The 144179-nt window shown below is 37.6% G+C and overlaps 13 protein-coding genes and 1 non-coding gene across 15 annotated transcripts in view; 8 read left to right on the top strand and 6 right to left on the bottom strand.

The window, feature by feature from the left end:
- The first annotated feature begins 24522 nt into the window (after positions 1-24522).
- Positions 24523-26109, top strand: LOC137744248 (protein NODULATION SIGNALING PATHWAY 2-like). Its single transcript, XM_068484110.1, has one exon. The coding sequence runs from the start codon at positions 24523-24525 to the stop codon at positions 26107-26109; it is 1587 nt and encodes a 528-aa protein (XP_068340211.1).
- Positions 26110-34567: 8458 nt separating this feature from the next.
- On the top strand, positions 34568-36154 carry LOC137744247 (protein NODULATION SIGNALING PATHWAY 2-like). Its single transcript, XM_068484109.1, has one exon. It carries the CDS (start codon positions 34568-34570, stop codon positions 36152-36154), a length of 1587 nt encoding a protein of 528 aa, XP_068340210.1.
- A 662-nt stretch (positions 36155-36816) lies between these two features.
- Positions 36817-42707, bottom strand: LOC137744121 (ubiquitin-activating enzyme E1 1-like). Its single transcript, XM_068483985.1, has 7 exons — positions 42531-42707; positions 41813-42153; positions 41279-41496; positions 39826-40620; positions 38817-39685; positions 38294-38726; positions 36817-37676 (listed from the first exon to the last, which is right to left on the bottom strand). Exons 2-7 carry the CDS (start codon positions 42138-42140, stop codon positions 37080-37082), a joined length of 3240 nt encoding a protein of 1079 aa, XP_068340086.1. The 5' UTR covers positions 42141-42153; positions 42531-42707; the 3' UTR covers positions 36817-37079.
- A 9915-nt stretch (positions 42708-52622) lies between these two features.
- Positions 52623-52704, bottom strand: TRNAS-CGA (transfer RNA serine (anticodon CGA)). Its single transcript has one exon. It is a non-coding gene; the product is annotated as a tRNA-Ser (tRNA).
- A 102-nt stretch (positions 52705-52806) lies between these two features.
- LOC137746061 (kinetochore protein SPC24 homolog) lies at positions 52807-54582 on the top strand. The gene is made up of 6 exons (XM_068486117.1): positions 52807-52861; positions 52949-53129; positions 53569-53711; positions 53804-53904; positions 54096-54169; positions 54310-54582. Exons 2-6 carry the CDS (start codon positions 52961-52963, stop codon positions 54414-54416), a joined length of 594 nt encoding a protein of 197 aa, XP_068342218.1. The 5' UTR covers positions 52807-52861; positions 52949-52960; the 3' UTR covers positions 54417-54582.
- Positions 54583-55580: 998 nt separating this feature from the next.
- On the bottom strand, positions 55581-57157 carry LOC137746007 (gamma-interferon-responsive lysosomal thiol protein-like). The gene is made up of 5 exons (XM_068486049.1): positions 56826-57157; positions 56425-56490; positions 56153-56293; positions 55959-56051; positions 55581-55885 (listed from the first exon to the last, which is right to left on the bottom strand). Exons 1-5 carry the CDS (start codon positions 57081-57083, stop codon positions 55787-55789), a joined length of 657 nt encoding a protein of 218 aa, XP_068342150.1. The 5' UTR covers positions 57084-57157; the 3' UTR covers positions 55581-55786.
- A 3782-nt stretch (positions 57158-60939) lies between these two features.
- On the bottom strand, positions 60940-63659 carry LOC137745590 (APO protein 4, mitochondrial-like). Of its 2 annotated transcripts, none has more exons than XM_068485565.1 (3): positions 63526-63659; positions 62424-62682; positions 60940-62081 (listed from the first exon to the last, which is right to left on the bottom strand). In XM_068485565.1, the coding sequence occupies exons 2-3, from the start codon at positions 62675-62677 to the stop codon at positions 61334-61336; spliced, it is 1002 nt and encodes a 333-aa protein (XP_068341666.1). In that variant the 5' UTR covers positions 62678-62682; positions 63526-63659; the 3' UTR covers positions 60940-61333. The 2 variants fall into 2 exon arrangements, with proteins under 2 accessions (XP_068341666.1, XP_068341665.1); XM_068485564.1 differs by having other exon boundaries at positions 62424-62721; positions 63526-63648.
- A 7848-nt stretch (positions 63660-71507) lies between these two features.
- Positions 71508-74661, top strand: LOC137745019 (protein TIC 56, chloroplastic). The gene is made up of 6 exons (XM_068484869.1): positions 71508-72314; positions 72670-72867; positions 73179-73461; positions 73539-73701; positions 74101-74328; positions 74420-74661. Exons 1-5 carry the CDS (start codon positions 71594-71596, stop codon positions 74293-74295), a joined length of 1560 nt encoding a protein of 519 aa, XP_068340970.1. The 5' UTR covers positions 71508-71593; the 3' UTR covers positions 74296-74328; positions 74420-74661.
- A 1178-nt stretch (positions 74662-75839) lies between these two features.
- Positions 75840-76886, top strand: LOC137746236 (uncharacterized). The gene is made up of 2 exons (XM_068486311.1): positions 75840-76569; positions 76721-76886. The coding sequence occupies exons 1-2, from the start codon at positions 75981-75983 to the stop codon at positions 76780-76782; spliced, it is 651 nt and encodes a 216-aa protein (XP_068342412.1). The 5' UTR covers positions 75840-75980; the 3' UTR covers positions 76783-76886.
- A 4483-nt stretch (positions 76887-81369) lies between these two features.
- On the bottom strand, positions 81370-83574 carry LOC137744878 (ferritin-4, chloroplastic-like). The gene is made up of 8 exons (XM_068484687.1): positions 83156-83574; positions 82943-83026; positions 82761-82821; positions 82581-82668; positions 82380-82441; positions 82197-82262; positions 81836-81899; positions 81370-81725 (listed from the first exon to the last, which is right to left on the bottom strand). Exons 1-8 carry the CDS (start codon positions 83473-83475, stop codon positions 81673-81675), a joined length of 798 nt encoding a protein of 265 aa, XP_068340788.1. The 5' UTR covers positions 83476-83574; the 3' UTR covers positions 81370-81672.
- A 4415-nt stretch (positions 83575-87989) lies between these two features.
- Positions 87990-89849, top strand: LOC137745776 (uncharacterized). The gene is made up of 2 exons (XM_068485787.1): positions 87990-89066; positions 89481-89849. The coding sequence occupies exons 1-2, from the start codon at positions 88296-88298 to the stop codon at positions 89688-89690; spliced, it is 981 nt and encodes a 326-aa protein (XP_068341888.1). The 5' UTR covers positions 87990-88295; the 3' UTR covers positions 89691-89849.
- Positions 89850-89978: 129 nt separating this feature from the next.
- On the bottom strand, positions 89979-91916 carry LOC137745777 (uncharacterized protein At5g01610-like). Its single transcript, XM_068485788.1, has 3 exons — positions 91668-91916; positions 91232-91286; positions 89979-90553 (listed from the first exon to the last, which is right to left on the bottom strand). Exons 1-3 carry the CDS (start codon positions 91752-91754, stop codon positions 90183-90185), a joined length of 513 nt encoding a protein of 170 aa, XP_068341889.1. The 5' UTR covers positions 91755-91916; the 3' UTR covers positions 89979-90182.
- A 31824-nt stretch (positions 91917-123740) lies between these two features.
- On the top strand, positions 123741-125367 carry LOC137745949 (abscisic acid receptor PYL4-like). Its single transcript, XM_068485980.1, has 2 exons — positions 123741-124541; positions 125128-125367. The coding sequence occupies exons 1-2, from the start codon at positions 123867-123869 to the stop codon at positions 125134-125136; spliced, it is 684 nt and encodes a 227-aa protein (XP_068342081.1). The 5' UTR covers positions 123741-123866; the 3' UTR covers positions 125137-125367.
- A 15956-nt stretch (positions 125368-141323) lies between these two features.
- The window catches only part of LOC137746299 (protein trichome birefringence-like 34), a 3401-nt gene continuing 545 nt past the window's right edge, over positions 141324-144179 (top strand). Inside the window, exons 1-4 of the mRNA XM_068486376.1 lie at positions 141324-141736; positions 142074-142251; positions 143035-143231; positions 143512-143670. Coding sequence (XP_068342477.1) covers positions 141327-141736; positions 142074-142251; positions 143035-143231; positions 143512-143670 — 944 coding nt within the window. The 5' untranslated portion in view covers positions 141324-141326. The remainder of the gene's footprint in view (positions 141737-142073; positions 142252-143034; positions 143232-143511; positions 143671-144179) is intronic.

The following is a 144179-nucleotide window of genomic DNA, read 5'->3' as shown; positions in this document are numbered from 1 at the left end:
CACCAAGAGACCGAGCCGGCGGAAAAGGCCCATCGCCCTTCTAAACGCGTCAAGAAATTGGCGAAGAAGGGCGACCGGGAAATTCATGTCGTCCCCAGTGACACTATTGGGACGCCTGCTCCTGCCGGCTCTCCAACTGTGCCGGCTACCCCGGCATCTCCAACCCCGAATCCTCCAGCCGTTTCCCCGGCCGATCCAATCGTCGCACCCGCTCCAGCTTCGGAGCCGGTTGTGGTACCTGAAGTGGGGAAGTCGGCTGCGCCTGCCGAAGCACCCTTGTCTCCAACGGTCGTTTTGGAGGTATAATTCTGCTTCCACTTGCTTCTTTAGGTTTCTGGTCGTAATGCTAACTGTTTTCTCTTTTTGTTCAGGATGTCGAGAGCGAGAGTGACGAAGTCCCGCTGCAACGTCGCCGTCGACCAGTCAACTCTCCTCCCGTCCATCCTCCTCCTGTAGTCGAGGTGACCGCTCGACCACGTCCTACTGCGGCGGATCGTGGTAAGAGACCCATGGTCGATCCTGAGGCCACGGCCGAGTCACCGATCCACCCGCAGGACGAAGACCCTCCCATTCCTCCACAGGAAGTTTCTTCGGCCTTTGTAAGTCTCGCTTTTTGTTGTGTTGATTTTTTTGTTACATGTTTTTCTTAAAAACTATTAAATGTCAGGTGCCCGAACATTCATTTCACCGGCAGTTTTATGCGCCGAGGGGCGTTGTCTATATTTCCTGGCCGCCGTCGTGGCCATCAAATGTAGATAACCTCCATCAGCCGCGTGAATTGCGTAGCGGTCTAAGGCACTGGGCTCGGCCATTAAGCTCCCTGGGTTCGAGCAATGACCCAGAGGGCATGGCCGAAGTCTCTTCTCAGCAGGTCTAAAACAATCCCCTTTTTCTTTATGCACTATATCACGTCTTACTTTCCCTCACAGTATTCCTTTTATGTGCACAGCCATCGTGGGAAGTGGAGCTCGACGCTCTTCTTCAGAGCACGACCGGTGAGGTCGGCTCCTCTGCAGCTCCGGCCGAATCGGCGGGAGCCACGCCCGCCGAAGTCTTCGTGAAGCTGCACGAAGTCCTGTCTCTGACTGCTTCCCAAGTTCTCCGGTGCAAGGGCCTTGACTCTGTTGGAGAGTGTCTCAATGACCTCGCCAGCGGTGGTCACCTGAGCCCGGAGGGCATCTCTTTCCTAACCGACCTCCTAGAGCGGACTCGGCAACACTTTCTTATCTTTGAGCGTGCCCTACAGGCCGAGGACGATTTGAAGGTGGCCAAGGTTGCGCATGAGGCTGGCCGAGTAGAGATGGAGGCTTTCAAGGCAAAGAAAGCAAAGCTGACCGAGTTTGATCTCCAGATCTCTGACCTCCAGCGTCAGATTTCTGACCTTCAACGTCAAAGGTCGGCTGCTGCTTCCGAGCTTGAGAAGGATTTTGAGGCTAACAAGGCTCGGCTGACGGCCTTCGCTGCCGGCGCACGGCGTATCCAGCAACTACAGTGCAACAAGAAGACACGGCAGGCTGAGATAATTTTGAGCGAGGCGAAGTGGCTGGAGCTGAAAGCTGCCCTTGAGACTTACCTCCCCTCGACCCCTTAGGAGTTCACCATTGTATTTGTACTTCTTGTAATGATTTTTTGTTATCAATACAATGGTCGTTTTGCTATACAATGGTTGTCTTGCTCTCAATACAATGGTCTTACTCTTGCATTTCCCATGTAATTGGATAGTACTTCTTTAAAAACTTTCCATTAATCGGCAATTTGTGAACTGAACCCGTCCGATCTCTTAGATGATATGCCCCCTTGCCGAGGACTTTGTGAACGATGAATGACCCTTCCCAATTTGGCGACCACTTGCCAAATCTGGGGTCTTTAATTCCAACAGGCAACACAGTTTGCCAAACCAGTTCTCCCTCGCCGAACGTTTTTTGTCTTACACGCTGATTATATGCTCGCTCGGCAATTTTCTTTTGTGCTATCAACAAGTTACCCGCGTCGATTCGACTTTCTTCTAAGTCTTCTAACTCTTGTCGCATCGCTTGACTATATTCAATACTGCACAAATCATTCTGCTCAATTACTCGCAACGAGCTTATACTCAATTCGACTGGTAACATAGCGTCGTGTCCATAAGTCAACGCGTAGGGAGTGGTTCCCAGTGGCCGACCGGGGTGAAGTTCGGTATGCCCATAATGCTTCATTTAACTTCAAATGCCACAACCCCGGTTTCTCTTTTACCATTTTTTCAAGGATGCCGATCAACACTTTATTGCTTGCCTCGGCCTGCCCGTTTGCCTGTGGGTAATACGGCGTAGATTGCTCCAGTCGGATATTCAAACTTGCCGCGTATTCCCTAAACCTATCGGCCGTAAATATAGTACCATTATCAGTTATGATCGTTTCTGGCACGCCGAATCTGGTCACAATATTCTCCTCTACGAAGTTGCATACCTCTTTAGCAGTTAATTCGGCGTATGACCTTGCCTCGACCCACTTAGTCAAATAGTCAGTTGCTACCATTATCCACGCGTGTTTCGCTGCCCCTGATGATGACGTGATTTTGCCAATTATGTCCATTGCCCAACCCCTGAACGGCCAAGGTTTAGTGACCGAGTGTAGTAATTCGGCCGGGGCTCTCTGTACAGGTCCATGAATTTGGCATGGTACGCACCTCCGTGCATATTCGATGCAATCTTTTAATATATTGGGCCAAAAATAACCGTGTCGTCGGAGCAACCAACGCATCTTTCGTCCGGACTGATGTGCCCCACAAATTCCTTCATGTACCTCGGCCATTACTTGGGTGGCCTCTTGTGGGCCGAGGCACAATAGTAGTAACCCATCCTCGCCCTTGCGGTATAACTCATTTTGGTACGACACGTAATTCGTGGCGTGGACCTTCGTTCTTCGGTCATGTTTCCCATTGGGGTTATCGAGGTATCGTAACATCGTCCTTCTCCAATCATCTAGTTCTACTTCGACGGCACATATTTCCACGGGATCTCCTCGTTCTAGTAGGGATGGGAGAGACATTACCCTTGTGCGTATTACGTGTGCGCGCTGGAGAGTTTGCCGATTGATCAAGGCTGGGTACGAGCGCAGACTTGTGACTGCAATTCGGCCTAGCTTGCCCCCCATGAGTTGTGCTCCGGAGGCGATCTGGGCGAGTTCGTCGGCGTCTGTGTTGTGGATGCGTGAAATGTGTTCAAATGTGATCCGTTCGAACGACTCGGCCAGGTAGGTGGCGACCATGTGATAGGGCGCTAAAGTACAACTCATGCAACGAAACAGGCCGTTTATCTGGTTAATCACAAGTTCGGAATCACCGAGGACGAGAACGCGGGAGGCCCGTAGATCGTGTAAAACGTGGAGGCCGATAATGAGGGCTTCATATTCGGCCTGATTATTGGTGCAGCTGAAATCTAACTTGAGAGAAAAATACCATCGGCAGTGGTCAGGCGATTGAATTGCAATGCCCACACCCGCCGAGGTCGAAGTGCTGGAACCATCAAAATGCATAGTCCAATGACTATCGCGCGTGGTGATTAAACCGATATCGACGTTGTCTCCCTCAGAACCATAAGGGGAAGGGTGTTGGGCCAAGAAATCGGCGAGAACTTGCCCCTTGACGGCTTTTTGGGGTACATACTGAAGGCTGAACTCGGATAACGCGAGCGTCCATTTCCCGATTCGGCCTTTGACAATAGGCCGAGTGAGCATGTATCGAATTACGTCTGTTTGGGCAATGACCTGCGTTACTGATGGGAGCATGTAATGCCGAAGCTTGGATGCAGCAAAAAACAAAGCTAAGCACAGTTTTTCGACAGGGGAGTAATTGAGCTCTGGTGCATTCAGATTTCGGCTAAGATAAAAGATCGCTTGTTCACGCCCTCCATTGTTGTCTTGAGCGAGGAGACAACCAATGGATTCAGTAGCTGCCGAAATGTATAATTTAAGGGGTTTGTTGCGACATGGTGGAACGAGCACGGGTGGGGTTGAAAGGGCCACCTTGATTTGCGTAAATGCCATTTGATGCTCTTCGCGCCATTCAAATTTGTCGGTATCCTTAAGTTTTAAGAGCGTAGAGAATGCCTTCATCTTACCCGCCGAATTGGCGATGAAGCGACGGAGGAAATTTATCTGCCCGAGTAACGATTGGAGCTGCTTCTTTGTCGTCGGTGGTGGGGCGCTAATGATGGCACGAGCTTTATTTTCGTCGACTTCGATACCGCGGTGGTGCACTAAAAATCCTAGGAAATTACCGGCCGAAACACCGAAAGCACACTTGGCCGGGTTCATCTTGAGGTTGTTCTTGCGCATGCGAAGGAACGCTTGCCTCAGGTCGTCCAGATGTGTTTGACGACGTTTGGATTTTACGACCACATCATCGATATAAACTTCGACGATTGTACCGATTAAGTCGTGGAAGATCATATTCATGGCTCGTTGGTATGTGGCGCCGGCATTCTTGAGGCCGAACGGCATGACGACCCATTCATAAGTACCAAGTGCCCCCGGGCAACGGAAAGCCGTCTTGTGGACGTCAGCTTCGGCGATGAAAATCTGGTTGTAACCTGCATGACCGTCCATAAACGATAGCAGTTCATGATTAGCTACGACATCAATTAATAAATCTGAGATCGGCATTGTATATTCGTCCTTGGGAGTAGCCAGATTTAGATTACGGAAATCGATGCAAATGCGAAGGGCACCGTTTTTCTTTAACACGGGGACGATATTGGCCAACCATTCGACATACCGAGCGGTCCTAATAAATCCAGCTTTTAGAAGCCGAACTAATTCTTCCTTAATGCCGAGCTGTACTTCGTTCGAAAATCGGCGAGGAGGCTGTCGAAAAGGTTTACACCCCTCCTTGATGCGTAGCTCATGCTCTACAAGGTTTCGGTCGAGGCCTGGCATTTCATGATAGCTCCACGCGAAGCAATCTTTAAATTCGTGGAGTAACTTCCGTAGTTCGACCTTCATGGACGGTGGGAGTAACGCGCTAATAAACAATGTTCGAGGATCCTCGGCCGTGCCTACGTTAACTTCCTCTAACGGGTCCTTGACTTGAGGTCGATGGTCTTCGAGTTCGGCCGGCGCAGCCTGAACTTTATCGAAAGATAGAACGGGGCCGTTATCTGCTTCGGCCAGAAATTCGATTAAATTGACGCCAGTGTGGTTGCTTGGTAATGGCGTACCAATGGGCCAGCAGACGTTCCATTGTAGATGAAACCGCGGCCTGACGCCTTTCTTGCGTGGTGTGCTCAATCATCGGCATTGGTGACTAGATCTGCCAAACCAAGTCTCGCCGAATCCTGTTGGACAGTCTCGGCGCCGACCTCAATTACTTTCTGTACCGAAATTCTCGTCGGCCGCCCATCCTCGTTAAGGCCTTGGAGGGTGATGTAGCCGACGTGATCATCGTAATAGCGAGCTTGAATCATGTTGGTTTCAAATGGCTGGTTATCGGCTGGGTGGACCACGACCGATTTGCCATCCCAAAAGATGAGGACTTGGTAGAGTGATGACGGAATGCAACTGGTTTGGTGGATCCAGTCGCGACCAAGTAATGCGTTATAATCGATCTTGGAATCAATGACAAAGAAAGCCGTCATGTGTTGACGACCGGCAATGCTGACTTCCAACGGGAGTACTCCTTTGGTCTGTGACTTATCACCTACGAAGCTGCTCATAGTGATCCCTGACGGAATGAGTTCACTATCAGAACGGCGTAAAGCCTTCATGACGGAGATCCGCATAATGTTGATTGTGGCACCACAGTCGACGAACACCTTAGAAATGGGAAATCCTTCGATGTGAGCCGTGACATACAACGGCTTCAGGTGTTGGAGATTAACCGAGGGGGAGCGGGGAAATAGCTCGGCCAAAGCTGCCGTAAGGTTGTCCCCGCTTCGGTTTTCTCTATCGTCGTCGTTTGCGACGAAGTCTACTTGCGTTGCTTCCTCGGTAACTACGTCCCCGTCCAAAAAATTCGACTGGTGGGTACCTGGCTGGAATTCGGCTGGTAGGACGTGGACCATACTGATATCCATATGTTCGAGGACCGAGGGACCCATTGGATCGTGGTCGTCGTCGTCTGCAGAACTAACCTCAGTAGTAGTCGTCGGAAAATCCTCGATCAAACTTTTGAGTTCCTCGGTAAGAGCCGGTATCCGAGACGTGGGAACTAAATCGAGTGCGGGTGAACCATTTCCTTCGACGATGTGGATTGCCGAAGATTTACGTTGGTCCTTTGTTACACGGGCTCGTTCTTCATATGCAATACGGGCGTTCCTCGTGTCTAGATAGGTATCCAATCGTGCTCTCCGTTTTTCCTCGTCGGCCGTGAGGCCGAAGAGCGATACAACCGAGAAGACTTCGAAATGATAGCGTAAATGCTGAAGGTCTTCGTGCGAAAAGGGTAATTCGGCGGCGTCAATATCTGTATAAGGATCAACCTCAAAACCAAGGACCCGAGCCTCCCGCATATGTTGAAACCTAGCTTTAATGGCTGGATCCGAAGTTTTCTGGATAATTTGCTCGGCATCAGGACAAGTTAGCGCTAAGTCGAGGGCTTCCTGACATGCCTTGGGGAGTCCGTACAAGTCATTTGCGGAGTATTTCTTATGAAATTCTCACATGTATTCCATGGATGTACCGAGGAATGGAGGGTGTAAGTTGCGCCGTATTTTGATAAACGGCTCGCGCGGTGGTAACGGAGAAAGTTTCCTTTCGGCCTCTTGTGTAAAGTACTCTAGACGAGCTCTCGTTTCCCCAGGCCGGAGAAGGATCTTAATACGTTTCTCAGCCTCCTCAATGGTGGTTTCGAAATCAGCATCCGCTACTTTCTTCCCTTCGGCTAACGCGGTCATGATAGTCGGGGTTGGCCGTTCGCTAATATCTTCCACGGCCTTTTTTGGTTGCCATTGGTTGGCCGGGCTAGCCTGCGCTTCTCGTCGCCGAGCCATGCAATCTATCCATTGGCGGCGACGTTTTTGAGATTTAGATAGCGCCGTATACAAGCCAGTTGGAGAGTTGTAACTGTACCAGCGTTGATCCGATGTCCTGGGTGGCTTGAAAGTTTTGCGATCACCTGGCGAGCCCGAACTGTGGGTATTGCGCGAATAATAATCCTTATTATAGAATGGTGCGTCGAAGTCAAGACGCCGCCTGACCGAGGTCTGTTCTTTCGGCTTTACTTGTGGGCCGAGTCGGTCGAACACTTGACGTCGTGGATCCAATCCCTTTGACGACGCCGTAAGGGCCGTTGGTGGTGAAGATTTCTTCCCAGGTTCAACTGGTGTTTTACAATGGTCACATAAAACCTTCGATCCACAAGTTTCGTCGGAATTTGACCTCGTCACCGGCTCATCGGCGGGTCGCACCGATTGTTCCGTTGGTGGTGCATTTGAAAATATATCAAGCTTTAGTCTTGTTTGATCATTCCGTTTACGGATATGCTGCACCGGGACATACTCGGCCTTCCCTTTGTTTCTGGGAAGGTGAGCATCCACCATACCAATTGTTGTTGAAGGGAAAGGATTAACATCGACCGCCATCTTTTCCGGAAATTTCAACTTTCCTTTTTCGATCCAACTTTGAATTGTGTCCCGGAACACAACACAATTATTGGTTGCATGCTTATTAGAATTATGATACTTGCAGTATATCTTTCCTTTTAATTCATCGGCCTTGGGGATAGTATGTCCCGGCCGAAGCTTGATGATTTTTGCTGCCAATAATTGATCGAAAATTGCATTAGCTTTGGTGATATCAAAAGTGTATACTTTTGATGACTTACTCGTTTCTTCGGCGGCCAAACGGGTTTTGGCGTCTTTGGTATTTACTTGCGCCAAAGCCTTGCAAACATAGGGTTTGTCTATTATTATCTCGGCCGCATCCACACTAGCATACTGAGGTTCCTCACTTTCGGCCGATGCATAGCTAACAGTGGGGTTCTTATACAAAGTCCCTCGGGATGATAACTTTGATATCTTTTCTTCTCGGAGTAGATAATCATATTGTTCGACATGTTGAGCAAGTTCGTACATATCTCGAATATTTGCCCCCAGGAACTTCTTTTTGTACTCCACGTCTAATCCGTTGAGGGCGATCCTGACGAATTCCACTTCGGGGAGTGGCACTCGGCACCAATTCCTGGCCGATTTAAACCTTGTTAGGTATTCCATTGGAGATTCGTCAGATGCTTGAGCCATCCTGGCCAACGATGATACGGACATCTCCATCCCTGGCCGATAGAATTGTTCATGGAACTTTTCGACCAACTCTTCCCAACTCTGCACGGAGTTGGGTGGAAGATTAATGTACCAGGCGAAAGCTGAGCCTGTCAGTGAAAAGTTAAACAGCCGTAGTTTGTAGAAATCGCTATTGACGTCCCCACACTGCGCTGTGAACCGGGCCACATGTTCTAGTGAGGATAAAGATGATTCCCCGGCGAAGAGGCTGAAATCGGGGATCTTAAATCCTCGTGGGTATTCAAACCTTTCCACATAGGGCGGGTATGGGTGAATGAATTTTGGAAACTTCGGCCCTTTTTTTAGGGCCGAATCTATCATTCTCTGGACTTCGGTCACGTTTATGGAAGCGACTTCTTCTCCCTGGCTTGGTCCCTCGGCTCTATTTCCTGGTCCTCTCCTTTCCAAGGGGGCTGGTTGCGGCCGAGCGGACCCTCTCTCGGCTGGTATAGGCATATTCGTCGGGAGCTGCCGAGGCTGGCCGACCTGGCCATCTTCGAAGGCTTTACTAACCAGTAGTTCAAGCATTCTGGTCTGTGTATCGCTGTTATTGCGTATTGCGTCTAGCAAATCATTCATCTTCTGACCAATCGACTGCTCGACCTGACGATATTGTTCATCCAGTCGTCTCCGAAGGAATGTCCTAGTTGGTGGATCGGAACCTTCCCCACCATCGTCATCACAATCTTCTACAATCCCTTCCATGAACATTCCAGCTGTTTGATTCGGGACTGCGGGGTTGTAAGGTTGCCCGCCGAGACAGACTTCATTCTCTCGGCGCGTTACACTTGTGGCCTCGGGCGGCGCAATTATGATTGGATTTTTTGTAGAGTGCAAATCCTGCCCAAGGCCTTGCACTGGCAAGTCAGTCGTTGACTTTCCCACGGTTGTTTTCTGCTTCGTAGACCGTGTCTCAATGGTCATGAACTCCGAAGGTTTAGCACAAATGGTCCCACTGGGCGTGCCAAAATGTTGACCCTAAAAATTACAAAACCTACATGGCGCGCAGGCCGAGTAACTAGTAAGCTAACTACGTCCTTCGGTTGAATGCGGGGCGTGCCAACTCGTCGGCCGAGCTCGGCCGAGGAGTAAAATTTGTTGATGTCGCTTTGAGCGCGTCGTTGACTTCTTTATCTTGCGATTGCGACCGAGGAAGGAACACTCTCGGTCTCTGAGTTCTACAGCCTGAAGACAAGGCTGCTAATTCTGCGGAGTTCAATAATCGTCGGAGCCCGATTCGGTCACCGTGATTATATTCGTGAGAGTATAAGCACGTTGAATCGAGACCAAGGTGTATGGGCACAGGTACTCGAACGTGATGTATGTCTTGATGGTAAACGTAGTTCGGCCGTCGGAATGCCGAACCCTGAAACCTACTTGCGAGTATCCAATCATAAAACCACTCGGCGTCCTGTACGCCGAGCAATGCGATTCGTAACACCTAACTATGCCGAGAAAGCTTAGCAAGGTGACCTCTGCCAACAAAGGTTCGAAAACCTTTCTCGACCGAGACTTGGATAGATAATCGGTCGACCTCGACGCAGTGCTGTTTATCCAAACTGAAGGTGCTTCTCGGTCGGCTGATTCTGCGGCAGCAGTGCTGTTTATCCAAACTAAAGGTGCTCGCCGGGCGCTTCCACAGTGTTGTTTATCCAAACTGAAGGTGTGTCGGCAGGAAAAGAAAAGGAAAAATCTCAAGGTGTTTGAGAGGTTTTGCGCAGGGCAATTGTATGCTGATTGTGAAGGTCCTTTCTGTTTGCATGATTTCTTGTATTTATAGTGCCCTATTCCTTGAAACCGACTCCGATTTGGATTGGGAGTCCTTGTCCCATTTTGCTTCTTCCTCGAACAAACCTCCTCCTACTGGGATTCTGAATTTTCCTTCTTTTCGGGACTTCGTTCCTTGCTGGTCGAGAATCCTAGTTGCACCAGGACTTCCTCGACCTTTCTATTTATCTGGACTACTTATGATAGGATTTGGCCGACCCTGTTAGCTGGCCCGGGCCCTATTATTCGGCCCATAGCATTTATCATCTCCTTGGGCCGAGCACATCCTGCTGCTCGGCCCAGCAATAATATTTTGGGCCCAAACAGTAATGTACTAAAATATTAATACGTACCAAAACTAAGATTATATCTTGTACCAATTATGTACCAAGTTATTGGTGTGTTATGTTTAAGACATATGTGCATTCATATATCATGTCCATAATTGGTACATTATGTTTAATAGGATATTAGTTGTATTTTTAGACTTTTAATGATATTTTTTGAAATTTTGATTGAGTCATTATCCCAATAATTAATTGTTAAGAATTTGATATAATTAATTTTCATAACAAAGTTTTAATATGAAAAATTGTCTCTTTGTTCAGCGTCATAACGTACCACTAGATTGTACATACCAAAGTTAAGTTAACACATTGTACCAATACCATGGTACATACTAAAACAGGAAAAACATAACGTACCAAAATTAGTAGTATGTAATGTACCAAAATATTAATAAGGACCAAAACTTAGATTATATAATGGACCAATTATGTACCAAGTTATTGGTATGTTATGTTTAATACATATGTGCATTCATATATCATGTCCATAATTGGTACGTTATGTTTGTTAGTTGTATTTTTAGACTTTTAATGATATTTTTTGAAAATTTTGATTGAATCATTATCCCAATAATTAATTGTTAATGTGACATCCCACATCGCTCAGGGGAGTGATCCTTAAATGTATATTCCCATCCCTACCTAGCACGAGGCCTTTTGGGAGCTCACTGGCTTCGGGTTCCGGAGGAACTCCGAAGTTAAGCGAGAAGGGGGCTAGAGCAATCCCATGATGGGTGACCCACTGGGAAGTTGCTCGTGAGTTCCCAAAAACAAAACCGTGAGGGAATGGTAAGCCCAAAGCTGACAATATCGTGCTACGGTGGGAAGTGATCCGCCCCAGGCCGGGATGTGACACTTAAGAAGTTGATCTAATTAATTTTCAGTACAAAGTTTTAATATGAAAATTTCTCTCTTTGTTAAGGATCATAACGTACCGCTAGATTGTACGTACTAAAGTTAAGTTAACACATTGTACCAATACCATGGTACATACTAAAACAAGAAAAACATAACGTACCAAAATTAGTAGTATGTAATGTACCAAAATATTAATAAGGACCAAAACTAAGATTATATAATGTACCAATTATGTATCAAGTTATTGGTATGTTATGTTTAATACATATGTGCATTCATATATCATGTCCATAATTGGTACGTTATGTTTAATAGGATGTTAGTTGTATTTTTAGACTTTTAATGATGTTTTTTGAAAATTTTGGTTGAGTCATTATCCCAATAATTAATTGTTAAGAATTTGATATAATTAATTTTCAGTACAAAGTTTTAATATGAAAAATTCTCTCTTTATTAAGGATCATAACGTACCGCTAGATTGTACGTACTAAAGTTAAGTTAACACATTGTACCAATACCATGGTACATACTTAAACAAGAAAAACATAACGTACCAAAATTAGTAATATGTAATGTACCAAAATATTAATATGTACCAAAACTAAGATTATATAATGTACCAATTATGTACCAAGTTATTGGTACGTTATGTTTAATACATATGTGCATTCATATATCATGTCCATAATTGGTACGTTATGTTTGTTAGTTGTATTTTTAGACTTTTGATGATATTTTTTGAAAATTTTGATTGAGTCATTATCCCAATAATTAATTGTTAAGAATTTGATATAATTAATTTTCAGTACAAAGTTTTAATATGAAAAATTCTCTCTTTGTTGAGGATCATAACGTACGGCTAGATTGTACGTACTAAAGTTAAGTTAACACATTGTACCAATACCATGGTACTTACTAAAACAAGAAAAACATAACGTACCAAAATTAGTAATATGTAATGTACTAAAATATTAATACGTATCAAAACTAAGATTATATCATGTACCAATTATGTACCAAGTTATTGGTTTGTTATGTTTAAGACATAAGTGCATTCATATATCATGTCCATAATTGGTACATTATGTTTAATAGGATATTAGTTGTATTTTTAGACTTTTAATGATATTTTTTGAAATTTTGATTGAGTCATTATCCCAATAATTAATTGTTAAGAATTTGATATAATTAATTTTCATAACAAAGTTTTAATATGAAAAATTCTCTCTTTGTTAAGCGTCAGAACGTACCACTAGATTGTACATACCAAAGTTAAGTTAACACATTGTACCAATACCATGGTACATACTAAAACAAGAAAAATGTCACATCCCGGCCCGGGGGGGACCACTTCCCGGGCCCGCTCCACCACCGTAGCACGATATTGTCCGCTTTGGGGTTACCATTCCCTCACGGTTTTGTTTTCGGGAACTCACGAGCAACTTCCCAGTGGGTCACCCATCATGGGATTGCTCTAGCCCCCTTCTCGCTTAACTTCGGAGTTCCTACGGAACCCGAAGCCAGTGAGCTCCCAAAATGCCTCGTGCTAGGTAGGGATGAGAATATACATATAAGGATCACTCCCCTGGGCGATGTGGGATGTCACAATCCACCCCCCTTAGGGGCCCGACGTCCTCGTCGGCACACACGCGACCAGGGTTTGGCTCTGATACCAAATTGTCACATCCCGGCCCGGGGGGGGACCACTTCCCGGGCCCGCTCCACCACCGTAGCACGATATTGTCCGCTTTGGGCTTACCATTCCCTCACGGTTTTGTTTTCAGGAACTCATGAGCAACTTCCCAGTGGGTCACCCATCATGGGATTGTTCTAGCCCCCTTCTCGCTTAACTTCGGAGTTCCTACGGAACCCGAAACCAGTGAGCTCCCAAAAGGCCTCGTGCTAGGTAGGGATAGGAATATACATATAAGGATCACTCCCTTGGGCGATGTGGGATGTCACAAAAAACATAACGTACCAAAATTAGTAGTATGTAATGTACCAAAATATTAATAAGGACCAAAACTAAGATTATATAATGTACCGATTATGTACCAAGTTATTGGTATGTTATGTTTGTTAGTTGTATTTTTAGACTTTTAATGATATTTTTTGAAAATTTTGATTGAATCATTATCCCAATAATTAATTGTTAAGAATTTGATATAATTAATTTTCAGTACAAAGTTTTAATATGAAAATTTCTCTCTTTGTTAAGGATCATAACGTACCGCTAGATTGTACGTACTAAAGTTAAGTGAACACATTGTACCAATACCATGGTACATACTAAAACAAGAAAAACATAACGTACCAAAATTAGTAGTATGTAATGTACCAAAATATTAATAAGGACCAAAACTAAGATTATATAATGTACCAATTATGTACCAAGTTATTGGTATGTGATGTTTAATACATATGTGCATTCATATATTATGTCCATAATTGGTACGTTATGTTTAATAGGATGTTAGTTGTATTTTTAGACTTTTAATGATGTTTTTTGAAAATTTTGATTGAGTCATTATCCCAATAATTAATTGTTAAGAATTTGATATAATTAATTTTCAGTACAAAGTTTTAATATGAAAAATTCTCTCTTTGTTAAGGATCATAAAGTACCGCTAGATTGTACGTACTAAAGTTAAGTTAACACATTGTACCAATACCATGGTACATACTAAAACAAGAAAAACATAACGTACCAAAATTAGTAATATGTAATGTACCAAAATATTAATATGTACCAAAACTAAGATTATATAATGTACCAATTATGTACCAAGTTATTGGTACGTTATGTTTAATACATATGTGCATTCATATATCATGTCCATAATTGGTACGTTATGTTTGTTAGTTGTATTTTTGGACTTTTAATGATATTTTTTGAAAATTTTGATTGAGTCATTATCCCAATAATTAATTGTTAAGAATTTGATATAATTAATTTTCAGTACAAAGTTTTAATATGAAAAATTCTCTCTTTGTTGAGGATCATAACGTACGGCTAGATTGTACGTACTAAAGTTAAGTTAACACATTGTACCAATACCATGGTACTTACTAAAACAAGAAAAACATAACGTACCAAAATTAGTAATATGTAATGTACTAAAATATTAATACGTATCAAAACTAAGATTATATCATGTACCAATTATGTACCAAGTTATTGGTTTGTTATGTTTAAGACATAAGTGCATTCATATATCATGTCCATAATTGGTGCATTATGTTTAATAGGATATTAGTTGTATTTTTAGACTTTTAATGATATTTTTTGAAATTTTGATTGAGTCATTATCCTAATAATTAATTGTTAAGAATTTGATATAATTAATTTTCATAACAAAGTTTTAATATGAAAAATTCTCTCTTTGTTAAGCGTCAGAACGTACCACTAGATTGTACATACCAAAGTTAAGTTAACACATTGTACCAATACCATGGTACATACTAAAACAAGAAAAATGTCACATCCCGGCCCGGGGGGGGACCACATCCCGGGCCCGCTCCACCACCGTAGCACGATATTGTCCGCTTTGGGCTTACCATTCCCTCACGGTTTTGTTTTCGGGAACTCACGAGCAACTTCCCAGTGGGTCACCCATCATGGGATTGCTCTAGCCCCCTTCTCGCTTAACTTCGGAGTTCCTACGGAACCCGAAGCCAGTGAGCTCCCAAAATGCCTCGTGTTAGGTAGGGATGGGAATATACATACAAGGATCACTCCCCTGGGCGATGTGGGATGTCACAATCCACCCCCCTTAGGGGCCCGACGTCCTCGTCGGTACACACGCGACCAGGGTTAGGCTCTGATACCAAATTGTTACATCCCGGCTCGGGGGGGACCACTTCCCGGGCCCGCTCCACCACCGTAGCACGATATTGTCCGCTTTGGGCTTACCATTCCCTCACGGTTTTGTTTTCGGGAACTCATGAGCAACTTCCCAGTGGGTCACCCATCATGGGATTGTTCTAGCCCCCTTCTCGCTTAACTTCAGAGTTCCTACGGAACCCGAAGCCAGTGAGCTCCCAAAAGGCCTCGTGCTAGGTAGGGATGAGAATATACATATAAGGATCACTCCCTTGGGCGATGTGGGATGTCACAAAAAACATAACGTACCAAAATTAGTAGTATGTAATGTACCAAAATATTAATAAGGACCAAAACTAAGATTATATAATGTACCGATTATGTACCAAGTTATTGGTATGTTATGTTTGTTAGTTGTATTTTTAGACTTTTAATGATATTTTTTGAAAATTTTGATTGAATCATTATCCCAATAATTAATTGTTAAGAATTTGATATAATTAATTTTCAGTACATAGTTTTAATATGAAAATTTCTCTCTTTGTTAAGGATCATAACGTACCGCTAGATTGTACGTACTAAAGTTAAGTTAACACATTGTACCAATACCATGGTACATACTAAAACAAGAAAAACATAACGTACCAAAATTAGTAGTATGTAATGTACCAAAATATTAATAAGGACCAAAACTAAGATTATATAATGGAACAATTATGTACCAAGTTATTGGTATGTTATGTTTAATACATATGTGCATTCATATATTATGTCCATAATTGGTACGTTATGTTTAATAGGATGTTAGTTGTATTTTTAGACTTTTAATGATGTTTTTTGAAAATTTTGATTGAGTCATTATCCCAATAATTAATTGTTAAGAATTGGATATAATTAATTTTCAGTACAAAGTTTTAATATGAAAAATTCTCTCTTTGTTAAGGATCATAAAGTACCGCTAGATTGTACGTACTAAAGTTAAGTTAACACATTGTACCAATACCATGGTACATACTAAAACAAGAAAAACATAACGTACCAAAATTAGTAATATGTAATGTACGAAAATATTAATACGTACCAAAACTAAGATTATATAATGTACCAATTATGTACCAAGTTATTGGTACGTTATGTTTAATACATATGTGCATTCATATATCATGTCCATAATTGGTGCGTTATGTTTGTTAGTTGTATTTTTAGACTTTTAATGATATTTTTTGAAAATTTTGATTGAGTCATTATCCCAATAATTAATTGTTAAGAATTTGATAAATTAATTTTCAGTACAAAGTTTTATTATGAAAAATTCTCTCTTTGTTAAGAGTCATAACGTACCACTAAATTGTACGTACCAAAGTTAAGTTAACACATTGTACCAATACCATGGTGCATACTAAAACAAGAAAAGCATAACGTACCAAAATTAGTTATATGTAATGTACCAAAATATTAATACGTACCAAAACTAAGATTATATAAGGAGAAATTAGATTATCATCCTTCATTTTACTAGTTCTTTTATTAAAATCCTATTCCTTTTCAATTTTTGATCAAGGTCCTTGAGTATTAATAGCATAATTAATTATTTTAATAATAAAATATTTTTTATTTCTAAATATATTCATTTAATGTTAAAAATGTTACAATTAGTATATTTATAAGGAATTGTTATTAGCACTCCAAAAATCTCATTTGGCACTCCAAACTTTCTATAATTAGAAGAAAAAAATACACTTGTGAGGAGTGTAGAATGAGATTTTTGGAGTGGTAATAACAGTTCCCTATTTATATTTATGGCTAAATTTTTTATCATATATTTTTAGTTTTAGTTTTTAATTTGTAATTCTTTTTTAATTTGTACCAATTTTCTTTTCAGTTTTAATTTGTACCCATGTATTAATTTCTTTTTGTGCCCATATTTTTTAAAGTTTATTTGTATTTGTACCCATATATTTTTTTATTTGTACTTTTTATTTTGTTAAATGTACCCATGCTAATTATATGTACCCATTCATGTAAAACTTTTTAATGTTAAAATGTACTCATTCTTAAATATACCAATTTGTTATATGTAAAATGTTGTGACAGCCCGTCCCGGACTTTTCGTACCGTAGGGGTGAAATGACGGTTTTGCCCCTAGTATTTTTGTTTCGTTGTGTGGTCGTTTTTGGAAGTTGGTTGGATGTTTTTGGACCACACACACACACCCACACTCATTCCTCTGCTTTCCCTGTCCCGTATCTATCTCTCTTTTTCCCTTCTTCTCCATATGTACGGACAAGTACTCAATCACTCAAAAACTTGGTAGATCGAGGAAACAAACTACATAGTTATGCTCGTGAGGTTCTTAGGAGTTCAACCATACCCATTTCAGGTAAGGGAACCCTTGTTTTCACGTCGAACCCGAGAGGTGTAAATCGGGGTACTGTTCATGCACACGCTAATTCTTGTGTTTTTGGGAATTTCAAGTTTGTAGGAAGCTTGGTGAGGTCCTTAGGAGGTTCGGGGTGGTTCGTTTGAAGGTTTTGGACGTCGGGATCGTGAGTTTCACGTTTGGCCGGAGTTGGTGGTGTTTTCCCGGTGAGATTCCGTTGGTTTTAGTGCTTGAAAGTGGTAAGGATTTGTTCCCCTGGTTGTAAGCTTCATTTTGGTACCAATTTTGTGAAATTTGGATGAAAAACGAGTGAGATACGAAGTTTGGAAATTTTCCCAGTTTTTCAGCGACGGCGATGGCGCCGGAGTTTGGCCGGAGAAGATGACGGAATATTCCGTCAGTTTGGACGGAATATTCCTAATGGCGTTAACGGAATCTGTTAGACTTAACGGAATATTCCTGACGGCGTTAACTGACGCTGTCGGTGTGCCAAGCACATGCCTGCGCGTGGGCGGCGCGTGTGGCTGTGCCTTAGCCGGCGCGTGCGGCGTCGGAAAATTATTTTAAAAATATGGGGATGTTCGTGAGGTTGAGTAGATCACGTTGGTGTATTCATACACCCAATTTGAGCATTGTATGAGAAGTTATTTCGTAATGTTGGTTATGTGCTTTAAAATTAACGTTTTTATAGTTGTTTCGCATATAGGTGAGACCTATCTCGAGAACGAGCGCAGTCACTCGAGGCAAGGGGGTTACGACCCTTCTACATACCAGTGAGTGGGCTTTTGGTTTTCCGTATATACCTATATACTTATGATTTTCCCAGAAAATGAAATGAAATGCTTATATGTTTTAAATGCCATGAATTACAATTGCATATTTAGTTATGCATTAGTAGTTGTATATATATATGTGTTTGGTGCTACGGACGCACATGTAAGTGCCAGGTAAGTTATGGTTCATGTTTGTGTCTAGTAGTGATATAAGATGTATAGAGAGCACATAATCTGCACCCCCGGTGTTAATGCTCCCGCCCAGAGTAGGGCACAGTCCTTCACGTGATGTTCACCTCCCGCACCACACGCTCATCTTGGATCCAAGTTAGGTGCACAGTTTTGTCATACATATCACTTTAGGTGGTTCCGACTCGTAGGTGACCCGCAATTATTCACCCAGTCTTCACATGATCGTAGCACTTGAGCATATCTATTTGCACCCAGTCCTATCGTACAAACCACTTTAGGTGGTTCCGACTCGTGTGCAGGTGTAGTTAGTAAGTTGGAGATTTGAGCTCTAGATTCAACCGTACAGATCACGTTAGGTGACTCTGGCTGACATATTATATGGCATTGTTTTAACATTACCTGAGTACTTGCATTCTATTTAGAGGCATACGACATGGCATATTTTTCTGAGCATGTTTTCTATATTATGTGTATAGTCTATTTTTCTGGGAAGTATACAGGTTTTACGGCGAAGAGTTAGAACTTTGTTATTGAAATGATTTTGAAAAGCTTTGTTTTTGCCCACTCACACTTTTTGTTTTGCACCCCTCCAGGTTCTAGTTTGGATAGCGGCTTTGGTGGCTCCCCATAGGATTTCTCGGCATATCTAACAGATTATCACCAGTGTAGGACCACCTTTAGGTGTGTTTATTTAGTGTTGTTTCTCCCGGACTGCACTAGCTCTTCTGTGCTCTGAACATTGTTTTTCACACTTACGTTTGCACATGTTTGTTATTTACTTTGTGTATAGCTAGGTTTGTATTTCTTTGTACTTTTATTATTATTTCTTAGCTTCCGCACTGTGCACATGGTTATATCACTTCCAGGTGACGGGCAGCATGCCCTGATCTCAGTCGGGGTGTGTCAAATGTACCCTTTTTTTTTATATAAAATTTATTCAATTTTTTTCTAATCCATTTTTAAACTTATATGGGTACATTCTCTTTTTATTTATTTATTTATTTATTTTTAATTTAAAATGTATCCGTATCAAGTTTAATCAAAGAAATTTACTAATATTATTAAGCCTAATATCTTTCTTTTTTTTTTTTTTTTTTTTTTGTGATTTTGAAGAATGTACCCATGTTTTGATTAAGTTTTTTGTTAATTTTGATGAATGTACCCATGTTTATACACACACACACACAATAGTATATTTATATTTTAATATTTTTAATCCTACAAATTATGATTTTTTATTTAAAATCTCATTTATATAAAAAAACTAAAATTTCTAATTTTTAATTTAAAAAATATAGTAACGTACATAAAAATAAATTATCACATTAATTTCAGGGACCTCGATCAAAAATTAAAAATCAACAAGGTTTCAATCAAAGAATATTCATAGCTAAGGACCGCATCCAAAGTCTCCCATTATATAATGTACGAATTATGTACCAAGTTATTGGTACGTTATGTTTAATACATATGTGCATTCATATATCATGTCCATAATTGGTACGTTATGTTTAATGGGATGTTAGTTGTATTTTTAGACTTTTAATGATATTTTTTATTTGAGTAATGGAAAGTGTCTTTTGAAATGAATTATGGGATAATATATCTCCTAAATTTTAGGATTTAGGTGATATTAATTTGTCATTTGATTGGTAAACCAAATATATGTAATTTTTGTTATTAAAAAATAGATAAGAATGTTTGATCAAAACTCTAAAAGATATGGATGTTAAATCTAAGAATTTCAAAACTGAGGCGCCTATAACAAAATACCCCATTAAATTAATAAGGCTCTTTTAAAGGGTGAAAGTAGGGTGGGTTCAAAAAACTAAAAACCGAAAAAAATCGAAAACCGCATCGAACTGAAAAAAACCGAACCAAAACTGCCAAAACCAAACCAAACTGAATCTTGCCAGTTCGGTTTCAATTTTTAAGGTCCGGAAACCGAATCCAAAAAAAATCATATATAAATAATCAAAAACATGTTGGCGTCAGGGTTTAAACCCCTAACCTCCAGGTTGGGTAGTTGCTTCAAGCCAACTTGACCATAAGGTTTCTAATATTTAACACTTTATAAAATTTCTTAAGTTACAAACCCTAGCCGTCACTCACACTCCCATTTCAGCTTTTCACCTTTTCTCAAACTCCCTCTCTTCCCTCTGCTGCTTCCTCCCTGAGTCTCTGCCTTTGCTTCCTCAATCTGTGAAATCTTGTTCCCGGATTTCACTGTTATAATCTACGCATTGTTGTTATTAAAATTTTATGTTATTTTCAGGAATTTATATTAATTTATTTGAATTTAGATTTTAATTAAACCAATTGCGAAGTTTGAAGTTTGGAAATTAATTATTTAAAATCCGTAGATCTTTCGAGGTCACAATTTATATTTCTGAATAGAGCTCGATCCCACGAACGCATAGGCGAAAACCGTTTGCGAGTCCGGATTAGAACGGTATAGTTACAGACGTCTGAAGTTGTGATACTATAGATTTTAGGAATTAATTATCTCCCAGATCGATATGGGGTTAAGGGGACCATCAGAATTGCAAAAAAAAAAAAAAAAAAAAAGAGAGAGGGGGAAGCAACCAATGAGGAGGAAGAGAAAAAGAAAGGGAAAAGATAAAAAAAAAAAACAAAAAAACAAAAAAAAAGGAAGAAGAGACCTCCCCTCTCGTCAGTACACCCGCGCCCCTACCTGAGCAAATTTCGGTGATTTTCGCCATATTTTCGGTCGAACCACCACCATATAACACCTGAAACTTCTTCTACAACATTCCTTCTACCATTTTCACCCAAGATTGTGGGTTTTTAGGTCAAAAATTGTGAAGAACAGTGCGAGGAACCCGAAGGTGTTCGATAGCGATTCAGTCGTTCTGGCGAGTTTCACCACCCATCACCACCCTCAATCAACTCCCCTTAGACCCAGGAACAAGATCTAACCAGTGGTAGGGGCGTTGGAACACCTAGGAAAGAGAATCGAATAACACTCACCTTAAGGTTTTTGGCGGGTTCGAGCTAAATTAGTGCTTTTCCCGGCCAAATTGGGCTTGGCCACATGTATAAAGTTTGCTCTACTCACTGAGATCTACCTGCCTGTAAAATTTAGTAATTTTTAAAAATAGTTGAATGTTCCGGTAAGTCGAGGTGGCCGATCAACACCTGCAGCGGCGCGTGGCCAGTGGGTTGTCGATGCTATTTTACGCTAAATTGATATCTTGATCTCGGATTTGATATCCATATGATGTGTTTTGATTATTGTGAACCTAGTTTGATTAAGGTACATTACTTGATTATTATATGAATCGATGCTCCAACCGATGGATCGCGATGAGAATTTAGTATGTGGTTCTAATAACATAATGTGGACTTTGGGGAGTTATGGATCAGAAATTCGATGTACGGATCTTCCGGATTGAATTACGTAGGGTTGTGAACCCTACCATTGACCGAGAGTTGACTTTTGGTTAACATGTCTCGACATGTTTAAATACTAAATCTAGTATCACGGGATACTAGGTGAAGTCTAGTGGGGCCACATTGGTTAGAGAGTGATTAGAATATATGTGATATAATTATTACCTTAATTTCTTATATTGATATTATTTGTGAATATGATTTGGGTTATAAATGAAATTTATATTGAAATGTGAATTATGCGTATATATATATGCCACATACCTATGTTTATTAAATGTGAATTCTATTAAAGTGTTATTTTTATTTCTGACAATTTATCTATTTTCATTAAGTATGATTTGACTTATGCATTGGAAATATGGTTTATATTGTATGATTGGATTGATGTGATGAAATGTGAGGGTTAGTAATGGACCGTTAACCCATTGTCATGGGGTTTGTTGCTTCGAAACATGTGTCACCCTTCGTGTCATTCTTTCATTCTCGTTTAGTTGAGTCTTTGTAACTTGAGTAACTTGATCCATGTCATGTTTCACTTATTGGTGTTATGCATTCTATTCTGCGATTCTGTTGAGTAATGGTCCGTAATCCCTTCTAATCTGCGATTCCGTTGAGTGATGGTCCAAAATCCCTTCTACTCTGCGATTCCATTGAGTGATGGTCTGGAATCGTATCCTGGTTTGGATTCTGTTGAGTGATGGTCCGGAATCCCCTTTGTTGTCTTGGCTCCATTGAGTAGTTCGAAATCCCATTCTTCCGAGATATAGGCTTTGGCCAAATTGTGTCACTCTAGCCCTGCATTCGATGAATGGTATGTGTTATTGATGATGTGATGCTTGGCATTATTGTTTGATGTGATTATGGAAGGATGTGGGTTATGGTTATTGTAATTATGATTAGACTTGTTGACCATTGTGACTAGTGAATATGATTATGCTCCGTCGTTTGTTCTTTGTAATATTGTATGATATGCATTGTGATATATTGTTGAGGTATAGTGATTTATGTGATGAATGTTCGAGTATAGTGAATTGGTGAACTACGAAGGGCTTGATCCCTGTTGAGGGTACGTAGGCAGTCTAACGAGGAGGTTAGATGCAGTCATAAAATATTCAGAAATTACTACGCAGTTTAGACCTTGAGTGGTGCTTTATTCATATCCCGGAGGCAGGGTATGTTAGATATACGAGTATTTGGTGATGTCACATGTTGATCCTGGACATATGTCGAGATCGGGGCGTGACACAATCTCTCTCTCTCTCCCTCTCTCTCCCCTTCCTCTCTTCCTCCAAATCACTCTCTCCAGTCTTCTCCTGTCCTCCTCGCGGATTCCTTCTTCCAAACCATGATTTTCCCTCCCCCCCCTTTGGAATCAGAACCCCTCCGAATTGGGAGATTCTAATCCGGGTTTTCCAATCTCTCACAGGTAATTTTCGAATCAAAACGAATATGATTTATATTGTGATTTTCTGTATTAAAATGGGTTTCTCTTTTAATTATTTTGTTGGGGTTTTGCATATTATAATCTTCCAATTTGGCAGCAAATGCATAAGTGTTGCCATTGCTGACAAGAGGTTTGGGACTAAAAATAAACCACCAAGGTAAAAATCTCTCTTGGCTGCTATTTAGTTATATTGGGTTTACTTTCATGGAAAAATCAAAGATTTAACACATGCATGCGTTTTCTCTACGAGAGCTCTCAGATCTGCAACAAGAAAGACGCACCGACACCTAATAATGTCAGATCCATGGCTAATCGTCCCAATTCGTATTCATTTGATGCAGAAGTTTCTGCATCTTCACTGCTCAATAGTTGCAGATTTCTTCCAGATTAAAAAAAAAATTCATGGAAAAAACTGAAAAATAAATCGAAACAGAACCGAAAAAAAATTGAACCAAACCAAACTAAACCAAAATTTCTATTCGGTTTCAATTTTGGCAAAAAATGTAACCGTTTCAAACCGAACCCAGCCCTAGGTGAAAGAGCTAGCTAGGTGTCATTGTATGGAAGGATGACCAGGACTGTGTAACCAAGTTGGACTTATACCCTTGGTCACATTGAGGGATTTTAGAGTGCATTTTTGCTCACCACCATTTAGTGTGGTGTATGTTCACCATCTTATTTATCACCGTTAGATGAATTTGAATTTTGAGATTTGTACCTATTTACTACACGAATCTCGAAATTCAAATTCATCTAACGATGATAAATAGGATGGTGAACATAAGAGCAAAAATGCTCCCGGGATTTTAAATACACAATGAGTCATTAAATAGTTAATTAATTAAGGTTATATTTCTTATGATGAAAGGTAATTACGTTGATAAGACAGGAATCATTATCTATCTAATTTTCTTGATTAAAATACAAAGGATACGTGTGACGTATAAGTCACCACCTCAAGAAGCAGCCAAAACAGCAAAGAGAATTGAGTTGGGAACTATTTGTTGAATTACGTGTACAGTGTGTAGAAAGTTGGTGAAAGCACTTGGCTTTTGTTTATGAAGATAACATTGTGATTAATAATTCTCCATTTCAATAATCATCTGTTTTTTGTTAACTATTTTATGCTTAATTAATTTGTCATTACGTTGTCACCAACCGATATATAATGATGGATTAAAATTCATCAGCAAATCAAACCCAAAGAGAAAAAGTCTTCAAACCCTCTAAAAATATTCACCAATAAAGAAAAAGATGATGCAATCAGAGATGAAGTTTCAGACCTTCTGGCCATGCCTGAATGAAACAAATTCAACTTTGGATACAAATGAATACACTGAGCAGATGGGGAGCTCTGAATTTTCTTCGATTTTCATGCCATCGGACGAATTTTCAGAAACTACTAGTTCTTTTCCATTTTCAACCATGTTTTCTGGTGAATTTGAACAACTTGCAGATTGTGATCATCTCCTGCAAGCCACATGGATGGCGGAAGAGGAATTTCCCATGGAGTTGGGAGGATTCGAGACGAATTATTTGATGGGTGAGATAGAAAATATGTATACCTCAGATTGTGATCAGCTTCCTTCACCGCAATTTTTTGTTGAAGGAAATGGTGTCTGGAGTCCAAACTCTTTTGTGACATCTGAGGCATCCTCCATGGATGTGACATCCGTCCAACAATCAATAACCCTGCCGAGAGACGAGATGGAAATCAACAACGAAGTGAGAATTCGCCATATGCTCAAGGCGTTCGGCGAGGCCATGGAGATGGGGCAGAGGAAGCTGGAGGAGGTAATCATGAGATGCCTTTTGGAGAAAGTAAACCCACTTGGTCAACCTCTTGAACCTCTTGAGCGCCTTGCCTTCAACTTATGTCAAGGAGTTGTTGATAATCAGCAGGGAGACTATTTGAAACAAGAATCTTGCAAGAATTACGAGGCTGCATTCAACTTGTTCTACCAAATCTTCCCTTTTGGGAGATTTGCTCACTACGCAGCAAACACCGCGATCCTCGAGGCTGTCCCAGAGGATGTAGAGACTGTTCATGTAGTGGAATTTGATATCGGTGAAGGGGTTCAACTGTCCCAGATGATTGAGGCTGTGGCAAGGAGAAACAAGACACTTAAAGTGACAGCAATTAAATGGGATGTGGAAGAGAGTGATGAGGTTGCTCCTCCACATTGGAGATTTGAGGAGACGAAAAGGCAACTCCAGCATCACGCGAGGTCTTTCGGGGTAAACTTGAAGGTGGAAGAGATCGCGATCGAGGATTTGGTGAGTCTAATCAAGAAGGCCAACAAGAGAGATGGAAGGAGAGAATTTCTAGCCTTCAACTCTATGGTAGGGCTTCCTCACATGAGGAGGAAAAGAAGCAGAGGACTTCTCATGGAATTCCTAAGGTTAGCTAAGGATTTGTTAGCCAATTCGGCAAGAGGTATCATAACCTTTGGTGACGGAGATGCTTGCGCGAAAAGGGAAAATGACTCGGGTTTCAGCTCCTTCTTTGACGCGAATGTTGTGCACTACGAAGCCTTGTTAGGGTCTTTGGAATCGAGCTTCCCAAGCCATCTAGGAGAGGCAAGGATGGTGATGGAATTGATGTTTGTGGCGCCGTATGTGTCTTCTCAGGCTTGGTTCGAGAAGTGGAACGAAGCAAGAGGTGGAAATCTTCATCCCTGGTTCGGGCTGGAGGGTAGGAGAGTGAGCAGGAAAATGTTAATGGAGGCCAAAGAAATTGTGGGAGCAGATAGCTTGTTTGGAGTGAGAGTTGGAGGAGAGAATGGGAATGAGATGACTTTGGAATGGAATTCAATTCCTTTGATCAGAGTTGAAACCTGGACAAACCGAAGCTAGCTAGAAATGGATTTTTTTTTTTTATATTTTTTTTACTCTCTTTTCAAATTATTGCAGCAAATGTGTAGACTGCTGGAGATTTACCATAAGAAGTTTTTTGTACAGATTCTTTAAATTTCATGTTGTAAAAAGAAGATCAACTAAGTTGGTGGATTATTAGGTATATAAATTTCACTCTATGACCCTGGCAAAGCTCACTTTATGAACAAAGTATCAATTATTATAAAATACAACTAATGAAAATAGTTTGAAAATTTTGAGTCTTAACAATAAGGACAAAATAAAGAGTAAAATGAATAGTACTAGGATTGACTTTTTAGTGTAAAAATGTGGTTTTTCATTAAAGTGAACAGTACCGAGAGCTTTTCGTTAAAGTTCCCTTATTATAAAGTAAATTACATTTTATAATCTCAACTTTGAGTTAAATAACAAATTCATATCTCATTTTTGAACATTGTAATGTCATACATTAATTTACGAATTCGCTGCAATGTTAGACCTCCATTAATAACTCATCAAATTAGTTGTTAAATGATGATGTGACAAATACAGGTTTATATTTTGCTGATATGGAAGTCAATTGTACTATGTTGATTACAAAATAGCTTTTATATTTTAAAATTAAAAAAAACAATTAAGCCAATATATTAAATAAAAAGAGTGGGCCTCCAGTCAATTCACTAATCCACCGTCTACATTACTCACAGACGGCAATCTCGTTGTCACTCTCTTCTCTGGAACAGGAACCAGAAATTTTTATTTATTTTATTTTTGTGTTTCAAACGGTTACCCGATGAAATTTTCATCGAGTCCAGTTTGTAATAGTATTTAATTTGGTGTGGGGCAACGAAACAATATCATTGCACAAGATATTTTCGTTGGGTCAAGGTGGGAAGCGCACCTTTTACCAAACATTTTTTTTCGTCGGCCAAACTCAATTTTGTTGACAAATGACTTTTTTTCATTGGATAAGACTTCGAGTGACGACTTTTGCGCGACCACTTTTTTATACGAATGTACGTCGCCTAAAGTTTCAGACGACAAAACCCCATTTGACCCCACAGAAAAATTTTCATCTATCAATTTTTTATTTTTATTTTTAGTGATGAGGCAATAAGAAAATAAGATCAAATAATACCGACAAGCGCATAATTTATGAGACAAAAACTTGTTCTAAACCTAATATTTTACTAAGCATCAGTTTTGTCCTTCTGCATTTTATTATTCAAATTAACATACTTGAAGATAATTGAAGCCTTTTGGATAGGGAAGAAGAGCTGGACCAAGAACATGTACTCTAAACTTGTTTTATCTGTTGACTGATTATATGGCTCGTTCTTTGATTGAATGCCAGAGATTAGTATCTTCTGATCAGCAAACATTATTTCCCGGCATCATGATTTATTTCTATCTAGCTACTTGAGGACAAGTGTGAAGATGAATATAATAATCTAGCTTCTATTCCCATATACAAGATAATTACAATAACTAACATGTCAATTTGATGCTTAATTATTTGGCATATATACACTTTTGTTTCGGCGGCCAACTAATAGCTAGGATTATCGAGGTCGGATTTAAACCACTTGTCTTAATTAGGTCATGAACCATGAACATGCTTCATGCACTGCTTTGGACTGCTAGACTTAATGCACAGTTAGGACTGTATTGCAGCATCATAATCTTCTTAAAATCCATGAGGGATTTTTGGAGATATTTAATATTAAAAAATGACTATGTTGTTACCAAAAAATATATCTGTAATTTTCAAATATGACTATGTTGTTACCAAAATCCATTAGAACATTTTTCTTAATATCCACAGAAATATTAAAAAATAAGCTTTCAGAAATAATGTAAGCAAACACTCATTGTTTTTAATTGGTTTTTTGAATTTCTACAAAAACAATAACTTATTTTGCGTCATTTTTGTTGAACCGTAAGATTTGTAAAATTTATGTAGGACATTTTAGAGATGTTGGGCCAACAAAATGACGGGCAGTACAAATTCTTTTTACTAATTTTTTTGTTTTTGTTTTTGTGCTTAAATATTCAATAAAAATGTACTTATAAGCAGTTTAAAATGCGAAAGAAAAAGAAATTAATAAATCTGAGTTGTTAAAATTTGGCCTTGATCTAAGGTTTTGTGAGAATAAATATATAATATGATCAATAAGGTTTCTTATCCTATTATGGACCTACTTAACAAGTATAGATGCATGGCCTTATGATGCATATCTATGTCATTATGGTTCTGTACTCTATATAAATTAAGGGTTTCTATTTCTGTTATATATGCACATTACACTTATATAATACTCTTTATTAGGCATTATAACTAATAGAAAAGCTCTTACGGTGCGAGATGGTACTGGCAGCTTCCTTTGCTGCAACTTTTGGGTATCTGTGCCAAGTATCATCGATCTCGTCTTCATGCTGAGTTGAATGCGGCTAGAAGAGCTGTGGACTTTTTCCTTGAACATCTAAATTTTACCTCAACCGTGGTATTGGAAGGGGACTCGAGTGTGGCCATTGCAGCTGTGAGTCGGTAAGAGGAAGATAATTCACTATTGGGATCCATAATCAATGACATCACAGGAGCTTTACATGGTATCAATGGTATTATGCTGCAGTTTGTGCATCGGGAAGCAAACAACGTTGCCCATAGATTGGCTCGTATGGGACTGGGTGCTTCCGTCGAAGTACCCTGGGAAGGAGACCATCCAGATTTGATTTTAGAGGCTTTATTAGAAGATAATCAATTGTAATGTTTCCCTTACATTTCGTTGAGGATAGTTCCTTGTGTGGGACAATCTTTTTTTCTTCGAACGAGTTGAAATCCCAGACAAGTTTTTTATTAAGGCCCATCTATGTACCCTATCATCAACTTGTACGTTTTATTTGTCTTAATGAATCGTACCTTCTTAAAAAGAAACTAGAAAAGCTCTTATGGGTGGTTGTAGAGAGATTCAAGTAAGAAGATGTCCTTCGACTTTGTAATCCAGATTAATATCTTAACGTTTCTTAATTATATAAACACCTTTAGAATCAACATATACCTTGATAGAAAATAAAATTAAAAAATCACAAAAGATAGCATGTTGCTATGATTTTGCTCAATTATATATCTATATAACTAGAAAGCTAGGTTAAGGAAGGCTTGTAGACTTTGAGCTATGGTGTGAGAAAGCTCTGCGTATTTACATACAAAATGGGTGAGCTATGATGTCAAGACCAACAGTACTATGGTATAAAAATGACCAAAATTCCTATATCTCACAAATAAAAGCAAGCCCATGCTAGCTTATTTTGCCCATTTGGGTTTTCACCATCAAGTCTGCGTAATTAATTCCGAGCTTGTTAATTCATTATGTATAACATATAAAAGGCACGCTCTAAAGTCTCATAAAAATCAGTATGGCAAAGTTCAAAACTTCTAATACACTGTTCAGCATATTTGACCTGTTGAACCATGTGTCGTTGCTTCTGGTATATTATTAAGATTTAGTTTAAAATATCAATCAAGGAATACAATACAAACATCAAGACAAAGACTTCCCATCACTTTGATGAAGACCATCACGTTTACTTTCGATCATGCATGCATTCTAAACTTCGATATTAAAATCTGGTCCGACACAGTTGTTATGGACAGCATTCAGAGACTTGATCAGACACAAGGCAATAAGAAAATAAGATCAAATAAAACGACAAGAGCAGAATTTGTTAGTTGAAAACTTGACCCAACTTAATAAAAACCTAATATTTTACTATCAGTTTTGTCTTCTGCATTTGTTCCTTCAAATCAATACTTGAGGATAACTTGAAGCTTTTGGATAGGGAAGGCATTGACCAAGAACATGTACTCTAAAGTTGTTTTTACTTGTTGACTGATTAGACTGCCCGTTTCTTTGATTGGATACCAGATATTAGTTTCTTTTGAGCAAACATTATTTCAGGGCATCAAGAAGCATTTTTTTATCAACTTGAGGACAAGTATGCAGATGTATATTACTGTTCCCCCCAATATTGCCACAATTATCCAATTTGCAGCATGTGGGAATGCGTGTATTGCATATGTGACAAGATACTTAATTATATTAACTAACGTTTGAATTAGGAGATAGATTAACAATCTGCATGGATATAGATGTGCTTCTAAAATTCGATTTGATATATATTTTTTATTCGGTTAATAGATAGGATTGTGAAAGTCAGCTCTAACTTAATTAGGTCACGATAATTAACCATGATGAACATATAATTTCGCAATTACATTGCAATGCTTCATGCGTTGCTGTGTTGATACGTAATTATTAATATACGTCTACATCATGGTGAATTTTCTTAATCTTAATTAGTCCACGAAGAAGATAACGAGAAGGGTTACCAAGACTAATGAACGGTATATCACGTTATTGAGAGATTAATTCATATAATAATGATCTGAATATGAAGATCCCTTTTTTTGTGGCCTCCAAAGCAGGAAAAATCCATGACAATCATCAAGAATTATACGTAATACGTAGATCAATGACAAGTCAAAGAAAGAAGAGTATGCTTTACGTGTTCGAATACGGCCAGAGTTATGTTGGTAGAGAGCCTAGAGACCTTCATGCTTCGACATCTTCCATGTAGAGAGCCTAAGAAATATGAAGATCTCTAAAGATATGCTCTTATAAAATATTCAATCAATATTTCTAATGCATGCTACGTATGGAAATAATTTCAGCATATACATATTTTATCTTCCTGTATATTGTTGTTTATTTCTGTCTTTCTTGATTTTTCTTTAGTTTATTCAATCCAAATGTCGTAAATAAACACAAGTGTACGCACTAAGAAAATGATTTGCAGAAATCACCTCCCCAGCTATATTATCTGATATATAATCTCATCAAGTGGAGCCTAAGAATTTGGTTAATCCAAATCTACAGTTTCCGCATCAATTGAACTTGTACTATGTTCAATAATAGTTTATAACTCCAACGTTTTGGGCAGATTACAAAATGAATGTAATCCCAGGATCGTTCAAGGTGAAAGATAAGAATCTGGGAAGTTGGAGGAGATTCTAATTAAGACTGCAAACAACATAATAATACACGCAATCTGATTACATGATCACATTTAACTAATAATTAATCAATTAATTGAGCATATTACCCTCTCAGCAGAATGTAGATGGTCTGAATTAGTTTAAACAAATGGATTCAAGTTTTTTTCTGCAGAATAGCATTATGCAGAAACGGGGGGTCATCCTTATCCTAATTATGAAGATTATAGTATTGCAATTTGAATTGATTGCTGTTAACATAAGACAGCATTTGGTAATTGTAAATTTGCACGAGGTTGCGTCCAAAGTCTTTCTTTAATTAAACAAACATTATCTAGCAAATTATGATTAACTATGACCTCCTCCAAATACTTAGGAGATGCATATGTAGCTATAGCTACCATTTTAATTTCCTCACCTTTTTCTAATGAATAGCTAATTGTGTGTCGACGTTATCTCCTTAACATAATATGAAGACAACTAATGGCATGAGTCTACGTGGAAATATCGAGTCCTAATCATCAAGCACCTCTCTCTTAATAAGAAGAAATTTTTCAGTGTACCAGGAACATAGTTCAGTACATCAAATGTCATAATACAATTATTTGGAAATTTATAAATAAATAAAAAAATCATCAATTGTATTATGATAATGTGTATTGGACCGTATTTCTGGCGCACTGAAAAATCTCTTTTTAAAAAGCTTGTAGTTCATTTCATTTTTAGAGCATTCTTCCTTGCACCCTAAGTTCCCAATCTCAAATCGTTTTCACCAATATGCTTATATAAAATCAAGCATTCCTCCCTTATTGTTTTACAAGAGACAGAGACTTTTTCCGGGTCACATTCAACGGATTACGAATATTGCAGGCCTTAAGATTGACACATCATAATATGATGTATAATTTAATATCAAACATAATATAATATGGACCCTAAGCTATCCAAAATAACCACCTGAACCAATCGGACCTAGAATTTGTTATAATATTATAGGATGTTTAATCATGAAGATTACCTGCAAGTTGATTGATTGTACGTGCTTGTTTTTTCTATTGGGGAATATATGGCGACCGCCAGTTCCTTCTATGACGTAACCAAATACGTAATTTTCTTTATACTTAATCAATCCATATAATTTTCTTGACGAGTGTTAATATAGTTAATTTACGATATCTTTTGTAATGTAGTTACATTTATGCACAACATCTTACCTTCTTAATGAATACAACGTTTATAACGAAAACTTACCTTGTTACAGTAACTACAATATCATCATATGTTATTACACTACCATTATTATGTAACGTTGCACAATAACCTTTAAGGGTTCTCATTTAATTTTGTTAAAACAAAGGGTAAAAATGCCCGTGTGTTAAGAAGTATTGTAAATTTCATCTGTCAATATTAATGAAAAAAATACTCAAACAATCAACCTATAGATAAAAATTAATTAATTAAAACAGTACTTAGCAACAATGGGTCTTTTTTTTATTTTTTTATTTTTTTAAGATGATGAACTGTCAGCTTCGTTATGATAGTCCGCATTTTCAGAACTAGAAAGACTCACAAAGAACAATTGTTAAAGTTAATAGTCAAGTTCAATACTAAGGTTAGGATCAAGAGGTATTCTTTTTCTTCAAAACACTATTTAAGTGTTCTATTTTCATTCTTCTTTTTTTATAGCTATGAAAGTGAGTTTTGATGGAAACCATTTGGGAATTCAATTAATATAGCTCGTTAAGGGTAGAAGAACTACCTAGGTGTCACAGTATGGAAGGATAATCAGACTCTGTGTCACCAAATTGGAATCATACCCTTGTTCACGTTGAGGGCTTTTAATGTCAATACACAATTAAGTCATTAAAAAATTTATTAATTAAGGTTATATTTCTTTTCTTATGATGAGGGTAATTACGTTGAAAAGACAGGAATCATTATCTATCTAATTTTCTTGATTAAAATGCAAAGGTACGTGCAGCACATAAGTCACCCCCTCAGAGCAAGCCCAGCGTTGGGTTTGGCTCGGGGAACAGGCTTGAAAACAAGGGCCCGAGGGCCGGTGGGAGGGCTCCAGCGTGGGCTAGCCCGACCGAAGGTGGAGGCCCGAGCTTCGGGCCCGTGGGGGATTGCCAGCCCGAGAGCCCGAGGGGGGAGTGACGTCATACTGACGTCAGCCTGGCGTCAGCGCAATATTTAATTTTTTTTGTGTCAAGCGCGTGCACCCCACTCGCGCGTGGGGGCGCATCGCCGACACAAAAATCAGAAGAAAAAAAAAGGTTTGTCAGTTACCGTTGGGAAGCCACGTGGCTTCTCACGGTCTGTTAGATCTCAACGATTACTTAATGTGGACCGTTCGATCTCAACGGTCAAAAAAAAAAAAAAGTCAGATTTAATATCCACCGTTCGATCTGAGATCAACGGTGGATATTAATATTCTTTATAAATAAATAAAAAATGAAAAAATAGTTTTAAAATTTAGAAAAGTTACCATTGTGACACGTGGCACAATCTGGAGTGTTGGAATTCAAATTTTTTTATATCCAACGGTAGAGATTAATTAATTGAATAAAAATTTTAAAAAAATTGTAAAAAATTCAAAAAAAAAATCTGAAAAATCTGAAAAAAATTGTAAAAAAAATTGTTTTTACTTTTCTATAAATACCTTCTCATTATCATCTACCTTACACAACAATTTCATATTTTCTCAACTACTTTCCATCACTAATAATTGTATTTTCAGATAATGACACGTGGCGTAACGACAACGATTAAAAATCTTATCCGAAATTACAAATAAAATTATTTTGTATTATTTAATAATACTTCGGATAATGACATGTGGCGCAACGAGAACGATTAAAAATCTTATCCGATATTACAATTAAAATTATTTTGTATTATTTTATAAATAAAAAAAATACTAATATTTTATTGCCTATTGCCAGGGCTATTGAAGTGTAACGGTGGAGATGCAAATTCTATTGCCAGGGCTATTTACTGTTCATTAAGGGCAGTTACTGTTCATTAGGTGGATTGAATAGTGCATTGCCGGGGAGAGGGCTCCAACGCTGGAGTTGCTCTCAAGAAGCAACCAGGAGGGCAAAGAGAATTGACCGGGGAACCTTCTGTGAAAGTTTGTGTGCCTTGTGCAGAAAGTTGGTGAGAACGATTAGTAATTGTTTATGAAGATAAAATAGTGATTAATAACTCTTAATTAATAATTTTACATTATAATAATCATCTGTTTTTTCTACTATTTTATGCGTAATTTGTCATTACATTATCACCCACCAATATATAATGATGGATTAGGACTTCATTAGCAAATCAAACCCATAGAGAAAAGTGTTCAAACCCTCTTAAAATTATTCATCAGAAAAGAAAAGGATGATGCAATCTGAGATGAACTTTCAGACCTTGTGGCCATACCTGAATGTACCAAATTCAGCTTTGGATACAAATGAATACACTGAGCAGATGGGGAGCTCTGAATTTTCTTCGATTTTCATGGCATCGGACGAATTTTCAGAAACTTCTTCTTTTCCATTTTCAACCATGTTTTCTGGTGAATTTGAACAGCTTGCAGATTGTGATAATCTCCTGCAAGTCACATCGATGGCGGTAGAGGAATTTCCGATGGAGTTGGGAGGATTCGAGACAAATTATTTGATCGGTGAGATTGAAAATATGTATGCCTCACGTTTGGAAGGCAGTGAGGGAAGCAATACGCTTCCTTCACAGCAATTTTCTGGTGAAGGAAATGATGTGTGGAGTCCAAACTCTTTTGCGATATCCGAGGCATCCTCCATGGATGTGACATCCGTCCAACAATCAATAACCCTGCCCAGAGACGAGATGGAAATCGACAACAAAGTGAGTATTCGCCATCTGCTCAAGGCATTCGGCGAGGCCATGGAGATGGGGCAGAGGGAGCTGGAGGAGGTGATCATGAGATGCCTTGTGGAGAAAGTAAACCCACTTGGTCATTCTCTTGAGCGCCTTGCATTCTACTTATGTCAAGGAGTTGTTGATAATCAGCAGGGAGACTATTTGAAACAAGAATCCTGCAAGAATTTTGAGGCCGCTTTCAACTTGTTCTACCAAATCTTCCCTTTTGGGAGATTTGCTCACTACGCAGCAAACACCGCGATCCTCGAGGCTGTCCCGGAGGATGTAGAAACGGTTCATGTAGTGGAATTTGATATCGGTGAAGGGGTTCAATTGTCTCAGCTGATTGAGGCTGTGGCAAAGAGAAACAAAACACTTGAAGTGACAGCAATTAAATGGGATGTGGAAGAGAGTGATGAGGTTGCTCCTCCACAGTGGAGATTCGAGGAGACAAAAAGGCAACTCCAACATCATGCAAGGTCTTTCGGGGTAAACTTGAAGGTGGAAGAGATCGAGATCGAGGATTTGGTGAGTGAAATCAAGAAGGTGAACAAGAGAGGTGGGAGGAGAGAATTTCTAGCCTTCAATTCTATGGTAGGGCTTCCTCATATGAGGAGGAGAAGAAGCAGAGGACTTCTCATGGAATTCTTAAGGCTAGCTAAGGATTTGTTAGCCAATTCAGCAAGAGGTATCATAACTTTCGGTGACGGAGATGCTTGTGTGAAAAGGGGAAATGACTCGACTTTCAACTCCTCCTTTGACGCTAATGTTGTGCACTACAAAGCCTTGTTAGAGTCTATTGAATCGAGCTTCCCGATCCATCTTGGAGAGGCCAGGATTGTGATGGAGTTGATGTTTGTTGCACCGTATGTGTCTTCTCACGCATGGTTCGAGAAATGGAACGAAGCAAGAGAAGGCGGAAATCTTCAGCCCTGGTTTGGGCTGGAGGGTAGGAGAGTGAGCAGGGAAATGTTAATGGAGGCGAAAGAAATTGTGGGAGCCGATAGCTCGTATGGAGTGAGAGGAGGAGAGAATGGGAATGACATGACTTTGGAATGGAATTCAACTCCTTTGGTTAGAGTTGAAACCTGGACAAACTGAAGCTAGCTAGAAATGGACTTTTTTTTTTTTTTTTTTTCTCTCTTTCTTCAAATTTTAGTACAGCAAATGTTTAGACTACTGGAGGTTAACATAAGACGTTTTTGAACAGATTCATTACTTTTGATGTTATAAAAAAAAGATCAACTAAGTTGGTGGATTATTTGGTATATAAATTTCACTCTACAACCCTCGCAAAACTTACTACCATAGAAGATTTTTATCGAGATCTACCAAGTTCCAACACCTAGGATGTCACTGTGACGGTACCTGAATCAATAACTCACTTCTATTTGCTCAACTTTTTCACATGACCTTGCGTTGTCGGCTTCGGCCCCACCACAGTTGCTCTCCAAGTGCGCGCACGGTGAACTTGCCAAGTTTGCCAGTAATACTTAAACCTATGACATGTCTGTATTTTTGGTTGAAAATTGATGGTGCTTGAACTCCCAAAAGGGTGTCTTACACAGCGAGCCCTCCCCTTCACGACTGCAACTGCCCTCTCCTACCGGCAGGTCCCACCCGGGAGGGGTCAATTTCCTCCAAAGTCAGGCATGCCAAGTTAATAACTTGAAGCTTTCAAAAGCGATGACATAACCAAAATTTTACCACTAGTGTCTTGTAACGGTACAGAGAAAGCGAATCGAAAAAATTCAACTGGAAACGAAGGAAAAAGGACATAAAATTGACTGATTGGCAAAATAAACAACCAACATTAGAAAGTATAACCAGATGGACCTGGACCTGAAATCGGCAGGAACATAACGAAGTTCGGACAATCGGTGCTACTCTAAAGTCTAGACATATAATTGAGTACATATAAAACTCCGTTTGCTGCTTGTATTAAACTTAAAAGTCAAATGCAAAAGGGTTTGCATCCTAAAGATTGCATTCCAGTTTTGATTGATAAGCTCATCAACCGAAATGCCTACTTGAAGTAAATGGAGATTTGCGGGATATCAATGTCGTTCTCTTCTTCATCTTCGCAAGCCACCACCACATCAAAGTGCTTCCTATTTGGAGGCAGTTCTGCCTTCGCAATACTCGTAGCCAAGTCCACCATGGTCCTGTCCATGCGCTCCTTGTGCTTCGGGAACATGCTGTTAAAGAGCAGGCAACTTCCATAGGAGATGCTGTACGCGCTTAGGCCCTGGTCTTCGAGCCACTTGAGGAGCTGCTTTAAAGTTGGGTTGTCTCTTATAATCCACCTATCCCATACTGTCCACTTCATATCTTGGTGCTTGATGACTTTAGGAGGAACTGGTTCAGCCATGGAGTACAGAGGAAGGGAGAGATTGGCAAAGGTGTTTCGGTAGTCCTCAACCGGGTGCCCTCCATCCAGAACCTTGTACAGCTCCAAGCAGACAAGGCCAGTTGCCAGAGCAGTAGCTGTTGCAATCGCAGGAATGATTCTTCCTGCAATGAATTTGGCTTTCAGCTTGTCAACTTCACCAATGCCATAGTTCCTTGCCCTCATGTTTGCAAATCCAGCTATCAGGTCCATATGATAGTTTGTGTCATCATCCTGCATCAAAACATATGAAAAGCGCCATATCAGTTGCAGGATTCTGAGGGAAAATGAGAAAGGAAAAAGAAAGTCGCCTCCTGTAAACTTTGAACTTTCACATACTTTTGGCTCTACGACACCATCATACAACAAGCATTTATCTTATGATATAGCACTCAGCAACAAATCCCTCCCCAATATCAATAACAATGCTTATAAATACGCTAAACGCACACCTAACGAGTAACGATCTAACAATGTCAAATTGTAACAGTTGTGTAGCTCATTGCTTATAAATATTTAAGTTGATTTCCTTATTAGGGTGGGCTATAATTAGTTCTGCAAGATTTAACCGTCATGTACTTCAGTACTTCCTACAGAACATGCAGAAGACCTAACAAGTTTGGGAGATGCTAACACCCTAATTCGAAATTTCTTATACATTGCTTATTATCTGCATGTTTCAAAAAAGAACTTTATTCTTGCACATGTACCATGGTTGCCCTCAAAGGTAGCTCCAACATTTTACCATACATGGAAGTCACTCTATCTCAGAAGCCGCAAGCCTGAGATGAACAAATAAATACGATGTCTAGAGATAATTTCTACATAATGAGAAAAGGCTTTCAACAAACCTTCTCAAACTGAATCGGGTTCATCTTGAAGCCTGGTGGCAGCCGCCCCTTGCATTTTTCTAACTTCACAACCAACTCATTGATAACCGCAGCATCATCAATCGATGCTGGTAAGACGCTTGTAGATTTTTCGTCAGTCTCAATCTTCACATCTTTCTTAGGCTGAAAATCTGGTACCATCACTTTGTTAACAGCATCAGCAAACTTTGTACGAGACTTTACCCAATCAGGAATTGGGATGTTGAATGTCTCTGCTCGTAGTATAGATGCTGCCATTAAAAACTGAAGGTGGCTGAGATCATCAACGGAGAACTGCAGCGGGCGAGGAAAACGCTTGGGGGCAGACCAAAATGGTGTCCCACTACTGGTTGTAGCATCCTCAGGAAAAGTATATGTTAACTGCTTCACACGGTTGACAAAGTAGTCCTCGAATCTGTTTCCATTAAGAACAATTGATTAGATACAGGAAAGAATATTATGATTAAATGAAAACTAAAAGAATATTGATAAACAAGAACTGTACTTTAGACGGGCCCAGTTTATGCAATCTTGAAACGTCTCACATCTCTCCTTGTCAAGACATTCAATGACACTTTCCAAGTTGTTCCTGGCCTGAGCATCACCAGCATTCTTCATTGCAGCAGTGTATTCATGAGGATTGGTCAGGTAGGCATTTACTTCAGCTGGCACCTTCTCAAGTAGACCCTCAAACTCAGATCGGGCCCATGTCAAGCAGTGGTCAATGTTGTGAGGGAATGAATGGACAGTACACATGGGTGCTTGCTTTTCAGGTGGGTCCCGCGATGCTCCATAATTTTCAGTCAGGTGAGGAATGACCATCTGCGTGTTGCACTTGGCACCTAGTGTTCCTGATTCCAAAAGGGGCTTCTGGAAATACAAGCATCTCTGATCAATGTAAAGCCTTGCATTCACATTGTCCAGAGCATTGATAACAACATCCAAATTCTCCCAGAAAGTATCATCAAACACATTTTCAGTATCCGGGCTAGCGCGATTCTGCAGTGCTTCAACGTTCAGACTACCATTTATCAACGTAGCAGCAGAGGCAGCTACTGTTGATTTAGCCTGCCCAATGTTCCAATCTCGGAAGAGAAATTGCCTGCTAAGGTTACTCTTCTCAATAACATCATCATCTGTAATTGTTAACTTCCCTTCTTTACCACAAGACACACCCATCAATGCTAAATTCTTCAAAAACTCACATCCTAGTGCACCAGATCCGACAGTGAACACTTTTGCATCCTCCAGCTTTTTCTGGAGCTTGGCTCCGAATACTGAAATTTGTGCATCATATCGGCTGTTCAAAGGCTTCAAATCATTAGGATCCAAGGTCCCTGACGGAAGGGATTCAACTGAATCAAAGTAGAAAAACTGTCCACAAGGCAAGGAAAAACAAGTCTTAAATTATAATGATACAAACACAAACCTAGCGGACCAGGTAAAGATTCAAAACCAAAAAGCAGTGTCGATCATTCTTGCAAAAAAATTTCAAGTTTGGTTTGAGTAATTACCTGGAAAAGAGGATGGAACTTAGCAGAACAGGCCTTCACAACTTCTTGTCCAACAATACCACCAAACATAGCAGCCATGGGATTTAGCACAGCTCTAGCACCAAATGCAAAATGACGAAGAATCTTGTGGTCAATCTCCTCAAGCTTCCCATCTGCTGAGCTATCATTGATGTTAGTTACCAAAGATATGAATTTTGTAGCATCATCCTCAGATCCAGCAACAGGGAAACGCCCCAACTCTGAGATGAACTTATCTAGTGCCTGAAATGCCAAGTGTAGGAGAGGTGGGCGATCAAACTTGGAGAAGTCAATCAGAAGGAAGTCGCCATGATCCTTAAGTGCTTCTCGCAAAGGCTTAAAGTTCAACACCTTGGGTTGCTTCACCTGTGTCACTATACCCCCTTTCTCATACGCAGCATAATTGGTAGTGTCCTCCTCGATTGTGAATGAGTAGGGTCTTGCATTCTTAACCTTCCTCGGCTTTCCATCATTCAACTCAGTCATTCCATGTACTTCGGTGAACACAACTAAATCCCCATCCTGGAACTCAAGCCTCTCATCATCAACACATGCTACGAGAGCAGGGTTGTCGTTACTAATCGATGCAATTATGCCTGTATGTGGATCCTCACCATCAACGTCAAGAACAGTGAACTCAGGGCCAAAGTCACAAAACACACTGCCAAAAAGGCCTCGTACTTCGGATTTTATAAAAGATATGGGAGGCTTATGATTATGGCAGTAGTCATCGAATTCAATTGCTTTCTCCAGGCTAATATCAGTGAAAACTACAGCCTGCAGAAATTGAAATACAAAGCTAAACACAGTTGCCTACTGAATAATTAAAGCATATAAAACATAACTATACAGAGAAATATAAACACAGCTCCAAAACTTGACAGGAAAATTCACTCGGAATCCAGCTTAATAACAATATCAGTACTTGTTTATCCAAATGCACCTCTTCCCAAAAGTACAAGAAAGTCCGTCTACTACTGTTTGTTAGTAGATAAACACAACTATACAGGAACAAAACCATTCAAACTATACATTGTTAAAAACGAGCAAATAGTCTAAGATACACCTTGTGTTATTAGGCAAGGAGAATATATGATTTCAAGAACATTGATTCACTTGATTTCACCACAATCCTCTAAAATAAAAGTTGGCAAAAAAACTGCTGTAATACAGGAAAACAGAAACACCATTCTGGCTCCAATAATTGGAAAGGCTTTGAACTTCTAAAGAAACATCGACAGAAAGAGAGAGAATACTCAAACATATTCCTCATGTTCATAGGCAAGCAAAACAAATATGATAATCAAGAACACTGATTTCCCTCGATTATAAAAATGTAAATACGAAACTGGATTTAACCACAGACCTGTAAATTAAAAGTTAGCAATATCAAGCCATCGTGCAACAAAAGAAGTAACAAAGAAACGAGGGTCACCTGGAAATCAGAGAGTTTCTCTTTTGTCAATTCAGTTGTTATGGTCGAAATGAGAACAGCGTTGTTTAGTTCTTGTAATTTTTGGACACAGGCAAGGGCCCGATTCTTTCCAACATCATCCTCAGAAAAGAAGAAGTTGCTTGACAAGTCCCACAACTCAACAACTCCATCATCATGTAAGGTCACAGACTTGACACCGGCAAGAACAAGGTTTTTTGCTGCAACAAATATAAATCTCATTACATAAACCACAGAAATACCAATTATTTGTACCACCATAATTTCTATGACAAACGAACTAGGAAGTGATTAGCAAAGTGCTCTCTTCGAGCTCCTTATTATAGGATACAAAACAGTGAATCATTTCACAGTTTTCTCATGCATGATCGGGTTATGCATGTCTAACCTAAAAATGGAAAACACAATTCCATAAATAAAGAAATGACATTTATATCTTTCTCTTTATTATTCTCAGTTATTATAAGAACAATTAAATTCCCAATATCATCCAAAAGAACGACGTTTTTCACATACCAATCTCAGCGCCGAGGCCCTGCATTCCAGAGACGAGAATGTTGGAGGCAAAGAGCCGGCGCATGGTCTCCCTGCCATACACCGCCAGCTGCCGGCTGTGCAGATCTTCATCGATATCGTTTGAGCTCCCGTTGCCCAATGCCATGATCGGCAATTCGTCGACGCTGCTACTGTTGATGTTGTTGTTGTTAAAAGTGGTGGTGTTATTGTTTTCGTTGCTCTTAGAACCGTCCGTAGCCGCAGCTCCGCGAAGCTTCTTGATCGGAGATTCCGTGGCTTCGTTTACTACAACCTCTCCGCCCACTGCTTCTCTCTTTCTAGGAAGCATATAGTGCGATGAACTGCCGAAACACCAAAATCTCATTTTTATCAGTAATCAGTCTCAAATTCCACACTCTAAAACCAAACCCTAACACAATCTCCGATTAATTGCACTATAAATATTATTATATCATTTTAAACTAAAATTAAACCCTAAAATCACAAGATCGATTCAAACGCCTCCGGATTTCAGCTGATTGAATTTATTTCACCGAACAAAAAAAAGGCACCAGAAAACAATATCAAAATTTTCCTTCGTATACTTTTCTCAAGAAACAAACAGAAAGTAAACAGCTAAAAAGTGATCTACAATCAATCGATTCGAAAACTGAACACATAGATCGATTCGATGCGATAAAGCGAAAAGAAAAGCATGCGGGTGAAGCAAAGAATATACCGAGACGAACTGTGGCGAAGAAGCGACGGGGAGAATTTTTGGAGAGAGAAAAGGAGAGGAGAGAGAGAGAGGAAGCGTCGATTGCAGGTTTTCGTTAGGGTTTCTTGTTTCAGCTGCAGAGAGATGCGATGGTCCTGAGGTCGCGGTTCATCTCCCTTTGTAGAGAGACAGAGAGAGAGAGAGTGAAACAGGTGGGCCGTGAAAGGTGAACTTGGATTGGGGTAAAGGGGAATGATGTCCTTCGGGGTCTGTTTGGGTGCGGGGTTTAGTGTAATCTCATCAGGGATAGTGCTGGGATAATGTCGTACTGTCGTTTTTTCCCTTGTTAACAAACAGATGAATGTAATTGAAATTGCCGGTGTTGGAATTCAATTGAACCGACTGAATGGATTTTGCGTTTACCAATTTGTTTTTGCTTTGTCATTGTTTCTAGGTAATCACGGATAAATATTTTTGTTAAATACTTGACGATATATTGTTGAATTCAATAACTTGGTGTCGGAATTAAGCAAGTCTGATTTTATATTTAACGACAAATCAAACTTATTTCGATGCTTTTGAGGTTTTCGAATTAAAAAATTTAGAGTATTACGAAGTAACTTAAATCTTGACTAGTTAAAAAGATTTTGTGATATTGATATTACACGATATGACATTACACGTTAACTTAATAAGAAACTAACGATAAGCTTCGGTTTTTTGAGATGCTAACGGCCATTGCGCAACTTCGCTAAGTCTACTCGAATTATGCAACACTTAATGATATGGCCCACCTCTGGATGCTTATAAATAATATTCATAGTAATTGCGTACTTTAATTTTCAACTTGTACCAGAACAATAATTCGGGATTTAATCAGTGTATGTTCGGTGTCATTCGTCTATCTGCATTGTTCGTTTTGTACATTTTTAAATGGAGTCGCACTGAAGTAGTCGCGCCGACGACTGTTTGGAAACATACTTAACCCGCACCACTATCTGCTTGAACCCGCATCACGTCACCACCTCAATCCGCAGCCACACCTGGATCCATCTCCGCAGCACCGCACTTGACTACTGCAACCATTGAACCACCATCCGCTGCTGCACACCCCGCCTGTAATTCCTTCTGCACCAGAGACGAGATCCATCGAACCCACCACACCGCATCACACTTGTCTTGTCCTTTGTGATCTGACTTGATGAATCACCACGACCTGTTTGAAACCACACCCGCACCCAATCTGCATCACACCTGCACCCTCTTATCTGACTTGCCCCCACCAATGAAAAAAAGAACAAGGAACAAAGATACGAAAAAAGGACGCAGAGAAAAGAAAAAGAAAGTTAAAAATAAAAGAACTTGAGTGTTTACAAACCAAAGGAACAAAAAAAAAAAATTTGGTAAATCCTTTCCGTAGAAAGGAACAAAATTTTTTTTTTTTTTTTTTTTTTTTTGAAAACGAAAGGAACAAAATTTTATTCCAACAACAATTTACAAACCAAAGGCCCGTATAAACATAAACAAAACAAACAGGGGCCATCCAAGCTAACCTAAAAGCGCCCAAATAAGGGCCCAAAGCTAGATAGGGAACAAAAGAAAATTCTAAATACCTTCTACCGCCACCGTTGTGTACATAGTAAAAAATTGGATCGTTTGTTTGTTTGGTATTACAGTTGGGATATGGAAAATGAAAATCTTGTCCTCTTAGTGACGGGATCCATACTTCCAACATCTGTCTGCTGAAAATGGGATTTATCTACATTAGGGTCTGTCCATATTCTATATGGATCTATATCTATTTGCTATCTGTCTGAATTTGCATGTCTGTTCGTGTAGCGGAGCCTACTTGTATGTCCGTGTAGTAAAGCCTGCATGTATGTCCGACTAACGGAGCCTGTATCCACATCTGCTTGTTAGCAAACTCATGTTGTTTACCACTATGAATTTGAAGGTAGTACTAGAAAATGTTAATATTTCTAGTTATTTGATTGTTTGGGTTTTAGGGCCAGTCCATTACAGTTAGATTTTCGTATAGAGATTTGGGTATAATTTATTCACTAGTGAACAAATCATTCAAAATGTAGTTCTTAATTTGTAGCCGTCTCACCATTCTTCATTATAAATAATATTCATAGTTTCGTAGTAATCTTCATTTGTAATCCGTGGTTTGATTTTCAACTATTTGGTAGTTTTTTTCCTTAGTTTGTAGGGTTGGACACGACTTTTGTATATTTCCGGATACCTACAACAATCCCCAACCCATGCATGTAAAACTAAGTTAAAGTAAGTTGGTTTCTAACTTATACATAGCACCAAACATATATAACAAATGCTAAGGAGACTTTTTAAGAATGAAACTCTTCATAGATTCCTTGTCACTCATGTTTTTGGCATAATGTTTTATAATGTTAGTACGGGAATTAACGTTAATCTGTGAGATGACAGAGTGTCTAAGCAGAGTCTCATTTTAAAAAAGTTTCCTTAACATTTCTTATATGGTAGGTTTAATTACAGATACCTAATATAAGTGAAAGGATAAGTAGGTTCCAATCATGTTGTTGGAACACTTAAGACATGTTAGTCATAAATTGGGCGATAAGTAGGTTTTCTTATAAAGGGCACACAAACGTTATTTCCAACAAAAATCTCCAACGTGATATTTTGAGAATTCTTTACTCGTCTTTTGTCTTCCTCAGCATAAGTTAAAGTAAAAGGGACTATATATGTGCCAAATTTTAATTAAATATTGATGGCAACTATAAAGTAACACATACGATACGAATATCACTGTAAAGAAGAATAAAGTGTTATTGTTCAAAGAGAATCAAGAGTATTGTCTTTTTGTGATATGAAAATTCATGAAACGGTAAACTTGAACAAAACTATACAAAGATTGTCTATGCAAAAAATCACTCTATTTAAGCGAAAAAATTAATTAAAATTAAAGTCATTTAGTTACTAATAGTATAAAAAAAGATGAACGGAATAACTAAAAGTATTATGAATAGTCTATATATTTGCTACAATATATTGATTAAATGACCTTAGTTTTTGCAGATATAATCGTTGCAAAGCGATTCATAATATGAACGGTTATCATCATAAACACAAAACTCTGTAATTCGAACACGAATAATTTTGAGTAGGAACTCGTACTAATCTTTGAGTAGCCAAATATTGTTCTTTCTAACATTAACACAAAGAATTTTGAGTAGGAACTCGTACTCATCCTTTAGTAACCAAATATTGTTCATTCTAGCATTAAAAACAGAAGTACTACTAAAATGAAAAGAATTAAAGGGTTGAAACGAAACTCATTTTGTTGGTTGGAATAAGTTCAGCTTGATCGCATTCCTTGCTTCAAAATCAAAACCCATTTGAGCAACTGAATGAACGTCGATTTCACCGGGAAAAAAAATCCGTTGATACAAACCCTAATTAAAGTATTACCTCAATATTTTGTTAACAAAAAAAATACTACTTGAGAACTGATTGAACATTGACGTATCATAATTTTAGCTCATTATTAAACAATATGGAGTATCTTTCAAGTAAGGTCTACAAAAAAATCCAACATGAAAGGGACTAGGATCTGGCGAATCTTATGAATCCTATGCAAATCTTTGATTTCATTGTGTTAAGGGTCATACAAAATCTCTCTTTAAACTACTAGGCAAAGCCTTCTTTTTATGTGCGAGAACTCTCTAAGAAAAATACTCGTAATCATTGTAAGTTTTATACAAAAGCACTTTTAAGACTTTAATAACATGTTTACTTACTTGAAATCAAAGAAGGCATGAATCAGTATGAAAAGAAATGACATGTTCACATATCACTGCCGTATTTGTCATTTTGAGAAGACTTTAATATTCAATATTTCACTTTGTTAGATAATATGTTAGTAAGAGAATATAAACCTATATGGATATGTAATAGTAAAACATTGTCTTCTTTTCCTTTACTTGCTTATAACGTATCTTCACTATAATTTTTCATAATTAGTAATTAGAATCGTTCAATCTTGAAATATTTATTTGAAGATTATCTCTACAAAAAATTATTTGAATCTGATATCGTTTATGCATCTAAATATATGAAGTCAACAAATAATCATAAATATTTTACACCGGAGCACTAGGGTTTCTCACTCGTGTGAGTTCCCATGTGCGTATAATCCGCCATTTACATCATCAGGTCCTTCTGTGGAATCCCAGGGACATCATTTCCTTGCTTTTTCTTTACTTCCCTCTGTTTCTCTATGTTTCGTTTTTCCATATTCATAGTTTCATTTTTATTTTGTGTCTATTTTATTTTCTTATTCTTTATTTAGGTCTTTCTTTTTCTGATTTGTTTTAGTGTGTTCAGGTAGTTTATTGTGATTGTTTATACGTTTTTATTTTTATTTTTACACCTTGAGGACAATATATGATTTAAGTTAGGGGTGAAGGGCAAAATTTTAGGTTTTTAAATTTTGTGTCAATAAAAAATTTCGTTTCTAAGTTAATATCTATAGATTATTTTAAATATCAGGACAAATGGACGTAATGAAAGATTAATTCCACAATATAGTCTTTTCTATTATTTTACTTAGACACTAATTTATCAGTTATACTTTGAAAATTTGCACATCACACCAACATTGTTTGTGGGAGTGAGGTTGACGTTCTGAGACGTTTTAGGCATTTTGATGGTCAAGATGATGTTTTTAGAGGAATATTCAAACTAAGAACTTGAGGAGGACATGTCAAACTTTGAAAAGAGAACTTTTAGGACCAAATCAGACCTGATTTGGTGAGTCAAAAGAGAGATTTTCTCTATAGTTCAAATTCTAATATAACTAATAAACTGTGATTCATTATTTAATTAAATTTTCAGTTTTATTAGAAGACCCTGTTTAGGTAGGACTTTCTTTTCTGACATATGTATGTTGCCAAGCTCTAGTTAGGGTTCCTCACCCACCATATTTTGGAGAACTAGCCTGGGAGCTTCGGCGATTTGTAACCTTCTACAAGGGTATTGTTTTCTTTACTTTCATCTTAATAATATTTTTGTTTTTCAATTATGAATATTTATAACTAATTTCCTCTTACCAGGGCGAGGTTATGATCCTTAGCATGAACATGTAATTTCTTATAAATTTGCTTATGATGTTATGCATGCATGCTTTGAACTATTAAGCATCAAGTTTAAACCATCTTTATGTCTTTATCGTTGGCTACCACTAGGATTTTAGACAAATAATTTGATGTAATTTATTGTGATTGATAATTGTAATTTACTTAAGGCGAATATTACGCTTTTAAAGGTTGCATGATTTTTTGGTTTTTACAAAACTTAATGAGTCTTGCATGTTTATATTTAATCTGAATATAACACGCGGATTGCATGTTGGATATACGTTATAGGTTGAATATCATGAGTAGAATATGTATTAGAAAAACCTAATTTTCACAGCATGTATGTAGTAATTCAAAAGTAGTTAGTACAACTACATATGATTGTTAATAGCGACGACTAAACCCTAGTGCCTTTCACATTTGATGTCTAAACACCATGTGCTTTTATTCTTTTTGCCGATTTTGATATTGCCAATTAGTTATTTTTATTCTGTTCTTGTTATTTAAACTCACAATTTCAATCTTTTAAAAAAATCTTGTGTTGAATAGTTAACTAGGAATTAGTTTTAAATACACATTATTCTTATCAATCCTTATGGAAAACGACCTTACTTAAACTGTTTATGCTACAATTATCTTGTTCTCTTGTAAATATTTTATAGGTGTTTTTAACTCTATTTTTACAGGTGGTAAAAATATTATCAGTACCTACACTATTGATTTATCTAATACATTTGGATGACTAAACAATATCTGATTCGAACGATTTTTTTGTAGTGATGGTTTTCAAATGAAAGTTAAGAGATTGAACGACTCCGATTATGAAATTTCTACAGTACATATACGTTATCCGTAATTAAATACGTGGAATTATGTTTACATTTTAATTAAGGATAATGTTAGGTAGACTAGTTTTTTAAACTGACGTGTCACCAATATAAAATAAACACATTAATCAACACCTAAGTAATAATCCAATCTTCATCACGGTATATGATTTACAAAATTTGATCTAAATAATTGGCCTCCCTAGTATTTTCCTTTAATTAACTCTTCAATGCGCGTGCTTAAGGGTGAGAGGGACCACTACAAACGTTCTATACAAACAGCTGCGCAGACGCTCAGAACCACCAGCTGGAGACCATCACATACAGTACTACTTCTCCAACTAAACACATTGATTCACTAGTTCGCTAGATTCATTAGTAACCAAATTGATCACCAGGCAATGGCAATGAAGAAGAAGAAGAACCCTAGCAAGGGAATGGTTGCAGCTGCTGGCAACAAAAAAGAAAGCTTTTGTAAACCAAATCTTTCAAATTATGCAAGTGTAATTCCAGCAAAGAGGAGGTCAGTGAAAAGGATGATGTTTGATTCAATGCTCAAATCTCTTGCCTCTTTTTTTCATCGCTGGTCATCGTCTTCCTCTCAAGACTCCAAGTCCAACAAGAAGACGACCAGCCTCATATTTTCAGACCAATCCTAGAATATATTCATGGATACGTTCACAATCTTCGATCTCTCGACTGATGTTGTTCATGTATCAACATATATACTATCATGCTGTTCTGAAATTATTGCAGTGTACTTAGAAAGCTAGGTCATAGTGTCTTAGTAGATATGTTTTCCGGTGTCCAGCTAGCTGACTCAGGCTAGCCTCTACGTTTCTGTACCGTAAGTAATTAGAGTTTTAATTTTCTGTCAGATCAAATAAAATTTTATTTAGAACGATATCGTACATAGTGCAAATGGTAAGGAAAGCAAATAGTATCAATTCAAATGGTATATCAGAGACCCATTCAAATATGATCCACAGGCGAGGGGAGCGAAAGGGGCTCCAAATTTGAAGGGGCTCCCAAAAAATGTTGTCATCTAATATTTTTTTAAATAAAAAATTTAGAGTACACAATGAGATATTTAGATAGCCAATAACAACACTCTAAAAACGATTTTTTTTCTTCTTTCAATTTTATTATATAATAATGCTATATATTCAAGTGAAACATTAAACTTAGAGTTTTTGAAGCTTTGTTTCTTGTTTGACTGTTTAAAATTAAATTGCTTTTGATTATTTAGTGAAGGTTATGTTTGTAGCTCTTCTTACATATTATTTAACGACATTTATTGCTTTCTAAAATCAATAAATTGTCCTACATTTTTTTTTTTTTTTTGGAAAACTATCTTAAAAAGAGATCCTTCTATAAATTTTGCACAGGACCGAAATCTCTGAGACAGCCTTGATATAATCTAATAATTAATAGAAGATTCGAACTGGAACCTCTTCCACCATTAAGAACAAAAGTACCCCTAGAGTAAGAAGAATCCGAGAGGTTAAACCGAAGCTCAGTTGGCTGGCCACGGAAGAAGTTCAGTTTGGTTGTATTCCTTGATTCCAAACCAATTTCATTTCAGCAACAAAATGAGTTTCAATTTCACCACTCAAAAAAGTCCCTTGAAAACAAACCTAGAGCACCTTAATATGTTCGAAGGAAATTAAATCGGTCTTGATTGAACATTGACCTATCATAATTCTAGATCATCAGTAGATCGTCTAAAAATTATACAAGGAATACATAGAGTTGAACATACTAAAATAAGAAATTAGATTGTTCGTTGGAAATCTCCCGAAAGCTATACCAAATTTTTCCATTTAAATTGATTGTGCCTATTCTTGTGGGATAATTAAAATGGAAGAGATCCAGTGGTTTCCGAATCCATATCTAAGGAATTACAAAAAAAGGTACTTTCGATAAAGATGTGAACTAAGAAGATTGGTGGACGAAATATGATCAACGAAATACAACATTGAGTGTTTTCCAATAATGTCTACAAAAATTCAAACATGGAAATTGACTAGCCTCTGGTGTACAGGACAAGGTTTTGATGAGCGTCCAATCAATAGTTTGTAGGAGGATTACGTTTCCCTACAGAGATTTTTTTTTTTTTTTTTTAATAGCTCAAGTCCATGCATCGTTCCGAAAAAAAAAAAAAAAAAGACCTCAAGTCCATGTCAACCCCAAAGACCAAGTGAAGAAGAAGACGGAAAATCTTTGGTTTCATTGCTTTAAGATCATATAAATCCTCTGCAAATCTTTCTTTTCATTGTATTAGGGTCATACAAATCCTCAGCAGATCTCTATAAAGATTGCTATATTATTAGTCCCCGGAAAATGTTACTATATACAGTTGTTAAAAATTTATGAGATAGTGAACCATGGGGGCTTGATTCACTACATACTGTTTTTGGTCCGATGCTTTGACTTTGTATACACATATTCCTAGGGAAATGGTTTCTGTAGATAGGTTAAATCAAAGTAGAATTGGGGGACAAAAATAAATCGAAGTGTGTAGAAAAAAAAAAAAAAACTATTTGTGCGAAAATCACTTCTCATAATGTTATTGATTAGTAAAGATTGTCGCCAAATTTTTAAGGTTTGATTGATATAAAGAAAAATTAAGGAAAATGGCTTGAAAACTTTGAGTTTTAATGATAAGAACAAAATTAAGGTTGAAGTGAATAGTACTAGAATTGACTTTTTAGTGTAAAAATATGGATTTTCATTAAAATGAACAGTACCGAGAGTTTTTCGTTAAAACTCTCTTGATATAATGCCCCCTAAAAATATGATCGAATCCCATATTGTTTTTAGAAGTAATGTTGTGGTCCCTTGATCGCTGTTTAGCGTTGTACTTTGCCCCAATGACCGTTAAGTTTGTCAAAATGTCCATCCAAATCGTTAGCATGCCAAATACGAAACGCCACCGTTTAGAAGAATTAAAAACTGAACACGAGACCTCGGATGTTCGGTTTAACCTTCTCAAATGGATTCCAAAAGAAAGAAAGCTGCGTTTCCTCCAATCACTGAAATAAGAGTAATTAGGAAAAGCAGCGCAGATGGGTTTTGTTTCATATTGTAATAATTATATTCATCATGAAACACTTTACCTTGCAAATTAACTTCACAGATGGGTTTTCTAGAAGGTGTAGACTTGATAGTGCTCGTTGACCAAAATATAAAAAGACTTAATAGTGCCCCCGTAAAATTTCTTGGATTACCTGATGAAAAGGGGAACTTGGCTACGCAAACGTGTGAGATAATGTAGAGTATCGTCCTATATTAAATTTAAAAAAATTTACAAAAGCTATTTATAAGGAGTTACGTTACTCTTACTACCGATTTGTCTTAACCTCAATTTTTTTCTTGGTGTCAAAATATGTTCGCTTACATATAAAGTCTAATAGCCACGCATGCTACAAGTTACCAATTTCGTGTTGCACAAGTGTTTAAAGTGTCATCACACCTGAATTAAACATTAAATTCAAATGACCCCAGATGCACAAGTTTCTTTAAACCAAATTCATTCAATTTACATATGTGAAAAATTATCCCAAGAATTTTTCACTCCGCTGGGGCAACTTTCTTCCACTGCAACAACCGAAGGCATTAACTTCCTAGTAAAATATTTGTAAGCAAATGCTGATCAACGTGCGATTTGGGGCAGGGATTAGAGCAGTGGAAACCTGAAAATGTTGTTGAAGCATCATGAAGCATTTCTTGTGACCAGGAGAGACTGGGGCGCTTCCCAGAGGTTCAGGTAGGGTAACTCTAAGGTCATCTCCAATCGAAAGAGCTAAATACAACTCTTTTCATAACTATAATAATACAAAAAAGTATTTTTAAATGAACAATATTAGGCCATGCTCATATATAATATATAACAGAATGGGCTAAACATAAAATTCCTGTTAGTAGCTTAACTAACTACGTGCATTTTAGGCTGTATTCGTTTAAACATGTGATTCTAGCATGCATTATAAGAGTGTCTACAACCAAAAGCTACTATTATTCACTGTTATTCAGCTAAACTTTCCATCAACGGGAGTCCAAACTTTTCGGAATATCAACAAGAGTCATCCAAAATGATGAGAAAATTAACATGTTAAAAGAAATGAAATTCCTAGTTGAAAAAACCCAGAAAGAAAAATAAAATGCGTCGACAGCAGGATTCGAACCTGCGCAGGCAAAGCCCAACAGATTTCGAGTCTGTCTCCTTAACCACTCGGACATATCGACAACCTTGTGAAATCACAGAAGAAAAGATATATAATGAAATCACAGAAGAAAAGACATATAACATTTTGTTTCTCTCTCTCTCTCTCTGTTACTTTAATTTTCGCGCTATTGATGAAAAGGGGAATTTCATTGTCGGGCGAGCCCTAAATTCAACACGGCAAATCCCTAAATTCGTTCCCACCAATTTCTCTTTAATTTGAAAATTTCACAACAAGCTCTCACCAGGTAATTTGCGTTTTTACAGTCTATTTGAGAAATGGGAGAAGCTTCTGGAATTTCGAAGCTGATTTCGTACAGCGACGATCTGGTGAAGGTGTTGAAGGACGAGAGGGACATCAACAACTTGGCGCAGTGTCTCCAGCACCGCGAGGCCCTTCTCTCCTCCTGCGATTCCGATTTCAATGAACTCCAGAACTCGCTTCGAGGTTTGTTTCTTCACTTGTGTTCCGTTTGTTTCCCGAGAAAATTTACGACCCAGAAAATTCTCAGTCGGTTTGTAAAACTTTTTCACTTTTGAAGCTGCTAAACTCTTTAGTCTATACCTAACATAAATATTGGATTGTTTAGTTTTGGAAATTACTGTATGCACACCCGCGCAGAGAGCTCCATCTCAAAATTTAGGGTTCTAAAGTATTTTCCGGGAAAATTTTCCCAAGAAATTGGAAAAGGGCGGATTTTTAGGTCTAATTTATGATTCTTTGTTTAGCTTTCGATTGAATTATTTCCGGTATCTGTGATGCGGATTGGAAACAATTTTTACGCATTTGCAGTATCTTCCTTTCATAAATGCTGTTCGAAGAGATATATTTGGTTGATGTTGTATGTCGGTATGTGCGTTGATTGATGAGTTCTTATATGAAGCAGACTACCAAATAAAGACAGATGAATGCAAGCAGAAAACTGAGGCAGCAAAATCGGAGGTTGTTGCTGATGAAGAGCTAGACCGTCTTCAAAGAGAGTTTGATGTGGATGCTGAAATAGAAAGTTTGCTTACGGAGGAGCTTAGATAAGTATACATTTAGTTGCGTTGGCTGTCAGATTTTTAATTTTAGGTTGACTAGCAATGGTTGTCGATTTGGCTCTCTTTTGCTTCAACACAGTTATAGGCAACGAGATTAGTGATTTAGAACGCCAAAGGATTGATGTTCAGGAGAAAAAGCGAAACTTGAAGAGGCGTGAGCAAGATGAGTTCAGGGAACAGTAAGTATTTCGAAGTTTGATGCTGACATTATGTCGATTCTTTCTCTTCTATTCTCAGTGTTTTATATTTCTTAGGTTTGAAAAACATCGGTAAAAGTATATACATTCTGTGTTGGTCAAAATGGATTGTTCTGGTCGTGACAGACTGACAATCCATATCTAATCAATGAAATATTATCTCTAATCTACAGGAGGAAGCTTTCCATGTATGCTTCTGTCACAAACATTATACCAAACCTGGAAGATCAATCGCGTGATATGGGCTGTATCCTACCGCTGAAACTTATTACATGCATATTTGTTCATTCGTTTGTTCGTTTATTCTTTTTCTGCAATGTTATTAGAATATGATAAGGCTGTTTTATATTGCTATCACCTTTGTTTTCCTTAAGCCTAAAATTACAGATATAGTGGATAGCAATAAGAAAATTGTTCAGAAGTTTGAATTCGACCCAACAAAGACGACTGCCTTCCAAACATGTGATAGCGTTTGGAAGATGATAGCTTCGTGATAGATCTTGAGCATTTCCGTTCAGACGGCTCATATTATGGGATGGTGTTGGTGCCCTATGGAAGCATTTTGCTTGTGTACTTTGCGTTTTTACAGTCTATTTGTTGTAGCAGAAGTTTGAAGGGCGTATTTGAACGTCATGTATTCGAAATTCAGTTTCATTCATATCTGTTGAACCAAGGTACACCACCAATAGATCATCTTAAAACACTACATGTAATGCTGGTCAATTATTCGTAATGATACCAACGTGATCTTATTAATTTGTTACACCATGTAGGTTTTCAAAACATAATGTAGCATAAGCTGCAGCATACGCCACCCTTTTTTGTATATATCAGGACCGGTCCTGAGATTTTGAGGGTCCGTTGCAAAATTTAAACTGGAGCCCTGACTAAGAAGTAAGAGCAGAAACAAAATGTGCAGTGTCCAATTTTGGCTCTCCTTTTTCTCATAGCCACTATCGTAGCATGTCGGTAAAGGTTCAGGTTGAGCAATTGCTCGATGAAGGAAGCACAGTTTGAGCAAAGTGCTATAATAAATAGTCAGATCAACTTTCAGATGGTCTGCTACTTGGGGATTCAAAGGAAACAAAGGCGGGGCGGCATAGTCGATGCCATGATCACCTTCAACGGAAGAACACGACGGAAGAGAAATGGACAGCACAAGAGTAAGAACAAGGGAGAAGAACAACTTAGGAGAAGCCATTAAGGCATTCATTTAGCTCTTAATGTTTGCTTAATTAGCACTTAAGGGTGGTGAGCATATATTTATATTATACAGATGTCCCAAATGCAATGTGGACACTTACCAAAACTGTTTAGGATGCATAATTACATTACACGTCGGAAAATCTTGGTCTTTTGTTTTTCTTTTACAATTAAGGGGCTTAGGATTCTGCTAAATAAGGATTAAAAAGAAGAAAAATAGGGCCCAAGCTACATAATTAAGCTGTAATTAGAACCCCTTTTGTGTAATTAGCAAGTCCTGCGAATCCATGCACATCACAAATCCGATGTTGTATAGGGAATGAATAATGACCTGCTCAGACTTATGGTTAAACAAGAAAAGCATTCTCCTAAATAGGTGAATTCCTAAGGGGTCGTTTCGTGCTTCGAGTTGGATTGGATGGGAGAACTCGTACAATTCAATGTACAAGCAACGGTAGAGCTGAATGATTTTTCATTTTGATCGGATTAGAATAGATTACATGATGAAAACACATTCCTTCTACGCACCGGACGAGCTCTAGAGTTCATAGCTCCAAACACACCCCATTTCCTATACTACCATTTGTACTAATCCTGAATATTAATATAAATCAGGTACTTAAGCAAGCTGAGAAATTGATTTCTGCGGCGATCGAGTACTCTATTGTGCCTTTTGCTTCAAATGCACAGATCGGCAGGCCATCGGCACAGCCACACCTTTGTAAGCCTTGCATACATAGGAAGCGAAATTTTCGTAGTCCTGCATTAAGGTGAAAAACATTGAGAGAGATAATCCTGCACCAAAAATGTAACGCGAAAGAGAGATGACGAACATTTCCAATCGGTTGATTGTTCAGAACCAGCCATGGAACGAACTTAAGAGGCAGACTGAGGTGCGCGGTTTCATTCGCATATTTTAGTTCAAGCTGCATTGCGTTAACAACCTCAATTGTCAGATTACGCGACATAAACAGGAATTATGGTAGATACGACTATGACTATTCGACGAGTACTAAACGAAGTTTACCTTTGTTGCATTTGCACTTTTGTAGCAATCCAAAACGGGCTTTAAAGGCAATCCCAATGAGCTGAAACAAGTTTGCCATTCCTTGTGCCTTCCCTCAATGGCCAGAAATTCTATGCAGTATATCAAAGCAAAATGCTTGTTCTGCATCACAAATTCATCCGAGTCCACGCGAATCCGAATACATTTAAGACCAAAAAAATCACATGCCGGCCAACATTCTATTAAAAATCATCGTTGCAGCAATAAATTGTATGGAAAGAGAGGGGTCTCACCACATCATGTAAAACGTCGATTGCACAAGCTTCCAGAGAATTTAGCCTGCACTCATCTGGTCCGTGCTGTAGAATTTGACAAAAATGGTCGTCAAGAAACTAACTAAGGGCTGTTCGATAATCATTTCATTTACGATTTTTAGTTTTATTTAGTTCCCACCATCTCCCTTAATCCAAATTGGCCATTACTCATTTCTACCATACACATTTCCTCTATCTCTACTACAAAAAGTGAAAACTAAAAACGATATAATTATACCAGACGGACACTAAATGTACAATAATACCTGTTTGGTTGCCAAGACTTTGATGAAAGAAAAAAAGCAACAGAATATGCAGGAGTGATCATGTAAACAAACCGTAAAAAAACCCCGTTAAAAAGATGAAGATGGAGAATCGACCTGACAAAAAGTGGCGTTGTTCGAATTGTTTGTAGATGCATTTCCCCAAGGAACCAGCCTGAGATTTAGAATGGTGATGAGTTCATTGTCGAAAATTCGAGCAAGATTTTTGACGATGAAAGTAGCACAACGGGGGCAAAGAGTTTCATAGTAAACTGAGAGAGTAAGTTTCTGAGCTTCAATACTCGAAACTGATCCGAACGAGCACAAAGTGCTGGCAATGATCAAAGTGAAGGATAAATAAGTAGCAGCAGCCATGTCTCTGAGACTTTAGAGCTGCTGGATTTATGCAGTAGGTTTAATTAAAAACCTCCTACCAATATACCAAACTTGTGATTTCAATTTCCAAATATTTATTATAAATTCATTTTGTAGCTGTCAAATCCCTTTCGATTTAATTTGGAAAATGCTTGTATGGTTAAAGTTTCTATTTACTTTTATGTCTTTTACTGTAGGGTTTTTGTTTCTTACTATCGTCGATAAGAATCTATTTACTTTTATGTTTCTTACTGTAGGGTTTTTGTTTCTTACTTTTATGGCAATCAATGTTTCCGTACAACTTTCTGCAGAAAAAAGAGTCGTTTGTCTAGTATAATTTTGGCAACAAGTCTTCCGAACATGTTTCTACTGCTTGCTATACAAACATCAGCTAGTGACGGATCTAGGAAATTTTCTTATTGGGCACAAGATACAATCGAAAATGCCCATTCTTATTTTGCTTTACTCGTCTCGGAGGATTTTTGTTAAACAGCTTACCCCACGACAGTTATACTCAAGTAGAGATGGAAATCTTTCAGATCGTCGATAGAAAAACGGGCGAGTAGGAACAATAGCCTTCACTCGCCATTGCGTGAAACCGTTGCTGGCACCTATTGAATACTTTGTTATTCACCAATGTTATAGTAATGTGAAAGATGTAATCAATGACAACCGACTGCTGTCAGGTTTGCCATCACTTGGTCACCTCTATCATTAATTCACGACGCTGGCATCTAAATGTTCTTTGGAGCTGCCATGAAAAAGCTAGAGAAATAACACGACATCAATGAAACGCTGCGGATTGAAACGTTCTCTCATGTTACAAAAAACCCAAATTACAGTGAATTGTGTCACACAACCAATATCTCAGATAAGCATTAGTGTGAAGAGTTCCTTCCTTGGTTTGCAAGGCAAACTCGAGGAACTGGTTTTTCTTGCCCGGTTGATTCGATCTCATAACGAATTGATCTGCAAGCTTGTGGAGGTTGGACATAAAGTTTTGGTAGTCCTAAATACATAGAACAAATTGTAAATGAGGGTAACAAAACTCGATAACAACTTAATTACTCATATCTTGGATGCCACATTGATCAGTTTTCAAGTAAATTGGCTCGAGATATAGACAACGTGACATCTTAGGTAAGTTTCTCTCACAACAAAAAAAGCTAACTAGGTGAATTACTAAGTGACCTACCTCTTGAAGTGGTTTATTATTGACAATCACCCATTGCACAAATCTATGTGGGGGTTTAAGCTTAGCAGTTTCCGTAGCAAATCTTCCTTCAAAATCTATATGTGTATATCAAAGAAAAAAATTGTAATCGATGAAGCTTTCAATTCTCAAATAATGAACCAGTTCAAATCACCAGAACAATACACACACACATTAAGAGGAATTCCGCTCACTCTCTACATAGCGAGATGAATAGTACCCTCGTCTTGCCTGTATAGTGACCATGTATTCACAACACCCCTTACGTTGTAGAGCCAACAAAAGGGCAATTATATTGAACTATAGACAATCACTGTGGTCAATACATGGGTCAGTATGTACAGGATGCTTTCCACTCCGTGAATAGTGAAACGAGATCCCCGCTTAGAAGCTAATCCTATATATATAAGAGTAGAATTATCTTCCTTCTTAGACCTGATTTGGTACTGAGGTGATTCTGAAAAAAACTGGTATAAGGAAAAACTGGGAGCTGTTTTTGTGTTTGGTAAACATTCAGCTTCAGCTTTTTTTCACAGTTTTGGGTGAAAAAAGGCCAAAAACAAGAAGCTGCAAAGCCCAGCTTTGAAAAACCAGCTTTTTTCACATCTGTTTTACATAAAAGTTTACCAAACACTATAATACTATTTTTTTTTTTTCAAAAGCACTTTTACAAAAAAGTTTACCAAACACTCTACTGCTTTATTTCAGCAGAAGCAGTTTTTTTTCAAAGCACAGCAATACCAAACCAGCCCTTAATCTCTCTGCCCTTCCATCCTCTCATATTTAAATTGTTGCGATTATGTCATGTCTATATCTTGTTTTAAATTTTTTATATAGAAAATAAGACAAAAAAAAGAATGTAAGAAGAGAGGATAAAAGAGAATAGTAATAAAAAGGGAGAGAATTCTATCCTGTACATATACATGTGTGTGAAATATAAGTGAAACTAGCCACATTGCCATTTCCAATGTTGCAGCAATTAATAAGCTCAGTGCCTAATCTTGTCATTGCCATTTCAAATGTTGCACCAATCAATAAGCTCAATGCCTTATCTTGTCATTTCAACTAATTGAATAAGATGGAATTACTAACATCACCAACAAGAAGATGAAGAATCTGAACAATTTCCTAATACACATTTTTCATATCAAATCAAATCATTTTTCTGGACATTCATTAACGTGCTTTCAAACTGCACAAGATTGAAAATAGTTGAAAGTATATGTCCCTTTTCGTATCTTTATGGATAAGTGACCGTAACTTGGGGAGCTTGGCTGGCCTTCTCTTTTTCACTCTGTCCATTGCCCTTTTCTCTGTGTTGGTTTCCTTTTAACTTCATAAAAATTGTAGTGTGCTACCAACTAGATTTCAATCTAATAGAAGTATCTTTTTTTTCGAGAACTTCTTCATTTCTATTAGACAAACAGAGGAGATGGTAGTTTGCTTTAACAAAGAGCGTTTCTAAATGGTACAAGGATCGTCTCTCTTTTTTATTCCCTTCGTTTTCCTCCCCTCATGTTTGAATGTTTGAGATTCATCTTGTTTTTTCATTTTTGTAGAGAGAAAGAAGGAAAAACTGTGAGAGGAGGGAAGGAAGGGGAGGGGAAAAAAAGGAGGGGAGAGAATCTCCATCCTTTTTATGTGAAAATTAATCTTTTAAAATGTTATTTGGAAACTAATGTGAAAACTTTTTGTAACCTTTAAGCTATGTTTAGATGAGAGATTTAAATTCTCATCCAAACATAGGTTAGGGCCCCCACTTTGGACCCCCAATTTTTAGGCAGAGTCAGGTAGGTCTGGAAGAAGATGGGCTGAAGCTATACGGGCTTACATGTAAACGTTGGAATTTGAAAATCTTTTGTTGCAGGATCGGCCTCATGCAAGGAACAAGACAACCTTATTCCCAACATCATTTTAATTGCACGATTTTACTTAAGATGATCCCACCATCTTTTTTATAGTTGCACGTCATCTCCCTTTTAAATAGTCCCACCATCTTATTTTTACTTTTTTGCTTTTCTCTTAAATATTATCTTTATGTTTATCCATTCATTCATTTATTGAATGTAATAAGTAACATTGTAATAATAGAAAAATGATTGAAATTTGGTATACTGGGCAGGGACTTCTCTTTCGGTTTGAATTGGTTGAAAAATTAGATTACGTAAACTTAATAAGTGCATTTGCATTTAAAAACACGAGATGGATAATATTTGAGTAATGTTTGTATATCTTTTTTTTTTTATATTAATTTTTAATGATATTTGATGTAGAAATAAATTTCTTCATGTATTTAGTGATTTTTTTTTTTTTTTTACACATGTCAATGTACAAAGGGCCAGGAGTCAGAGAACTCTAGGGCCCCACTTCGAAGGCCCGTAGGCCCCGAATTCTCAAGGCCAACCCTTGTCTTGTGGTACAAACTGCCTCCAGTTTGCTCAATGCGACCAGCATTCTGGTGAAACTGAAGACTCGAGCACAGTCGATGAGCAGAGGCAATTGGTTCTGAGCAGGAAACATCAGCTTCAAGCGGCATCTGGGGACAGTCTATCGCAGTAAACATTGATATGCACAAGAACAGTAATCCTATAGCTGAAAATCAATCGTAAACTAGTCACAGTACCGAAGATCTACAGAGAAGCATAAGTAATAAGCGTTCGAATGATTTATTAAGTTGAATTAACCATCTAAAACATCATTAAATACAAGAAAAGCTTAATTAAATTTCCGCGTTCCTCATGCATAGCTAAAGCAAGGCTACAAATTCGATTAGCTCCTTCATGCTCCAACTGAAGGGGGCAACACGCGTTCAGTTGATTTTGCGACCCATCTTGAACTCCGTTGTCAGTCATTTGATGTTACAATCATTCTCAAGAATGAAGATCAGACCATCTAAAGGGAGCTTTTGTGGTGTTTCGTTTTCCCATTTCAGATCATCAAGCGTTACAGCTATAAGCAATTCTACACACATCTGTGATCCGACAGTCCTGGGGAGCTTCTGCTAGGTTCAATATTCTACCTTCGAATCAACCGGCATTTACATTTGATCATTCGGGTGGAGCAACCTTTGATCTCCAAGTATGGTACTTACACCCTGCAGTTTCATCATGCAGTGATACTTTGGAGGTGCAATGGCACCTGCCTGTGTGCATAGTTCTACTACTGCCGGAGCATGCCCATAAAATCCCCTTCCTTCATTCAAAAGTACTTGAGGATCCTGAGGACGCCGCCGCCATACAGTCTTTGGAGGTACAAGATCATCTACATTTGCCTTCCTCCAAAAATGGGTTCCCTGCCAACTCTCATACTTAAAAATTCCGCAAAGCCTAGCCTTATGCCCAGATGGCCCAACATGAACTTCTGAACAATGTTTACAGACTTTCCCTGGATAAACCATCAGCAACTTCTCCACGCCATTTCTAAGTATTTCCCATGCCCTCAAAGTTCCACTGGCAACCAGAATCAGTTCATCAGATGACAAAGACTCAGCTCCATCAACGCCAACACAATCACTTTCAGAGTTCCAATTTAAATAATTTCCATCATTTGCCCCTGCTTGCCAGCATAGCTCGACAACTGCAGGAACACGTTCAAAGTCAAACCTCTGATGGTGTTTTATAACATCCTGGAACATGTGCTTGAGGTGAAATGCCTCTACTGGAACAAGCACATCTTTCAAACCACCAACTATCCATTCATGAACTCGATTTTTGCCACGACGTTTGAAGCCACAACAAGTCTGAATTAAGTGGCCTTTCTCACCTATATATACTTCTGGACAGAACCTGCAAAAAGTAGGCCTTTCGTTGAGTCACAGAAATTGTTCAAAAAGAGCTATATGGAGAACAGAAGGTCAATTAGATATATCTAGTTTGGAAAACATAGCCTGTGCTGCTCCTAAAAATAACATTTAGGGAGCTCAGGAGTCAGGAACATTCAGATAAAGTGGTCTAATTATTCCAAAACAAGAAATACAGAACATAAACACTGGAGCTTCAAAGTCAGTATTATTCCAGAACATGACATGTCAGTAACAATGCGATGGAACAATAAAGTGCCAAGTAGTTCAAAGCTTAAAAAGAATTTATTTTATAAGTAAACAAATATTTGGCAGATGAGGAATTTACTTGCAGGCCAAAACTGGTACCATTTTGAGGAGAGTAGAGACACCTTGCATAATGAGCCTCCGCGAATCAAGGACCTCCTGGGCAACTGGTACCATGGCCGGCACTGGGTAATCTTTAGCTCGGTTTTGGATTCTCTTTTGAATCATAGGCTTTAGCTTCCTTAAGTCCATCTTCAAGCTGTAATACCTTGCAAAGCTGTCCATAATTTTGCCATTGAAATTGGATCTCTCGCACAATTTCTTCCTCAGTGCCATAATTTCTTTTTGGTGCCAAAAATTTTAAACAAAATAAATCACATCTGCTCCACAAAAGGGTAGAGAAAAAGCCAATCCAGAAAACATGACAACATATTCAGAGATTTTTTTAGAACAAAACCAATATTTTTACATAAGAACAGAAAACAACTACATTAACAACCAAAGTAGAACTCTTTAATCAACCCAAAACCACTGCTTCAAAAAAAAAAAACCCTTCCAACAGTTCCGTCCCCTGCATGCACTCGAGTTCGAATCAGTATCCACTTCAATTTTCCACTCATTATCATAAAAATGAAATCCTCCGGTGAACCAAATCCATAGACAACCCAGATTGCACAAAAGAATAGAAAGCAACCACATTAACTGCCCGAATTTGAATCCCTATCCCCCGTAAATCATAGCAGTTTAGAATATCGTTGTATCAAGAAAAGTTCAATAGACAAAATGCACTACAATTTTCATCTCATCATCATAAAACGAATTCTACCGTCACCCAATTCCATAGACAACCCAGCTTGCGAAAAATGACCGTAACCTTTAGATACAAGTGTAAAAAGGAAAACCATATCCCTCAAATTTGATAGTAATTCGTATATACTGGAATATGCAAACAATTCGATTTCCAATAAAAATAATCATAAATTGATCGAATATGGAATTGGAAGAATGCTCAATCTATGTCCGGTTGCTGAGAAAAAACAATCAGAAAATCCTCCAAGTTTCGTAGAAACGGCGATTCTCAGCAGCCAAACACAAACAAAAATTCAAAACAAATTAAAAATAAATAAAAAACTAGATGGAATGGTTGAAAGATAAGATCGGAGGCAGAGTAGTAAGAAGCATACAAGCGCAAAGCCAATGAATGACCCTCTTCAACCGACACTAATCTTTCTTAACGAAGACTCCACGGTTCCAGTTCGTTTGCAGCTCCAGTGAGTCGCAAGGAAGAAAACCTTGAAATTCCTTTTCGGCGATACGATGTCGTTTCTCTTAGTGTTTGGTGTCTTTAATGTTAAAATGAACAGTTTTCCCATAAATAAATTAAAGTCACCCAACACTAAGAGAAACGACATCGTATCGCCGAAAAGGAATTTCAAGGTTTTCTTCCTTGCGACTCATTGGAGCTGCAAACGAACTGGAACCTTGGAGTCTCGGCTTCGTTAAGAAAGATTAGTGTTGCTTGAAGAGGGTCCTTTATTGGCTTTGCGCCGGTATGCTTCTTATTACAAAGTCTCCAATGTTTCTACGAAACCTGGAGGATTTTCTGATTGTTTTTTTCTCAGCAACCGGGCATAGATTGAGCATTCTTCCACTTCCAGATTCGATCAATTTATGATTTTCTGTTTATTGGAAATCAATTTTTTTGCATATTCTAGTATATACGAATTACTATCAAATTTGAAGGATATGGTTTTCCTTTTTACACTTGTATTTGAAGATTATGGTCATTTTTTTGCAAGTTGGGTTGTCTAGGGAATTGGGTGACGGTGGATTTCGTTTTATGATGATGAGATGAAAATTATAATGCATTTTGTCTATTGAACTTTTCTTAATACAAACGATATTCTAAATTGCTATGATTTACGGAGAATAGGGATTCGAACTCCGGCAGTTAATAAGGATGGTTCGGTATGAGATCCTATACTAAAACCCTTGTCCCGATTCTCAAACCAAAATTTTTAGGAATCCCAATTGCAATACCGATCCCAAACCAAATATTCAGGAATCCCAATTTTCGAGAATCCCGAAATAATTTAGGGATTTCGGGACAAATCAGGAATCCCGAAATGATTTTGGGCTTTGGGGCTAAAATTCAATCTTTTATATTGAAAACTTGACTTATAGGCCTATTCAAAAGAAATATGTCTATCCAATACCTTCATAGCATCTACCCAATCTGCCAATTTGACATGGTTTCATACTTTCATAGCATCTGCCAATTCAAAAGCCATCTACCAATCTGTCTGTGCACAAATGTGTGCACAATAGCATCGGCTTATTCAATTTCTACTACACATGCATGCAATAAAAATAAATTAAGTACCAAATCCAAAAGCAAAAATATTAGCATTCAACATAGAAATATATTCAAGAAAACCTGAGCATTCAACATAGAAATATATTCCAAGCAAATAAAAACCAACTCGTTTCTAATATAGGGGCCGGCAAACCTACAAACTTTGTAACGTCATGTCTTGTTTCTACTAATTTGTGCACAAATATGCCAATTAAATGGCAATGCTTTGTTAAGTATCTGCCTAGAATATGCCAATCTATGCACAGAATTACAAAACTTGATTTGCTATCAAACATTAAAGAAAGACCATGTATCTAAGATTCTATAGCCAAAACAGAAATATTACCTGACGCAGCGTGTGACTAATTTGAAGTTTGAACAAGTGGAATGATTAACTCCTCAGTTGTTACAGCAGTGCTAAACCTGCTAACACTTATCCCTGAAGACAACCAAGAAATCAGTCAGCATAGATAATCACTTGTAGTAGTGCTTAATAATTTTCGTTGTTGATTAATGATCAATGGTAGCGGTTTAATTTATTACCTGTAAAGGTGCACCAGTGAACGCTTAATTCAATGATGTGCGTGCAGATGTGAAGAGATTTACTTATTGTCGCAAGTAAGACTCCAAGAAAAAAGAATAACTTCAATATATTTCTCCAGAGTGTAAACTCAGGGGTATTATTCTCATTAAACCCTTTGTTAGATAAGGTATCGCAACGAAAGTGCCGTTCATTAAGAATTGAGTTGAAATTCTCCACTTCCAAGCTATGATATTAGAGCCTAACAATTTGAACTAGCCATCTAGAAAGTTGAAGAGTTTCCCTATATGTATTATGTGGACATGAAATTAATGGACTAACACAGTGGGGAAACCTAGTACCAACATTTTGAACGAAGCGAGCAGGATGCAACCAGAAACAAAATTAGTTTCTGTTTGTAAGGATATAATACATTTCAAGGCAAAGAAGCTTGCACGTCTCATTTTATGAACTTATGACTAAGAAAAGTTACACTCGAGAATTAGACTACCAGGCAGGAATCATATGAGCTAAAGTAGCAGGAAAAATGTTAAGATGTGAAAGGTTAACAGGTGAAGGCATCGTGGGACAGTATACAATACATTCACCTGAAAATATTAGGATGCCCATCTCTAAAACGCGTTTACCGGCAAATGATAAATGTGCATTTTGAAATTCAGATCTTAGAGCTTTAACTAGATCAAGAGAACCTTCCCACAGCTTTAATCCCCCTATAACCCGCCAAAACCAAATACATAGCATCACACATGGGTGCCGCCGCGCATCATCAATAAAAGAAACTATTTTTAAACTCAATCAAACATCATTTTAATTATTGAATGACTACTAACAAACAGATGAAGATGGAAGAAATGTATAAGTTATTAACACACAAGAAAAAAAAAATGCCAACGGCATGAATAAATTAGGCCATCAGTGGGTCTATAATCGCCCTCGAGCCTTTCAACAATCCCTACTGTCACTTGGGCACTAAATTTTGGATGAGTGACAAAAATTAGATTTCAAAACACTAAATTAATTACCTAATTTGGGGTGAGAGTGAGACTCGGACTCGGTGCTGGATCGAGAGTTCTGTCTATGAGAGAAAATCACCCGAGAGAGAGAGATCGCAAGAGTCGGAGACGAATCGTGAAGGAATCATCAAGGAAAGCTGGAAAGTTTTGTCTTTGATGCTTTGGCGTGGCGGTGGCTGGGTGGTGATTCGTGAAGGAAGGCTGGGCCGCTGGAGAGTCAAATACGATTTGAAGGAAGGCTGCATGGTGAAGGAAGGCTGGCGGTGGCTGCGCTTCAAGTTCGATTCGAGTTCGATGGAACTGGAATCAATGGAACGGAAGTGAAATGGGGGATCCGACCTAAAAACAAATGAACTGCACATATTAAATCCAAAACAATGAACAGTTGAAATAATTCTCTTATCATTAAAAAATAATATATATAAAATATTTATTTCGATTCGGTATAGGAATACTGAAAAAATAGAGATGCAAAACCAAATCCCGTACCAAAAATTTCGGGAATTTTGGTCTGGGATTTTTTTGATTTGGGATCAGAATTTTTTCCGTTTGGTTTGGGATTTTTTTCCAGCCCTGATTTTTCATATCAAATCAAATCATTTTTCTGGACATGCATTCACGTGCTCTCAAACTGCACAAGATTGAAAATAGTTGAAAGTATATGTCGTTTTTCGTATCTTTATGGATAAGTGACCGTAACTTGGGGAGCTTGGCTGGCCTTCTCTTTTCACTCTGTCCATTGCCCTTTTCTCTGTGTTGGTTTCCTTTTAACTTCACAAAAATTGTAGCGTGCGACCAACTAGATTTCAATCTAATAGAAGTATCTTTTTTTCGAGAACTTCTTCATGTCTTGCTTTAACAAAGAGCATTTCTAAAAGGGACAAGGATCATTTCCCTTCTTTTTTTCCCTCGGCTTTCCTCCCCTCATGTTTGAATGTTTGAGATTTCATCTTTGTAGAGAGAAAGAAGAAGAAAAAACTGTGAAAGGAAGGGAGCGAGGGGAGGGAAAAAAGAAGGTGAGAGAATCCCCATCCTTTTTATGTGAAAATTTATATTTTAAAATGTCATTCAGGAACTAATGTGAAAACTTTCTGCAACCTTTAAGCTATGTTTGGATAAGAGATTTCAAATTCTCAAAGGATTGATGTCAATTTAGTAAGGGATAAATCCCAAAATATTGAATAGGCAGGATTAGAATGCACCATATTAGTATTACAATAGTATGTACGAGAATTTGTAACCGACTTCTTCCAAGCACGTACATGAAGATGAAAAAATAAAAATAAATAAAAAAATTCACAAATAAAATGAAAAACAAAAATGAAGATCGAGTAATATCAAGCCCCCACCACCTCCAAGCTCAACCTACGACCACCGAAACTCCATCCCAACCTTTATACTAGTCTTTAAAGCTTTGATTGGCCTACTTAGTGTAAAAAACATTGAGTCTTAGAGTGGGTTAAATTTGATAAAATGATAAGCGAGGAAGACTCATAAAAGGGGAGAAAGAACTTATGCTGATATTGATGTTCACCATCATAATCTTGATATTAGAGGAGAAAGAACAACCCAATCGAATAGTGGCCACCACCTACAAGAATGAACCTAGTTTTATTTCTAGTACTTCAAACCTATTGTATGCCCTCAATCAGCTTGTGCATCTACCACCAGATTTGCCTCTTTGATAACATGTTGAAGTTCTATGTGATCCATGTGGGTGATGATGTGAAGTGGATACCCTTTTTTGACCATGCCCAACCGCTATAGCATATTTGCTTTGTGTTTGGAGTGTCCTTGAGTTGCAGGGTGGGGTTGGTGGTTGTGTGCTGGGTTTGGAGGTGATTGCCTGATAGGGTGGGGCTGTTGGTGGAGGTCATGCTTCCATGACCTTCTATTGATATGGGAGACAAAATAAGCTCTAGTTAATTTAACAGAAATTTAACTGGGGCTTAACTATAACACCCCGACCTGAAAATTTTATTTCGAAAACTAATTTCGGTGATAGGCCAAAATTAAACTCTTATTTATTTATTACCATTAATCACAATTCTTTTATTTAATTCTTAGTTACTCACAAAATCTATAACCCAATTTATTTACCAAAAACATAAGGTTAATTTTTAAATTAATCACCTAATTCCTTTTCTTAGACAAATTTTCAACAAAAGATTAATCTTGGTTATTTTAAGGCTGCATCTAACTCCCGTTAGACTGCCTACGTACCCTTGAACAAGATCAAGCCTTTCGTGGTTCACATTCATTCTTTTATCCATTTCCGAAATATTCTAGTAACGAAAATATTCAACATTAGCTTTCATAATCGAATCACATCAAATGGTACCAATTACGGATTTAAAATATCAAAATTTACATGAAAAGGCAGTGTCGCCCCACTAGCCACGCACCACTGCAGGTGGCGGTTTTCGGCGAACGGAAACCAAATTTTCCGATGAACTCTAAAAATTAACAAATTTTACAGGCAAGTAGAGTTCAATGAGAGGAACAACTTTCATATCGGGTCAAAGTCCAATTCGGCAGGAAAACCCTTGAAAATAGCCTCGATCAGTTGGAAACCCTTGAAATGGGTGTTCTCGATTTGGCCCCAAAACAAACTCCGACGCCCCCAAACTTATTTGGCCTTTGTTCCTGGCCACTAGAGGAGTAGTTTGATGGTGGTGGTGGTGGTCGAGACCTTTGGAATCGGTGTATCTTGCCGGAACACCCACAGAACCTATGGGTTCCGTTCCTCCCAAAATTGGGGTAATCGAAGTGGTTTTTGGGTGAAGATGAAAGAGGGAAGGTAGGGGGTTGTTTCCAAGTGATGGATGGTGGCGATTCGCTGAGATTGCCGTCAGATTTGCTTGATGCTGGGTTGAGTCGAGAAGAACACCAGTTCCCACCCCCCCCCCCTTTTTTTTCTTCTCTCATTTCCCTCCTTGTTCTGCCCCCCGATTGGCCCTCATTTCTTTCCTTTTTCTCCTCCACTCTTCATCACAACCGTCCAAAATGTCCACGTGGCTCCATCAGATTGCTCCAGAAAATCTGGAGTGTTTTAGAGTGAAGGTTAAATTACAAAAATATCCTTAACTTTAAACGTTAATAACTACTTCGTTATAGCTCTGTTTCACGAACGGTTTTCGTCTACGTGCTCATAGGGTTGAGCTCTATCCAAATATGCCTAGAAATATGATAAAATATATGAGGATAAAATACATCCTCGTATAACTACGTTACCAACTAGGGCCATTTTCGTTGTTTTCCGGTTTTTGATAAATTTTTCGACGTAAATTATAATAAATCACAGAAACAAAATTCTAGAATTTCTCCAATCAAAATTTTGTAACCATAAATCTATTTATTCTCGCTTTACTCCACATAGTCATATATTTTAAAATTTTAAGGTATTACATTAACAATTGTAACATTTTCAATAGGTTGGGTACTTGTTTGGAATGTTTAAAAAGATTGAGATCAATTTAGAATGACACTAAATTTTTTTTAAAGTTTTAGGTACTTAATCCATCAATAAATAATAATTTTTTTATTAAAATATATTGTAGAGCCCAAATTGCCAAATTTAAAAAGTAGAAACTCATCTTGTATATATTTGAAGGGTCACTAACGACTTTTTCAATTTGTTAATAGGGTTGCTACATCTCCTAGAGATGCTCTTAGTCTAGTCTACAACTGTTATCAATTTAGGTTGTATGGTTCACAATGTGATTTCTAAATACTCAATTGATTCTGAAATACAACCTTGTTCTAAGTTTGCACTTAGACCTTCTACAGTAGTTTAAGTGAACGTGATACTTATATTTAAAAATCATACAGTATGAGTTTAATATCTATAATACTACTATTACACTAGTGTGAGACCAATATTAGTATTGAGGGATGAGGAAGCCTTAGGAAAATTTATAAAATAATAAACTAAGTATGAGGGATGCTTTGATGAACAAAACAAAAACAAAAGCATGTGTGACAACATAAACAAGAAGGATGTCATCTGATAAATTATTTATCCGCAAACCGATATTCGTAAATTACATACCGGCAAGAGAACAGACACATTATTCTTATTGAATTTCTCTAGTGTACATTTAAGTTACACATTTAAATAACGATCGCTAAATTATTTAGGGTAAAGTATAAAAAACTACCTCAACTATTGGGGTCACGACAGTTTCATACCTCATCTTTTAAAATTGACAATGTCATACCGCATCTTACGAATTTGTGACAATGTCATACCTCCGTCAAATTTTCTGTTAATTTTTCTGTTAAGTGCTGACGTGGCAAAAGATGGGGACCATTTTCTATTAAAAACTAAAAAAAAATTTAATTTTTTTTAAATATTAAAATAATAAATAAAAGTTTTAAATAAAAAAAAAAAAAAACCCCAAAAGAAGGAAGAAGAAGAAGAAGAAGCAGAAGGAGGAAGAAGGAGAAGAACAAAAAAAAATTGAAATTGGTGCGGTTTCTATTTTTTTTTTGGGTTGTAGTTTCCTTTTTTTTTATTTTTTTATTTTCCTCCTTCTTCAGTTCTTCCTCCTTCTCCTTGGGGGAGGGGGGGGGGTGGGTGGGGGGTTGGGTTTTCAATTTTTTTTCCTCCTCCTCTTCTTCCTCCTCCTTCTTCTTCTTCTTCTTCTTCTTCTTCTTCTTCGGTTCTTCCTCCTTCTCCACGGGGGGTTGGGTTTTCAAGATTTTTATTTTTTATTTATTTTTATTTTTTTTGTGTTAAAGATTAAGTAGATGAAGATGGGGAGAGAGAGGGGGAGGCAAGGGACAACTAAGGTTTTATTTTTTAACTTTTATTTATTATTTTAATATTAAAAAATATTAAAAAAAAATTTAGTTTTTAATAATATTTTATTAAGTTTTTAATAGAAAGTGTTCCCCATATCTTGCCACGTCAGCATTTAACAGAAAAACTAACAGAAAATTTGACGGATGTATGACATTGTCACAAATTCGTAAGATGTGGTATAACATTGTCAATTTTAAAGGATGAGGTATGAAACTGTCGTGACCCCAATAATTGAGGTAGTTTTTTGTACTTTACCCGATTATTTAACTTAATGAGATATAACGGTTTTTGTTTCAGATGTGCATCAGAAAGGTTTCTTATCCTCAATCCTCACCGACATGTTCATACCCAAGCCCGGAATAAAGTTGTGAGCATGTTGAGCCCAGGCCCAAATTTGAATCATACCCACTTTCAACCGTCAAAATCCCTTCACTCTCACACTCTGTCACTCCAAGTCCTCCATTTCTTCAACCTTGTCAACGATAAACCCCAAATATTTGAGAGGCTTTCCGAATTCTCACATCCTTCTCCTCCAATGGCCTCCATCAACTTCAACCCCTTCGAAAGCTGGTTCAAAAAACCCCCAAACCCCCTGCCACCCATCAACTTTCTCCCCCTCACTGACTCTTTCTTCCACCGCACCACCGCGGCCCAATCCCCTCCCAATTTCTCCTCCCTTAGCCTCTCAAACCTCTTCAACGGCCCCCCGAAACCCGACCCCAAAAACCCATCTGACCCCGAGCCGGAAAAACCCGGACACTACACCCAGATGCTGGAGCGGTTCTTCTGGGAGTGCGAGAACGACCCGGATTACAGACACGCCCCGGAAGTCGAGAAGATTCTGAACGAAGACCCGATTTTCGAAAAGAAGGAGAACCCAACGGAGGAGGAGCTCCGGGAGAACGAGAGGTTCTGGAAGGAGTTCCGGGAGAGCCCGGTGGTGAAGTTTCTGGCTCAGGCGGAGAAGATTGCGGATATGGTCAATGAAGTGGAGCTGAAGGAGAATGATAGGCCGTACAGGGACGAGGATAAGAAGCTGTGGCAGGCGGTGCCGCATTTTATTGGGCCGGAAGGGAGGCCAATGCCGAGGAAGGCGATAAAGACGAGGCAGGAGTCTGATGATAAGTTCTGGGATTTTGCAAGGCAGTTCTTTTTTGGGCTTTGGGGGTTCCGCCAGCGCCCCTACCCACCCGGCCGGCCTATCGATGTTGCTCAGGCAATCGGGTATAAGCGGCTCGAAAAGCGGTATTATGATTGTAAGTTTGTGGAGTTAAATCTTTGTGGTGATTGCATTTGCATATGTTAGGTTGAAGTTCGTTAATTGCTGCATAATGTAGTGAGTTTATGAAATGGATTTTCGAGCCGCGGTTAACATTTGGTGCAGTTATTTGGTGAATCTGAGAATTGGCTACAAATGTTTTAATCACAATGTAGCTGTTTGACTCAAGTTAAAGAAATGTCTCATTCTTCCATTGTATTGTTAAGCAATGATTCTTAGGTTTGAACTCGTTATTGACATTCGGAATTTGTTTGGATAAGAGGGTTGTTTGATGTTTTATTGATTGTTAATCTGCATGGTTTGTTCAAAGCATTGATTTAATGTTGATGTAGTTATCATGAGGAGCGGTGGATTTTACTATAAGGACCGGTTAGGTCGAACAAGAGGTCCGTTGGAGCTAATAACCCTTAAAACGGCTTGGGGTGCTGGGATTATTGATAAAGACACGTTCATTTGGGGTGAGGACATGGATGAATGGGCTCCAATTCACATGGTTTACGGGTTGGAACCCGCTATTGCCACTTGGGAAGGTATGCTAAATATCCCTTTTTATTTTAACAGCAAAATAATAATGGGTGATAGGAGCAACGCAGTACACACCACCCTTATATTGGAATCCAATTACCACTGAGATATGATGGCGATGGGGCCAATAACTGTGGTTATGTAGTGTCATCTAACGTGCAAGTCAAATTTGTACAAAATATTTGAAGGAAATGTGAAACTTATCATGTATGAGAAGCAATCTTAAATTTATGAATCGTGCATAGGAGTGTAATAACTAGTTTAATTCTGCATTTTCCACAAATTGATTCTTGGCTTATGGTTCGGTGAACTTCAGTTAGACTTGCGGCTGGTGCAACTGCTTTGATTCACAAACTACAAAAAGGAATTCCTCCTTGGGTTCCACTCAAGGGACGTGAGAAGAAAACCTATAAGCAGCTACAAGAGGAGGCTGTAGAAAGCAAGAGACGTGACTTAGCAGTACTTGAAGCTAACGATGGTGTTTGGCCAGGTGTTCGAACTCCGAGTCATGCTTTATTTCTTTGGGCTAGTGGCTCTGAACTGACAACAATTCTAGAAGAGGATCACATGCCAAACAAATACATTTCAAAAGCTCTTAGGTATGTTGCATTTGGTATCTGATGTCTTGCATAGTATATTTCTTGTCGCTAACATCTTCGTCTGCTTGTGAGACCAGGGTTGAATTGTCTAAAATTATACCTGGGTTAAGGCCATGGGAGGTTCTAAGTGTGGAACAAGCAATGGATCAGATAACATATGAGGGAGAGTGGTTCCGTGAACCTCTTGGCTCGTACACGACAGGTCCTCCATACATTCGAGCTTGGAATAATGATGTCAAGGTACAGAATTTCTTTTTACATCAGTTTTGACTACAAGTTTAGTTTTTTTTTGAGTTTTATGATTGTGTTCAAATCTAATCGTAGAACACTTACTCCAAGTAAACGCTTATTGGCAATTGGTGTAGTTGAAAATAATCATAAAACACCTTGCTGAAAGAAAACTGTCATTGGCAATTGTAATAAGTTGGTTACGGTATCAAAGTTTTCTTACATTTTGGTATTGTGGATGGTAATTACAACTACAGTCCAAGGATACAAAGAGGATAGATGTTTTGTGAAAACATACTATGGGATTTATTTGTATATCAGTTTCCCAATCTCTTAGGACATTTTGCATAATTTCCCCTTAGGGATGTGCAAGCACTTCCGCTAAATCATTGTGGGTTTTTTCGTGTTCAGAGACTATATAATATTTTCGACAACCTAAGCAGCCGAGTCTACCAGAAACTGGAGCGAACAATTCCTGGTTTTGATAAGATAATGGAGAAGGTCCAAGCTGATGCTGCTGCAAGGGATGCCAAACGGAAGGCAAGAAGAGAGGCAGAGATGAAAGCCGAGCAGGAAAAAGCCTTGGGAATTCAAAGTGATGATTAACTTACAATATGTCATACTTCTGTGGACTGAACGGTAACACTTAAAAATTCCACCTTCACTTCATGGCGACTTTACGCATGAGATCTGCTTTCAAATGATAATTTCGTTTCTGTCATTCCTTCAGATTGCGGTGTTCAACATATATTCTTCCATGGTATCCGTTTGTACTTCGCGCCGACCGGGATGATGACGGCTATTTGAGAATATCCTTGTGAAAGCATGGGAGGCTGGTAAGGTTAGATTTGAAAATGCTGTGTTAGTTTCATGCTGCCAAAATCCTCTAGTTTCCATTTGGTATTAAACTGTATCAGATTTTTTGTATTAAACCATTTAACATGTTAAATAGCGGATCCTTCCGTTAACTCAGCGATCACGAAAACGGAGGCGAAGAGTCCGTTTATCTATTTGATATGGTAATTGCAACCCAAATCAGAATTAAAGAGAGATTAGCACACAGTTTAGCTGTGTTCTAACGCCGAGTTTGCCTCGTTAAGTGTACCGAGGTTATGACTCACGGGCTGACTCGGAAAGGATAATACCAGCCTCCGTTTCATAATTCCCCTCTTTCTATTTCGCACGAGCAGAGGAACAGAGACTCGAGTGCGAGATAACAGGAGGGGATGTCGAGTCGGGGAGGCAACAAGGTGATCTGGGCTTTGATTCTTGCAAGTAGTATTTTGTTTCTATGATAAATTTTCTTGGATTGTTGAGAGCATATCAGCGGTTGAATTCATCAATGTATTTATTATAACATGTGATGATACACTTCAGAATTTTTGGACAAAACACACCTCAAGTATATTCATTTTTTGATAAAGCTCACCTCATATAAATATATAGGTGAAATGCTAAGGAGATTTCTTAAAACTAAAATTCTTTATGAACTTTCTGGTATTTGTATATTTTAACGTCAATTGATGTGCTAAAATTATAAAATATTATGTCAAAAAACAAAGAATCCATTGATAACCTTAGCATTTCTAAACAATAAATATCCCATTTTTGGATAAAACTCACCTTGGATAAACTGAAAAAGGAATTAAATCCATTTTTGTTGTTGAAAAATTATATCCATTTAATAACATATGAGTGTTATTCAGTATTATGATCTCGTGCTATTTCTTTTCATTTGAAAGTGAGAGATCTTAGGTTCGAATCTTATAAATGACGAATTTGATATTAAATTAGGCTGCTCATGTGATTTAGTTGAATTTTTCTTGCTTTTAATGTAAAAACATCGATGAAAAAAAAAAAAAAAAAAAAAAAAAAACATAGGGGTTAACGCTTGGCAGTCCATGGTCTCATCGTGGTGCTCAAATCCGACAAGGAGTCGTTACCCCCACCGACTCCATTTTGAGATGCGTGCTACCATCCCGAAACTTCGACACGTGGTAACCTCTCATTGGATCTTTTGCATGAGAAGCGGAGTACGTGTAGGAAAACCATAGCTTTGTCATTAAAAGACCGCTTTGGAACGAGGACGCTTGTCTCCTCTACATAAGCTGCATCTGTGCACCCAACACAATAAGAAGAATACACGAAAAAGTGTCTGCAAACCCTAGACAGATATTTTGAGCTTTCCTCTTTGCAACTGAGTTCGAATCGCTCTTCAATTCGCCCTTTCTGTAAATTAGAGAAGTTTTTAGAATATTTCTTTGGAAGAAACAAAAACGAGAGAGAAAGAGATGGAGGATGTTATACCAGAGTCTGAAAGCCTGCTGCTTCCGGTGAATCTCCGCCATACAAATGGCGGAGCCAACACAGAAGGTCATGGAGCTGTTAATGGAGGTGAAGGGACGGCAAAAGGGTCCGTTCACAGCGAGCAAGGTGAGGACAAAGAAGTTGATGCAGAGAAGAAAAGCATGATCGGAGGTACTGAGGAGGAAGAAGAAAAGGGAGGTGGTGGGATTATAACACACCTTATATCTATAGTTTCCCCGAGGAGCGCTCCGAAAGGCGGGGATGCTGGAAAAAGAAAAGGTGAGTTTAAAGTCGATGATGCGGGGAACGGGGATTTTTCTAATAAGTCGGGGAGAGAGGGTGGTGGTGGTGAAAATGGTAATGGAGGGGTTTTCTCAAATCTCATCTCCAACTTTTTTAACCAGAGTAATGGCGGCGGAGAAGGAGGAGGAGGAGAGGTTGATGAGGTGAATAAAGAAGATGAGAAGGTGATGAAGGATATTGGGAATAAGAGGATGAAGACGGCGGAGGAGGGTGGCGGTGGAGGTGGCATCATTGACAACATTATCTCTCACATACCTACATCACTTCCAGGTCGGTCCGTTAGTTCTTCTCTAGAATAATTTTAAAGTATTTTGTTTGTCCTCATTTTAACTGATTTGGAATTGCATTTAATAGAAACTGCTTTTGTTCATAAGCACTTTTGTGAACTGAGAATGTTGTCGAATGAATTTCTAATGACCAGATGATGCAGCTCCGACAACGGATGAGGCCTCCATTCTTATTACCTCGATTGTCAAAGACTAAGCAGGCAATGTCTGCCTACTAGTACAACAAGTGCCTGCATTTTATTTTATTTTTTCCTTCCAAATTGTTGTTGTTTTCTGTTTTTTCCGATTTCGGTGTTGTTTTTGCGGTAAATTGTTAAATGTTAATGTATGTTATGATTTGGTAAAGCTCTCTGTATTATTTGATACAAGTATGGCATTGGAAAACTCACTAGTTCTTGAGGTGTGCAAGATTAGATATGTCTTCAATATTATATTTTGATACAACTTGGTCACTGGTGGTTGGGATTTTTAACGAAAGTTTACAATAATGTTCATTATAATGAAAAATCATATTTTTACACTAAAAAATCAATTCTGATAATTTTTATTTTGTCATTTATTTTGTTTTTATTATTAAAAATTAAAAATTTTAAGTTCTTTTCATTATTTTTCCTAAAAATTAAAACCAACACCAACACCAAGTAAGCCCAAAGTTCACCAAGAAAGGAAAACAAAAATAGGCCCATACGTGGAGATTCAGCACACTTTAACCAAAAAATACGATTACTTGCGCTGCAAACTCTCTACTTCGTATTGTCCAAAAAATTGAATTGGAATGGATAACTCACTGTGTAAAATACGGAAGGTAAACTCCCACTTCAAACTCTATGGCATTGTTTCTTCTTTAAACAGACATCGAGTGTAGTGGTTTATCTATTCTAATCCAATCTGAGAGACTAAATGAGGCTAGCGTTTTTGCTTTACAATGTAGTCCAATAACCTCTTTAAGTTCAACTAACCAACATTTGATACGATTGTAATTGTCTCAGCTCGGTTGAAGAATGTCTCAAATTTGAATCATTTTAATGTTAGTATCATATACATTGCAAATTTGCAATGTGTACATTATTCAGGTCCAGTCAATTCGCTAACATAACTTTGTCGCAAATTTGTAATAGTGCTTTTGTAAATTGAATTGTCAAAACGAACTTGAAGCCCTATCTATAATAGGAACTATCAATTGCTACAATTGAAATGAGTACCAAAAACACAAGATTGCAAGTCTATATAATCTCAAATCTTAAAAGATAACGTCATGATTGGGAGGTGATGATTTATTTGGTGGCAGTCGGCGAGACGTGATGGAGTACAGTTGAAGAACACACAACCAACCAGAAGCGGTTGCATATCACATGCCTTCACACTCCCTCCACTCCACTACCACTGCTAGGAGTGCCAATAGGGATTAAGGTATGGTTTGGGGTTAAGGTGATTTTAAAAAAAGCTGGAAGAGTTTTTGATGTTTGGTAAACTTTCAATTTCAGCTCTTTTTTAACAGTTTTAGGTGAAAAAAAGGGCCAAAAAACAGAAGCAGCAAAGGGCGGCTCTGAAAAACTGGCCTTTCAGCTTCTGAGCAAACCTCTGAAAAACTGGCCTTTCAGCTTCCGCGCAAACCTTTGAAAAGCTTTAATAAAAGTTTCTGGCAATCCTACCCTTTATCTCATAGTCTGCTTCATATAAGAACTCATCAATCAATGCACGTATCGACATACAACACCAGCCAAATATCTTCTTTCCGATAAACATTTATGCAAGGGAAATACGAGAATCAACCAGAAAAAGAAATCAAATTGAACCTAACCACTCTGTCCCCTCTTTAAGAAAACATTTTCCCGGAAAATGGGTTAGAACCCTACATTTTGAGGTGGAGCTCCCTACGGGTGTGCACTAAGTAAGTTTCTAAACTATACAATCCCAGATTAGCTTGCTTGAAAGTGGAAAAAAGTATAAGCAACTAACTGAAAATTTTCTGGGTCAGAAATTTTCTCGGGAAACAAACAGAACCCAAGTGAGGAAACAAACCTCGAAGAGAGTTCTGGACTTCATTGAAATCGGAATCGCAGGAGGATCGGAGGGCCTTGCGGTGCTGGAGACACTGCGCCAAGTTGTTGATGTCCCTCTGGTCCTTCAACACCTTCACCAGATCGTCGCTGTACGAAATCAGCTTCGAAAACCCATATGACAAATCCAGAAGCTTTTTCTGAGAATGAATGAGAAAAAATGGAATTTGATGATGAGGGAGAAAGTGACGAAAATAATGGAACTTGAGAGAAAAAGTAAAGAGAGAGACAGAGAGGCAGTGGACGGGAAGGGGAAAAAAATGGAGATCATTCTAGAATCTAGAGGGAGAAAGTGTTGTAGAAAAGTAAAAGAAGAGAGAAGGAAAAAAAAATGTAAAAGATAGAATTAACTTTGGTTTTGGGCAACGGAGAAAAAGAAATATGGTATATAAGTTTGGTTTTGATCTTTTCACATCGTTACAGTTATTTTGCATAAAAGTTTATCAAATATTATAATATATATATTTTTTTTTCTAAAAGTATTTTTACAAAAAATTTTACCAAATGCTTAAGCAATTTTTTTTAAAGCACAACAATACCAAACCAGCCTAAGTGACGATCAAAATAAAATCTACGGCCTTGGACTTTTACGAGTAAGTTACACTGACGTCTTTTGAAATTTTTTGTATTTTTATTACCTTTTTTAAGCTTTCAAAAGTTACATCGATGGTTGCTAAGATGCCAAGCTCATTTTGTTTAAAATTCCGTCTAAAATTGATGACGTTGCCGAGACAAATTTTCACATAACCTAACTTTATGCTACATGGCATATGTTACATATGACAACTCTAACGGACCAATTTAATAAAAAAATAATAAGTTAATAACAATAAAAAAGGAAGTGTAGAAGCACAAACTATATGGCACTATAAGAAAATCCAACTAACCGTTTGACTGGAGACCCATCACTACCTCCCTCCATTATTATTAAATTAAGAATCTTGGGAATCAAGGATATGAGAAAAGCAAAAATCCAAAAACACTCTCCCACTCATTGTCCATTTCTTCGGAATAAAGATTGGGTGGTGTTATCTCACAAGCTTTTTTAATTTTGGGTGGTGTTATCTCACAAGCTTTTTTAATTTTTCACTCACTTCATGTTAATTTCAGTCTTTTGATTTTTTTCAGTTCACTTGATCTAACGAAAACTAAAAGAATAATGTATAAAAAGTAAAAAATAATTGTGCAAATAGCATCACTCTAGAGAGCTTCGATTATCAAATCTTCTATCATAAAAATTTTGAATTTAGTTTGTTTATGTTCATTTTTTAAAACAAACGATATTATTTACGATAAACAGGTGGGGGAGTGGGATAAGCCTTATGATGGGCTAGCAATAATATAGTTCAAATTCGTCTTTGGCAAGAGTAGATACTAAGATCTCTCACTGTCAAATAAAAGGAATACTATTAGACCGTAATACTAAGTGGTTGATTATTATCATTCTTAAACATACAAGTTTATTCATGTCACTTGATTATTTTTTATTTTATTTAATTCAAAGATGAAAGATCGTAACAAGCAAAAATATGCTTGAGAGAAAAAGACTTGCAAAAATCGTTTTTACATAACACGAGTTTTACCCAAATTAACAATTTAGGTCATTAAGCAATCCCACTCACATGTTTTAACTCAGGTTAGACCACAAAACCCAAATTCTCAAATTGGGTAAATCCCACCTGCCATACAAAATTGAACCATTATGTAACATGCCAATTTTATCCCTCCCTACTTGATAAGATTGACATTGGAAGCAAAGTTGAATTGGGGCTGACACAAGTGGTGTGATGTGATTGGCCACAGGTTCAATTTCGGAATGATCCAATCAGAGTGCAACAAAAATACTCTGTTTTCATAAGTGTTGCTTAGTGCTATGTCTACATGCATTTTGTTGGCTTTGCTTGGAGTTGGTTACTAGTATTTTAGTGAGGGGAAGTTAGGACTCAAGTGCAACATTCAACATATAAATGGAGAGGAGGGGGGGAAGGAATAGGAGCCATGTCAAGATGGTGGGTTGGAAGACCTGGATTTGCTTCAAGCAATCCTTCCTCCTCCCTACTAAGTGCTTCCTTCTCAAGCTTACTTCACATTCAAGGCACAAATCCAAAGGTGAGTTAGGTTTCCAGTTACTCTCTCCCTTCTCCCTCTCTATCTGGCTCGAACTTCCTTGCAGTAGAAATTCGGTTGTGGCGGTATTCCAAGTCAATTATGCGTTATTATTTGAAAATCTTAAAACTCAATGAAATTGCGTGATTGGTTTAGAATACTGACAGACTGGGATTCTCGATAAGGATGAACTTCTCTGCTCATTCAACTCTTTTTGAGATCTGGTTTAACTTTGCAGGAAATGGGCATGGATTGGTGAGCTTGTACGAAGACATGGAGTCTTGTGGGGAATATGAAGATATAAGAGTTATGTGGGAGATTATTCACTCTTGTCAACAGAATGCAAACAACACTACAACGAGGAGGAAGAGGTCGTCTTCTTATTGGAGATTCTGTCTTCAGCCACATAAGTTGTGTCCTTCCTTTTCAAAAGACTTGGCTTTTGGCTAACCAGCCATGAATCTTAGCTTTGATTCTGCAGGATGTCATATGTAAATTCCAGACTTGAGTGAGCATAGATGATATAGTTGCTCTTGATTTTTCATTTTTAGCGTCTTTCGAGCGTCACACTTTGTAATTTCAGAACAGCAAAACGAGATTATTTCGAATAAAAAGCATATAACAAGGTCCACTTAACCATTATAGAACTTGGTTTAATTTGTATACATAGCCATAGACTCGTTGGATAACTAGAACGTATACACTACTCAACAGATCTTTAACTACTTAAGTTGGAGGCGATGAAACCCTCGAACCAACGATTTGCGAGGCAGTAAGTCTACTCTGACATGTCGAAGGCGCCTATCTGAGATCACACTCTTATCAGCTTGCTTAATATAAATATGCATATTTCTAGAGAGAGAGAGAGAGCACTCCAAAACATTAGAAACAAACACGAGAGCAAACAGAGCGCTGTGAATTCAGTTTGCAGCATCACCCTCATGAAGGAGATACTGGTCAAAGTGCCACACTCCTGCAAGCCATGAAATAGCTCGTTAGATAGAGTCCGGAAATTGAGATAAGAGGCGAATCGGAAGGAAAATATGATGGTGAAGAGTTGGAAGAATGAAATTTGCTTCATACCATGGCCTTTTCCAACCCTCCTCAGTTGAGTGACATAGTCAGCTATCTTCTTGATGGCCTCAACCTGTAAAATAATACGCGAATAAGCTTTAGTCGGTGTTAGAATACTGCAAAGCATCGGTTTTTCTTACTAGTCCGGCGTAAAAAGCTGTGATTGTTCTTGTCCAAGTTGGTTAGTGATGAGAAAATTGTTTTTCAGTGTAATTGCAGATAGCGTTTTCTCTTGGATTTTTTGTATGTTCACTTATCGAAAATGATTAACAACCAAAGTAAGAACTGATCGTGGCTTTTTACTCTAACGATGACAATATCACAATAGTAATTCAACCTAGTACTAGAGCAGAACACGTGTTTAATTCACCTGCTCAGCCAGAAACTCGCTCTCGATAAAATCCATCAACTGGGGATCATTGTTCTGGTCTGCAACCTGTTTTGGATCAAATAATGAGAATTTAAAACGAAAAGAAAGCGTCAAACGGAAACCAGACCCCACAAGCTTTATCAATGACTTCAATACCAAACTTGGATCACAGAAATGTGTTACCTTATGCAAGTTCAAGAGTTTTTCATTTGTCAGCTTCTCCAAAGACAAGGCTAACTCCATAGCTGCATCAACGAATCAACGAAAAACTTTCAGATAAAGACATGCTCATTCTCTAATTACACATATCAGCAATTCATCATTCAGCAGCAAAGAAATTGTCAAAGCCAATAACTGTGTTGCCTACGGAATGAGAAATCTTACCATACAATGCATCTCCCTTTTCTGCATGATCAAACTCCGTAGGCGCCGCGATTACAGAGTGCAGTTTCACTCTCCCACCTCGCTTGTTCTGAGAAAAAAATCGCAATACCATCGGATCTCACAATACAAGACCCTAACACATGAACACGCACGCGCGCACACACACGAAAACTCGTATACCTGATATTCCATCAGCTTTTCGGCATGTTCTCTTTCTTCCTCGCTTGATTCCTTGAAAAACCTGATACATCACAACCAATTAACCATACATCAATTTAAAATATAAAAATTTAAACGGCTCGTGCAAAGAGGCTAGTATATTATATATTAAGCGGGGATATTTAGGAATTTAGTGTGTTTACTTGGCAAGGCCCTTGAGAGCAACGTTGTCCCTGTCAAAGTACGCAAACAGTGCATGGTACACATACGACACATTGTATTCCACACTGTGACACAAAAATTTAAGATTTAAGATTAGCATATGAAAAAAAAAAAAGGAAAAAAAAAAAATCATCAAAAATCGAAAAAAAATAATAAATGAAATTAAAATTTTGTAACGACATAGAGATACACACTTGATCTGCTCATTGATGGCGGCCTCGGACTCATCTGTGTAACGCTGACGGGCAAGAGAGACCTGAGGAGACACAGGGACAACAAAAGCACCGTTCTTCACCTCCTCAAACGGCTGGAACACGACTCCGGTCAACGCCACTGCTTCGCTTGATGCAGAAACCGCAAACTTTTCGAGTTTTCGCTGCTGTTTAAAGCTCAGAGCAGAAGAGGATGATCCAAGTTTTGAGTTGGACAAGAGGGTGCTAACAGCACCGCCTTGGTCCCCTAGCTTGGATGGGACGGAAAACGTCGAAATGGCCCTCAGAGACATCGTCGACATGGTTTTCGATCGGATTATCTCGAACGGGTGATTGGAAAGAAGAGAGTTTGAACAAGAATCTGGACTGGAAATTGCAGAGGAATTGGAGAACGCTGAGGAAATGTGAGAGGCTGAGAGTGGGGTGAGGGGCTATATAGGGATATGGAGGAAATCCAGTTGGCATGGGCTTTATTCTGGACCGTTGGATCAGAGAACAGGTGGGTGGCTACGATTCGAACACGTTAAAGGGCGTGTGGCGAGCTCGTGGTGGTTATCCAAATACCACTTCAGTCGTGGAATCTAGCGTACTTTCCGTTCCACGTTGCAATCGCAGAAGGGTCGCAAATTTGTCCTTTTGTTATTCCCGTCTCTCATTCGCTCGACTGGCCTACGGGGAAATTCGCGCTATTTAAGTCGCCTGAATATAAGAAAGGGGCACTTTCGTAAAATGCAATAGTTTTCCATTGGCGAGTACGCGAGTAAACTGCTTTTATAGCGTGGCGAGCTTGGAAAAGTTTTTTCTTGGTCAAAATCTTTGAAATGTATTTTAAAGTTGGTAAACTATCGTTCTAAAATATTGACGTGAGAATTAATGTTAAATTGTAAGGTGATGAGGTTCATGGAGTGTTCTATTTTGAGAAAGTCTCCTTAGCATTTCTCTTAATTATAGCTGTTATTTGTATTTGATTTATTCAATCTAATTGCCAAAAACAGAAAAGCAATGTGTGAGAGTTTGAGAGATGTGTGGGAAAACAAATCATCTCGTTATATCATTGTTGTGTAGCCTAGGAAGAGACTCTCATTTTTTTCAAAAAATGGGGATTAGTTGTGGGACGGCTCCACATCGAACTTCAATTATCTAAACCATCTATTTTATAAGTCTTGATTCATAAATCATCCTTACAAAATTTCAATTCAATCCGAAACCATTTGCATATTTAATTATCACAATGAAATTTCAATGTCTTTTATAGAACAAAATGTTCGTCAATTTATTTGAACTCAATTAGATGCCATAAATATTTTTGATTTGGCTAATATTTTGCAAGTATGATATATGAGATGCAACTTGAATAATAAATGATTCGAATTGCTAAAGATTAATGTGGTGTAGATTTTACAACTAATTCTCGTTTTCATAAAAAAAAAAAAAATTGAGATTCCTTTCGCTTAAAGGACTCCTATTGTTATGTACATCAACAAAAGAAAAATAGAGCGTTGTAGCGTACAAAGTTGGGCATGAATGAAGATGGAAAGATGGGAAAAGGATCCTTTTATGAGGATTTGGAGGATCTCATAATCATGATCGTTTATCGAACATCGTGCGATTATAAATTATTTAAAATTAAATATAAATAATATCTAACGAAAACTGATCACACGATGTAACGATCATGATCACAGAATATCCGGATTCTTAGAGAGGATCCGGTGAGGATCCGGAAGATGGAAGAATCTGGACGCCTCTAGGACGAAAAGTATAACTTTTCATCTGGATGATATGATTGCAATTTTGCAAGCAAGGGAAAAGTCGTAGTTGGCTAGCTGCTCATTTGCTATATTTGTTGGGATGGATTTTGGCAGGGGAAAGAAATTAATTGGGCTTACTAAGCCCTACAGGTTGTTTGTGAATTGGGCCGAAAAGCCCAGACTGTAAAGCGGTGGCTAATTGGAGTGTGATGATCTAGATTAGTTTTAATTGAGATTTTGAGGAATTTGAAAGGATTTATGAATTCATGAATTTAGATACAGTTTAATTGCTTTATAAAGATTTCATGTAAAATTTTACTTCAATTATCTCGAAATCTCAGGAGGAGAGATTTGTAAATGCTTAAAATACCCTACGAAATCTTTATAATTCCCTCAAATTCCTCAACTTTTAAAAGTTTTAAATAAATTTCTAATTAAATACACTTGAATGTTATAAACTTGTTTAAAATCATGATTTAATACACTCAGATTTCTAAAAATTTTAATAAACTATTTAAAAATCCCGATTGAATACACATTTATTTTTAGATAATAACTTAAAATCCTAATTAAATACCCCTACATTTATTAAAAGAACTAAAATATCTTAGAATCACAATTGACTACACTAAGTCATATGAACTTATTAGTAATTCGTTAACAAACTAGAAAAGGATATCAACTTATTGGAAGACCTTATTTAAGGTTGGGTCATCGAGAACCATTTGGGCTCGTTTGATGTTAAGAATTGGCTTGGGTTGGATAATCTATTAGATTTAATAAATGTTGAATAGTATTATGAATATCATCAACTTGCATTTTTTATTTTATTTTATGTGAAGGTAGAAGATGGAAAAGTCATGATTATCCCTCTCAGCCTTACCATTTTTGGAGGAATTAGGAGGATAAGTTTTTCTCATGTTTTATCTGTCTTCTATGTTCACTTAAACAAATATGCAAGTTGATATTTATATTTTTATTCAACATTCATTGTATTTAATGAATTTTCTAAGCCAAGCTAATTCTTAACATCAATCAAACGACGCCTATAAAATCATATATAAGATTTGAACTCAAAATCTCCTATAAGCAAATAAAAACTGTAATCGCCAAACTAAATGGATGTGTCTACGTATTTTGACAACTTCATTAGGGTTCCTTTTCTCTCTTGAGATTTGTTTTTTGTTAGACGGAAATAGTGAACGTGTGAGGGTGAGTAGTTTATGGGATTTCTCAATTCTGGCATGATTTTATTGATTTAGTGAAGACATTTTCTTATGCTAGAAATACTTCATTCGTTTGGTGATGAAGATGGACAAAATTTGTAAATACTATCCAAGTTAATAAGTTCTTACCAGGTCGACGATCAGAACATTAGCCCGGTTTAAGCCAAGACGACAAACATGGACTAGGCGACTAATTAACCAGGGAGTTTGATATATAACAACTCGACCCAAGACGCCAAAAGCTTTTGGACAACATCAGAAAATGAGCACACCATGATCACGGGTTCGATTTTTGGCGCTGGTAAATCACACTAAGGTGGTAAGTGAGAGGCCTAAAATACCTAGGTAAATCTTTCTTGCCCTAAAAAAGGTGGACAACCGTAACGAAACCACTAGCTGGTTTCCATTTTTGAAAAGAAGAAAAGAAAATGAGCATATCAAATCAGTTACGCAAGGAATCTGCAAAATAAACACGACTGCATGCTTGAATTTTATGCAAGAGCTTGTCTAGCTAATATACGATCGATGTGAAAACTTGTGGCTCTCCCACGTCAAAATATCTTATTTTGGAAGAATGGATGACTCTTTTGGAAGCCTTGTGGAGATTGATGTCGACACCTGCATGTCTCACTTTCTACAATGGAAGAGTTTTCTCATTCAATGACTGCATCATGTCTATGGTTGTGTGCTAGTCGCATGATGTTGAGAATTAATACGAAAAATGTTACATACAACGGATGCATGTAGACTTTTTTACACATCTTCACAGCCACAATACATCTTACAACTTTTGTCTTGAGAGCCTATAAATCATGGTAAAGAAAAGAATAATTAAGAGTGGACTATGCATGGAAAAATAGAACAGGTCGGTGAGCATAACAACACTCTAATTAATTGAATCTCAATACCTACGGTTGTAGAGGTGCCACATAGCACTCCTATCGTAGTTATAATGGGAGCCCCATTAGGGGATTTTCCCTTATGAGATATTATGCTTTGGGGTATGGCCTTTGGGATTGAATTGAAATGCAAAATTTTTGATAGGGATGGAACCCGATTGTGGTAAGACTTATGTGCATGCGGACACAAACGAAGATTGAAGCTTGTGGATAGCACAAGCATGGCATACCATTTGTCCTTAAGCTTATAAAATTGCTTTCAGAACTCAAACACAAGTTAATGTGATGTTTACATGCGGAATATTCGTAAATAATACTTCTCTCTTTCTAATATAATTTATTTTACAAACGATAACGCGGATGAATTAAATTGTTAGTTGTTAGGGGGATTGGTAGGGATCGAACATGCACCATAATGCATAAGCACAGTGTCGGATGCAGGAAATATTGTTTGAGGTCAGCAAGAATAGCGTGCATTGCGCAAATTTTTTTGGACAGAATAGCATGCAAATTGACATTTCATCGAGCCTTGATAGACCTGAGGTCATTTGCCAAGTCATATTTCATGCATGTAGACACATGCCAACAACTTTTGAGTGAGCATGTCGATTAATGTCAATAGCTTTTGAGCGAGCATGCCGCAAATGTCAACGCGTGACGAGTGAGCCTATTAGCAGATGTCATAACGATGATAATCGAACATTATTAGTAATATGTTAACAATGAGACCTTTATTGACGAACAATCAGACTGTTTCATAGCCGGACTAGCTTGTGGAATTCTTGAATTAGTATAGGACTTCAAGTTGCAAACTGAAAGTGCAAGTTTATGGGAAAGTACCAAAAGAAGAAATGAACTTTATAGGTCACATAGAACACAATAGTTAACAGAAAACCAGTTACTCTTTTTAGACACATATTAATCTCTCTCAGTTAATTTCGATCTATCTGTAATTGTCTTCTGATCTTAATGTCTAAATAAATGTCATTCAGTCTCTTTTATTTCTCTCAAAAATCCACCCAAAAACCAAAACTCTCTCTTCATATGGAGACAACCCAGTATTTCACATTCAACCGGAAAGCGATTCCCAAACTCCAATTATTCACTCCTTTTTTTAAACTCTCCAACCCCATTCGGATTACAAGCACGAACAAAGTTTCCATACTCGAACCCACTTTCCCTGGGTTTTTTTTCCTATAATTTTCTCCCCGAAATTTGACCCCCATCTTGTCCTACATCACTCGCCATGGCCACGGATGTCTCCGCCGCATTCCGACCCGTTCCTCAACCCCACGACTTCCACCCTGAAATATCGGTATCCCCCTCCTCCGCCCACGACGGCCTAGAGTTCTGGCAGTTCATGATAGCCGGCTCCATAGCGGGCCTAGTTGAACACATGGCTATGTTCCCAGTTGACACCCTCAAAACCCGCATGCAGGTTTTTGGCGGGTCCTGCTCCGTTCAACCTATTGGAGTTAGACAGGCCCTCGGCTCGATTCTGAAGCTCGAAGGCCCCGCAGGGCTCTACCGCGGCATCGGCGCAATGGGGCTCGGAGCAGGACCTGCCCATGCAGTTTATTTCTCAGTGTACGAGATGTTCAAGGAGTATTTCACACGTGGGAATCCCAACAGCTCGGTGGCGCATGCGGTTTCTGGGGTGTTTGCGACCGTTGCAAGCGACGCGGTGATCACACCGATGGACGTGGTGAAACAGAGGCTGCAGCTGCAGAGCAGTCCGTACAAGGGAGTTGCGGATTGTGTGAGGAGGGTTTTAGTGGAAGAAGGGGTTGGAGCATTTTACAAGTCGTACAGGACGACTGTCGTGATGAATGCCCCGTTTACTGCCGTCCATTTCGCTACGTATGAGGCAGCGAAACGAGGGCTGATGGAGGTGTCGCCGGAGAGTGCGAACGACGAGAGGCTGGTGGTTCATGCCACTGCAGGTGCGGCTGCTGGGGCTTTAGCGGCGGCTGTGACCACCCCGCTTGATGTTGTGAAAACTCAATTGCAGTGCCAGGTCAGAACTTTTATCAATAAATTTGTTGCTTCAATATCCTTGTTTTGTTTTGTTTTGTGGTACATGGATATGTTTGATCCAATTTGTATATATGGTTTTTATTGGGTTTGGAATCTGGATGAAGGAACATGCTGTTTTGTACCACAAAAAATTAGTTCTTTGTTGTTCCGGAGTGAAACTTACCAACAATGGGGATCCGTTGTGGTGGGACCCATGCAACTCACGCATTGTCTTATGTCTTAACTTTCTCATTTAGAAGTGCATGATTGGCTGAAGATACCGCCACAATTACATTCTTGTTACAATAAAGTCCTAGTTGCTATGAATTTCTTGCTATGCAAGGACTGGAAAGATTGTATTTGTTGCTTTCAAATTCCCTTAGTAGGCCTTGCTTTCACTCTTTTTTTTCCACAGGGGGTTTGCGGATGCGATAGATTTTTGAGCAACTCGATATGGGATGTTGTTCGAAGCCTGGTGATGAAGGATGGATACCGCAGTCTTATGCGAGGTTGGATTCCAAGGATGCTCTTCCATGCCCCTGCTGCTGCAATTTGCTGGTCAACTTATGAAACATCAAAAACTTTCTTTCAAGAACTCAATGGCAGTGACAGTTCCAGGACCTGATCAAACAAGTTGGTTCTGCAGAAACCTTATTCTGGATTCTCACACACTACAGCAGCAGCATCGGAGTTACTGATGCACATATTTAACTCGGTTGAATGCCCTTGTTCGTGTAAATGACTTCACCGGGAAGAACTCGGTTCAGGCAGATATAGATATATACTGCCGATTATGTGCTAAAAATAATAATGTAGATATGAATTATCAATCCAAGGGGGAAATGATCATTTCCAACCATCTAGTTTAGTTAATATGTTGGAGAGGGATACACAAATGATTTAAGTCGCTATGTTCGAAGAAAATGCCCAATACGATACATAAAACCTGGAAACATTCTACAACCATACAAAAGATGAAATATTAACTGCATCAAACCGTTCTACGTCCACATGAAACAAACAAGAGTTGATTAAACCAGAATTCATACAAGCCAAATGGTCGAAAAGATCTACAAACTAAAATACACGATAATAACTTATGAGCATTTTGACCTTGTTAAAACTTTTCAACAGTAATTCCGTCTCTTTGAACCTCATAAGCCTCTCTACTCCTGCTTCTCTTCAACCCAGCTGTGAAATGGAGCTTCGATCCCTCTGATGTGATGCATGACACATTTACCCATATAAGCACCTTAGTCTTCATCCCCTGTATGTCTTCTAGCCTTCCTTTCTTCAAATATCCAGTTACAGTGGTGAAAAAACGCAGAACAGATGAATCTCTGTAGCCCACTTCACAGACAGTCGGTATGTAGACGGTAAGTTTCCCAGTCTCCTCATTAAACTCATAGTTGGTAGCATCACGAGGAAAGATTCCTATTGCCAAGTCAAAATCCTTTAGAAGCTCAGGCAACGGCTTTTGCATTTTCCCTGCAAAGGTTGCTTAAATTGTAATGGAGATTTATCAAAGTAACACAGACCTACACGAGGACTAAAATCCTAATAAATTCTTTTCAATTTACTACACCAGTAATGACTCTGTCGCACAAAAAATAAATGAGAGAACGAATATAGAACTAGTCTACAGCCTGAACATAGCAGTTTATACAATCCAAACCTAGAGCTTGGAACTTCGAAGCACCATTCCGCCCTCCCTAGCAGCACAAATACAACTTATATCACATTGTTTTTCTTTTGCATTGTGCTATTTCAAAAAACCCCAGCAGCAAGTTCCTTGCTTGAACTCCACATACGACATCTTGAGAGTCGAGCAAGTTAAAGCCATATGAAAAGGGTTATATAATTATACTCATATCTACCAAGCACCTTGAAGATTAAGGAACAAACCATCTCAAGAATATGACCCAACCCTTCAACCACAACGCTTTCTACAGCTCTGGCACACCCGTACTTTGGCCAGTATCCGCAATCACACTCACTTTTAATTGCCATTACTTAGACGTATTACATATTAACCACATGAATTAATGAATTAATGCTACTACAATGTCCAAACTTTCGGGCTCGCAAAGTCAGCCATATTACAGCAATATGTGAGGTTACTTTAACTGGCAATGTAAACAAACATAGCCAGCAGAGAAAACTAACCTTTGAGTTTATTAACCAACCATTTGGCTCCTCCTTCGACACTGCTTTGCAATGACTAATCATTCCACAAGCAACGTTAGCGAAAAAACCGTCATAAACCGCAACCAAAACAAACGAACAAAAGAACCCAAATTTGGGAAAGTATTAATCTTGACAATTAACATATGGAATCAATCACAATTCAAATTTAAGAAGAAAATAATTAAATAAAAAATTTAATCTAAAATACGATTACGAATGTGAGTCACACCCAGAAAATTCAGATCGTGTAAAGAAATCAACTTTGTGAACCCAAATCATTATTAACAGGGAAAAAACCCTAATTGGAACCTAAATCAGATTCAAATGCTCAATTGAATAACATATTAAATTAAATTGAGATCCATAGTTATATGTATATATATATATAGAGAGAGAGAGAGAGAGAGAGAGGTACGTTGATGTCATCCCCGACGGAGGAGAGCTCCTTGGTGGCCTTCTGGTTGAACCAGTAGGATCCGGCCTTGTTCAAAATCTGATCCATGGAAATTCCCTTCACACACTCTCTTTCTCACTAGAAGGAAACCGATCAGAATGCTAGAGAGAGAAGAGGAACTCTGGCTCTCTCTCTCTGGCTTGGCTCTGATGGCTTCTCGGAAATTATCTCCCACACCTAACTGTCCATTCAATTTTGTGGGAAATTTTTAAGGATGATGAGTCGACTCGTTATCACTCGTTGAATTTTCTCTCTCTTCGTAGGCACGCCAACGCCATGTCGTTTTATTTTATTTCGTTATTTCTTTTTGGGCATATAATTCATTATTATTTGGTCTCTTAATTTGTCAATTTGTCGTTCTATAGTATAAGCGTCTCTAACATTGTTTCGACTATGAACTTGGAAATTTTCATACTTGAATAGGAGTATAGGGATGGTTGATCACGTCATTCATAGAGCATGACGTATGAAAGTAAATGCGTTACATGTTTTGGTTTCACTCAATCTTAAGCAATTATAGTTGATATGAGAGTTGCTGTAGTAAATCAATTGTACTCAAGTTCTCTTTCCTGTGTCGGGAGACACAAAATTTTGTAATTTGTTTGACTTATAAGTTTTCGTATATCAATATTCCTTGTATAGATGTTTATATTATGGGAGTAAAGGCATATAATTTTTCTTGAACGCCATTTCGTTTTCGAAGAGAATCGATTTCGTGATTGAAAGTGCCTCAATGTAGCCCTGATTTTCAACGTCAATTAGTTTTCAATTCAAAACAAAATTATAATCCACGAGAAATTTCAATTCGTTATCTTTGTGGAGGACTCAGAGAGGGTTGAGGAGTATGAATGCGTCCTGAACAGCCACCAACTACGTGAAGGCAGGTGTCGTCTCCATTGGAACCACAATTTGAGGTGAGTCTAATGTATGTATTTGAATTCATTTGTTTAGATTTCAAATTCCTTAGGTTTTGCATCGTTGTTTTCCAAGTGTTTAAACCTGAATTATAAGAAAGCAAAACAAGTTTATATTGATACAAAAAAAACTTCTCTCCGAGGTGAGAGTTTTCTCTTCACACTTAGAGTCATTCTCACTATTTGCGTGAAACTTTTAAACCTAAACTTTTCCAGTGGCACCAACCCTAGCTTCTGTTGGGGTCGGTTGTCGTGTCATCTACTCTCCCATTTCCTTCTTTTCTCCTTGCCTCTACTATTGTTTCTCCCAAATTTGAACTCCGGTTTGTCCAATTCCTCGATCTCTAAAGGTATTCCTCATCCCGGTTATCCCTTGGTCCAATCTTCAGCCATGTTTCCTATTAAGATCGTGTGTAGAGTTCCGGTGTTTCCAACACCACTACTTTCTCCCTGTTATCAGCCTGTTTCGGCAGTGTCACTCATGGGTTTCCACAAGCTTCATATTGGTAGTTGGCTTCTCTCACTCTGTTGTCGACTATCCCCTGCTTACGATTGTGCTCAGGTAACTTTTCGGGGTTGGAGGGTGTTTGGTGAGGTATTATTTAGAAGTGGTGGATTGGAAAACTGATGGTGGAGAAGGCAGTGGAAGCTTCTCGGTTTCTTGATTGTTTTCGTGGGCTCTTTTTCTGTTTGTATTTAGTCTTAGACCCTTGTTTTGTTTGTTAAAAGGTGTTTCTTGGGCCTTGTTTTGCTTGTAATTTTGTGGTGGTTGTTTAATAAATTCTCCCTTTGACACACCAAAAAAAATAAAAAATAAACCTGAATTATAAGTGATTTTGCACTGAGTTTGTAGAATATGATTATTTGGTGTTATGGCAAATCATAGTTGTATATTAGAATGTTCTTTAATTTGGTGATTTTGCACTGAGTTTGTAGAATATGATAATTTGGTGTTATGGCAAATTTAAAGTGTTTTTTATAACACTCATAGTTGTATATCAGAGATTCAGAATGTTCTTTAATTTACTATATCATCTTAACCGCATTTCTAAACAAGCATATGACAAAAAATAGGAACACAACATAATATTAAAGTACACCTCAAAAAATAAGCCAGATCTTGCTCCATCTTTGTAACCCTATCTCGTAATATGTCTTTTAATCCTACTAGCACATAGAATCACTAGAAGTTCCCAGGCTGATATCGTGGTTTGGCCCATGGCAGCATTTTGATTGGTTTCACACTCCAGGGTTTTGGGAGCTTATTGGCTTCGGGTTTCGTAGGAACTCCGAAATTAAGCAAGAAGGGGGCTAGAGCAATCCCATGATGGGTGACACACTAGGAAGTTGCTCGTGAGTTCCCAAAAACAAAACCGTGAGGGAATGGTAAGCCCAAAGTGGACAATATCGTGCTACGGTAGTGAAACGGGTCCGGGAAGTGATCCGCCCTGGGCCGGGATGTGACAATTTGGTATCAGAGCCTAACCCTGGCCATGGTGTGCCAACGAGGACATCGGACCCATAATAGGGGTGGATTGTGACACCCTACATCGCCCAGGGGAGTGATCCTTATATGTATATTCTCATCTCTACCTAGCACGAGGTCTTTTGGGAGTTCACTGGCTTTGAGTTCCATCGGAACTCCGAAGTTAAGCGAGTAGCGCACGAGAGCACTCCCAGGATGGGTGACCCATTGGGAAGTTCTCGTGTGAGTTCCTAGAAACAAAACCGTGAGGGCGTGGTCGGGGCCCAAAGCGGACAATATCGTGCTACGGTGGTGGAGCGGGCCCGGGAAGTGGTCCCGCCTGGGTCGGGATGTGACAATTTGGTATTAGAGCTTAACCCTGGCCGTGTGTGTGCCGACGAGGACGTCGGGCCCCTAAGGGGGGTGGATTGTGACATCCCACATCGCCCAGGGGAGTGATCCTTATATGTTTATTCCCATCTCTACTTAGCATGAGGCTTTTTGGGAGCTCACTGGCTTCGGGTTCCGTAGAAACTCGGAAGTTAAGCGAGAAGGGGGCTAGAGCAATCCCATGATGGGTGACCCATTGGGAAGTTGCTTGTGAGTTCCCAAAAACAAAGCCGTGAGGGAATGGTAAGCCCAAAGCGGACAATATCGTGCTATGGTGGAGTTGGGCCCGGGAAATGATCCGCCCCGAGCCAGGATGTGACAATTTGGTATCAGAGCCTAACCCTAGTCGTGGTGTGCCGATGAGGACGTCGGGCCCCTAAGGGGGGGTGGATTGTGACATCCTACATCGCCCAGGGGAGTGATCCTTATATGTTTATTCCCATCTCTACCTAGCACGAGGCCTTTTGGGAGCTCACTGGCTTCAGGTTCTGTAAGAACTCCGAAGTTAAGTGAGAAGAGGGCTAGAGCAATCCCATGATGAGTGACCCACTGGGAAGTTTCTCGTGAGTTCCCAAAAACAAAACCGTGAGGGAATGGTAAGCCCAAAGAGGACAATATCGTGCTATGATGGAGTTGGGTCTGGGAAGTGATCCGCCCCGGGCCGAGATGTGACAATTTGGTATCAGAGCTTAACCCTAGCCTTGGTGTGCCGATGAGGACGTCGGGCCCCAAGGGGGGTGGATTGTGACATCCCACATCGCCCAGGGGAATGATCCTTATATGTATATTCTCATCTCAACTTAGCATGAGGCCTTTTGGGAGCTTACTGGCTTTGGGTTCCATCGGAACTCCGAAGTTAAGCGAGTAGCGCACGAGAGCAATCCCAGGATGGGTGACCCATTGGGAAGTTCTCGTGTGAGTTCCTAGAAACAAAACCGTGAGGGCATGGTAGAGGCCCAAAACAGACAATATCGTGCTACGGTGGTGGAGCTGGCTCGGGAAATGGTCCCGTCCGGTTCGGGATGTGACAATTTGGTATCAGAGCCTAACCCTGGCCGCGTGTGCGCCGACGAGGACGTCGGGCCCTTAAGAGGGGTGGATTGTGACATCCTACATCGCCCAAAGGAGTGATCCTTATATGTTTACTCTCATCTCTACTTGCACGAGGCTTTTTGGGAGCTTACTGGCTTCGGGTTCCGTAGGAACTCCGAAGTTAAACGAGAAGGGGGCTAGAGCAATCCCATGATGGGTGACCCACTGGGAAGTTGCTCGTGAGTTCCCAAAAACAAAACCGTGAAGGACTGGTAAGCCCAAAGCGGACAATATCGTGCTATGGTGGAGTTAGGCTCGGGAAGTGATCCGCCCCGGGCCGGGATGTAACAATTAGTGTTATTCAACAAAAGTGAAGAAGTTCTGTAAAAATTTATACGTGATTTATACGCGCATAAATTAAACCCTCTTTTTGTCAATTGTAGTATAAGTATAAGTAGGGATCGTTCTTAACCGGGGATTAAGAGGGATTGTTAATCACTTGGATTTGACTCAAAAACGTAAAAACATAAAATAAAACACTATACTAGACTCAAAGAATGCAAAACTAAACTTTAAAACACTAAGACAAACCAAAAGACTCAAAACAACACAAACACACTCAAATCTGCCTAAAAACCACTTTCTGGGCAGATTTGAGCACAAACACAAATTTGGACGAAACTAAGTTGTAACTTGACTCAAGACTCTTAAAAACACAAACTAAATGTATTTCAAACTAATCTAACACTTTAAAACACTAAGACAAACCAAAAGACTCAAACATCACCCAAAACACTCAAAACTGCCTTAAAATCACTTTCTGGGCAGTTTTGAGCACTTTGGTGAATCTGGACAAATTTATGTAATAAATTGAATCACAACACTTATAAACACAAACTAAAACACTTTCTAACTAAATTGGACATTAAAGTAAAGGGGGAATTAGATTTGACGAAAATTGAATAAAATGCACAGATTTAAATTAAAACAGATAGTAAAGATGAAATGGATAGAATTGAATGGAATGAAGGCTAGCTAAAGGGTTCATCTCCACACATGTTATACTTGCATAATAAAATGATTTCCAATTGCATTTCAATAAACCATGATGCTCAACACCCCAAGTTAACCGTGATGCACTAATTAACTTTCAAATCTTCCTAACGTTACTGAATTGGATGGGTTAGCGCATGCGACAATTCAAAACATTCCCCACAAGTCCCCTACATGAATGCATAATAGAGATACAAGCAAGAATCATTACGCTCTATGAAAATTATAAGTGTTGACGAGGCATTCGTTACTATGGATTGCATGAAACTTATGCCAAGAATTCGTTTAACGCGATTGTTTATAAGCAACCTCCACTACTTGTGAATATAAGTTCGTAACTATTAGGTGAAACTCACTTATATTCTAGCGTCATATTCATGCATGAAAATTAAGCGTGCACTCTCAATAAACATACATAAATAAGTTATCAATCAAACGGTTAAACAAATTGAATCCACAACTTATGAAACGCAATTAGAAGTAATCAAATTAAAATGCAAGCATAAACATATATTTTGAATCACCCCCTAGCTAAAGGGGATTTTAGTTCCTCATGGTACAAAACAAAGAGAAATCAAAGAAACACCTAAACATTCCAACAACTCAAACTTGAATTGTATGAACGTTTAGGCACTCTTCTCTTCCTTTCCTCATTCGTACAAAACAAAGAGTATTGAAATTAAACATTGAAATCAAAGAAACACCTAAACATTCCAACAACTCAAACTTGAATTGTATGAACGTTTAGGCACTCTTCTCTTCCTCTTCGTTGTAGCACAAGGTCTAGGGATAGTTTGATGGTGTGAATGGTTTGGGAAGTGGTGGAAATGGAAGGATGGTGTTTGGATTGTAAGGGAGAGCACGGCACAAGGGAGTTTGATGTCTACATTTCTGCAATGGATGAATTTCTGAAATGGAAGTGTGTATGAGAATGAATGAGAATGAATGCAATGGATGCTTATTTATAGGTGAAATGGGGGGGAACATGACAGCTATGAGGGAATGTGGCTGCATGTTTGAATGATTAAAGGATGCATGTGGGTTGGAATTGCATGTGCAATGAATATGTGGCTGCATGTGCAAGGGGACAATCTGAAAATGCATGTGAAAGCATGTGTTGGCTGCAATGATGAAATGGATGGGAGTGCATGTGGCTTAATTAATTAAAGGGAGTGCATGTGCAATGTTTTAAAGGATGGAATGCATGTGAATATGATGGAAATCTGATGGGAATGGGAGATGCATGTGCTGATTTATGCATGTGATTAAAGGGAGAGAATGTGGTGTAATGATGAAATGGAATAAGTGCATGTGGATGTGGCTGATTTGATTTATGGAAGATGCATGTGCATTAAAGATGAGTGAATGATTATGGGTGCATGTGGATGAATGTGCATGTGCAAGGTTGTTGTTGTGATAAGTGATAAGTGTATGGTTATGATAAGTGTATGATATGATAAGTGAATGATATGATAAGTGAATGATATGATAAGTGAATGATAAGATAAGTGGTGATAAGATAAGTGGTGAATGATAAGTGGATGATATGATAAGTGGATGATAAGATAAGTGGTGAATGATAAGTGGATGATATGATAAGTGGTGATAAGATAAGTGGATGATATGATAAGTAATGGGAGCATGTGAGGGAATGAATAATGAATGCATGTGTATGGTTTTGGGAGAAAGGTGGAGATGCACAGCATAAGGGATTTGGAAAGGTTTAAATGTCCTAAAACTAAAGGGAACAAGGTTCCAACACTTTGGTCTTCAATTAGGTCTTCAATTTCGTCCAACACTTTGGCGCCAAGCATAAGCTATCCATCCTTAGCCCAAAAGTGCTCCAAAAGTCTCCAAAATGCATATTTTTGCTCCTTTAGCCCTTTGGACCTACAAACACACGAAAATAGCTTAAAGTACTAAAATAACTAAAGAAACATAACGTAAATGCACGAGAACAAGCCATTTAAGTCGCATGAATATGCTCCTATCAAATACCCCCACACTTATCTTTTGCTAGTCCTCGAGCAAAACGGAAAAACAAAACAAAACCTAAACCTTCCAACAATGGTCTCAGGGATTCTTAATGCACATGACATGTTCAAGATCATTACTCACATAGATTTTAGTCATCCTTACGCTTAGGCACATACGTAATCATAATCACTACTTACTAGTTCTCATTTAATCAATTTAAAACAACATTTGAATGTAGTAATATGCCTTAGAGAATTCACTTAATTCCTTACAAGATACTCTCTTATTTTCACACAGAATTTCTGGTTACACACCCTACACTAAGTATATGTGAGAAGATTGATGTAAATATGAAACTAAACACCCACATATGTTTATAACAAGGAAAGCACTTTTCTGGGATGTATATGAATATGATCTCATGAAAGGAATGCTACTAATTAGATGCGAGAACCAGGGACACCATATGCTTACATCAATTCCAAACTCCACATTATTGAAAACATAATGATCAAGATTAAAGCATAAGGGTTGTAATGGGTTAAGGGCGATTGGCTAACAATGAAAGGTAAGGATAACAAACTTTCTTTAAGCAATAGCAAGCAAAGTATTGAAATTTGACACTTAGAATCACTTATGATTACATAAACTCACTTAGACACAGAAGGGGAAAAATTCACACAACTCTTCGGGCCATATTCCACGTTTTGGGCCCTTTCTTCAACTACCACAAACATGTGAGCATATTTTCACTTATTTCATACTCTTTTTCTTTCTTTTCACAACTTTTTCTTTTCTTTTTCTTTTTCCACGATTTTTTTTTTTTTTTCTTTTCATGCCTTATTTCTTTTCGTGGCATATCAACACACACACACAAATTCCCCCACACTTGTTGTTTTGCATACTCGAAAGGATTCCTCTAAGTCATGCTTACTATGCTTCAAGAATAAGGGTATGGGTGACCAATCTAGGCTAGGTAGGGATGATATGGGTAAACAAGGAACAAAGGCTAACAATGGCTCGATGGGGGTTATGACCTACAATATATAGTGCATGGGTTGGCTGTTTGGTTGATGGCTTCACTACACACTTCATCTTGATATATATTATGCACTCAATATCATGCTTTGAATGGAATGGATGCAAGTTCTAGCATTTGGAACTAAGTGATGAAACGCCTTCTAATTAGCAACCAAGCAAGAATAATGAGATCATGCAACGAGTTTGAAAACAAGAATCACAGATTAATACTCTCCAAAGAATGTTTAAAGCTCAAGTCTCTCAGGGTTGTAATGTTATTCTAAGTTCCTTCCTTCAAGCATATTACAAAAACTTATTTTTTTTTTCTTTGGGATTAAACATGAATTCATAAACAACAACTATAACCAAGTATAAACCAAGAATATATCAACTTCCATCCATGTTTATAACACTCTTTCACAGCCATGCACATAAAAATCAAATCCTCATCATTGTGTTGGAAGGTACCCTAAGACACAAACACACAAAAACGACTCAAAACACTCTTTTTAGGTTTTTCAAAACATGTTTTTCAAATTTTTATGTGATTTTCGGATTTATAAAAACAAAACATACTAAAACACTCTAAAACATCTTAAAAACACCTTAAAACAGTAAGGAACAACATTTGAAGTTATGGGCGATAAAATCCCACGAATTTGCATTAACAGCATTAGTTACCCCCCCACACTTAAATCAAACATTGTCCTCAATGTTTTAAGCATAGATTCACACAAAACATAAGTAAACACACAAAAAGCACTTAAACATACTAAACATGGCAGAATGTAAATAACAAAGAGAAGAGTTTAGAGACGCAAATCTGGTTGTGGAATGTAAATTTCATCTTCTCCTTGTTGATTGCAATGAGGCTTGATGTTGTTGATTCCACAGGGGTTCCTCCCATCGTTGATTTTCCTTTGTGCTACTCTTGAAATGGGCAGCAAGATTCTTTTGGTCTCCCCCGAAGGTCTGAGCTTACTCCTTTGGTCTGTTTCTTTGTTCAATCTTTCCAATTCGTATTGAAAAGGGTTGGAGGATAACTCAGCCTAAGTTTGTCTCCACATGCTTCAATGTATCATTTTCACTTGCCTTACTCGCTCCCCTTTGCAGAAGTGGTCCCTTCTCTGGAAGTGTATCAACCGTTGAAGATGACTACTCGAGAGCAACGCTAGGTAAGCAATCAGGAATAGATTCCAGGCAGTTGGTTCCAGAACAGAAGACTGACTCCAAGTGCCTCTGATTGCTTTCGTTTACTTTGCCATGCGAGTAATATCAAGGGCAAAGGAAAAGATAGGGAAAGAGCATGATATGAGATACTTTTGCTTTAGACCTTGATGATATGAGATACCTTTGCTTTTGAAGAAACGGCGAATGAAGCAGCACATGTATTTGTTGTGGTTGTCTCCACATGCTTCGATCGACCGTTTCCTTCTGCCTCATTTGTACTCCAGGTTTCTGGTATCTTCTTTGGGGGAGAAAAAATTGAGTATTTCAAAAGGCTTTGCTGGGAGTGCGCCCTCAGAGGTGCGGAAGAGTTGGACATTTTCTTCAGGTTTGCCTTGCCATAAAAGACGAAGGTCGACATATATAGAGATAATATCAAGTGGTGGTACTGTTCTTTTACCCTTGTCGACAAACGTCTCTTCAATTTCTGAGCAAACGGCTCTTCGATTTCTGAACGGACGCCCCTTCGATTTCTGCACAGGCGCCCCTTCGCTTTCTAAACGACACGTGGTAGTGCGGATGCGGCTCTGTTAGAGCTCTTTTGACAAAGTCGCACGCGTTTTCTGAAAAGCAGAGAAAGCGTCGCCGAAATTTACGCTTGTTAGCAAAAGTGTAGCTGCGATGATGACCTCCACGTGAACTTTTGACAAAGTTGAACGCGTTTTCTGAAAAGCAGAGAAAGCGTCGCCGAACTTCCGCCGGAAATTCCGGCGTTTTGAATCCGTGGACGCGTCGCCTTGGCTTCTTATAGAGGTATCGATCATCGCCAACAAACACAGTCTGAAGATTTCCCATTCTTGAACATCGTCTCCGGCCCTTTGAAATTTTAACTCCATCCATCCCTTCTCTTTTGAACACTTTTGAAAAAATGGCAAACCCATCGAACCTTAGCTTAGAATTGAGTCTCAGCAGTGATACGGGCGCGCCGCGTCAAGGTAACGTATGGCGCCCTTCTTTCTTATCTTCTAACGGTCTTCTTACAGGTGAAGACTCTGTGATGCAGGACGCCACAACAGCTACAATAGTAGCTAGGAACCTCCTCACTCCAAAAGATAGTAGGCTGCTGTCAGGACGGTCCGATGAGTTGGCCGTTCAAGAGTCCCTCGCACTTAGTGTTCAATGTGCGAGTTCTGTGTCCAACATGGGCCAACGCCTGCTTGCCCGCTCCCGTCAGGTGGAATCATTGATGGCAGAGGTGGAAAGTCTCAAGCAGGAGATCAAACTGCTTAAGCACGAGAATAGAAGTTTGCACGTGCTTGCCAACAACTATTCGACGGGTATGAAGAGGAAGCTTGATGAGCTGCAAGAATCCAATGGTCGGATGCAAAGTGACCGTCAAAGGCTTGCGGCTTACTTCCAGAGGCACATTTTTCCTGGCTCGTCCAGCGTTTGGCCAAGTATTGAGGCCTGGAATGCTCCTGCTCCGATGCCTTCCGCTCCTATGCCTCCCGCATCTATGCCTTCCGCTTCTATGCCTTCCGCTTCTAGAGTTTTGCCCAGTAGTGGGGCTTCAAGCAAACAACCTCTGTGAAGGCTCCATCTTTCTCCATGTTTAGTATCTTTTTTTTTTTTTTTTTATTTTTTTTATTTTTTATGAACATGCTTTGTTTTATTCAGTGCATTGGGTTGCCTCCCAAGTAGCGCTTTCTTTTACGTCTTGCAGCCGGACGAAGAATCCAATCACTCCAGGATATGTTCACGAATCGGACGAGAACTCCGAGTCATAAACTAGTACCTAGAACAAGAAACAAAATAAGATTAAGAATCTGGAATAAAATAAAAACAAACGAAAATAAAACAATCCAAGGAATTAGCAAATTTACTAATCCCCGGCAACGGCGCCAAAATTTGATGCGTGATTTATACGCGCATAAATTAAACCCTCTTTTTGTCAATTGTAGTATAAGTATAAGTAGGGATCGTTCTTAACCGGGGATTAGGAGGGATTGTTAATCACTTGGATTTGACTCAAAAACGTAAAAACATAAAATAAAACACTATACTAGACTCAAAGAATGCAAAACTAAACTTTAAAACACTAAGACAAACCAAAAGACTCAAAACAACACAAACACACTCAAATCTGCCTAAAAACCACTTTCTGGGCAGATTTGAGCACAAACACAAATTTGGACGAAACTAAGTTGTAACTTGACTCAAGACTCTTAAAAACACAAACTAAATGTATTTCAAACTAATCTAACACTTTAAAACACTAAGACAAACCAAAAGACTCAAACATCACCCAAAACACTCAAAACTGCCTTAAAATCACTTTCTGGGCAGTTTTGAGCACTTTGGTGAATCTGGACAAATTTATGTAATAAATTGAATCACAACACTTATAAACACAAACTAAAACACTTTCTAACTAAATTGGACATTAAAGTAAAGGGGGAATTAGATTTGACGAAAATTGAATAAAATGCACAGATTTAAATTAAAAAAGATAGTAAAGATGAAATGGATGGAATTGAATGGAATGAAGGCTAGCTAAAGGGTTCATCTCCACACATGTTATACTTGCATAATAAAATGATTTCCAATTGCATTTCAATAAACCATGATGCTCAACACCCCAAGTTAACCGTGATGCACTAATTAACTTTCAAATCTTCCTAACGTTACTGAATTGGATGGGTTAGCGCATGCGACAATTCAAAACATTCCCCACAAGTCCCCTACATGAATGCATAATAGAGATACAAGCAAGAATCATTACGCTCTATGAAAATTATAAGTGTTGACGAGGCATTCGTTACTATGGATTGCATGAAACTTATGCCAAGAATTCGTTTAACGCGATTGTTTATAAGCAACCTCCACTACTTGTGAATATAAGTTCGTAACTATTAGGTGAAACTCACTTATATTCTAGCGTCATATTCATGCATGAAAATTAAGCGTGCACTCTCAATAAACATACATAAATAAGTTATCAATCAAACGGTTAAACAAATTGAATCCACAACTTATGAAACGCAATTAGAAGTAATCAAATTAAAATGCAAGCATAAACATATATTTTGAATCACCCCCTAGCTAAAGGGGATTTTAGTTCCTCATGGTACAAAACAAAGAGAAATCAAAGAAACACCTAAACATTCCAACAACTCAAACTTGAATTGTATGAACGTTTAGGCACTCTTCTCTTCCTTTCCTCATTCGTACAAAACAAAGAGTATTGAAATTAAACATTGAAATCAAAGAAACACCTAAACATTCCAACAACTCAAACTTGAATTGTATGAACGTTTAGGCACTCTTCTCTTCCTCTTCGTTGTAGCACAAGGTCTAAGGATAGTTTGATGGTGTGAATGGTTTGGGAAGTGGTGGAAATGGAAGGATGGTGTTTGGATTGTAAGGGAGAGCACGGCACAAGGGAGTTTGATGTCTACATTTCTGCAATGGATGAATTTCTGAAATGGAAGTGTGTATGAGAATGAATGAGAATGAATGCAATGGATGCTTATTTATAGGTGAAATGGGGGGGAACATGACAGCTATGAGGGAATGTGGCTGCATGTTTGAATGATTAAAGGATGCATGTGGGTTGGAATTGCATGTGCAATGAATATGTGGCTGCATGTGCAAGGGGACAATCTGAAAATGCATGTGAAAGCATGTGTTGGCTGCAATGATGAAATGGATGGGAGTGCATGTGGCTTAATTAATTAAAGGGAGTGCATGTGCAATGTTTTAAAGGATGGAATGCATGTGAATATGATGGAAATCTGATGGGAATGGGAGATGCATGTGCTGATTTATGCATGTGATTAAAGGGAGAGAATGTGGTGTAATGATGAAATGGAATAAGTGCATGTGGATGTGGCTGATTTGATTTATGGAAGATGCATGTGCATTAAAGATGAGTGAATGATTATGGGTGCATGTGGATGAATGTGCATGTGCAAGGTTGTTGTTGTGATAAGTGATAAGTGAATGATATGATAAGTGAATGATATGATAAGTGAATGATAAGATAAGTGGTGATAAGATAAGTGGTGAATGATAAGTGGATGATATGATAAGTGGATGATAAGATAAGTGGTGAATGATAAGTGGATGATATGATAAGTGGTGATAAGATAAGTGGATGATATGATAAGTAATGGGAGCATGTGAGGGAATGAATAATGAATGCATGTGTATGGTTTTGGGAGAAAGGTGGAGATGCACAGCATAAGGGATTTGGAAAGGTTTAAATGTCCTAAAACTAAAGGGAACAAGGTTCCAACACTTTGGTCTTCAATTAGGTCTTCAATTTCGTCCAACACTTTGGCGCCAAGCATAAGCTATCCATCCTTAGCCCAAAAGTGCTCCAAAAGTCTCCAAAATGCATCTTTTTGCTCCTTTAACCCTTTGGACCTACAAACACACGAAAATAGCTTAAAGTACTAAAATAACTAAAGAAACATAACGTAAATGCACGAGAACAAGCCATTTAAGTCGCATGAATATGCTCCTATCAGTGATCCTTATATGTTTATTCTCATCTCTACTTGCACGAGGCTTTTTGGGAGCTTACTGGCTTCGGGTTCCGTAGGAACTCCGAAGTTAAACGAGAAGGGGGCTAGAGCAATCCCATGATGGGTGACCCACTGGGAAGTTGCTCGTGAGTTCCCAAAAACAAAACCGTGAAGGACTGGTAAGCCCAAAGCGGACAATATCGTGCTATGGTGGAGTTAGGCTCGGGAAGTGATCCGCCCCGGACCGGGATGTAACAATTAGTGTTATTCAACAAAAGTGAAGAAGTTCTGTAAAAACATGATAAACCTCAAGGGATGTTGATTTAATTAACCCTATATTTATATGTACATACTTTTGTGTAAAAAAAAAAATATTTTCCTTTTCATACATTTCCCGTTAATATGAAAACATACACGTTTTTCACCGTACTAAATGCATATAATACATGTACCTACATACTTTTCATGTTTAACATGTAATTTTAACTCTTCTAAAAAAAAAAAGTATTTTTCACTATTTTTTTAATATTACATATAAAATTCGTGCATTAAACACATATATTTAACATATTATGAAAAAACATTAAAAATTATTTATTTTTAAATAATACTTTTTTAAAATTTCATATCATGACCAAAATTTAACTGTTTTTTAGGAAAGTTTTAAAATAATATAAGTAGGTATTGTTCACAACATGCTATACTCGTTCTGTATTTTGTAAACTATGCTAAATAGCTAGATAACCCACTTAGTACAACGGTCTAATGATATTACTCTTCACCTATAAATAAAAGGTCTTATATTTGATTCTCACTAAAGATGAATTTGAACCACATTATTATAACTCGGCTATTATGAGACTTAACCTACTTCCCCACCACTTTAGTGTATTTAATATCATTTGTTAATAAATAAATAAAAAAGGGGACACTTTGGATATGGTCCCTAACTATCAATATTCTTTGACTGAAACCTTGTTTGTAGTATCCCACATCGGCCACACGAGGGCTGACCTTGGGCCTTATATATCCATTCGCAACCTTGTTGGTTACCAAGACGCGTTTTGTGGCGACGGCGCTGGCTTCGGCTGGAGGTACCGGTTCCACAGGAACAAAGCCGTGCGGTAGCCCTGCCTTCGGGCCAGGGAATGCCAAAGCGGACAATATCTTGGTAGCGGCGGGTTGGGATGTGACAATTTGGTATCAGAGCCGGACTCGTGCTGGTTCGGTGTGTGACGTTGTCGTTGGCTACGGCCGACGGGGACGTCGGCTCCCTAAGGGGGGTGGATTGTAGTATCCCACATCGGCCACACGAGGGCTGACCTTGGGCCTTATATATCCATTCGCAACCTTGTTGGTTACCAAGACGCGTTTTGTGGCGACGGCGCTGGCTTCGGCTGGAGGTACCGGTTCCACAGGAACAAAGCCGTGCGGTAGCCCTGCCTTCGGGCCAGGGAATGCCAAAGCGGACAATATCTTGGTAGCGGCGGGTTGGGATGTGACATTGTTGGTTTTCAATTTTTGATCAAAGTCCCTGAAATTAATGTGATAATATATTTATATGTAGGTTACTATATTTTTTTAAATTAAAAATTGAAATTTATAGTTGTTTGTATTAATGAGATTTTAAATAAAAAAACCCATAATTTGTGGATTAAAATTATTAAAATATAAATTATACTCTCCAATATATTTTGTGTGTGTGTGTGTGTTTATATATATGTATGTATTATAAAAATATGGGTACATATTCATTAAAATTAACAAAAAACAAAAATTATTGCACCAAAATATGGGTACATTCTTCGAAACCACACAAAAAATAATAGATATTAGGCTTAATAACATTAGTAAATTTCTTTGATTAAACTTGACATGGATACATTCTCAAATCAAGAAAAAGAATGTACCCATATAAGTTTAAAAATGAATTAGAAAAAAATTGAATAGATTTTTTATATATAAAAAAGGTACATTTTATTACAACAACTTGATATATTTAAGAATGGGTACATTTTAAGATTAAAAAAAAATTAAAAATTACATGAATGGGTACATATAAGATTAAAAAATTGGAAACCTTTTTATAAAAAATTTAAGGGGTACAAACTTATTCTAATTTATTTATTTATTTTGGAAATGTTTTGAATTCAAAATTATTTAGGAGTTTAATAATGGTGCGAGTATTAAAATCTTAAATCAATTATTAATTTTTATTTGAAAAATTATGTAACTGACATGTAAATTCATTATTGAATTAATACTAAGGACCTTGATCAAAATCTGAAAACTAATAAGGTTTCAATCAAAGAACATTAGTAACTAAGGACCGGATACTAATTTTCCCAAAAAAGAATACACTAGCTAGATACAAACAATAATTGAACTATAGAGATAGAAACACAAAGAAATGAATTTTTTTTTTTTTTGTTTAACTAAGCTACTTGAAAAAAAAGAAACTTCAAAAATTAAAAACTATATTGAACAATCCAACTGAAAAAAAAAAAAAAAATTCTATAAATAGATAATTGGCCTTTCTTGGTCTCTAAAGGTCTCTGCTCTATTATACATTGAAACGAGCTAGAGGAAGATCACAAGTAGTGTTTAATTAGTAATTTTATAGCTGCAGTTAGGCTAGATAATTTCTGACACGACCCATTAACCCGATATGAAATTAACAGGTTATCAGGTCGACATGATAATGAATTGGTTTGTTACCGGGTAGCACGATAAGCACTTGTAAATATAAAAGGTTGGTCCGAGTATACACGTGGGTAATCCGATACACAATAAGTAAAATATTAATTTTATAATTTTATACCCCTAAAAATACTATAATAATTATATATAATATTATATATATAGATATATAATAAATTAAATTTAGAAAATTTGGAAAAAAAAATGAGGTAATATATTTTTATATGGTATAGTGCTATTGTTTTATCTCTTTTCATAATTATTTTGGTAAACTTCTCATAATTTGAATGGTTTATAATGTTTGGTTTTTCTATACTTAGTTTATGCAAAAGAGAGTTCTAATGTGGAAATGACATGCCCGACCCTGATATTCTCCAAACACCAGCGTGGGCACGTGCTAGCCGACACCCGAAGGTGACGAAGTCATATTAGGATGCATGAGAACTAAAAACAAATAACCGACATAAATAAAACTTGTAAATTTAATTATAATGAATATGCAATTGTAGATCGTGTTTAGAACATACAACTAATCGGAGACATTAAAAATGAATAATATAAAATTGAATGAACAAAAGGATGGGTCCTACACCGAGAAGACTCGAAGATGCCGCTACAGGAGTGCCTTGATGCCAGGATTGTACGCCTCGATTCTAAGTCCTGAGGGGGTGCAAAACAAAACATGAGTGGACCAAGTTGATATATAAGTAATACTAAAACAGTTATTTATCAAAGTACTAACCCCTAAAGTTTATGAAAACTCAATAGTATAATATGTAATAGGTTTTCCGAAAACCCGAGCATGCCATAAAACCTTTGTAAAACATATATTATATATAGTGTGCTAAGCAGTGGTATCAGTATCACCCGAAGGCATATAGAACACTTCATTTAGAACACTTCCTTCATAACACTTCTTTCGCCCGTAAGCTTTTACAGCACCCACTATAAGTATCAATCACTCGTAGGCTCCTACAACATCCACCCGAAGGCATATAAGTATCAATCGCTCGTAGGCAGGACCATTCACCCGTAGGCATGACCATTTGCCTGTAGGTAGTAACATACGCCCGTAGGCAGAACATACCCCCGTAGGCAAAACAGTGACCACTAGATAAGCACAGAAACATTGTATATAATCTTTCCAACATAAGTACATATATCTCAACGGAGCTCAGTAGCTCAAACATCATATCTCAAAACACCTTCATAGTATATAGTCATCCATCATATATACTACAAAGAACATGAAATCGATAAAGCATGATATTCCAAAATATTCTCAGTAAAGCATGATATCTTATAAAAAGTAAAATCTAGTTTACTCATAAAGTGTTTCATAAAACGTAACCATTAAATCATGCTTTTCATGTATGCATTTCTAATAGAAAAATTATACATTTTGGAAGGGGCCCACTCACCTTACACTGTTGACGAAAAGCCCTGCAAATAAGAGAGGACGGAAATGCCATAAACAATTGCACCTAAGCATATAAAGGTACCAATTAATAAAACTATATTAAAACGGTTGAATTTCGGGAAACGGACATCATAAATGGATTTAGGACGTCGAAAAACATAAGGGGGACCTCGGGTACCCCCACGCGACACCACAGGGTAGCGGCCCAAATGGCCACGCACTGAGTTAGGTCATCGAAAAGTTGACCGGAAAAGTCGTTGCAGCGACGGAGCATAGTACCTTCGGTAGAGGAACGAGTGCTCCATGCGCCGGCCAAAGCAGACGCCCATGAACAGGCCCATACGCTGCCTGGCTTCTGGAATCTGACTAGGTTAGGCTAGATCTGGGTTAGGCTTGGTTCCTGGGCTAAGGCCTTTGGGTTTTGGGTTTGGGTTTGTGACTGGGCTGGGTTACAAAGGTCACAATTATGGATTTGGGCTAAGAGTTTGGGCTGATTAGGGTTGCGGGCTGGGTTTAACCCGTTCTTAAACCGATTTTGACGAAGAAGAAAACCAAAGCTTCCCCAGCTCCGATCAACCTCGAACCTCAACTACAATCTATGATCTACCCACCAAATTAAAGACAACCAAGTGTAGATTAGGATTATACCTTTGGTTTCCCCAGTAGTGGGCACGAAATGTCGTCTGAAAGTCACGGCATTCTCGCCGGAATCTAGGAAATCTTTTCCCGACGGTTCTTCGTCCAAAAACTACTTAGAGACATCACAAACTCACTCCTAAAATGATTTATGGGGTTCTAGAAGCTTACCATGGTCGAGGGTTCACCGGAGGAGGAGGTCGTTGTTCCATGAGGTTATGGGTTCGAAGGCTGGTATCTGTTGAGGATCTTCTTTCCTTCGCTGAGATGATGACTTGGTGCATCTATGTAATTATGTATGGGTGTGTGTTGTTTTAAGAGAGGAAAGGGAGAGCGCAAAGAGAATAGAGAGAGGTCTGCAAGTGGTTAATGGGGAGGGGAGGGAAGAGAGAAGAATGAGAGAGGTAAGGGATTTGGGTCGGGGGACAAATCAATGGTGGGCCCCCTTGGGCACACCATTTAAGACCAAAAGGAAACCCATTTCAAAATATCTAGCCCAAAGTGAAAATTTACGAAAATACTCTTCTGTTCCGTAAATTCCGGGATGGGTCGTTACAGGAAAACCTTACTAAAAACATCATCAACATAACTCTTGAAGGCAATAGATCAAGCCAAAGTTTCAATACAATTCCCCATGATGATTGATGAAAATTGAAGGATTTTGTAAAAGGAATAACATGTAAGCTTTGAGTTTCATTGGCAAGGTTTTAACTTCTGAGAAAGACTTCACAACCTTGAAAAGAAAACTCATTCATTTTGCATATCCTTGCACATTTGATATTTGTAGTATACTAGTAGTGTATTGTTGTTGTTTTTATTAGACTCTTATTTTGGAGTGTAGATGTAGTACTTAACGACAAATGTGTTTTTATATTTTTAACTAATATTTATGTGGCAATGTGGTATGTGTAAATTTAAGAAAAAAAATATTTTTCATAACGGGTCGGGTCATTTTACCTGTTGGGTAAAGTGACCCGACCTGTTAAGGACCTGTTAAAATAACGGGTGTGACACGACACGACATTTTAAGATAACATGTGTTACACAAAAATGACACGAAACACAACAAACACGACCCGTTTGCCAGGCCTAGCTGCAGCCTGTAATTTACCACATGGGCTATGATGCAACATATACTTGGCTTGCAGTCGATTCTGATTAATTTCATCAGTTTCCTAAGGCCATCTCCAACCGATAGCTGGCCAGGGGGCTCGTTTTAGCCCTCTGGCCCTCCAAGATTCTCCAAGATATTAATATTTTAATGAACAGTACAAGGCTATATTTGCCTCTATCTCCAACCGATGGCCAAAGGGCCATAGGGCTCGTTTTAGCCTTGTCACGAAAAACCGTCTCCAACCGAGGGCCAAAGGGTCATAGGGCCAAACATAATTTATTATTTAAATTTAAAAGCTACAACAACTTAAATTCAAATCCAATAACTTAAATTTTAAAACTACAACGATAACTAGCCCAAAAACCAAAAAAAATTAGAACTTAAATTTAATGAATGATTTAGGTATTTATAGGAAAAAAAATTAGAATTTTTAAGAATTTAAAAAAAATTGAATACAATGGCTAGCTGACTAGCCGTTGTATTCAAATTTTTTTTTTAAGCAATCCTGTCGGTTATAACCGACATGAATGCTCTATTTTCTGGTCAGCCCTTTAGCCCTCTCCGATTCCGTGGGGCCCTCTCAGATTCCACAGCCCTCTGGCCTAGCCCTCGGTTGGAGACGATTTTCAGGCTATTTTCGGCCTTCTGGCCCTCTGGACCTTCGGTTGGAGATGGCCTAATGTTTCCATATTTTCGGCCGAAGCTCTGGCCTAAAAAGATTTTGGGTCCTTCTTTGGTTTTAATACACGAGTGTGTCACCACGTCAATTAGATAGGTCGATGTAGAAAATATGTGAAGTGATTTGTTTTTGCACTATGGATTTGATTCTAATCAAACAATTATGTAGCCGAGCAAGGAACATTTTCTCTTCCTAGGTTCATTCTCTACCTTGAAGGTGGCATTGAACGAACAATCAAAATAATGTGAAATGGTGAAGGTGAAGATCGAGTAAGAAAGTAAAAGAAATTGAAAATAAATGAAATTAAAATTAGTATAATAGTAAGAAAATAAATTAAATGAAGACGAATGCGTAACAATAAGGGTGCTTGAAAGTAAAAGAAACTGAAAACGCAATGAGAGAAAAGAAATGTGTAACGTAAAGAAGTGCTTGAATTAAATTGCGTAAAACCAAAGGAATTAAAGAAATTTCGTAATCTAAATTGCATTAATCAATGAATTAAAATACCAGTACGGGAAGTAAATTGCATAAAAATGATCTAGATTAGAGCTACATTATGCTAAGATAAGAATTGAAGAAAAAATAGAATGACAAATTGTGGATTTGATTAGGGATGCCTTCCTCTTCTTCGAAGCTTGTATTTATAGAGAATATGTAGGAAACCCTCTCTTACAAATGACTCTACAATGTATGCCTAATGCTCTCTAGTACGTAGACTGTAGAAGTGAACTAAATAATTAATCTGTAGGCACTGGCGGTTCCCTTAAAGCAACTCCACCGTTGCAAAGGCCCCTTAGGGCAAGTCACTATTGAATAGCCTCCAATGAACAGTAACTATCTTAATGAACAGTAACTGTCTTAATAAACAGTAAATGCCTTCTACATTTCCATACCTACATTGAATAGACATGGCAATAGGCAATAAAACATTAGTATTTTTTATTTTATAAAATAATAAAAAATAATTTTATTTGTAATTTTGGATATGATTTTTAATCGGTCTCGTTGTACCACGTGTCATTAAATAAGAAATTACAACCCAAAGTATTTGAGAAAATATAAAATTATGGTGTTAGTTGGAAGATAATGACAACATATTTATAGAAAAATTAAATTTTTTTAATTTTAATTTTAATTTTTCTGTTTTTTTAATTTATTAATTTTTTGGGGCTTTTCAATCTATGTCCAAAAAAAAAGGTAATTTTTTAACTAAGTCCAATTATCCAATTACATATTTTTATACCAATTTTGCCCTTTTGGATAAAAATATTTAAATTCTTTAATTTTGTCATCATTTATTCAGTTTTTAATTTTGAATATTTAAATACTGACTAAAATATTATCTAGTAACCATGTTTACCTACAAAACCGATATAATTTAGTAACTATCTATTGTATAGGAAGAAAAATACTTTATACCAACAAAACAGATGTAATCTACCTACAAAACAAAAATAAACTACCTATTGTATAGGAAGAAAAATGCTTTATACCTACAAAATAGATATAATCTACCAACAAAATAAAAATAAACTACCTATTGTATAGGAAGAAAAATGCTGAACCTCCATGGCAGAACATTAGAATAGAAATATGATATAACATACCTCCATTAAAAGAACAAATACTAAACAAAAAAAGGAACAAATACTAAGTTTCAGTTTACCTTTATGATACGCACAAAAATATAATAGAGCAAATATAAATGCATGATACTGTATTATTGCTTGCAATTGATACTGTATTGCCGAACGAATATGTAAAAAAATTGTGAAAGCTATGTAAAAACTGAAATTGTCATGAAGGAATTTGGAGGGAGGAACACAAAATATCACCCATGAAAGATGAGAATAGAAAGAGGATGATTGATTCCATGATCTAACAAAGGGAATTGTTTAGAAGAAGGAAAAAAAAGGAGGGATGAAATGGACTGGGGGTTGAGATTTTATTGCTATAACTAATCCTACAATTAAGGGATTAGTTAAACCACAAATAATCATATAATTAAGAAATTTTGAATATTTACTACAATTTATAAGTCTAAGGGATAAATATGGTACAAATTATAAATAAGCTTACGTGGAATATCAATTATTGGACCTATTTCAATGCAGTGGATTAATTATAGTAATGGCTCACAAAATTGGATCTATATCAAATTATCCCTAATTTTTTTACTTTTATTTATATATTAATTTTTTACTTTATTTATTAAATTTTGACATTTTTTATTAATACTTAATATTTTTATTAATTTTATATTGTGGATGACGTCACCTTGACATCAGCTTTGAATCACCTCCACCTCAGGCTCTCAGGCCGCCGATTTGTGTCAGGCCTGTCGCTCGGGCCCCCTCCGGCGCTGAAGCCCGTATGGGCTGGAGTTCATTACCCCAACAATTTGGTTCTGTGCAGTCCACGGTCCATGGAGCTAAAGCCAACGGTGAACTTGCTCTTAAGGGGCAAGTGGCATCAATTGACTCTCCAAACTCCCGTGAATCTCCATAAATGACTTGAGTATTGCCCCTTTGAAGGTTCGAGTTGTCCTTCATACATGTCCTCCAACTACATGATAAAATGCCTCAAAGAGGAGTTGCCGTTCTTGTTATTTTTCTAAAATATCAACTTGGGCATTATATTATTGGTATGCGTTTAAGTAGTGAATTTTCTCAATTGAAAAGGATTGGTAGTCTTGCAAAAAAAAAGAAAAAGGGTGGAGATGGGGAGTAATAGAGTGTATAATCATGTTGCTAATTGGATTGGTTTTGTTTCTACCGGTTGCTACTGCTTCGGTGGAGAGAGCCTTTTCCGCTTATAATATTGTAAAAAGTCCATTGCGTAACCGATTGGGAAATCAGTGGTTGAGTGATAGTATGGTAGTTTATATGGAGAGCAATGTTTTTTCGTTCATTGATAATGAAGTTATAATGCAGCGTTTTTAAAATATGAAAACGCAATGTGGACAATTGTAACTTGTATTGTTATTTATTCTATAAATCATAAATGATGGAACTACGAACTGAACGACGAGGCTCATTTATGAACCTATTTATACATGTAGATGAGCCTCGTCGAAAAGGTTGTGTCTCAAAGTTGAAGCGACAAACAGCACATCCTTACTTAATTCGTACTTATTGATACTTCATATATATAGCACGAAGGGATGTTCTCCTTCTGGTCCATGTATATTGCCCATGTTTTAGTTCGTACCTCTTCTTTGGGAAAAGTTGCTTCCGAACAGTTGAGTGAATCCAAAGTCCATACCTTTGTCAACACTTGCTAATCTCCTGTCCTCTGAAAATTAATAGCATTTGGCATCACAATCTTGGACAAGTTGGGCATCCGACTCATTATTCGTTATTCATACAAAACTTCATCCCTTGAAATGCAATGGTTAAGATAATTAAACACAAAGAGCCACCTTGAGAGAGATTTTTCAATATGCTCGAAATACAGCTGGTATACCGAGTGTGGCCATGTAATTGGTTGATTTTTTTTCTTCTTCAAGTTTCCAATTAGTTATATTCTTACATTCGGTGTACCGAACCGTATTTCCAGCACACTGGAAATTTTCTCACAACTTGAAAATGATTGACAACACTATATCCTAAATCTTTGAGTGATGGCCAATTGCTTGTGAGCTTTCGAACAATAAATTTAATATCAATCATGAGTGAGAGAGGAAATAAAAGAAATATACCGATTGGTACGTTAAAGCCAATAGAGTAGGCGCAATTTGGCGTTAGTTTAAAAGGTCTGAAAGTAGAATGAGATAGCTAGCGACCACAATTCATTAGGTTTGTTTTTAAATGTCTAGTGGAAGATAAGCTAAGCAATGCTTTTAGAAGAATGGAATCAATCTAGAAGAAGAAATCAAGAAGCAAAGATTGAATAAAGCAATTTGATTAGTATTTTAAAAAGAAGAAACCAAGTGGGTTAAACTTTAGTTGAAAGATATATATCGAACTCGAGGTGAACACATTGGCACACACAAATTTATATGTGGAATTATCAATATAATCATGTTGTTTATGTTCATTAACACTTTACCTCGAGATCTTTCTTAGTAACGATTCTATTTTAGTCGAAGTGTAGAAAAAAGGGAACGACAGAGTTAAGGATCATGATTCCTACAATACTTCGATCAATTTCAGTTTTTGTTTTAGTAAAACGTGATCTTGCTAAAGAGCTGCTCCTACTTTGTCATATTTTGATGATATGACAACACATATTAGATAATATATGCAATGACCAAAAACGCCATATGGCTCGTGTAAATTAACCAAGATTAGGGTTTTTCACTATAGAACTTTCAATTTGATTAGCGTTGTGGAGTTCCTATCCAAAGGACAGTCGTGAATTCGAATTATGTATGGTCCAATTCCTTCAAATTGAAGCAAACTCTATTGCACCAACCGGTGGTCCGGGCGGTACCCTACGAACCCTCACTAGTACAAAAAACACTTCGCATGATGCAGGTACTTCGTCGCACAAAGTCAAAAAACCGTCGCGCAAACATTAGTGCAACGAACCTTCGTCGCGCGCCAAGGCAGTGACAGAAGGGTTTGCGCGACGAAGAAGTAACCTACGTTGTGCAAAACCTTTTTTTTTTTGTTTTGGTCAAAATTTTTTTTTTTTTTTTTAATTTTTGATAAATATTGTAATTAAATTCTAAACAATAATTAATTAACCAAGCAAAAGTATTTAATTATAAAATATATGAAAATGTACATGCAAGATGTACAAACAAAAAAGAAAAAACTACAAGTAGTCGTCTAGGTTTAATACATCAGGCTACTGGGTATCGGCAGGGCGAGGTGGCTCTGAGGTCGAAGGTGGAGCAAGATGAAGTGCTGGTAGCGAGATTTGGAGGCCTGACATCTGTATGGCTCATACAAGGTCTCTTACCGTCCCTGCATAGGTCATCATCTCCTCGCCCTAGGCCCTCGTCTGCGTCCTCATTTGCTCGCCCTGGGCCCTCATTTGCTATTCCTGGATTGCAAGCTGACCCCTTAGGGTTGTCACTTCCTCCTTCAATGCATTGACCTCTGCTATGTTTGATCTGGAAGAAGAGGCACCCGTCTCACGAACCCGCGCTTTCCCTATACATCGAACAACCTTGCCATGACGACGACTGAAGTTCTGATCTAGGACATCAGTCATGATCTGAAAACCTACATCCTCGGGTACCGTGACGTCCTCGATTGGGGACTCCGGGGGAAGCTGCGATGTTGCTTCTTGGAGAAACAACAATGCTCTTTTCCACCATAGCTGCTCAGTGATCACATTGCCAGGTCGAATGTAAACGTCCTTAAACATGTCGATCTCTGGGAACTTAGAACCCTCCTGAAGAAAAAAACATTAAGAAAACTTTATTAATCAATAATAATAAATCAATTGTATAAAATTTCAAAGTTAATATACTTTTACCTGACGTTGTGCCTCAAGCCTATACGAAAAGGGCATCAAACCGGAATGGTGGAGAAGTTTCTTTGACTCCCGAGCTTTCTTGCCAGCAACAGATTTCTTCTGTTAAACACACAATATACATGTTAGTGCTACTAATTGAAATAAATTAATAAAAAAAGCTTAAAAAAATAAGTAAAACAACAATAAATTATTATTAAAATATTATGTACATACCACAAAATTTGGGTCCGTAAAATGTTTGTAGAGCCACTCCCAATCCTCTGGCCGATCCTGTAACTCGCTTAGAACATGTAGGCGAGCAATCTCCGGATCATCTCATCGCTTAAAATACATGTGAAAATTGTTCTTCCAATGTTTGTACTGGGTTGCTAAGGTCCCCTTTAAGTAGGCCATGGTCTCGGGGGATATGTCCTGAAGATCATAAATGACCTGCAAATATGAAAAACAATAAAATAATAGAAAGAAATTTAATAATATTAAGATAATATATTTTGGTTTTTAATATTTGTAAACAAAATTAAAAAAAATGATAAAGGCTAAAAATTAATATACTAACTGACAACTTGTCTCGCACCAATTTCTTCGTCTCCTCGGGAATTTCTGCCCAAGACTCCCACTGAAAAGGACAATTTTGTTGAATAACAACACCACAGCTACTACCGACGTTGCTATGATGCTGTGAGGTAGCCTCTCCATGATGTCGCGGGTCATACGCAATCTTGATCTTGGAGAAGGCCTAACGTACGCTCTATGCCTGCTTCATCATTCGACTAGGCCCCCTGTTTTTTTTTTTTAGCTAGCCAAAAATACTTAAATAGTGAAAACCCTAAGCTTAAATTTGTACAAAAAATTCGACACAACGTCCTGTAATAGTATAACATTTCCCAAAACCTTAAAACAGTAAAATAACAGTAATTCACAACCCGCAACACATTTTCACCATCATAAAAATAATAGTTTTAAAATGAAAAAAAAATACAACGTAGTATATTTATCGTATGTACGAACACCGTTTTCCCATAAATTTTTTAGCTCATCAACCAACGACCGCAAATAAACATCAATGGACTTTTCTGGATCTTCGGTAATTAATAGAGTCAACATCATGTATTCTTTTTTCATGCACTTCCAAGGCGGCAGATTATAAGGAAACAGGACAACCGGCCAAGTGCTGTGGATTTGGTTTAAAACTACGAACAGATTAAATCCGTTAGTGGCAAGTCCTAATCTGACGTTGCGCGGGTCAATTGCAAAATCAGGTTACATCCGATCGAATTTTTTCCATGCCTTTTCATCTGCAGGATGCCTCATAACATCGTCATTTACCCATCCTTCTTTATGCCATGTCATGTCGGTTGCGATATGCATCGACATGTACAATTGCTGCAACCTAAGCTTCATTGGAAGATAAGCTTTACTTTTTGTGGAATCTTGGTCTTTCTATTTTGTGATGTCATTTTAAACCCCGGCTCATTGCAGACAAGACATTTATCCAACTGTTTGTTCTCCTTATAAAACAATATACAATTATTTACACATGCGTGAATTTTTTCATACCCCAATCCGAGACCCTTCAACACTTTTTGGGCACTTTTATGATCTTCAGGTAAACAATTCTCCTTTGGAAGCATCATCTTGATAACTCCCAAAAAGTAATCAAAACACTTGTTTGACAAACAAAACTTGATCTTGTCATGCATCAACTCCACAATTGCTGTGAACACTGAAAAGTTCTCGCAACCTGGATATAATTCTTGCTTGGCATTTTTCAATAGTTTTTCATAGTTTTTTAATGCCTCATTGTCCATGGTTGGACAACCGTCATCTTTCCCTTCCTGATTGGTGTTGCTCGAGGCGTATGGATAAACATCATTTAGAATATTCATAACTTGTTCACTAGGATCCACATTAGATTCAACAGTCTCCATTCATGTCACCTATGAAGACGAAGCTTGGTATAATCGTTCTCCATGATGATACCAAGTAGTATAGGTCTCCATCATCCCATTTCTTACTAAATGAAATCGAACATTCTCGAATGTCTCCCATATTGAGTTGTTACACCTCCTACACGGACATCGGATATAAGTTGGACCTAGGTTGTGTCTTGTGTCTAGTTGCGAATTCAATGAACTCATCTATTCCATCCAAGTACTCAACATCACATCTATTATGATTATGTATCCACTGTTTGTCCATTTTGTCTGCAATCCCAATAAAAGTACAAGAATTACAACAACTTCAACTATCGTCTTGTCACCTTATTCCTCTGCTAAGGGCCTTATCCCATTCAGGAATGCACAGTTATGTGCCGTAATTTATGATTCCAATGGATTAAATTTCGACGTGGGCTAATTTCGGCAGCATCTCCTTACAGTTCTTCAAGTGCACACTGTAGATACATAATATCCACCATGTACTCGAAAAACATTATGAAATGTTACCAAAATTTCCACTATCGAAACCTAATCTGTGAACCACAAACTACAACACATAACTATGCATTCCCAAACTGTCCAAAAAATGGGACAATTGAAGAATTAATTGGGCTTTCGCATCTATGCACAAAATCCAACTAATTCTTGAACGAGAAACTAAGCTTTTCTTGAAAAAAGGGTACGAAGTTAAGTAGTATTAACTTCGTACAACACAAAACAATTTTGTACGTGATGTACAAAAATATGTGCATACAAATAAACTAAATCACAATAATTACTAAAACTAAATAAAATTAATAAAATTAATAAAGATTAATTAAAAATTCAATCCCAAAAAACTCCACCATGACCAAAAAAGGGCATAGCACGCAGGCAAAAATAACAAGTTTTTTTTATCTTATTAGTTTTCGTATTTAATTTAATTTAGTGTTTGTGTTTTTATTTTATTTTTGTGATCTATTGTTTTTATAATTTACTTATAAAATTTTGTGTGTCACTTTACTTATTTTCTCATATTTTTCTTATCATCATAGTGTTTAAACTCCTTCAAATTAATGGCGTTTGTGTTTTTTTGGACTAATTATTTTCTTAGGTCTGATCAGATTTCTCTAATTGTTTTTCACATTTGCATGCAAGCTTTACCTTATGTTAAAATTGCAAAGGTTTATGTTTATTTTTTTATTTTAATTAATTAATTAATTAATAGTTATAGCATAAAAACTCCTTTAAATCCACAAAAATCTTAACTGAATTCACCGCCTGACTTGCACAGATTGATATCGAAGTCGGCAATAGCAGTGGTAACTGTGTTGCAACACTCATGTCTCTGTTATAGCTAAAGCAATTCCGTAATTTAATATGAATTAAGGTGGAATTTTTCTTTTTACCAGCAATGGTCTTTCAGCATGCTCCAAAACTTGTGCCACATCTATCATTTAGCATCCCGACCATACAGAGGATAACCCAACAAAGAAACTTCAAGACAAAGTAGAAATTATACCTTGACAATAAGAAGACAACCTGAAGGAGTTCAAAAACCCTATGATGATAAGAAAAATATATCAGTCACAACCCAAGCAATGGTCTTTCAGAATGCTCCTTCAAATTATACCAGTCACAACTCGGATGCCCTATAAATTATACAATTATATCAGATCAGAGTCTCCTCATGTAACAATTGTACATAAATCAATAGGGTTTGGTTCCCTTCCAATTAAAGCTATAAATTCCAAGAGACCATACTGCTAGAATTGAATCAACTTGTGGTGAGGCAAAAACGTCCCCGCAAATAGCTGCAGTTAGCATTTCATTCTAAAAGCCATCAACAAGGAAAGATTCATTTTTACAACGGAAAATGAAATTCAAAGCTTTCAATTTCTACACGTTCCTCTTGAGTCAATTTTTACATGTTCCTCGAGTCTTGTCTAAAAAAAACAAACAGATACACTAAATCAAAAAAAAAAAAAAACAAAAAAAAAAGTCATCAAAAAATAAATGAAAATTTGAAAAGTAGCAAAATTGTGGGCAAAAGAAAGTTCTCACATTTGGTACGTTTAAATGGTTCTTCTGGCAATTGGGTTTTCTCAGTTTTGAGTGAAGTGTTGGAATTGGAGTGATGAGTGTGATCAGGGCGGCTATGGAGGTCTGCAAGTGAGGGAGAAGGTTGGGATGTCTGTATTTTTCCTTGTTTTGTCCTGGCTTTCGACTTGTGTTAGAATAAATGACAAAAGGACAATAATTTCTGGTTTCACTTTGCGCTACGCAGGTGGGCCTTCGTCGTGCAAAACAGCTTTGCGCGATGCCAGCCTTCGTCGCGCAAAGTAGTTTTGTACAACGAAGGCCCACCTACGTCGTGCAAAGCAGTTTTGCACAATGAAGGCCCACCTGTGTCGTGCAAAGTTGGGAAAAAAACGGTAAAGATCCTTCATTTGGCGTCAAAATCTTGCGCGACGCTTTGTCTTTAGCATCGCGCAAACACACTTTGCACGACGAAATTCGCTCCGTCGCGCAAATTGATTTTTGTACTAGTGCCTCATTTTCTTAGCACTTGAGACAAACACCACCATGCAAAAATGTCATATATGGTGAAGCTACTATTGATATAGTTTAACGTGAGGGTCATAGCTTCCATTAATATATAATGTTCTCCGTCATGGTTGAACGTGAGGGTCATAGTTTTCCCATTGATGTAGTTCATGAAAAATTGCCTGACAAACGTAATCGATGTCGTCATCTCAGGAAGGAAACTGAGGCAGCGAATTCCCAACCTTCTCTAGCAGGAGGGTAAGTAAACAACAAAAAACTAAGAGTAGCGGGCAGTGCAAATCCCGAAAAGAAATGAGCTTGTTGATCTGAGAGTTTTTTATAAAGCCCAACCTACCGTAGAGGTGAATCGTGTCTCTTCAACCTCTCCAATGGATGACCTCTCGTCCTTTTCAGCAAGTGGACAATCAATTGCTTGTCATAGCAAATGAAGTAATTAAAATCAGCAGCCAATGAGATCCTTGGATTAACGGCTGATTTGGTGGTGAATAAGCCAATTTGAAGGTGATTTGCTGTATGAGCACTGAGCAGACTGACAAAGCATTGCAGATTTTACCTAGTTATTTAAATTATTTGGTTTCCGACTTTATAAACACATCCACAATGCACAATGCTATATTTTAAAATCACGAACTAAATTGATAAAGAGAATAGGTTATCTTAAGGGATGTTTACTTACGATGAATGAGAATTATAATTACTTTGATTCTTGAGTTCTCTATATTTATTAAAAAATAAGTATAAAAAATGGTTCTTATACATATATTTTGATAAATATAAGGAACCACGAAAAAAAAAAGGTAGGAATTTTGCCGAAAATGTTAGATTCCCCTTAAAATTCATAATCAAACACCCATAAATTAGGAATCCAAATCAACATTTCCCATTTTCTATTTTTAAGTTTTCTCATTTCTTAATTTTTCATTTCTATTAAATAAATATGCCTTCAAATTTTATTTTATTATTATTAAAGTGAGGGGAAATACTCGAAAAGAATAATACTTGCATTTCCTCATGGAGGAATGCACATATCCCACCTTTTGTAATTAACCTTTCTTCGTCGTATAAACTTCATTATAGAACCGTTCAGCTTCTTAATCTTCATTTAAAGATCCTCCCTACACAGAAGTTATACAAATCAGAGATTATTTAGTCATTTAAATGTATCAAATAAATAGACGGTTCCTCATAAATATTTTATTTAGTACTCACACCGTCGATTAGTTCCATAAATTTAGATAGCTAAACAATATCCAATTCCAATGATTTTTTGTAGGGATAATCTCAAATAAAGATTAAGATACTAAACCGTTTTTATTATGAAATTTATATAATGAATATGTGTTATTCGAAAGAAGTGAAATATGTTCATCTCCCATAGAGGAACACGAGTACTTCAAATTAATGCATATATAGAAATCCAATATATTATTCATTATTCTACTAAGATATTAAACCATATGCGAATAAATATGCCTTTATTCTTATTTCTTTCCTAACCTTTTCTATTTCTAAATTTTCTCATCCTTTTTTTTTCCCCCCATTTTTATTAAGTGAAAATGCTCTTATACTTATTTCTTCTCCCGTAAGTATACGGCGAGTGTGCCAATCTTGAAGACTTGAAGTTGTGAGGACCAACAACCATACAAATTTCAGCTATAAATCCTAAAGTAATCAAATTCATGAGTTGGAAAACATATTTAAATGAAATGATAACTTAATTAAATCCCCCGCATTTTTTTTCAGGGGGGTCAACTTGGAATCAAATCAACTTGTGGCTTATTTATCTATAAAAAAAATAAGTACAGGGCTAATATGGTAACTTCAACAGATCAACTTGTGTTTCTTTTTCCCTTTTTTATTCCTTTTCTTATTGGCTTCAAGGACCAACTTGTTTCTATTTTATAATCCCGTACATGAACTTTCCCCATTTTTACATTCACTAATTCTCGGCTTTGAAAAATGCAACTAACTCATCTCTCTGTTTGTTCGTCACAGAGAGAGAAAGCTAGAGTCCTTAAGAATTAAGATCCACACCCCCCCCCGGCGGGAAGCCAGAGCAAAGCAAAGAGCCTCCCTCTTGGCAGAAGAAGCTCTCCACCCATAAAGCTACCCAGTTTGCATCTGCTCAACTCAAGCGTGAGATTACTCAAATGCCTCCCAACCCGCCCAAATCCTCAGTCTTGCTCCACCGTGTCCACACCGCCACGTCGGCGACATCAAACATGGCGTCGTCGCAGTACCAAAACCAAAGAGGCGGAGGAGCTGCTGCACTGCTACTCAACAACAATAGTAATAATAATAGTAAGAGGCGGACCACAGTACCAGAAGTGGTGGCGCGGCACCACACGCATGCGGTGGGTCCTAACCAGTGCTGCTCGGCCGTGACTCAAGAGATCGCTGCGCCCGTGTCCACCGTGTGGTCGGTGGTGCGGCGCTTCGATAACCCGCAGGCGTACAAGCACTTCGTCAAGAGCTGCCACGTCGTCGCGGGCGGCGGCGACGTGGGGTCGCTGCGGGAGGTGCAGGTGATATCGGGGCTGCCTGCGAACAACAGCATGGAGAGGCTGGAGATCCTTGACGATGAGAGCCACGTCATCAGCTTCAGCATGGTTGGCGGGGACCATCGGCTGTCGAACTACAGGTCAGTGACGACGCTGCACCCGTCGTCGCGCGCAGGCGGCGGAACGGTGGTGGTGGAGTCGTATGTGGTGGACGTGCCGCACGGGAACACAAAGGATGAGACGTGTATTTTCGTGGACACCATTGTTCGTTGCAACCTGCAGTCACTCGCTAAGATCGCCGAGGATATAGCTAGCAAGACGCAAGTAATGATGATAGTAATCATTTAATTAAAATTAATTAATCATACTTTGGCTACTTAGCTAAGTAATTAGATCCTCCTTCTTTTCTACTTACATGGATTTATTAGGCTCATCAAATCATCGTGATCGAATGTCTATGATCGAGGTTATGGGCTAGTCGTCTGTGTTTGTCCTTTTTTCTGGCGTTTCCGCCATTGATTTGTGATTTTAATCCGATGAAACAGCTTCAGTAGTTCAAGGTTTAAGGCTTTAATCAGTGCTATTACTGTGTGTGATATAAACTAATTTTGGAAAAATTGGCCTAAATAATCACTTTTCAAATTTCAATGGCTGAAAAGATCAATTTCAGTATGTGTTGATATCTAGTCGATATGTGGTCAATCTTCGATCATTACTGTATCGTCTATATTTGATCAGTATATATGTTGTCGATTATTTTATGGTTTTGTTCGTCTAATTGGAATATGAGAGAAATTTATGATGGCATGCAAGAAGACATGATCTGAAAAAAAGAGCAGAAGCCATTCTGCTGCCTAATATTTTGGATAATATTTAACTTTTTTTATTGATATGGGTATGGTAATGGCAGTGCTGCTGACTACTGAGGCAGTTGGCAGCTGCATGGCTAGGCTTCTCAACAAGAAAATTATTCGTCCGGCGTCTCAGCGTGCATTTCACAGCACTGGCATAATTAAGTTAAGAGTAAGTGTGTAGTTTGTGTAAATTCTTTGTGTATTATATTTTGTAATTAAGTTAATTCTCATTGTCATGCGCTGCTATCAATCTATGTCGTCGTTATAAACTCTTAAGGCCATGAAATATTAACTTTGTCGTTTTAATGCGCGGGAATGAGTTGCGCGTCTATTAGGGTTTTGGTTTAGGTAACATGCAATGTAGATGGTATTGTATTAGTTAAACATATACGATGTAGATTAAGTTGTTAATCAGACTGATTTATTATATAGGGAGTGAGAAAATCACTTCTCCTGTTGCATCTTGTATGATTTGCTCAGAGAGATTAATTAGTGCATCGGGAATACGGTTTGGTACGCAAAGTGTAACACAATTGGTTGGAAACATGAAGAAAAAAATTTTCAACTAAATTTATTGTGATACTTAATGCACTAGATCATGTTTCCAGATTTTTGATTCGCAAAAAGATAAATTAATTATATATAGTGCTGATTAATAATTAAGGTTTGTGATGAAGTAGTATAATAATGTTCTAAAAATGCTGTTAGCTTTCTGTCGCGCGTTTGCTCGCCAATGTGGACACAGAAATGAACCTAGCTAGCCTTGTTGGAATAAACAATACAGCTTTGACATTTTGGGTCCAAAAAATACAGCTAATGTATAAAAACCATAAAATACAGCTAATATATTGTATGTATTTTGCTACATTGAAAAACAGTATGGGCACCAAATATAGAGCAAAACGTTACCCTTTTCAAGATTCAAATACTAAGAAATCGGAAATAAAATTAGAGATAATGAAACTGATTTTCATGCACTCATCTTCTTATTTTCTTGCATACTCATGTTTATTTTTAACATTTGCTTCGAATAAATCAAATGGTGTGTAAAAGAGAAAATGGATCGAGGAGCAGAAATTATTTTCCTATCTTGAACTACTAAGAAGTTTTTAATTTTGAACAAAATGACAAAGAGATAAAAGTGAAGAATTATATTGAAAATGAAGCCGGCTAACTACCTTCAAGAGATTTTTCTCTCTCAACTGTTTCATTTGTCCTCCGCTAATCACGATCAAGTAGAAAATGACATAGAGATAAACGTTTCTTAAAAAACCTAGAAAAACAAAGTAAATAAAGAAGAGAATGTGAAAGCATATATTGTCGTATTGTATGGGTGGTATCGACAACCGAGAGGATTGAAAGCATGTATATGCAGAGGTTGGACTGTTGGGAGAATACGTATTTACATTGAAAAATGGTGAACAACGTGACGGGAATCAAATCGCTGAGCTGCCTCTTTCCTTGCAACTTGCTCTTTTTGATAACTCAAACAGTTGCTATCAGCTAGCTGTTCTTCCAAAGAAAAGAGAAGAAAAGGAAGGATACTTGCAAAGCAAACTATGAAGTTGTTGCAACTTGCTCTCTCTCTCTCTCTAACGGTCATTCTTTTCGTTTAAAGAAATGCAAGTTGGCGGGGTGTTGGTCGATCGATCGGTATCTGTGGCAGAAATGTGAATGGTGAAGTTTTGAATATATGTTTGAATGGAGACCGATTGACTGTACATCTAATCTGCTTTGCAAGTTGGTAAGCAAGTGGGAGGGAAGAGAAGGCTCTCTTTCTCTCTCTCTCGTGTATTCTTGTCTACCTTTCAATTCCTTCACGCCACCCACATATCAGTATATGACCCATTCCATCCATCTGCCCTAACGTTATATAACTCTTCATATATATGAACAAGATGCTTAGACTGGTACATCATGGGGCTGGTATGGTTTTTCACTTTTTGCATGGAAATTATTGACTAGTATATAAGAGAGATTACATCATCACTCATGACCTAGCAGGCTAGCAGCTGCTTCCTGGAAAAACCATGATGTATCACGCATGTCACAATTAGTTTGTTTGAAGCAAATAATAAAAATAGGATAATGCTAGGGAAATCAAATTTTAAATTAAATTTGCAAACTAAATGACTTGTCACCAATATGAAATAAGCACATTAATTAACACGTAAGTAACAATCCAATCATTAACAACCACATCATTTGGTTTACAAATTACTTGAAAGATAACGAGAAAGCAACACATTATATGTACTCATAAGCTTTTATCTCAAAAGTAGGGATAAAAACACCTAAACTTGCAAGAATACAAGGTAATTGTAGTATAGCAGCTATAGTAAGGTCGTTCTCCACAAGGATTAAATGAATAAATTGTGTAAAATCAAATCTTAATTAATTACTTAAAACAAAGTTTGGGAAAAGGTTGATTTTGATATTTAAAATAATAAAAACAAATTTAATAAAAATAAATAAATAAATCGGCAAAATAAAATAAACTAAAAGAAAACAGTTTTTGAAAATTAATTGTGAAAGCACGAGGGTTCCACGCGTTACCTTAATTAACAATCCTATATAGTTCTTCCAATTACTTATGAATTACACATGCATATTTTGAAGGTTAGGTTTTCCTAAAGTATGCCTACTTGGACCCCCAACATAGAGCTATATCAAACATGCAACCCGTCTGTAGTATTTAGATCAAATCTAAACATGCATGGCTCATTAAGTTTTGTGAAACCTTTTGAAAAACCATGCAACCCTTAAGATATGGTATTCATTTTAAGTGAACTTGCACATATTAATCACAAGAAGCTTTTGTCAATTTTAGGGACCAACCTCCGACCAAAATTACATCAAATTACTTTTCTAAATATCCTAATAGTGATCAGGTATTAAGACAAATAGATAGTTTAAACATGGTAATTAATAATTCAAAACTTGCATGCATAATATCATAAGTAAATTGAAAAGAAACTACGTATTCTTGCTAAGGCTCGTAGCCTCGTCCTAGTAAATGGAATTAGTTATGAACAATCATAAAACAAAATATTATAAAAAATAGGAATAGAAAATACTTTGAAAATCAACTTGAATCGTCAAAAGCTCTCTATGCCTAGCAAAGTTCTCCAAAGTAGTGCATGTGTTCTCCCCTCCGAAACCCTAATGGCTAAAAAGCCTTATTTATACTACTACACAATTAAAATCCTTACTAGAAAGGTCTTCAATAAACTAGAAAACATAATAACTTCGGAGAAACTAGGAAACATAATCCTAATCAAATATGGCAAATCTGTCCAGCCACAAATCAGTCATGTTTTGGACCCATATCTACTCCAAAATAGGCCCAAAATAGTTGGATTTAAAGCTTGAAATATTCTAAAAACTTCTCTATAAGGCCATGAACCCATTGGAGGTCATCTTGGGCTCTAAAACTCGCAATTAAGCCCAAAAACGTCATTTTTCAGCGCCGTGCACTACTTCTTTATTTCATCGCCAGAAAATAACATTTTGGTAGAAAAATCCCAAATTTTGATACGAACAAGCCAAGGGACACACGATCATCTTCCAATTAGAATCACTCCAAAATTCATCCATTTGGCCACTTTTTTCTCAAGAAGAATTCAAATGTCCTACATTGAAAATATAAAGCAAAGTATCAAAATTCTATCAAAACATACTAAGAATAGGGTAAAATATATAATATGAAATTGACTTATCAAATCCAATAAACTTAAGCAAAACGATGTAAACGAAAAAGAAAATGATTAACCAGTCAATATATTCAATCAATAGGTAGGACAAAAATCATTGAAAAAGAAAGCAAATTTCATAGCATAAGCAAAAGACAGCAAAATAAAAGATATCCAAATAACAAATAATACAAAAACAACGGATTTCATAAAAAAAAATTGAAATAATGGTCGGAAATAAGAGCAACCCAGATTTCAAATAAAAAGAAAAACATAGAATCAAAGCAACAAATGGCAATTGTAAATGATGCGTGAGAGAGAGACTAGCGATTTTATTGAACTGCTCGAGCGAGCGAGCGTACCAGAAATGGAAGAGATCGTAGATCCCATTAGTGTAGACATGAACAAGGCGGTCCAACTAATCAGCAGGATTTACCAAATGAGGATCATTGAGCACGATGAGGATGAGGATGACCAAGCAACTCTATATCGAATATGGTCTTAGCAATCCTCTAGGTTTGGGGAGGGGGTGTTTCTCTAAGACCTGCTTCTAGCGAGGGAGTTAGTCGGCACGAGTCCCCTTTAATCTCATTAAACACAGTCCTTGCATGTAAAAAACACGAGACTACACTAATAAGTAGTTCTAGTTCAGTCCAATGAAAATTAGTGAGGCCAAACAATTAAACGCACCCTTAAGATGTTAAGCCTATATAGTATACTAATAAGTAGTTGATTTCAGAACAATATCGGAGTATTACTTGCTCTATGAACACTTATGGGCCCTTGACACAATAATAATATTTCTCACTTTTACAATACATATATATATATATATATATGTATGTATGTATGCATGCATGTATGTATTAATAAAAAATGAGGGGAAATTAGGTTCACTTTCTTCTTTTTGTTACTCCATTGATTAAAATCCTATTCATTTTGAATTTTTGATTAAGGTCCTTGGGTATTAATAACATCATTAATTATTTGAATAATAAAATATTTTTATTTTTAAATATATTCCTTTAGTGTTAAAAATGTTACAATTAGTATATTTATATTTATGGCTAAAATTTTTATCATATATTTTTATTTTTAGTTTGTACCTATTTTTAATTTGCAAATATTTTTTAATTTGTACCAATTTTCTTTTCATTTTTAATTTGTACCCATATATTAGTTTCTTTTTGTACCCCAATTTTTTAAAGTTTTATTTGTGTTTGTACTCATGTGTATACCGTTACATGACATTGTATATTTAATCAATGATAGAAAAATTACATATGGTATATTTATGTTTTATGCCTAAACTTTGTATATCATATATTTATATTTTTAGTTTGTACCCACTTTTAATTTGCAACATTTTTTTTTAATTTGTAGTATTTTCTTTTTAGTTTTATTTTGTACCCATGTATTAATTTCTTTTAGCGCCTATATTTTTAAAAATTCATTTGTACTCATAATTTTTAATCTTTTATATATGCCCTAATTTATGTAAAATGTACCAAATTTTTTTAATTTGCCATTATTATTTCTTATTTTTACATAGTTTTTATGCATTTATTCAATCAAAATGTTTTGAATTTTTTTATTGTAACCGTTTCTGTGACATCCCACATCGCCCAGGGGAGCGATCCCTAAATATATTTTCCCATCTCTACCTAGCACGAGGCTTTTTGGGAACTCACGAGCAACTTCCCAGTGGGTCACCCATCATGGGATTGCTCAAGCCTTCTTCTCGCTTAACTTCGGAGTTCCTACGGAACCCGAAGCCAGTGAGCTCCCAAAAGGCCTCGTGCTAGGTAGAGATAGGAAAATACATTTAAGGATCGCTCCCCTGGGCGATGTGTCCTCGTCGGCACACACGCGACCAGGGTTAGGCTCTGATACCAATTTGTCACATCCCGGCCCGGGGCGGATCACTTCCCGGGCCCGCTCCACCACCGTAGCACGATATTGTCCGCTTTGGGCTTACCATTCCCTCATGGTTTTGTTTTTGGGAACTCACGAGCAACTTTCCAGTGGGTCACCCATCATGGGATTGCTCAAGCCTCATTCTCGCTTAACTTCGGAGTTCCTACGGAACCCGAAGCCAGTGAGCTCCCAAAAGGCCTCGTGCTACGGTAGTGGAGTTGAGCCCGGGAAGTGGTCTCGCCCGGGCCGGGATGTGACAAATTGGTATCAGAGCCTAACCCTGTTCGCGAGTGTGCCGATGAGGACGTCGGGCCCCTAAGGGGGTGGATTGTGACATCCACATCGCCCAGGGGAGCGATCCTTAAATGTATTTTCCCATGGAGTGATCCTTATATGTATATTCTCATCCCTACCTAGCACGAGGCCTTTTGGGAGCTCACTGGCTTCGGGTTCCGTATGAACTCCGAAGTTAAGCGAGAAGGGGGCTAGAGCAATTCCATGATGGGTGACCCACTGGGAAGTTGCTCCTGAGTTCCCAAAAACAAAACCGTGAGGGAATGGTAAGCCCAAAGCGGACAATATCGTGCTACGGTGGTGGAGCGGGCCCGGGAAGTGATCCGCCCCGGGCCGGGATGTGACAGTTTCTAATAGTATTATAATGAGGGATTTTAAATTTATAGGATTATAAGTCTCATAAAATATCAAACAATTAATGTCAAAACTATAAAAATATAAATATTAATAGTAATATAATGAGGTGTACAAAGTCAATGGACCTTGATCAAACTTTGAATACTATTAAGGTTTTAATCAAAGAACGTTAAAGATTAGGGACTGCATCCAAAGTATCTCAAAAAATAAATAGATGTTTAATAATTTGAGTAGAATTATAACACCATTTGGTAGTGTTTTTTTTGTTTTTTTTAGTACATTGATATTTTTACACTAGGAGGATGGGGGTTCGGCTAAGCCACACAATGGGTAACCTAATTTGGTATCGAATTCGTCATCCACAAAATTCGAACCTAAGACTTCTCACTTCTAAGCGAAGAGGAATACCACCAGACCGTAGCACTGAGTGACTCCATTTGATAGTGTTTTAGATACACTAAAAATCTCACTATATATGATGTTTTAGATACACTGAAAAATCCCACCATCGCAAACCAAGCTGCCATTTTAGGTTCGGCAAACATTGACGTGTCGTTATTTTAGAGAGGCGGACTAATGGTCCACAAGTAACTCCACAACTAACCACATTGCACAACACAACATGTATTAGGGTTTGATACAATAGTCCTCTTTATAATTAGTAGTGGAATGATGGAATAAGAGGCAGATTGTCTGCCCTTCTGATATGGTGCCCTCTCCATGCCCTCCTATTTGTGCGGTCACGGTTAAGCCACGTCAACATTTTATATTCCTATTGCTTTTTGTCTTATTATCTCTATAAAAAAAATCAATATGAAATTTTGACGTGACTTAACCGTGACCGCACAAAATAGGAAGGCATGGGAAGGGCACCATATCAGGAGGGCAGACAATCTACCTCCGATGGAACCACACAATATAATGCATAACTCACTTCATGATTGCACCACTTTGTACATCCATTTGTGATTAACATATTTTTATTATTCACATTTTATGGTCGGATTTTTTTTTTCTTTTTTTTTTTTAAGAAGAGTACAATATTTCATTGATTAAAATCATTTATTTTTCAATCATTATTTGAAAATCATATGTTTACATATCTTTGATTGCATATTTTTGGCTTCTTAATATGTTAACTTGCTTGATACTAAATGCGATGACGAATATTGCTATAAAGTTTGATGTGGCTAAAGCTTTTGACACTCTCAACTGAGATTTTCTTTGCCGGTTTCTTATTGCTTTTGGGTTAAATTCAACTTTGTCCAATGGGTAATTACTATTCTGACATCTGTGAGGTTTTCTATTCTTTTTTTATGAAATTCAGGTTGGCTTCTTCGAATGTAGTCATGGTGTTCGGGGCGATCCAGTATCTACTCTCTTTTTTTCATTTTTCATTTTTTTTTTTTTCTTGCAAGGGAGGTTACCGAAGTTTAGTGCATTTATTTGAAACTGGAAAGGTCAAAGCTATTTCTTCTCCTTCAGCAGTTGAAATTTCCTCTCATATTCTTTTGGTGGACAATATCACGGTTTTATGTAAGGGAACAAAGCCCAATTGGTGCAACTTATAGCTTTATGATTATGGATTAAATTTAGACAATTGGTGACTAAAGCATCGCATGTTTATCAGGGTACGTCAGCTGTTCCTCGTCGATCTCTAATTTACTCTTGGTTGAGCATCCCGTTGGTAAGCTTCCCTGTATATATGTGGGGTTCCAATTTTTATTGGACAACCTAAAAGAGCTTAATTCCAGTTATGGTAGACAAGATTCATAATTGTATATCTGATTTGGGTGGTCATTCTCTTTCTATGGCTGGGAAGGTGACCCTTATTAATTAGAAGTAATAATTTAGAAAACGAGTCAGTTTATTTTGGTGTTATTCAATACGTGAACGAATGAAACAATGTCTTACGAAACAATCATTTTATTTCTTGTTGTTAGCACGTTATCTCTCACAGTTTTTCTATTGATACTTGGCCTAAGACTGTTTTATTATAAGTTCGCAACTGGACCTGCAATTTTGTTTGGACATGAAGTACAAATTGTCGAGCATATTTCCCTATTTCTTGAAAGAAATGTTATGCCCTTGAAAGAATGGGGTCTTGGATTGAGCAACTTCAAGCTTTAATCAGGTTTTTTTTATGAAAAATTTGGGGATTTTTTGACTACTTCCTCACTGGCTAATAGTTGTTTTCCTGCACCATTTTTTAAAAGTTTAGCTGAAGGGGGCTGCCATCAATGATCAACCCTTACCAAGGCCTTGAGTTTCCTTCACAACAACAAAATTAGGATGTGGGATGTCAATTGGCAACCTCATTTTATACCCTTTTTAGCACCTACTTATTCTCTATTTTAATGTATAAGATAATGGATATATAGTTCTGTTATTGAGTAAATTACAAGAACGACCCTCTTTTAAAAGACAATTAAGGATAAATTGGCTGCTGCTGGTGAACAAATTACAGACAATGATTTGATTATTGCAGCATTAACAGGCCTTCCTGTTGATTTTGATATGATTAGAACTGTGATTTTAGCTTGAGAGACACCTATTTCCTTAAAAGAATTCAGGGCATAGTTGTTAGGGGCTGAGAAGACCATTGAAACTAGAATGCAAACTCTTGTTCATAGTATGGCTGCTATGTATGTCAATGGGGCAATACCTTCTTCTCAGAATAGTAATTCATCATTTCAATCTCATTCTGGTGCATCTAGTATTTCTGTTGGCTCTGGCTTTCCTTCTGTATTTACACAAAATTTTGAATATGGTTTTAATGCTCCTGATTCTTCAAACATGGCTGCTCCACAATCTTCTTTTCCTCAGTATGGAACTTCAAATGGTAATGGTTTTCATTCATCTGGCAATAATTTTGGAGGTCAAGGAGCTAGGCTTTATGGTAATAATGGTTACAAGGGCAGGAATAATGGTGGCTATAAACCAAGGTATAACAATTCAAAGTCTAGTGGTTTTTGGTCTGGAAATACATCTAATCGACAAACGGTCGTTCCTGAATGTCAAATATGTTTGAGAAAAGGACATACTGTTGTTACATGTTGCTATAGGAGTGAAAATAATCAAGTAATTCAAGAGTGCCAGATTTGTGGAAAGAAATGAGTCAAATGACATATTGCTATTGATTGCAGACACATGGGCAATTATACGTATCAAGGGGCTCCTCCACCAGCTTCTTTACATGCAAATTTTGCATTTCAAGACCATCATTCTTAGTTTCAGTACAATTCTTCTCAGAACGATTTTTTTGCTGGTACTTTTGGTTATCAGGGATTTCATTCAGCATCTTCAAATGTGCCTCCTGATTTTTTTGCACCACCTTTTTCTTTTCATCAAGGCCAGTCTTCTCATAATTTTTCAGATATTCCAGAAAATCAATTGCCAACTGCATTTACTGCTCAACCTACCTCTGGAAATGGTTCTTGGATAGTTGATACAGGAGCCCCACACCATATGAGTCCTGATGTCACTATCTTAAACATTGCAGTTCCTTATGATGGAGATAAGAAGATTAATGTTGGTAATGGGGAAGGTTTAGTTGTCAAACATATTGTCACTAGCCAATTACCTACTTCTCAGCCTTTATATCTCAAAAATGTTCTTCATGTTCCAATGTTGACAGTCAATCTACTTTCTGTAAAGCAGCTTTGTCGAGATAACCACAGTTGGTTTATCTGTGATGATGTTGAATTCTTTGTGCAGGACAAGACAACAAGGGAAGTACTATATCAAGGAAAGAGTAACAACAATGAACTATTTAGGATTCCCATGCATGTTTTTCCAACTGCGATGAATCAAGGTGATGTCTCTTCAAAATGGTAGTCTTCTTTGTGGCACCACAGACTGAGGCATCCTTCCAATGAGGTTCTACAAACTATGCTTAGAGATTCTAATATTTACTTCTCTACTAATGTACATCCTAAGACTTGTTCTCACTGTATTAGTGGTAAAATGAGTAGGTTATCATTTCCAGAGAAGTTTGATAGAATATCATTTCCTTTTCATAAGATACATAGTGATGTATAGGGTCCTTCACCAATTGTATCAGTTGAAGGTTATATGTACAATGTGTCATTTGCAGATGAAGCAACAATATTTGTATGATTTTTCCTTTAATAAAAAAATCAGCTGTTTTTGGTAACTTTGTAAAATTCTGTGCTTATCTAGAAAATCAAGTTCAAACCAAGATGAAAATATTGTAATCTGATGGTGATGGTGAATTTCACATTAATAATTTCAAAAATCTTCTTGCTCATAAGGGTATTGTACAGTATGTGTCATGTCCATACACACCACAACAAAACAGATTAGTAGAAAGGAAGCATAGGCATGTTGTGGAGACTGCCCTTACTTTGTTGTCCACTGCATCACTTCCTCATAGATTTGGGTATCATGTTGTGGCATGTTGTGGCATGCTGTGTTTCTAATAAATAGAATGCCTAGTAAGATTTTACAGATGATTTCTCCATTTGAGAAACTTTTTCATAAGAAACCTGACTTGTCTACACTGAAAGTTTTTGGATCTGCGATATATCCATACCTTTGACATTATAATGCTCATAAGTTGCAACCTAGGTCTACTCAGTGTATTTTCTTGGGCTATATCTCTGGCTACAAAGGTTCTGTGTGTTTTAATAAGTTGACAAACAAGCTTTTAGTGTCCAGAAATGTGATACATGATGAAACTTGTTTTCCCTTTGCTGTATCAACTTATGCTTCATCACCAATTGATACTGATATGGTTTATGGGACATTTTCTTCTACTAGGCCTATTGTTGTTTAGTTGGGTACTAATATTACTATGCCACATAATTCTTCTCAGTCTGCAACACAGTTTCACAGTGAATCATTGAAGTCACCTCTGAGTTCAAATATGTCGTCATCTGCATCTAATTCCAATTCTTCAAGTCAGGATCTTATTCAACACTCTCACATTTCAGAGTTACTACTCATCCTAGTTCTCATGCTACTCTTTCTTCTTCTCCTCCCATGTTGCCTGTCCTCTCCTCAAATCAGTTGGAAGTTGTGTTAATTGCCTTCCCTCCCAGGTTCACCTGAAGTTTCTCATGGTATTCAAACAAGGCTTAAAACTGGTGCAATTACCAGAATTGATTACAGTGCTCTCATGGCTACATTTCATGAGATTACTTCCTTAAATTTGCATGATGATAATCATTTTTCTGGAGGGTTTACATTTATTGCAGATATCACTGATTCCTCAGAACCTACTACTTTTAAGGCTGCTTCTCAATCATCTAAGTGGCAAAAAGTTATGCAAGAGGAGTTCGATGCTCTTCAAACTCAAGGTACATGGCTTCTTGTTCCTCTCCTTCTGATAAGAACATCATTGGCTGTAAATGGGTATATAAATTGAAGAGAAATCCTAATAGCACTATATCTAGACACAAAGCTAGATTAGTTGCTCAAGGATTTAGTCAAGAACAAGATTTAGATTATATTGAAACCCTTAGTCCAGTAGTTAGACACACAACTGTGAGATTGATTTTATCTTTGGCAACTACTAACAAGTGGTCTCTTAGACAACTTGATGTTAAAGATGCCTTTTTACATGGAGAGTTACATGAGGAAGTTTATATGAGGCATCCTCCAGGTTTTATTGATTCCAAGTGTCCCTCTTATGTTTATAAGTTGGTCAAGTCATTGTATGGGCTTAAGCAAGCACCAAGGGCACAAAATGCCAAATTTACCAGTTATCTTTATGTTCTTGGATTTACTGCATCATTACCTGATTCCAGTTTATTTGTTAAACAAGTTGGGATATATGTGGTTATATTACTACTTTATGTGGATGATATAATCACCATAGGTTTGAATTCACATCTTATTTAGTCTTTTATGTGGATGATATAATCATCATAGGTTTGAATTCACATCTTATTTAGTCTGTGATTGATGATCTTGGTAGAGCTTTTGATTTGAAAGATCTGGGACAACTTACTTATTTCTTGGGATTACAAATCCAATACAAGTCCAATGGTGATATGTTTGTGAATCAAGAAAAATATGTTAGAGATCTCATTCATAAAGCTAGAATGGAAAGTTGTAAGCTATGTTTCACACCTTGCAAACCTAATAACTCAGTTTTTGCTACTGAATGGGTGTTATTATCTGATCCAACCTTTTATTGAAGTCTTGTAGAAGCACTACAATACTTGACTTTCACAAGACCTGAAATTGCTTTTGCTATTAACAATGTCTGTTAGTTTATGAATTCTCCCACAGATGTCCATCTTGGTCTGGTTAAAAGAATTATCAGGTCACTACTACAAAATTACCTATATTTGATAGTCCAAAAACCGACAAGAAAACATAATTTATGTCGGGTATTTGGTAAAAATCCGACATATACTTATGCAATGTCAGATAACAAAACTGACACCATTGCTAGCATCACGAAAAAGTTTTTGATGTCAGTTAGTCTCATTAATCCGTCACAAAGAAGGAAAGCAATATAAAATATAAAAAAAGATAGTAGCATCGGTTAAAAGTGACATCGAAACTCACGTCGAATACAGACGACATTAAGTACTGACAATGGTTGTCGAATGGAGCAGACTAGTGTCGGTCCTAACCGACACCACCTAATAATTTGATAAATAAAATAACCACTATAATGTTGCCCATAAGTGACACCACAAACAATTAATAATAAAAATAAAATAAAAAAGTCTGTCTCAGTCAACCCCTTTACCTAACAGTATTGTGCAATGCACTTCTATTATAAAGGTACGAAGTCGTTCAGAATTGAGCATAAGATCTTGCAAGTTAAATGCTTTTCAACTTTTATAAAGATAAAGTATATACAAAATAATCAAATTGCCAAAAAAAAACATACTCCTGTAAGCAGATATTGGACTGAGGAAGACCGGAAAAAATTAACATCCTTCCATTTCCATCTCAAGTACATTGATCCAGCCGCTAGCTTTCATCCCTTGTGAGCAAACAATAGTTAAGAACCTCAAAATTAAACCATATCAGTTATCTCAGCTCAACTCATAATTATAAGAGTAAAAAGTAAACCCAAGTTCTGAACTATTACACTTGGAATTTAATACAAACTAAACCCAAGTTTTGAACTTTAATTAAAACCCAACAAATATCGGTAAAAAAAACAAAAACAAAACAAAAAAAAAAAAAAAAAAAAAGGTTCACTTTACGAAATCTAATGCAGCAATTTTTCCTAATACTACTTTACACAACGAAAAAGACTCAAAATTTCGCTTTCTTTTCCTACATTTTCTCAGTAACCAATCAGGTCAAACACCCCAAAAAATCACAATGAAAAACCAATAACAGGCGAAAAATCTCTTCACAAAAATTCAAGAAAACTAACTTAATCTGGAAAAGAATTTTCTGGTAATCCGGATGGAGATCCGCCCACTTTGTACAATGACTCACCAGAGTCTTGTCATTAGTAAACAAATACAGTTGTTGTTGCTGTTGTTGCTGCTGAAATTGCAGCTGTTGAAACAGCAGCGTCTGTTGCTGCTGTTGCTACGGTGGTTGTTGGGAGAAGAATGAGCTGCTTTGCTGAAAGGGTTGTGAGGGCTGTTGAATTTGAAACGGCGATTATTGCTGCTGCTGTTGTGGTTGCGGCGCAGAGAATAACGATGTGAACGCCATTATTGTGGTTACTGTGGGTTGGTCGAGTGGTGTGAAACAATTTGGATTTCTCTTTTTTTATATTTAGAATTTTGTGCGGAAGTCTGCTCTAGTGATGTGAAAATTTCAAATTTCAAAATGTTTGAAATTTTGCAAAAGTTTAGAGACCCGCCTTTTAAATTTTTTTCTTTTTTTTTTAACTTAAGTATATATGAATTTATCACACATTATGCTCGTGGTAGATAACAAAACGACACCAAGTTTTAAAATATTTTCAAAACAATTAATAGTGTCTGCTACAACCGACACCAAGTTTTAAAATATTTAAAAATAATTATTAGTGTCGGGTAAAAGCGACACAATTCTTTTTTAAACCGACACTAACTTTATATCTGTTGAAAGCGACACAGTTTTCTTTTTATACGATACCACCATTTAAAAAGATTAAAAGCTATGTCGGTTATAAGCGACATTAATAGTCTATGTCGGTTATAAGCGACATAGACACTTTATGTCAGTTATACCCGACATTAATTCCGACACCATGTAAAGAGGGTGTCAGAAATGTCTTATCCGCTAGTATATTATATAAAACCGACACCAATCACCGACACAATAAGCCACTTTTGTAGTAGTGGGTTTTTGCAAGGAACAATCAAATATGGTTTGAACTTTACCTATGGTTTTGGTATACATCTTAGTGGCTATAGTGACTTAGACTGGGCTGCTGATGTTAATACTGGGAGGTCATTGGGCTGCTGATGTTAATACTGGGAGGTCCATAACAGGGTATGTCATCCATATAGGTGATAATCCAATTTCTTGGCAATCTAAGAAACAAAGTTCAATATCTAGGAGTTCCACTGAAGCTAAATACAAGTCTTTAGCTCATGATGCAGCCGATATAGCTTGGATGAGGCTAATATTGAGAGATCTTTGCATTGTGCTTCCCAATCCTCCATTGCTGCTATGTGATAATCAATTTGCTCTTGCTTTTAGTCTAAATCCTGTTCAACATTCCAGAATTAAGCATTTGGAAATAGATTTTCATTTTGTTCGAGAACGAGTACAGAAAGGAGATTTGCTAGTTCAATATTTTCCAACCAAGGATCAAGTTGCAGATATCTTAACTAAGGGTCTTCATAGACCAGATTTTGTTCACACTATAACAATCTTAATCTGGGATATCCCAGTTAAGATTGAAGGGGGGTATTGGACACACATAAGCAATTGCCACGTCAACAATTGCTTGTGTCGGTTTACATTTGTATTGCAATTATATAAAGCATTTCTCTCTCTTCATAGTCGGTGTAGTTTGTAAAAAGTGGAAATGCAGTTATATGAGATAAGATCTTTTAGCCCTTTTCTTACTCTCTAAGCTTCTTCTCCAAGCTTTTATTTGTTTTTCACATTCCATAAATCTGTGGATTACAGTGTTGTTAATAATATGCTCCAATCAAATTTACCATTACTTGATCATGAAGAGTTGTAATCACTGTCATTTTAGTAGAATCTTTCATTTTACTTCCCTGGTGGTTGGACTGTCCATCAACTCTGGACTTGAGTTTAAACCGGTCATAGAAAGTCCTACCCCTCTAACTCGAAAAAAACAAAAAAAAACAATTATATGAACAGTTATGCAAATCTAATAAGTCTGGTCCAATGATCTATATGTTCACCAAATATTTGTCAGAACATTAGTCTAATTTAATTGAAATAATCCAGTCCAAGCCGAGTCATCAAACGGAATTAGTTGCCGTCTAAATAATCTAAATATAATTGTCGAGAAAGCAATTAACAAACTGCTAATTAACTTCATAAAACATTGCTGAAGTTTTATGTTCAGTTAATCATCCACTAACGACCATTATTTGACTCCCAAGATATGTTAAGGTGGAACGTCCATGTTCAACCCTAATTCATGGTTGTACTTGTAATACTATTAAGACTAAGCTAAAAAAAAAGAGCATTATAGTCCAGTTTCGTTTACATACATCAACATCTCACCAGAAAATTGTAAGAATATATAAATATATCTTGTTATATTTGCTTAGCCTTGACACATTGCTGCAAATACAATCCAAGCAATATTATCAAATTGGTCCATTGCTGAAAATAGAAGATTACTATTTGGGTCAATTGTCATACCAGACCAGGACAACCCAACTCAAAATGTATTGCTTTCAGCAAACCACCAGGAAAGTGCAATTTTCACAAACTCCTAATGCTGAACAAGAAAAAAAAAATTAATTAATAAAAATTGTTTCTCACCCACCACTCTCATCACGAAGCTTGAAAAGGGAGAAACCAGAGACTCCTCCCACATGCACCAAATAGCTAGCTAGAATATTTTTGCAATGAATCAAATGGCCAAAAAGCAGAAAATTGTGCTTGTTCCCACAAAAACATGGAATATCCGAAGCAGCTTGCATTCCCTCATTGCAATCCTTGTGACTACTGTACTAGTTGCAGCTGTTTATCTAACCCTAGATGGTGGACTGCAACTGTTGTATCAAGATTATTGTCATATAACAACCACACTGGAAACTTCGGCAGCAGCCGCAGCTGGGGAAAACCCTAAATTGCCAAGCAGCAGCAGATGCAATTTGTTTTCAGGGAAATGGGTTTTCGACAACCAGTCTTATCCTCTGTACAAGGAGAAACAGTGCACTTATATGTCAGACCAATTGGCTTGTGAGAAGTTTGGGAGAAAAGACTTGAACTATCAGAACTGGAGGTGGCAGCCTCACCAATGCGACCTCCCTAGGTCTCTCTCTCTCTCTCTCTCTCTCTCTCTCTCTCTCTCTCTCTCTCTCTCCCTCTTCTTTTTATTCTGATAAGAACTTCGCTGCACCTGGGATGCCCCAGAGACAACATTCTTATAACCCAATAAAACACATGATAATGCATGATTAACTTACAATAGGGATTCCAAGTGCAGGGAAGTTTCGATCTCCCTAAATTTTTCTTTAATTTAAAATATGGATTTTTACGTGTGTATAATTTTTTCGTTTTCTTGGGCAGCTGGATAATGAGATTGTAATTTTAAATGGCTGTTTTTTGAGTTTTGTGGGATTGTGTTCATGTAAAATTACATAAGTTAGGTTCAACGCGACAGCGTTGCTTGAGAGGCTGAGGAATAAGAGGCTTGTGTTTGTTGGGGACTCGTTGAATAGAGGTCAATGGGTTTCTATGGTATGCCTGGTTGACTCAGCCATCAGTCCAAAGCTCAAATCGGTGCAGACAAAATTCAATGGCTCCTTGCACATCTTCAAGGCCACTGTGAGTTTTCTTTTCTCTTCTCTTCTCTAATTATAACCCATTTATTTGGGCTTGGCTTGGTGTTTCTTTATTTGGGCTTTGTTTGGTATTTCCTTTAGCTTGGCTTATGTGTAATTGGCAAACTTAAGCTCAATCAATAGAAGTTAACGTCAGTCGCCCACATACGTGCGTTGACTATTTGTATTATTGATCATGTGTAGCGTCCGATCAACAACCAAAAACTCCCACACGGAAAACCTTTGTATGATACATTACACTAACAATAGTAGCTACAACTAAACATTGACGATTTCTAATCATTGACATGCATAACTTAGATCCAATAAACTGTCAGAAATTGTCCACGCAAAATTCTTGACATGATATATGTTACATTGATAATAGTAGCTAATGTTAGTCGCCTATGCATATGTGTTGATCACTTATGATCATTGATCATGTATAGCTTGTATACCATCAATGGTAAAAAATCAACCACACGAAAACCTTGAAATAATATGTTATTGAACTGTTAATCAAGATCAACCTATTTAAACACGATTATCTGAAAACACAACATACTAGTTCAGAAGAATACACACTACTTAGCCAAAACCCAAATAAGATAACATTTCCATTGCATGTATTTCACCAACTTAGAATAGATTAACAAAGAAGCAGAACCTTCTGCTGTCAGAATCCTTAGCTTGTCATGTTTTCTTTGTTTCATAGCTGTCAGAATCCAATATTATAATTCTGATCAAACTAACTAATCTTTATTTTAATCAATGTGATTAAATTAAGGAATACAATGCCACAGTTGAGTTCTACTGGGCCCCATTGCTGGTGGAGTCAAACTCCGATGACCCAGTGAACCACCGATTGCCAGATCGGATTGTAAGAGTGCAGGCAATTGAAAAACATGCAAGGCACTGGACGGACGCCGACTTTCTTGTTTTCAATTCATATCTTTGGTGGAGAAGGGACCAAATGAATGTCTTGTAAGTAAAGTTTCTAAATACCAAAATCTTTTGGTGCTTCAAAGTATTTTATATTTCAACATTTTAATCATTAGATATCGATTATTTTATTTTTAACTCTCAAAATGTGAAATACCCAGAGTTACTGAAAAATTCTTGAGTAATATTAATACAATATTAGGTAGAAGTTAATTTTTTTGGATACAAATATTAGGTAGACGTTAGATAGAACGACTTATTTGACTTTGCAATTATATTTTAATTTAATTATTGTGAGTTTTGTTTTTGGTAATGATTGAAGGTGGGGATCTTTTGAGAGCTCAGACGCGATATACAAAGATGTTGAGATGTTTAGGGTTTATGAGATGGCTCTACAGACGTGGTCGGATTGGTTGGAGATCCATGTCAATCGAACCAAGACCAAATTGTTTTTTGTTGGCATGTCACCCACTCACCAAAGGTATCAATAAGGTTTTTCCATTGAATATTATTATCAGTTTCACGTTTTTGGACCATATTGATTTTGAAAATATTTATAATACACAGCATCAACGTCATTGCATTTGAGATTAATGGTCTAAAAATGAGACTCATTTAGCCTTTTTTCCCTATTTGTTTCTTAAGGTAATACATACAAATAAAACATGAAACAACTTGTAAAGAAAAAAACATATATAGAATTTTGTAGTTTTTACAAAGCTTTAATGAAAAATATAGAAAAATATATAACACATTTTAGTGTAAAATGTGTCTCTTTAGTTAAAAAATTTATATCCTATTTTCCAAATTTTAATTAAAAAAATAGAACTATACGAGACTAAGCAAACAATAAGCTTTACATAAGCTACGGTTTAGTGTTTCTTTAGTGCCCCTCTAGATCTACTTTTTTATTATTGAAACATTGTATTCAGTTCTATTTGTGCATATTCTCTATTTGTATGCCTAAATAAATTTATGATTACGTCATAT

Source organism: Pyrus communis, chromosome 9, assembly GCF_963583255.1.
Source record: "Pyrus communis chromosome 9, drPyrComm1.1, whole genome shotgun sequence".
Classification (NCBI taxonomy): Eukaryota; Viridiplantae; Streptophyta; class Magnoliopsida; order Rosales; family Rosaceae; genus Pyrus; species Pyrus communis.
The sequence above is the reverse complement of the archived record's forward strand: the minus strand, read 5'-3'. Positions and strand labels throughout refer to the sequence as shown.

Coding starts and splice junctions, on each gene's coding strand:
- LOC137744248 (XM_068484110.1), top strand. CDS start 24,523: ATGAAGTTTCAGACCTTCTGGCCATGCCTGAATGAAACAAATTCAACT.
- LOC137744247 (XM_068484109.1), top strand. CDS start 34,568: ATGAACTTTCAGACCTTGTGGCCATACCTGAATGTACCAAATTCAGCT.
- LOC137744121 (XM_068483985.1), bottom strand. CDS start 42,140: ATGCTTCCTAGAAAGAGAGAAGCAGTGGGCGGAGAGGTTGTAGTAAAC. Junction 41,497..41,812: donor GGGCCTCGGCGCTGAGATTG/GTATGTGAAAAA, acceptor TATTTGTTGCAG/CAAAAAACCTTGTTCTTGCC. Junction 38,727..38,816: donor ATAAACTGGGCCCGTCTAAA/GTACAGTTCTTG, acceptor TAATGGAAACAG/ATTCGAGGACTACTTTGTCA.
- LOC137746061 (XM_068486117.1), top strand. CDS start 52,961: ATGGGAGAAGCTTCTGGAATTTCGAAGCTGATTTCGTACAGCGACGAT. Junction 53,130..53,568: donor ACTCCAGAACTCGCTTCGAG/GTTTGTTTCTTC, acceptor TATATGAAGCAG/ACTACCAAATAAAGACAGAT. Junction 54,170..54,309: donor TCAATCGCGTGATATGGGCT/GTATCCTACCGC, acceptor CTAAAATTACAG/ATATAGTGGATAGCAATAAG.
- LOC137746007 (XM_068486049.1), bottom strand. CDS start 57,083: ATGGCTGCTGCTACTTATTTATCCTTCACTTTGATCATTGCCAGCACT. Junction 56,491..56,825: donor ACAACGCCACTTTTTGTCAG/GTCGATTCTCCA, acceptor CAAATTCTACAG/CACGGACCAGATGAGTGCAG. Junction 56,052..56,152: donor AAAGTGCAAATGCAACAAAG/GTAAACTTCGTT, acceptor AACGCAATGCAG/CTTGAACTAAAATATGCGAA.
- LOC137745590 (XM_068485565.1), bottom strand. CDS start 62,677: ATGGCACTGAGGAAGAAATTGTGCGAGAGATCCAATTTCAATGGCAAA. Junction 62,082..62,423: donor GTACCAGTTTTGGCCTGCAA/GTAAATTCCTCA, acceptor TACTTTTTGCAG/GTTCTGTCCAGAAGTATATA.
- LOC137745019 (XM_068484869.1), top strand. CDS start 71,594: ATGGCCTCCATCAACTTCAACCCCTTCGAAAGCTGGTTCAAAAAACCC. Junction 72,868..73,178: donor CGCTATTGCCACTTGGGAAG/GTATGCTAAATA, acceptor GGTGAACTTCAG/TTAGACTTGCGGCTGGTGCA. Junction 73,462..73,538: donor TACATTTCAAAAGCTCTTAG/GTATGTTGCATT, acceptor TTGTGAGACCAG/GGTTGAATTGTCTAAAATTA.
- LOC137746236 (XM_068486311.1), top strand. CDS start 75,981: ATGGAGGATGTTATACCAGAGTCTGAAAGCCTGCTGCTTCCGGTGAAT. Junction 76,570..76,720: donor CATACCTACATCACTTCCAG/GTCGGTCCGTTA, acceptor TCTAATGACCAG/ATGATGCAGCTCCGACAACG.
- LOC137744878 (XM_068484687.1), bottom strand. CDS start 83,475: ATGTCGACGATGTCTCTGAGGGCCATTTCGACGTTTTCCGTCCCATCC. Junction 82,822..82,942: donor GCTCTCAAGGGCCTTGCCAA/GTAAACACACTA, acceptor GTGATGTATCAG/GTTTTTCAAGGAATCAAGCG. Junction 81,726..81,835: donor GAGGGTTGGAAAAGGCCATG/GTATGAAGCAAA, acceptor CATGGCTTGCAG/GAGTGTGGCACTTTGACCAG.
- LOC137745776 (XM_068485787.1), top strand. CDS start 88,296: ATGGCCACGGATGTCTCCGCCGCATTCCGACCCGTTCCTCAACCCCAC. Junction 89,067..89,480: donor AAACTCAATTGCAGTGCCAG/GTCAGAACTTTT, acceptor TTTTTTCCACAG/GGGGTTTGCGGATGCGATAG.
- LOC137745777 (XM_068485788.1), bottom strand. CDS start 91,754: ATGGATCAGATTTTGAACAAGGCCGGATCCTACTGGTTCAACCAGAAG. Junction 91,287..91,667: donor CCGTCGGGGATGACATCAAC/GTACCTCTCTCT, acceptor TGGAATGATTAG/TCATTGCAAAGCAGTGTCGA. Junction 90,554..91,231: donor GTTGGTTAATAAACTCAAAG/GTTAGTTTTCTC, acceptor CAACCTTTGCAG/GGAAAATGCAAAAGCCGTTG.
- LOC137745949 (XM_068485980.1), top strand. CDS start 123,867: ATGCCTCCCAACCCGCCCAAATCCTCAGTCTTGCTCCACCGTGTCCAC.